Source organism: Pinus tabuliformis, chromosome 9 (genome assembly GCF_031772625.1).
Source record: "Pinus tabuliformis cultivar Carrire ecotype Pingquan chromosome 9, CPIR1, whole genome shotgun sequence".
Lineage (NCBI taxonomy): Eukaryota > Viridiplantae > Streptophyta > Pinopsida > Pinales > Pinaceae > Pinus > Pinus tabuliformis.
The window spans coordinates 65977185-66121363 of record NC_142307.1 but is presented as its reverse complement, the minus strand read 5'-3'; the positions used below and the strand labels follow the sequence as shown (position 1 = coordinate 66121363).

Sequence of the window (144179 nt, the reverse complement as noted above, 5' to 3'; positions counted from 1 at the left end):
TCCCCTGTTCTTTTCAATATACCGGTCCGAATAAACAGACGTAGAGCCTTCAGTATCACTGCTAACATGCAGAAGGCGTTTCCTGTCACTAGAGTGCTTTGTTTCCTGGTGAAATGAGTAGATGTTGATTAGAGGATGATGACTGTGTGTCATCTCTTCATGATGAGATCTAGGGTAATTTCGCTTTAGGACTACACAGGCAACGCGTGGAACTCGACCGACAAAACCTAAGGCTACTTCTTTGAATGGAACACATCCGCTCATGCATCTTTCATCTAGAGCCATACTTGATGCCTATGCACCTGTCCTTCGACATTGCTTGCCTCCTCTCGGTCTTCGCCTGCAGAGATAACCGACATCAGTCATACTCATATAAATATGATAAAATGCCTAAAAACACCAATCTTGCCTTCATGGAGCGTTTTTAATCATCAGAAGGAATAAATGTGAAAGAATTGGCTCCCCCTTTTTTTATTCACGCATTGATCAAGTCTCGCAAGAAAAAACTTGGTTTACATTGAAAATCACCGTAAAACACAGAAACAGATGGTATTTCGGAAGGGGTCATAAGTGGTAACTGGTATTGCAAGGACAACCCCAATTCCATTCTTCAAATGACATGTAGCATCTAGGAGGAAAGAAGATACCGCTTTTCAGGCGGGTATCCCTCGAGAAACTTGGTCACCCGAAATCTGTGTGGACCGTTGGATCCACAAAGGGCAGATCAATGGTGGGGGGCTTAACACAGGAAAACACAGAAAACCCCACGGCCGAGCCGTACAGCGGACTTCAAAATTTATATATGGGAATCTATATCATATTGGGTCCGCCATACAGGATTTTACATTAAAAATCACAACCACAGTGTTTTACTGAATGCACAGGAATATACGTGCAAACCCGCAGCCGTGTCGTACAGCGGACTTCAAAATTTATGTATCAGAGCTTATAATCATCGGCAGGTACGCAGTATAACAATTTCATTTGAAAATCGGGTCCGGAGCGTTTTAACAAAAATACAAAGAATACATGGGAAAACCTGCGGTCGATCCATACAGCAGACTTGAAAATTTATGCATCCGAATTTATAATTATCGGCGGGTCCGGAATATCGTGGCGCGCCTTATATAAAGTTCTTGGGTTCCACCGATTGCGATATGCGATTGGCTCCAGACCCGATAATATATATATCGCGGTTAATAGTCCTGGTGTGTCCGCAATGTAGGCCTTCCCTTTGGAAAAACCCAACTTCAATGTTTTTCCGATAAACATAAGAATATATGGGAAAGCCCGCGTCTGGCCATACAACGGATTTCAAAATTTATAGGCCTGGATTTATAATCATCGGCAGGTCCGGTATGGTATGGTGCAATATATATATATATATATATATATATATATATATATATATATATATATATATATAGATATATACCCTTTGGACCCGCCAATTGCGATAAGCGATTGGGGGGGCGGACCCGATAAAATATATATCGTGGTTAATACAACCGTTGGGTCCGGAAGACATGTGCGCCTATTATATATATATAAGCCCTGGACCCGCCAATAGCGATGTGTGATATGATTTCCGACCCGATAATGTATATATTTGGGTTGATAATGTCATCGGGTCCGGAAGAGAGCAATGCGCAATGTTAATTGCAATAGGCCAAAAAGGGGTGATTTATGCATATTTTCGAGTATTTCCATTATAAACAGTTATAATGGAGATGAAGGTGCGATGGAAGGTTTTTGAAGGTTGAAATGGTTCCAATGGAGGGAACGAATGGAGGGTTAGGCTGGGTGATGAATGGACCATGCAGCAAGGATTAAAAAGGGGATCTTGACCATTAAGAACTGAAAATTTGGCTTGGCAATGAGTTAAAGTCTCTGGGGCTAAACAAATTATTTGGAGAGGTAGAAGACCAACTTTTAGGGGACCCATTCAAAATCGCTGCCAAGTCAAGTTTTGATAGAGTGGTGGTTGTGGCCAAAACAAATGGCAAACCATTGGGCGAACCAGTTATCTCTGTTTCCCAATAAACCTTGGATCAATAGAACATCAAGGTGTTAGGATAAACTTCAAATGTAGACTATATAGATGAAAAAGCATGGGTTCGACTTAAACATTAATTGCTTCATGTGGGATAGAGACAAATAGCTTCTACTTACTGATAGGATTTCGACAGGCATTCTCCAAAAGGCAGTATTATGGGGTTTATTGACCTTCCTTTACCTGCTTCCCACTTTCAAAAATCCTTTTGGGGCCATCACTGGTCTGTCCATACCTGTTTAGGTGTGTACCTCAGCTCTTTATTGCTCATCAAACTTGATGTAGACATGTTTATCTGCACTTTATATGAGAATTTCAGTGTTATATTTTCATTGATGGAATGGAGTGCAGTCATGGATCATGCCATATTTTTAAACCGCTTAAGCAAGGTTGGGATTTCTGTGTCAACTAGTACTCTGAGCCTAGCAATAGTCCTTACTCTAACCGACTTCCCAAACAACCTATCCTTCCAGATTGGCACAAGGACTTGACATTTCATTTTCTTTTAAATGAGTCCTTCCAGTTTCAGGCACAAGGACTAGAGCACAATTGGATTTGCCACATGGTATATGACAGTGAGTTTAGCCCATGAAAGGAAATTTACTTGTAGATAACAGGTATTGGAAAATTTAGTGTGGTGGATGGGACCAATGGAGAATGACTACAAACCGTACAGGCAAGTATAGGCTAGGTCTGAGTGGGACTTATTCAAAATGTAGCGTCCCTCCATCCCAGTCCAATTGTAGTTACACATTTTTGTTTTATACAGATGCCCCTACATGCTCCAGTTATCCAAGTTATCAATGGATCTTACCCAGTTCCCAACAGATGCCAATGAGTGGCTTGGTTTGAATTCCACAGCTGATTTTCAAGTTCTCATGGGCTGATTGAAAGTTTTTTTGATTTGCAAGGCAATGATGGATTTAGAATCAGCAGACTTGCTAGCAAGTGAATGAGGAAAGTAAAGGTTGATGGTGGTGAATGAGTGCAATCTGAAAAGGTAAAAGCGAGACTGGAGGACCGAGATCAGTTGGCTAAAAAGGACTGTAATTCAAAACAGAAGGAAAATGAACTTTGCAGAAAAAAGAGAAAGGAAAAGGTGGAAATGTGACTAAACTAACAGAAAAAATAAAATAAATCCTAACCTACTCAGGAGGTAACCACCATGTGGTGGCTACTGGAAGTATCTTTTGAGATGTTGGCCATTAACATGGAGTTTTTTAGTTTCACCCTGTAAAGTTTTAAATCTGTAAGTTCCTTGACCAATTTTTTCCACAACTTGGAATGGGCCCAGCCATAAGTGTTGGAATTTCGTGTGTTTACCTTTTGGCTCATTTAACTTATCCCATTTCAGGACTAGCTCCCCTACTTGGAAATCTTTATCTCCTACCAGATGATGATCAAACCATCTTTTCACAATCATTTGGTGATTCCTGAATTTATTTATGGCTTTATCTCTCAATTCCTCCAACCTCATCAGTTGGTTGATCCTCTCTTGAAGCAAGGTTGAAGGGGTTCCTCTTGAAGCTTGGGAGAGTTGTAAAGAGGGAAGGGTAACATTTGGAGGCAAGATGGCTTCTTGTCCATAGACGAGGAAGTATGGAGAGTTTCCTAAGGCCACTTTAGGGGTGACCCTATCGGCCCAAAGGGCATTAGTTAGAGTGTTGTGCCAGCTCCTCTGGTTGTCAGCGACAGATTTACGTATTATGCATATGAGGTTCTTATTTAAGGACTCTGCAACTCCATTCCCCTGGGGTGACTTGAGTATATTTTGGTTTAGCAGTCATCCGGATCAATACATCTTTCAATTCCCCAATTACTTTCACATTTGTCCTATCTAATTGCTTGATTCGAGTTCCAGTTTTCTCAGGTACCGCATGAATTCTTTTAGCAACAGCGTAAGGCATCACAGTGGACAAGGCACCTGAGTCTATCACGCAGTTGTGTACGTTCATGTTGAAGATTTCAAATGTGATAAGGAAAGGGGGAGTCATGGATTTTGATTTCCTTCCTATCATGGCTGCACTGACATCTTGGGGTTTTCGATTCATTTTTGATAGGGTGGCTTCCATGGCTGCTTGGGATGGTGGGAGTTTTACAGTTTCTCTCATTCATAGCTTTCAAGAGCAAATCTCTTTGCTGCGTTAATTTCAGCAAATCAAAGTATGTGATATTACCCCTAGATTTCTTAAGATCATCCACAATATTATAATCAATGTTATAAACAAGATAGGGCAGAGTAAACATACTGGTTTTCCATTCTTAGGTGGGAGTTTACCATCTTGAGTAGCCTTCGTTGCAGCGGGAGATGCATTTTCTTTCTCTGGATGGTTTGCAACAGGGGTATTCTTGGACTGACCACTAGGTCTACTCTTCTCAACAAGGACTTTGGGAGCAGGTGCCTTCACAGGGCGGACATCTTTCTTGGTCTGATCTACAGGCTTCATCACACCTGCAAGTGGCCCCTTGCTTCGTGTGTGGATTTCATTAGTGTGGATTTCTGCCATACTGTCTCCTTGGTCATCATCGTTCTCATTTGTATAGAAATCCCATAGTACGTTGATTTGAGATTCTTCTTCCAAGGGCTCTTCTACTTGGTATTCTTCCTCATCTTCCTGTTCTGGCTCTAGCTCCACTATAGGTTCTTCTTGGTTAAGGAGCGATCCGATAAGAGCCAGCTCTTTTGTATTTAAATTCCCTTCATTAGGTGGAGCAGGCAGTGCAAGTGGACCATGACTACCTTCTGTCTTCTTACAATAGAAAGGTTTGAAAGGTTTTCTGTTGTTATACTCTCCTCCACTCCCGCTTGTACTCTCTCCAGAATTCCTTTTCATATCGATGACTGTATTTTTCAACTTCTTAATGATCCAATGCAAACCTTCTACATCTGTGGTATCCTTTTCTTTGGTTTCAACCCCTTTGTTATCACTCCCATTATTCTTCTTGGATGCTTGAGAGGCTTTCTTTTCTCCGGTTGTATGATGGCATGTTGTGAGACTGAGCATTTCATTCTCGAATTTTACTGCTTCATCGATAGCACCCTGTAAGGTTTGTGCATTACTCCTTTTGACCCACATCGCAGTAGGGACAAGGAGAGCAGTGATGTAGAATTCCATGAGCACCTCCTCAGTAGGTCTAGCGGTGGTCGAGATTCTGTTGAACAAGGTGTTGAACCGGATGTTAAAATCCTTAACCTTTTCTTTGGTTTCCATTTTCAAATGGGATAGTTCTAGAACTAAGGCAGCAGGGGTTTTTTCATCGCCATACTTGTCTAAAAAGGCCTGTTGAAAGGTAGCCCACGAGGTGATCAATCCAGTTCTCAAGCTAAAGTACCATGTGGAAGCTGCACCAATCAGGGTAAAAGGGAATAAGCAACACACTATATCTTCATCAGCCACCCCCTAGCGTGCGCACGGCCAGAAAGAAGGAGTGAATATGGTTATCAGCGGTGTCTCCCTTCCCAGGGTCGAATTTAGGCAGTACTCTTTCTGCATTCTTGGGTAAGGGATGCTGCTGCCCAGGTATCGCTATGGCATCTTGAGCGAGCCAGGGAGGAAGTTCTCCCGGAGGAGGTGGGAGTTGGTTTCCACCCGGTTGAGGAATATTAGCCATATCGAGGATAGGGATGTTCTGGTTGAGGGTTTCTTCATTAGGATTTTCCAAATCAGGCTAGGGATTGCCTTCAGAAGGGGAACCCTCAGGAATTTCTTCCCAAGGAGAGTCGATACTCTGCAAAGAATCAAGCACAATATCTTCAAGAGAAGGGGCTGCAGATGTCTCTTCATTTATGTGATAGACCCTTGGCTTTCTTTTTACTGTCAGAGGTAAAGACTAAAATATAGGGAGTTGTGATAGGGAACGAGTGTAAGCCCGAGTAAGTCTTCTAACTAGTTGTTCCTGAGTGACAGGATACTCCCACAGTGTCTCTTCTTCGAAATGAGGCTTTTATGAATGAGAGGAAGGGTTTTTTCGACCTTCACAATCCATGCATTAATATTTTTGAATCCATGCGTGGCACTTATAGATGAAATCTTGAAATGTTGTGGACGGCGGTTCAGGCCCTCCTTCTAGCGCCAATTTGTTGACATGGCGAATTTTCACTATACCAACAAGGGGAACTGACCCGATCACAAGCCCCAATTAGGCCTGCTTTCGTTTGGAATAGCTAGTTCCAATGGGTTTAATGGACCCCGTGAACTGTAATAGGTGTTGAAAGATTGCTTCTGGGAAGAAGACTTCAATTAAATCAACAGAATAAAACAGCTAACCACTATGTATTAAACTCTATCTACACTACTTCTAACTACTCTAATCTAGTCCTACCTATCCTAATCTATCTTGCAGGAGCAAAACAAAGGAGGTTAAACATCATATATAAATCCCGAGTCCAAATGAATCAATTACTAGTCCACATGAGAACAAGGTTGTATTAAATCCTAATCGCAATGCAATTACTTATATAGGAATATGCATTCCTTTCCATACTAATAACACCTGCGACTAATGTTTAACAAAGTCTAGAATCAGCGACCTTTCATGAATTATCAATGCTATTGAATTACATTCAAATAACCAAGAACAACCATGAACTGCTAGTTATCAATATGCATGAAACAAATCACATTTGTTTTTATACAAGCAACAACACACTGGTTCCAAACATATCAGAGAAAAGGAAAATTAAATCTGAAACACAGGGTCTTTCTTGAACCAAACAGTGCTCTTTATTCATTATAAATCAAAGTTGTTTTTCTCCAAACAAAAAGCCCTCCTCTCCAATCTGGAAGTAATATTTATGCCTCAAGCCCCTGACCCTTCATCTTCCCCTATTCTTTTCAATATACCGATCCGAATAAACAGATGTAGAGCCCTCGGTATCACTACTAACACGCAGAAGGCGTTCCCTGTCACTGGAGCGCTTCGTTTCCTGGTGAAATGAGTAGATGATGACTGTGTGTCATCTCTTCATGATGAGATCTAGGGCAGTTTCGCTTTAGGACTACACAGGCAACGTGTGGAACTCGACCGACAACGCCTAAGGCTGCGTCTTTGAATGGAACACATCCGCTCATGCATCTTTCATCTGGAGACATACTTGATGCCTATGCACCTATCCTTCGACATTGCTTTCCTCCTCTCGGTCTTTGCCTGCAGAGATAACCGACATCAGTCATACTCATATAACTATGATAAAATGCCTAAAAACACCAATTTCCTTCATGGAGTGTTTTTTAATCATCAAAAGGAATAAATGTGAAAGAATTGGCTCCCCTTTTTTTTATTCACGCATTGATCAAGTCCCGCAAGCAAAAATTCGGTTTACATTGAAAATCATCGTAAAACACATAAATGGATGGTATTTCGGAAGGGGTCATAAGTGGTAACCGTTATTGCAAGGACGGCCCCGATTCCATTCTTCAAACAACACATAGCATCTAGGAGGAAAGAAGATACCGCTTTTCGGGCGGATATCCCTCAAGAAACTTGGTCACCCGAAATCTGTGTGGACCGTTGGATCCACAAAGGGCAAATCAACGGTGGGGGGCTTAACACAGGAAAACACATAAAACCCCACAGTCGAGCCATACAGAGGACTTCAAAATTTATAAATGGGAATCTACATCATATTGGGTCCGCCATATGGGCTTTTACATTAAAAATCACAACCACAACGTTTTACCGAATACACAAGAATATACATGCAAACCCGCAGCCGGGCCGTACATTGGACTTCAAAATTTATGTATCGGAGCTTATAATCATTGGCGGGTCCACAGTATAACACTTTATTTTGAAAATTGGGTCGTTTTAACGAAAATACAAAGAATACATGGGAAAACCTATAGTCGGTCTGTACAGTGGACTTGAAAATTTACGCATCCGAATTTATAATTATCGACGGGTCCGGAATATCGCGGCGTGCCTTATATAAAGTTCTTGGGTTCCACCGATTGCGATATGCGATTGGGACTCCGGACCCAATAATATATATATATATATATATATATATATATATATATATATATATATATATATATATATATCACGGTTAATAGTCCTAGCGCGTCCGCAATGTAAGCCTTCCCTTTGAAAAACCCTGACTTCAATGTTTTTCCGAAAAACACAAGAATATACGAGAAAGCCTGCGTCCGGCCGTACAACGGACTTCAAAATTTATAGGCCTAGATTTATAATCATCGGCGGGTTCGGTATGGTATGGCGCAATATATATATCTAAGTTGCAGGAAACGTGGCCCTAGGGGGCGTTTCGCCAGGGGAAACGAAACGAAACGCGTTTCCCCGTACCGTACGGCCTGGAAACGCGTTTCCGGCCGTACGGCCACGTTTCCCGAAACGGAAACGCGTTTCCAGGCCGTACGGGCCACGTTTCCCCCAAAAAAACATTTGGTTTTTAATTTTTTTTTTTCTAATGTAGATCTCTTACATTTGTTTGCCCTAGTGTTGATATGCAGTTCATGGTAATGTTAAATTCTTGAAGTAAAAGTGATACTCTCCTTTATTTTTCATTTTCATCCTTTTACTTAAATTTTTAACATTACCATGAAATGACTCAGGATGTTTGAGAGTGGTTTCGCCGTCATTGGAGTTCATATGGAGAAATTAGAATTTTAGATCTTACTCAAAATCCAGCAGACTTATCTGTTTTTCAGGATTTCAGGATTGGGGGGATTTCAATGTTTCCATTGGATTTTATCATGTACTAGGGTATGGAACTTGTATTTAATCGAGAGAACAAAGCCCTCTATGCAGGGGAGACTCCCAATAATCAAGAGAATGTAGGGTACTAGGGTATGAAACTTGTATTTAATCAAGAGCACTAAGGTCATTTGACTATGTAGGAGGAGACTCCCAATCAACCACGAGACAAAAAATTAGAAATTTCTCGTGGCTGATTTTGGATATTTCTATTTTCATTATGTGATTATTCATGAGTAAATGTGATGTAAATTTAGATACTTATAGTCTATGCATTGACAATTGACAATTTTATCATAATGTAATAAATTAGAATGTATCATATATGCTTTATGATTGCACATATTTCTTAAATTCCTAATATATATATATATATATATATATATATATGTGTTTCCCCGTTTCCAAAATTTGGGGAGGTCGCGTTTCGTATCGCTTCCCGTTTCGGAAACTCGTACCCGTTTCCCCGTTTCGTGCAACCTTGATATATATATATATATATATAACCTTTGGACCCGCCAATTGCGATAAGCAATTGGGGGGGACCCAATAAAATATATATCATGGCTAATACCGCCGTCGGGTCCAGAAGACATATGCACCTTTTATATATATATAAGCCCTCGACCCACCGATAGCGATGTGCGATATGGTTTCAGGACCCGATAATGTACATATTTGGGTTGATAATGTCGTCGGGTCCGGAAGAGAGCAATGCGCAATGTTAATTGCGATAGGCCAAAAGGGGTGATTTATGCATATTTTCAAGTATTTCCATTATAAAGAGTTATAATGGAGATGAAGGTGCGATGGAAGGTTTTTGAAGGTTGAAAGGGTTCTGATGGAGGGAATGAATGGAGGGTTAGGCTGGGTGATGAATGGACCGTGCAGCAGGGATTAAAAATGGGATCTTGACCATTAAGAACTGAAAATTTGGCTTGGCAACGAATTAAAGTATCTGGGACTAAATAGATCATTCGGAGAGGTAGAAGACCAACTTTTAGGGGACCTATTCAAAATCGTTGCCAAGGTAAGTTTTGATAGGGTGGTGGTTGTGGCCACAACAAAATCATAACACTTGTGCATAAACTGAGGGAGGTTTTTCTTCCTTGGACTATAATGGACAAAAACCTCTTTCACCTTTGTAAAATTATTTTCCATTTGGTCAGAAACATATTTTGAATCAAACATGTCCCTATGAGGAATGATGAGGCGAGGTAGTGTACTGCAACATTGTCTAATTTGAAATTAAATATTACCTTTACCTTTATTTTTATTTCCCTAAGTTCTAACTCCCTTTGCCCACTTAATCACATGATGGACATACTTTTGGCAACATATGGTATTGTGATGACACATGAAGTGAAACCCTAGACCATGACCTAAAATGAGGAATTTAACCATTTCATGACCCAAGACATTTAAATGAAGATATGATACTTCTAAGAAGACAATGATCATGATGAGTGATGAAGACCATGGGTAAGTGAAGGGAGCAGCAGTGACCTAGACACGATAACCAATGACCAAATTTTTATTTGAAGACTCACTGAAATAACAAAATTTGACTTGACACCCTAACAACACCTTGTAAGAGCATATTTGATCACTGGTGACAGGTTGAACTGACTGACACTAACAGGCTAGACATTTGGATCATAGAAGATCTACAAGTGGTTATGTCTTTAAACTATTTAGAGGAGCAGTCAATCGAATGAGCAAGACATAGTGTATAGCAACTCTCTCAACTACAAAAGCTTAATACATGGTAGCCACAAGTAAGGACATTGTATGGTTACACAGATTGTGTTTAGGTATTGGGTTTGTATAGAAAGAATTAAGGTTAGAATGTGATGGTCAGAGAGCAATTTTTCTGACAAAGAACTCAACTTATCATTCTAAGAGAAACATATTGAAGTTCAATGTCACATTGTGAAAGACATGGCTAAAGATAAAAAGGTGTGGTTCGTAAATGTGGATACTTTGAAAAATGTCGCAGATTCATTAACAAATCATATGAGCAATGAGAAGTTCTCTTGGTGTAAAGAAACAATGGGTATTGTTTCCTTGGATTGTTGATCATATACTCTTGTGACCCATTATATGCAAAGAAAATAGGTGCCTAAATGTTGGGTATGTGTTATATTATTTTCATAACTAGCCCCACATGTGATTGTATGTGTTGGGTATTATATGGGGGTCATGGGGGGATGGATCCCCTGAAATTTTTTTTTTACAGTTTTTTGCATCTGGTATTTATTGTTTTTGGTGTGTGGTTTTCAATTTTGGTGGTTTTGTGGTGCATGGTGGTTCAACCCATGGTTTTCTAATTTTAGTTAAGGAATTAAGGTTGTAATTTAATCTAGGTTAATGAATTATGGGTTTTGGATGTTGTGGGATCATATATATTGTATTGTAAACAATGAAGTTGATTAATGAAAAAATATTGTAATTCTGGCTTTGAACAATTTGTTGGTTTTCCTGTTTTTGGTTTCCAAGGTAAATCTCTATGTAATATGTGATTTTCCATTATTTTACTTTTATGTTTATTAAGAATTTGTGTATGTATTGTGTTACTATAAAGGTTTTACGCTTACACCTCCCACTTAATCTATGCCCATATCGCAATCAATTTTCTCAAAAAGTGAAATAGAAAATATAGTTCATGAGTTCTCGAGGTGTAATTCCAACACACTTCCTTAGCATGCACTTGCTTATCAACAAATTTGCAATACTTGGTAGGAGGATTTGTTTCTTGTTTGACCACTACAATATTCTTGGCAACCCACTTCTCAGTCTTGTCTCTCTTCTATTGTTTTCTCTTTTAAAATTTGCTTGTGCACTCTAAACTATGGTTTTCATTTGTCCCCTTAAGGCACTATGCTTGGATACTTGCTTCATCGATGAATTTGGGCTTGAGGAGCATCAATCACCCCTCTAAATCGAATAGTGCAAGGGCCCCAAGTATTTTATCAAAGTTTTTGGGCTTTTGGGAGAGGCTCCCAATTGAATGACTTCCTAAAGTTGGTCATGAACTCTTACAAATCCTCGTAATAAATTAGGTAGCATTAAGCTTTAATAATGTCCTTAGAACACTCTTCAATCAATGACCAATGATTCATTTTCAAGCCTTCTTCTAGCAACATTGTTTATCCACCATGCGAAGGCATGGACTTCAAGCTTCAAGCAGAAAATGAAATTCTACACATTCCACTGATTTTGTGTACACTAAAGTACACCTCCATCTACTTTAACTATTGGTTCAATTTGATGGCATCAACTTTCCCTGCATATATGGTTTGATGTCCACCTTCACCTCGACATAGAAAGATTCTTGAGTTCTACTATGATTGTATTATCCCATCTCGATCTCCAATTCTCTTTTCTTTTTGTTAGACTTTGATCACTCCCAAGTCTATACCAGCATCTTTCTTAGATGGTTTCTCTTTCCTCGACAACTAAAAACACTTATAGAACAAAGTTGTCATCTCTACCATTTTCTTCGCTAATTAAATCAACCACATCATTATATTCACAATTTCTAGAGGTTCATTCATGCTCTGGTCTGAGCACTTCTCCATCCAACATCTTCGAACAAGTGAACATCCATTGTATGCATCTCTCCCAAGCAAGACACAATTTTCTCTCGTACCAATATGATATGTCTCGTCAACATGTATCCTCTGCGGAATTAAAGAAAATGGTGTCTTCGTAATTTATTATCACTAAAATTAAACTCCTGCAATATCGATTCATTAAATCATCGATTTTTTAGGTCCCAAAAAAATTGCAAAAAAATCATGAGATGAGCTAAAAAAATTGTTGCACATGGATAGGGGTCAATTTAAGTCACCTTTTTTTTGCCCTCATTTTGCAAATAGTGAGCACCATTCGGAGAGAAAAGAAGAAGGAGAATAGGGTTTCTTGCATTATGGAGGAGAATACCATTTCTCTTGGCCATCAGTGTAATTTTTCCAGTGGGGATCGATTTACCTCAACCATGGTGCACCTGCAGGCATGGGCATCAATTGTCGCCCTTTTTATGTTTTTTTTTTCATATTTTCTTGGGGTTTACCCATTTGTTTTTCATGATTTTTCTAAGGAGAGTGTTTTTTCTGCCATTATTGATTTATTGAGTGGAGAGGGTTTCCTAACCAATTGCCATCTTCCCACAACCATCGATGTATTTGGCAATTTGTAAGTATGTCCCTCTGTTATTTTTTATTATTCTACCATTTATGTAAATTTTAAACATGTTTTTTTCTGCAAAAGTTTCTTATTTTGAATCTTATTCTAAAAATGTTTAAAATATTTTGGTGTCCTAGGTTCAATCATTACATTAAAGACTAAAAATGCCGAGAAATTTGGACCCTATGGGAATATGGTGAACCTAAGGGGGAATTTGATAGACAATATTTGACTCGCAAGTTGTGTGGAAATCATATGACAAGGGGAATATCCTGATTAAATTCCACCTTACACAAATTCCAGGACATGATGTAAGAATTTGCTTAAAAGTAGGTCCAGAAATCATCCATATTGCCAAAGCACTTCAAGATAAAGATGCAGCCAAAGAGAATAGGGCAGTTGTGAGAAGTCAAATTGTAAGGGGAGGAATGGGGAGCAAGTGAGAGTGGTCCTTCAGCATCACCTTCCACAATATCCATCCCCTCATCTAACTCATCTTTTTTTGTTCCTAAAACCACACCTAATGCACAACCTTCTATTAGGTCGACACTTAAAAAGAAAAAAGGAAGACGTTGACAAACTAGTGGGTAGATGTTTTATGTGGTGTTCAATTTAGCATTGCCAAGAAAAATCCATTTTACCAACATATGGTTGATGTATTACTATTGTTGGCCTAGGGTAGAAAGCCCCTTATTATGATGAGTTGAGCAGGCCTATTCTTCAAAATGAAAAGGTCGATTGCATTGCTTGATTGAAGGAGTTTAAAGCATCATTGGAACACATTGGAGGCATTGTGATTCCAAATAGTTTCACTGATCAAAAGGGTATCACCCTTCTTAACTTGGGGCAACAATTATGAACTTTGTTGATGCATTTTCACATATTAAAGAGGCACAATTATTCTATGATTTGTTGGACATGTTCATTCAGGTGGTAGGTCCACGAAATGTTGTCCAAATCATAACAGAGAGCGTTGCAAATTATGTTGTTGTTGGCAAGTTGTTTGTGGGTAGGTATCCTAACTCTTTTTAGACACCTTGCATTGCACATTGTATTGATTTGATGTTAGAGGATATAGGGGAAATTCCTTATGTCAATGATATTGGTGAATCGTCCAAGAGCATAACAAAATTTATATATAATCATACATATGTGCTTAGCTTGATAAGAAGATATGCTAATAAAAAAAAGTTGGTGTGTTTTTCCATTACACAGTTTGCCACTAGCTCCATATTTCTTCAATCTCTCTTGACTCCGATGTCAGATGTGAAAAGAATGTTTCTTTCATAGGAATGGCATGCTTTATCTTTTAATCACAAACAAAAGGGACAAGCCATATGCAAGCTAATTTCATATCAAGGAACTTTTGGGGAGTGGAGGAGTGTGTCATTATTAAGCCTTTGGTAAAATTTCCTTGATTGGTTGATAGATACAAGCGCACAAGAGACTGCTTGTATGAGGCCATGGATAGGGCTAAACAAGCCATGTATATTGTATTATGGTGATAAAGGGGATAATAGGTTTGAGAAACAACATTTGATGTGAAGAGTGACTAATGAGCGATGGAAAAATACACTCCATTGCCCCCTTCATGTTGCGGGGATCTAATTCAACACCACATTTTCTTACTCCTAGGGTTTTAGATTTGATGCTTAAGTGATGGATGGATTCTTCACTTTTGTTCAAAAGATAGTACCATCTCTACAAAGAAACGTAAGAAGATTTCTAAAGAAACAGAGATATATAGGATGGCAAGTGGCACATTTAACTCTAAAATGGTTATCCCGGATAGGAAGACCAAAATATCAGGTAAGCTTCAATTTGTTTCAAATTTCATTGTCTCTTCATATTTACAAATTTCAATGTTTTTCTTATGTTTCTCTTATTTGTTGTAGATGTTTAGTGGACAAGCTATGGTGGCAAAGTACTCAATTTCCAAATTTGACATTCAAGTGTTTAGCCAAACATGTAGCTCCTTTGAATCCAAGCACAAGTAGAGTGTATTTGAAATAATAAACACCAAGAAGTGCTGCAAGATAAAAAAAAATCAAATTAATTTTTTGAATTCATTATAGATTATTAATTATTTTTATAATTATTAATTTATAATTTATGATCTTCATACCAGTTGGGGTCCTAGCTCCTCTCCAATTGTTGGTGAAGCAACTTCATAAAACACCTAACATGTACATCTTCTCATTTGCTAGGATTGACATCACTGCGGTATGGGGAGTTGAGGCCAAGAGGCCTATTATGGAATCAGCCTCTGATTGGTTAGAGAAGAGGAGGAGGTAGCAACAACAGGGGAGAGAGGTAGAGGAGGAGGGGGTGACACAACCTAATATGATCACCAATAGAGGATGTCAGAGTCCAATGCTAACCCTAGGGCCTTCTTCCTCTAGAAGGAAAGCCATTACCCTTACTGATAAAAGGGGTAGAGGAAATCATTATTTTATGTATCTAATTTTGTTGTAGATGACTCATGATGATGAGATGCATTTATTATATTTCTTGTTGATATTTTGTTCTTGAATCCAAACCCAAGGTTTTATTATATTTCTTGTTAATATTTTGATGTTGAATCCAAACCCAAGGTTCAAGGCATGATTCATTGTTGATATGTGATATTGCACTTGACATCTCATACATCTTATATATTAGTTTTTTTTAATATTCATGTGGCAATGCATTTATATATTTTTTTATTTTTTGTATTTTACCAACATTGGCTAATTTTTTCCCAATTTTTATGATTTTTCATTTTGGATACACTTCAAAATTTTATTCCAATATTTCTGAAAACGTTGAAACAAACACCCAACAAGAAGAGCAATTCTACTTAACAACTAAAAACAAACACTTTGATGATAAGAAAAACCAAGACCAACACTCTTGTTTATAATGCAAAACAAGCACACACGTTGATGATAAGAAAAGTGAAGCCCAACACTCTTTGTCAGACAATACACCGATCATGCGATATTGAATACTAATGTTGCTACCTGTAAATGTTTCTCATCAGCAATTATCAGTACAAAGTGTATACAATTTCTTTTACCATGTGGACCGTTATGCAGAGTTAATACAGGGTACAATTTGGGGAATACCCTGATTCTCTGGATATCGGAGAGCAATGTTTGGTCAACCCATACAATCATTGTCGGCGGCAGATTTGTGTGAAAGTGTTTCGAAAGCAGGGAATAGTATTGTCGGTGCCCAACAACGATATCAAGAAAGTTGATTGTGGGTTGTAGGGATTGAAATAGTATACAAATGATTGGTTGTTGAATCAAGCTAATCGACCAATTTGTAGGTGATGAGGGGTGCATGTGATTCCTCTTCAAGCTTCAGCAGCTGATGTATGGGATGGAACACTCATTTCCAACCAATAGATTTATAAATCAGTCTAAGATTGGCAACCATGGGTAACATTTCGTTTACAATAGCCATTGATTTCCTCTAGAACAAATAGATGTGCAGTCTAAGGTCATTGGCCATTGTCGCGGTTAGAGCAGCTAGGAACAATCAATTTCAAGAAAGCAATTGTGATTTCTACACACTATAATCTGCACAACAATACCAAACAAAGCATAGAACCAAATTTCAATCACACAGGTGATTAGCACAGTGAACAATAGAGAATACCCTGGAGAAACCCTAAGGAAAAACTCCAACAATGAATAGTTATACTCTCTTTATTTCTCAACAATTGCAGGTTTACAATGGACTATGGCTCTCTGGATTATTTACATTCACCTCACAGAAATTATTATGAAACATTCCCTCTATTCTCTACCAAAGAACCCATTCTAAGTTGTTGTGACTGATTTGGTAGACAGAGGGATCTGTTGGGATTCGCTAGAAGGCCGGGTGTCTCCAACTTTAGTGTTCCCAACTCCAACGCTTCTCCTCTCTTTTGTCTTTTTATAACAATATTATAATGCATGATTTTATTTTTATTTACCTCTTTTTTTCTCTTCTATTTCCTCAATGTCTACATTGGTGGTGCTGTGGGAATTTACAGAGTAGCTTCATCAGATAGAACACCAAAGGACATCGCTCACAAACAGAGGACAAATCAATACACCAGTATTCTTGACATGGTTAAAACCCTCAAAGAGGGAAACAGTCTACGGTCTGAGCCAACGCAACCACTTCAAGCAATTTATTAATAAATTAAGGAAAATTTACATAAGATTATCTTACAGAGGCGAAGTTTACTAAATTTTGATTTATGGTTGGAGTTTAGGAAGTTGTCACTAAGGGGGGATAGGCTCTAATCCCTCCTTCCTTCTCATATTGTGTCATATTTGTACATCCTTCAATCCTATCTCAAGTTGTTCTTAAGGGGGGATGTTAAGATATTCCAACGCATAGGAAATAGTTAAGTATAACTTGGTCTAGTGTAGAGTTAGGTAAAGTGTGTTTCTTTACTATGTGTTTTTGTAACTTACAATCCAACAGTCATGATATGTTCTAGACATTAAATGATCCAACAATTCATTCTCTCCTTGGTACTACCGACACTTGATCAGTGGCTTAACACCCGATTGGTCTATGATCTCTATTTAAAGAGCATGGAGGGTCATTTGTAAGGTGACCGTTCATGAGAGAAGCTTATGTAAATTTTCTTTCTTTTATTAATAAATTCCCTGAAGTGGCTGTGTTGGCTTAGGCCGTGGACTATTTTCCTCTTTGAGGCTTTTAACCACGTCAAGGATACTGGTGTATTGATTTGTGATCTGTTTGTAAGCGGTGTCCTTTGGTGTTCTATCTGAGGAACTTACCCTGTAAATACCTACATGGTATCGGAGCTATTTGAGGGTTGCATCCATTGGTGATCCAAATCGGAAGCTAGTACAACTATATCCGACTGTCATTTCCTAGATCTACCGTTTATGACCGCATTCGGGCCGAGAGGACTGCTTTATTGTGTTAGGAGCATTTGTTTCAATGAGGAACCCCTTTCGTTTCACGCGAAAAAGTTTCCGGTAGCTCTAGGTACATAATTTTTGAGATCTTGAGGTATACAATCTTTATTTGCAGTTTTAGTTATTTATCTCTCTGTTTATTTCAGTTTATTTATCCCTCGGTTTTTTAATTACCGGATCTATACCTTTCATTTTTGTGTATGCTCTTTGCCCCGCGACTCTGTGCGATCTGGGCAAATCAGAAACAAAAAGGAATGATTTTTCTCATGTGTATGCTCTTTTCCACCTCGCCTTAATGTGATCTCGGAAAATCAGAAATATTGAAGAAAATATTTAATTTCCGGTCAGAGCTAACTTCAAGCCATAAGGTTTGGTTTTTTTGTATGTCTGTGTTGGGTTGTGTGTTTTTTTTGTTTTGCAGTGAAAAAGAACATTTTCAAGTAAGCATGCATCCCAAAGCTGTAGTGACTAACAAAAAAAAAACTCTTCCTCTTTTCCAAAAATTACTAACCTTTTAAACTAGCTCACTTGGTCCAAAGTTACTTTATGAGAATAGAGGTCTTGAGTTCAAGTCTTTCTTTTTGTTGAGTTATTTTTTCAAAAAGCACATGTAACTTATGTTTTAAAGTTACTTTATGTAAAAGTGTTCTCACCCATTATAAAAAGTGAGTCACTTATAATTCTAAAGTCTCTTTATCTTTTATTTAAGTTACAATTTAATGAGTAGCTCATAAAGTATCACTGTAAAGTGACTTTCATTTGTTTATAAAAGTGGGTCACATAATTTTTTTTTAAAGTAAGCTAATTAGATCAAGTTTGAAAAATGGGGGATTTAAATATAACATTATCATTCACTTTTGCACATTCACACACTTCGTCGGCATCTTCAACAATTTTTCTTCAAAAAACCATAACTTATTCATCCATAAGCTGTTTTCAGAGCCGTTTTTTTTAATCTGCCTAATTTTTCAAGATCTCTTCATTGGAACACTTACTTTCAGCATCTACAACTTCAGTTTCTGTTAAAATGGAAATTCCATGCCAAGTTATTCTTGACAACAACAACTACTTCCAATGGTGGTCCTACATTGTGGATTTACTTAGAAGTAAAAGTCTTTACAGAATAGTCTCAGGCCAAGAAACTAAACCTAAAGATGAAGATAAGGCAGCCAAATGGGAAAATAGACAAGATCAAGCACGTGGGTTGATAGAGATGTCTATTTTCAGACCTTAGATTTCATATCGCAGAACTTGATACCCCTAATGAAGCAATGAAACAGCTCACTAAAGTTTTTGGAATTAAAAATGAAATTAAAACCCATCAACTCAAAAATGAGTTGCTTACGTTGGACCCCAATAATTTTTCTTCCATTGAAGATTTTTTGTCCAAGTTCAAGACCCTTAGACTTCTCTTGGAAAATGTTAAGGTTAAGAAAGAAAATGGTAGCCTTATCTATTCCATTCTTATTAAGTTGGGACCAGCCTACTTTGTGTTTGTCTCCACCTTCCATTCTACTAGAGAAGCCTTTATTTCTCAAGGACAAGACTACAAGTCTGCCTCTTTTGATGCCTTTTATGATTCTTTAATAAGAAAACAAGAAAAATTCTTACATCTTGGTCTTCTCAATCTTGGAAACTCTTCTAAGAAAGCCTTAGCCACCCAGCAACAACCAAATTCAAAGAATCTTAAGAAGCAGTATCCTAAAAAGAATGGTCCTAAACCAAACAAGGGTTTTAAGCAATTTCAGAGTCAAAATGAAAGATCAATTCAACAAAATGATTAGGAAAATAAAAACGAAGGCAAAAAGACTGATAGACATTACAACTTTTGTAATTGAGATGGCCACTTAGAATCCAAATGCTTTAAGAAGATGGAAGCCTTGGAAGCAGCAATGAAGAAGCATAATATCCATTTGGAGCACTCTTCAACTTCAACTTCATCTTCAGAGATAGCACTTTCTGCATGTGGTTGTCAAACATTTCTGTCTGGTTATGCACTAAATGTATCTTCTTTCTCTCATTCTCATGAGTGGCTCACTGATTTTGGAGCTTCTTATCAAATGACCAAAAACAAAGCTATGTTTTCTTCTTTAAATGATTGTAACACCAAAAATATATATGTTGGTGATGATAGATCTCTTAGTGTTGTAGGGACTGGAACTGTTCATCTAGACAATGGTCAATTTAATGATGTATTATGTGTTCCAACCTTATACTGCAACCTTCTATCTGTATATCAGATAACTCATTTAGGGAAAGGTAAAACCGTTGAATTTTCACCTCACGATGTTGTAATTAAGGACCTAAGAGATCCTAGACATATTTTAGCTAATGGCATTGCTGATGATTCGACAAAGTTGTATAAATTTAACAACTTTGGGTCATGAACTCTTCCCTCGGTATTTGTTGCTCATAATGATGAAGTGAGCAAACTTTGGCATGAGCGATTTGGTCACTTAAACTATCGCTCCCTTCAAAATCTGTGTAAAGAAAATATGGTGATAGGTCTTCCTATGGCATCTTGCAGAGATGGTGTTTGTTCTGGATGTATACTCGGAAAATATCATCGGGATAGTTTTGAAAAGCGTGCCTCTTGGCACGCCTCAGCCCCTTTACAGCTTGTGCATAGTGATTTATGTGGTCCACTTCCAGTTGTTTCATTCTCTGGCTATAAGTATTTCTCTTTCATTGATGATTTCTCCAGACGCACTTGGGTATACTTCTTAAAACTCAAGAGTGAAGTATTTAACATGTTCTTGGCCTTTAAGGCCTTTGTTGAGAAACAATTTGGACATCAAATTCTTAAGCTAAGCTCTGATAATGGCGGAGAATATGTTAACAATAAATTCAACAACTTTTGCACTGAGCATGGAATTCAAATGCAACATATTGTTCCATATATTCCACAACAAAATGGTGCAGCTGAAAAGAAGAATCACACCTTAAAGGAAATGGCTAATTGTATGCTTCAATCTAAAGGACTTAGTGTTAATTTTTGGGCAGAAGCAATTCACTGTGCAAATTACATAGTAAATCGCACTCCTACTAGGGTTTTAAAGAATATCACTCTTGAAGAAGCATGGAGTTCAATTAAACCAGATGTAAGTCACTTTCGTGTTTTTGGAAGTGAAGCATGGGCCCATATTCCAGATGAGAAACATAAAGCTTTAGAACCTAAGAGCAAAAAATGTATTTTTGTTGGATATTCTAAAGATGTCAAAGGATATAGACTTATTCCACTTAAGTCCAAAAATGTTATCATTAGAGGAGATGTAAAGTTTGTTGAAAATATATCGGCCTACGAGCCTAGTTCGGCAAATGTGCCACCTCTCTCTATCCCTTCTACTTTTGAAAATATTTCTTTCTTCAGATGATGATAGCGAAGATGAAAATCCTCCCCCACCTTCTCAGGATCCTCCTTCAGCTCCTCAGCTTCCAGAATGGGTCTGTGCTACTCGGGATGCAGCAGGTGTTCTTGCAGGTGATCCTACAAATCAGCGAGGTACAAGTTTTCAATTTGATAGAGCCTCTTCTTTACTGGCTCAATCTTCAGCGAATTATGATCCTGACACCTTTGTTGAAGCTTCATGCCATCCAAATTGGGACGCAGCTATGAATGAAGAATATTGTTCATTATTAACAAATGATACATGGGATCTTGTTCCTCTTCCAAAGGGACGAAAACTTGTTAGATGCAAATGGGTTTACAGAACCAAGTTTGGACCAAACGGAAGAGTTGATAAACATAAAGCTCGTCTTGTTTCTAAGGGTTTTTCACAAGTTGAAGGCATTGACTATACGGAAACCTTCTCCCTTGTTGCCAAAATGAACTCTATCTGCGTTGTTCCTTCCCTTGCTGCCTCTTTTAAATGGGAAGTCCATCAGATGGACGCTAAATCTACCTTTTTGCATGGGGACTTGCATGAAGAAATCTATATGGAACAACCTCCTGGCTTTATAAAAACTGACTCCAGCGTTGTATGTCGGCTTAAGAAATCCTTTATGGTCTCAAGCAAGCCCCTCGGGCTTGGTATGCCAAAATGGATAGCTTTCTTTTAGATATTGGCTTTTCTAGGTGTCATTCTGACAATACTGTCTACACCAAGAAAGTGGGTAAGTCTCTTATCATTATTGTTCTTTATGTTGATGATCTTATCCTTACTAGTAGTGATCCCAACCTTATAAACCATGTGAAGTCCAGCCTTAAAAGTAGTTTGAAATGACAGGGTTAGAACACTTCCATTATTTTCTTGGTCTTCAAGTCTTGCAATCCAAGGAAGGTATTTCCCTTTCCCAATCCAAGTATGTCTGTGATCTTCTACGCCACTTTCACATGGAAGGTTGTAAGCCAACCGCTTCTCCCTTTCAGTCTAGAGTCAAACTTTCAGTCACTTGTACTTCCCTTGAAGTTGATGCTACCTTATACCGTCAACTTGTAGGAAAACTTGTGTATCTGACCCATACCCATCCTGACCTTTCCTTTGTGTTGGCCTTATTGCTCGGTTTATGCAAACCCCACATGAAAGTCATTGGAAAGCAGCTAAAAGAATACTTTGTTATGTTCGAGGTACAATTCAGTTTGGGATTCATTACAGTGTAGAAGCATCTCCTCTATTGATTGGTTTCACTGATTCTGATTGGGCTAGTGACCCTGATGATTGGAATTCTACTGCAAGTTATGTGTTCACTCTTGGTTTTGGACCTATTACATGAGCTTGTAAGAAACAAAGTGCCATTTCTCTTTCTTCAGTAGAAGCAGAGTATCATCGCGCCGTAGAAGCTAGTAAGGAAGCCATGTGGCTTCGTCAGGTCCTGTCAGAGTTTGGCTTTCAGCAGCAGCATCCGACTACACTTTGATGTGATAATCAGAGTGCCATTCAACTATGCAAAGATCCAATCCAACATCAGCGCAGCAAACACATTGAACTACACTTGCACTTCATCAGAAAGCTCATTCATGACCATGTTTTTGAAGTGCAATATTGTTCAACCGATGATCAAGTTGTAGACATCTTTACAAAGGCTCTCACAGAGGTGAAGTTTACTAAACTTCGATTTATGGTTGGAGTTCAGGAAGTTGTCACTAAAGGGTGATAGGCTCTAATGCCTCCTTCCTTGTCCTATTGTGTATAACTTAGTCTAGTGTAGAGTTAGGTAAAGTGTGTTTCTTTACTATGTACTTTTGTAACTTACAATCCGACGGTCATGATATGTTCTAGGCATTAAGTGATCCTACGGTTCATTCTCTCATCGGTATTACTGACACTTGATCCGTGGCTTAACACCCGATTGGTCCATGATCTTGATTTAAAGAGCATGGAGGGTCATTTATAGGGTGATCGTTCATGACAGAAGCTTATGTAAATTTTCTTTCTTTTCTTAATAAATTGTTTAAAGTGGCCACGTTGGCTCAGGTCGTGGATTGTTTCCCTCTTTGAGGGTTTTAAACACGTCAAGAACACTGGTGTATTGATCTGTGCTCTGTTTGTGAGCGGTGTCCTTTGGTGTTCTATCTGAGGAACTTACCCTATAAATTCCTACAGGTGTAGCATTAGGCAGAGGAGTGATCGCTGGTTGATCTCATGTGGGGCCTTCACACCATCAACCACATCCCATACCTTGTCATCAACTTCCATTGCCACGAACTTTGCTTATGTGGCCAAGGCTTCAGATTTTTTGAATGCTTTGATTTAATTTGAACCATTAACCATCATGTCTTAATTTGGATCCAATTAATGGAGTTCGATAAATGATAATGCATATGTGAATGCCCTACCAAGTTAGTTATGAATCATATTTTCAAATTTTTGAATATTTGTAGACAATGCAAGGTAAAATAAAATGATGTTTCCATACTTAGTATCCATAACGAGTTCAATTTATTCCCTTTCATCTTCAATGGTTGCTCCTTCCATTCACACGAAAGGAACAACCATTGAAGATGAAAAGGGAATAAATTGAACTCGTTATGGATACTAAGTTTCCTACACATATAACACGGAAGGAGCAACCATTGAAGATGAAAAGGGACTAAATTGAACTCGTTATGGATACTAAGTTTCCTACACATATAACAAGTTACAAACTTTGAGTAGTCAGGTGGAAAGAGGCTTGCCAAATCTAGACATCACATCTATAATTGAAAAGGATTTGACCATCGCTGACCCTAAGCTAGGAGGTTTACAATTCTTTTTAAACCACAAATGATGATGCAAGTGTGAAGATTAGCCATTATTAGGAGATATGTTTCTGGCATAAACATATTATCAAAACTATGATGATGAAAGGTCCCTCGACGCTACAATGACGTCAACTCGATTGGCACCATCATGAGACAGGATGTACATGAGAGTAGAACGTATTAGTTCTAGGATCCTTTCGGTAGCATGCCTAATTGGTTACAAGATGAAGGGAAAATTGCTTTCTCATCTAAGGATTCAAAATACAGAATTAAAGCTCCCATCACAATGGATGGCTCCTATGGAACATCAGATTGAGTCATCGAGAAGTCTTCGCAGAAAGTACGAGGTATGTGGCAAGAGTACGAGGTGGTTATCAGAGTACTAAATCATAGACGAGATGGGAGAAATCCACTCGAAGCTTGAGAAAAAGTGAAGTCCCAAGACATTGCACTTCCTTCGAAAAGATGAATACTTTCTCATCTAAGGACGCAATGAAAAGGATTGAAGCTCTTGTGGCAAGAGATGGCTACTGTGGAGAATTACAGAGGATCTTGAAGAGTCTTGGCAGGAGACAGAAGATATTTGACAAGAGTTCATGGAGGTTACTAGAGCTCTTCAAATGGTAAACGAGATTGGGATACAATGTTGCAAACATTGGCATTGAGATAAAATCGGTACGAGTCTAGAAAACCAAAAAGTCGTAAAAATCATGAAAATATCGGTAAAAATCGTCAAACATTGGCAAAATTAAGATACCACCAAAATATCGGTAAAAATTGGCAAACATCGGCTAGGCTAAAAAATCACAAAATCAAGATAAAATCGATATGTTTGCAACACTGATTGGGAAAACCCACTGGGACCTTGACAGAAGTTGTAGGGGAGGTATAAAACATCGCTTTTCCTCTGAAAAGGCAAATGCTCTCTTTTATCGATGCAAAGAAAGGATTAAAGCTCATATGGCAAGAGATGGCTGCAGGGAGTGTCCTTCAAGAGTCCTAGAAGGAGATAGAAAATATCTAACGAGAGTTTGGGGAAGGTTACCAAAGTTCTATACATCACAGGACGAAATGGGGAAACCCCACTGGGAACTCAAGAGAAGTTCTAGGTGAGGTACAGGACGTCATTCAAAATGAGCCACCAAACAACCACGGGAATAGAATGCCCTTTCTGGAAGTCTCTCACCTAAAACAAGAGGAAAGCCTAACTAGCTCACATTGAATGAGAGATAACCCAATCTGAACCCTCAACTCTATTAGAAAATCAGAAAGGCAGAAATATTTTCTTATTCTTCATAATTACTTGTGACGTTTCTTATTATTACGATTCTTTATATCTTCTTTCTTCTAGCTCATCAAGAAATTACCAAAGCAGCAGCATATGAAACAATAGACACCAGATATAGGCACTATGCCAAGGCAAAACCCCCCTCGAGGGGAAAACCCAATCAAGAAATTCTTACTTTCAATAGTATTCTTTGAGACTCTTCACCCTAGACCAAAACCAGACCTTCCCTCCACACCAAGTCAACCTCCCAGAATTTCGACCCATTTCCAGCAACTTCAACTAGGCAGTGGCTTCCGAAAACAAAGAAACTTAGAAGAATTCGATCTCCCAATCTAAGGCACAAAACAGAGAGAGAGGCACCAAAATTTCGATTTTTCCTTTCTCCTTAGACTTCCCCAAACTCGCACTGACTTCGGCTTCCCAGCAACAGAGTTCGCACTTTTCCCAGCCACAAGAAACATCGAACTTCTCGTGAGAAAGTGATGCTCCAAATTACTTCGACTAGCTTGTATTTATAAGCTTCTTGGGGGTCAAATTAGGGTCCTTAGGCCGACTTGATCTTCTTCTAGGCCGACTTGGTTTGGAGGATACATAAATCATATTTGACTCAATACATGATTCAAATTCAAAAGCCCAAGAAGCGTCTCTGTAAAAGTACAATGACTCTACTGACTCTGAATAAATCCTAGAAGTCCTCAATTGGAACTTTGACTTAAAACATGGTGACCCAAGCATGAAACCCATGTTTTAATAAGTCACAATAATAATAATTATTATTATTTTCTTTATTCTTTTGACAAGTACATTACATGATGACTCAAATACATTAAATGAAGACCGAACCTAGTTACATTTTCCAACAAACTCTTTGTTGGATAGGAACTTGAATTCTAGTCCCCCGTAAGTTGAGCAATGACAATGCTCCAAGAATATGACCACTAAGAACACCATCCAAATGGATCACTCTTGTGCTTTTGCTCCCTGTACTGGGCTAATAGGACAGATTGAGGCCCTTACTGTTATCAATATTTGTTTTTGAAATAACCAACTCAGATGTTCACAGAATCCACAACACACAAAGTATGTATATTTTGTATTCCCTTACTGTCATCAATATTTGTTTTTGAAATAACCAAATAAGATGTTCACAGCATCCACAACACACGAAAGTATGCATATTTTGTATCTTCTCACTCGGTATAAATATAAATTTCCTTTCTACCAACAAAACAAGGACAATAAAGGATAATGATAAGATGTCAAGGATAAGTAATAATTATCTATAGATAATGATCATGGATTAATTTCCCCATTTAAAGGAGTAGAGATGTATTTTTAAGCATCTGAATAGATACAAGAAAAGGGCAGAACGCAGTTGTAGAAGGAAAGAGAATGGAATGTATACAAAACCAATATTAATCCCAGATGACGTCTGATTTCTAATGGTGTGTTTCCAATCTCATGGTGTTGAACTTCAATGTCTCTTAAAATCTGGATATGCAGTTTATATCACTGTTTGTCATTGCAGGATCTTACAAGCCACAATGGAGTTGTGGTATAGGGACAGTCACAACTGTGGTATCACATCTTTTGGCCATGTGAACAGCGAAGGCAAAATGATAAAGGCTTCTATAAACTAAATGCTAAAGCTAGCATTACTTCATAATGTTCTAGGGAAATTTGGACTTCCTGCCCCATTAAATAGCCATGAATGAAGGGATGATATAAATTAACAATCTTTCACAACAAACCACATAAAAGGTTCTAGAAATAAAACATCCCATGTGACCTCAAAGGAGGACTAATATAAATTTGCAATCTTTCACAACAAACCACATAAAAGCTTCGTGAAATAAAGCATCCCATGTGACCTCAAAGGAGGGCTTCAGCTTCTAAAATTTTGAAATTAACGGACCATACCTGAAAGGAGGGCTTGAGCTCATAGATTTTTGAAGCTAACGAACCACAAAAGCTTTAAAAATAAATCATTACACCTCAAAGGAAGGTTTGAGCTCCTAGTTTTTTAAAGCTACGAAGGGCTAAAGTTAAGAGCTCACCCCCTCCCCCACGTAATGCATTCTTTTTAAAAGTAAAGCATTCCTTGTAACCCTCAAAAGAGGGCTTTAGCTCCTAGATGTTTGAAGCTAATGAACCACATAAAAGCTTCTAAAATAAAATATTCCATGTGACCTAAAAGGAGGGCTTGAAATCCTAGATTTTTGAAGTTACGAGGGGCTAAGAATAAAGTGCTGCCCCGTCCCCCCAGTAAGTGCCCTATAACAGGATAGGCATAGCGACAACATTGATTATGTCAATAAAATTTGCTATAAAGAGAAATATTCCTTGCAAATGGTAAGCCTTTTCTTTCATTGAATCTGTGCCTGTTAGACAATACTCACATAATGACATAAAAGAAGATACACTGAAATTTTTTCCTTATTAAACAAACAGAATACATATTGATCCACCTATTCCACACTGTACAGCTGCTTACTAGTATGTTGATTACACCCTATGTCAATTGTAAGTATACCGTATCATCAAAATAACCCAGATCCCACAGCTATTGACATAAGCCTTGACAGAAGATTGGACTCATGTGCAACATTGATTTCAGCACTATTTGGTTGAATATCTGTTGGATATACAGTCCAGAAACATATTTTTAACAATTAATAAGACTAGATGGGCATCTGTAATTGTCAAGAAATCTTAAATGGCAACAAAGGCCCTAAGAAAAGTCCTCCACAGAGACTGAAGATATATTAGTGCTGCTGCTGGAGTCCCAGACATTCAACGGCAATACATGGGAGTTTTAACAGGCTGGTAAGAAAATGGTCTAACCATGTATGAACGACCTGATGAAAGAGAGTAAGAAAATTTTGTTGCAGAAACAGTGTCCCCCGGCATATTGCAGTATTGGTGAATGCTGCTAATTTGCCTGGACAAGCACATCTCCCAACGATTGCTTTCAGGCATTGTCTCTGCAACTGTGAAAGTCCCTTTCGAGTTTGTAAAGGCCTGATAATTGAGCACCTCTCCTGATTTAGTCAAACAGAGCACCGCAACCTCAGCTCCTGCAACAGAATAGAAAATAGCAAGTCTTTTAACTATTGAGCAACCACAAATACAGTTTGCCAGAACTTAAAAGTCGGTATATAAATTCTCAAAACTACACATATTTCTTAAGCGAAAGATTGCTTCTATTGAAGAAAATGGAAAAAATACAAAATTAGCATATAATATGCATAAACCAAACATCTAATTGGCCACCTAGGCAATATGAAATTTCCAAATGAACCACCAACTAAACACATGCTTGCTGCCTTCTAAGGCAAAGCTGTTGGTGTTATCTTTATTGCATAAAATTTAACATAGGCTTCTCAATGTATAACATTCAGTACCTTATTTAAGAGAATGATGTTGTGACAACAAAACCAAATGAAAACCTAGGAAAGGAAATAGCCATTTAAAACAGAAAGAACATACATGTTAGTAAAAACAAGAGAGAAATAAATCAATAATAACACAAACAATTAATAGCATGACATACACTGGAAAACCCCAATTGGGAAAAAGCCAGCACTAAATAATAGATCTAATATTCATGGCTTAAAAGTAGCTGTCTTGACTTAAAAGCAGCCAAGCAGGGCAACATCCTGGCCCAGCCAAGTGAGCCCTAAGCTCAACTCAGGCAGATTATACTGGAGAATCCCCAAGCCTTTTAAAGGCTTCATCACATGTAATCCATGGGCTCTAAATACCACAGGCCACCAAAACCATGTGCCCAAAACCAATACTGTGGACCTAACAACTTTGACTCTTTCACCAAATCAAGTCTACCCTAACAATACAACACAGCATGCAAGTAAACACCAAGCTATAAATACATTCTCATTTATTCTTCTGCACCATGCCTGTACCAACCAAGGAAAAAGGAACCAAAACATATGATGCCAAGTAAAGCGCAATCAAAGACAGTAAATGCAGTATGGACACTGGTCTTGGTCCAAATAATCTCTTCTAGACCATCAGCAATGGCACGCCATGTAAACCCCTACTCTAATGCCTAATACCCAATTTATATCTAGTGATTCCAGTTGTTTTACAAAATAGGAGTTACAATTGTCAATGAATAAGACTTAGAAGTAGGAGTTACTAAACACTGAATATAGATAGAGTTACAAATGATTTCATGAGCAAAAGGGCCATAAATGTGATAATGCACAACAGGCTAACAGAAGCCATTAATGAATAATGGTAGCCATTAATATGAGCATGCACTAGTATCTCCTAAGAAAAGAAAAGAAAATGCTCCCAGGTAATATATCAGTAACAGAGTGGGTCATTTCTAAACATCATAACAATAACCCCCCTCCTTGAATTGCTTTTTCCTGACCAATCGTAGTGTTGGATGTTGCAGTACTTCAAATTCTTCCCATGTACAGATCAATCTTTTAAGGACAGGTCCTTTGATTGAATGAAATAGTACCTTGGTCCACAATCTCTTATCCTGCATTGTCATCTTAAACTTTGAGGTGCAAAAATTTCACCGCGACCATTGCACTGTCCTGCCATAGGGGATCTTCTATAGTTGGCATTGACTGAAAAGGGAGAAGAACCTTTTCTTTTGCACTGAAAGAGTAACGAAGCATAGATAAAAGTTTAAAGAATCTTTTTGTCACATTAAACTTTAAAGACTTTAAAGTAATAAAAATTGAGTGTGAAGTCACAAAGGCAAGCCCTCACACTGTAAGGGCTGCAAAAAACCCCAATATGCTTCCCAGAAAAGATGTCACGTGCATCATATGTTTGTTTGCCGTAATAGTACTTCCCCAATGGACTCCCATAGCAATAAGCCATATCCCACAAGGTTTTAGCACCCTACTTGCACCGTGTTTTACAACATGTTATATATTTGACCACTAACATCCTATCTGTTGGCACCAATTCTTCATCTTCCACCAGTTCTCAAAATGCCTCTAAACCCTTATTATTCTTTTAATACCTTGTGTAATGTAGAGTCCTCATCTTCGTGTTATATGTTCTATCCACACTAAGTGTAACAAAAACTCAGTTGTTGATCCACTCAGAATAAAAGTGAGAAAACCTACTCCACCAGGGAAAAGACGAACACTGCAATTTTCCATGCAAATTGAGGAATGTTTAAAATGTCATAAGAATGATTTACTATTCAAGGTATACACAATACCAGAGCTCTTTGCCATCTAGACCATATGAAAATAACTTCCTTTACAAGTTCACACCATAGCCAAACTAATGTAGTTTTCGTTATATAATAGCTACAATTATATCCTAGGATACTTGTAGAATGCCACATAGAAGAATGAGAAAACCCCCAGAATTGACTTGTAATAACATTGTAGATATGTATAATCCTTTTTGAGTTCTCATTGCTCTACTAAGGATTGATTTTGTTGTCTTTTCTTTGTACTATGTAGGCAACCAGTCCAAAAAAATCATATAAGACATGTTGCCTTCCCCCCTTGAAGTTGTCCTTGCAACTATAGCATAAAATATGCCTAATGTTATTTGTATTATGATGCCAGAACCCCAACACTATCTACGACCGTAAAATTTAGATAGCTCACAATAAGTGTGTTGGTGATTCTTATCACTATATCATTAAGGACAATGCAAAGCCGCAAAACTAATGTAAGCCCAAAAGCAAGACCAAGAACTACTAGTCCAAGAGTAACTTGAAACAAGAGTTTTATTGCTTGTGCTGCATTGAAAGTGTTGCCAAGAGTCACTTGAAAGAAATGCTTATAGGCCACAATAGTCACCCCATAATTCATCAACGATTCTCCTCCAATAACAATACTTAGTCTCCTGGCAGCACCAAGTTCCTTTAACAAGACCATGATTGTTCTGGGGTTTGTGACAATAAGTAGGCCTCCCATTAACAATGACGTCTTCAAATTCCAACCAGAGAAACAAAAAGCATATAAGCCCCCAAAAAATGGGTTGATATCACTCTGCCAAGGTCAACAAGCAACACCAGATGTGTTATAAATCTCTCTGAAGGAGTTGATGCATTTGATTTTGGTTCACTGGCTGCAACCCTGCTCATCTGTCTGCCCTGTTTTGGCTTCAAGTCAATTGAGATTATAATACACAGTATCACTTCGCAGTTTCATTCTCCACAAATCTGCCTTTAGTATTTTTTCTTTTGTTGTCTTCTTCATAAACTTGGTACCATAATTGGTTTACCAAAATTCATCACCTTGAGCTCCCCTTTCTCTGTTTTTAGTTTCTTAGGTCTCTTGCATTCTCGGGCAAATAGTAGCCCTGGTCTTGGACAGAGAACTCAATGCTAGTTTCATGTCTGCTAAAACAAACACAAGGATTTATAGTGGAGAAAATACTGAAGAGAAAAGCTCAACTCTCAGGACAAATGGAAATAAGTTATTCATGAAGACTGGGCATACTAGCATAGTTTCCAATAACCAAGCAAAAATGTATGCCCTCCTCCAAGGAATCAGCTTAGCCAAGAAACTACCCATCAGCTACCTCATTATAATGGGGGATTCCAATAACACAATCAGGCATCTTAACCTTGGAACCACCCCTTCAGACATCAAACAAAGCTCCCTTTACAAGAAAATAATGACCAGCCTCTCCTCCTTCACCTGAATCCAAACTAAACATGTGCTAAGAGAACTAAAAACGCTGGCAGACTCTTTGGCCAACCAAGCAGTCACATGCATTCCAAGTGCAAGGTGGGCAAATGGAACCATGCAGGAGGCTCCAATTCCATAACATTAAAACAATAAATCAAGACACAGATGTCATCGCCAAGGTAAATCCCACATGCAAGAATTTTTTTATGGACAGGGTACATGAAGAGAACCGAGGATCAAGTAGTTTCCTAAGGATGACAATCCCTCGACGCAGATAGAAGATTTGATGAGGCTGAAGGTGGTTCTGAAAATGACGGTAGAGGCAAGCGCGTGAAGACGGAGGTACACCCCAATCATGACATCTTCAGTTTGTCATTCCGTCAAGCAATTGGATTGTGGATGGAGGCTCAGCCAGGCGTAGGATGATGGGGGTTGCATGTGGTGTCAGGAGCAATTACACAAAAATCATTCGCCAGGTATGAAATCCAAGCTCCAAGGATTTCACAGGTGCCTCAGCAAGTGTGGATAGCAAACCAAACATATCAAAAGCATTAAGGCTATACCTCTGGTTACTCCACATATCTTGTCTTCATTTAGAATATTCTGTCTTTCCAACATCATAGAGCTTGTTCACAGGAGGAGACATGCTCATAATCACTTCATGGAATTTGCTGCAACAGAAGTAAAGCCCACACTGGACACTGCAACGGTGGGCAGACAAGGCAGATGACAAAATTCAGAGGCAGATACAGGCAGTTTGGAAGCAGAGTCAGCTGGAACTCGCCACCCTTAACAGGAGAATTGACAGGCTCTCAACCCAGTTTGGCTCACTGATGGGCATACTGACAGCATAGAGGAATCAAATCCATGAACCAAAAATGGAACTAAATGGATTAAAGCAGCAGATGGAGATCGTCCAAGCAGCACAGCAGGGAGGCTCTGGAACCATTGTGGCACCTGCATCTTCACTTTCAGTCAATTCTGCTCATGCTGCTCCAGCTAGCCTGCCTAATTTGAATCAGGTAGTGTCTATGGGAAACATAGCAATATTTAATGATTAGTGTATGTTGCTTATTTTCTATAATTGTGTACATGCCAGCTAAATCTTATAAAGCTCTGGGCACCTTCTATAGGCTATATGCCTTTCGAGTCTCAACATTTATGGATGTATATAACATACCTTTGGGCTAAGAGATTGGTCAATTTTAGACATGCTGTATAAAATACTGGTAAAGCCTTCTACTTAAGTAATGGATGTAATTTTGCTGTGTTGTTGCATAAAATATGCTATTACACTTCCACCTGTAACTGTTAAAAATAATTAAATAAACAATGGTTTATGGGCATTTTGAGAACTAGTGGAAGACAAAGAATTGCAAATATACCTATGTTGCACCTGACCCTTTTCAGGGAAAAACATTGAACCTTTTTGCAGCCCATATTATGGTAGGCCTCACCTTTGTGACTTAACTACTGAATCGTTTCATTACCTATTTCAAAAGGTTCTTCTAGCTCTACAGTCATCAACTCTATGTTTTGTCACTCTATGTTTTGGATATAGTATAACTACAACTATAAGCTAGGATACTAGGAAAGTCCACATAAAAGAATGAGAAATCCCCAGAACTGACTTGAATGCAGAATAGTTTCATTACCTATTTCAAAAGGTTCTTCTATCTCTACAGTCAGCAACTCTAGGTTTTGTTACTCTAGGTTTTGGATATAGCATAACTACAACTATAACCTAGGATACTAGGAAAGTCCACATAAAAGAATGAGAAATACCGAGAACTGACTTGCAATAACATCATAACTATGAATAATCTTTTTCGCTATCACTGCTCTACTAAGGATTGATATCGTGGGCTTTTCTATGCAGGCAAACATTTCCCAAAAATGATATAAACTCTGTTGACGTCCACTCTTGAAAGTTGTCTATGCAACTACCATATAAAATATGCCTTAAATGTTATTTGTGTTATGACACCAGAAGGCCCAATTATATCCTCAACAGTAAAAATAAGCTAGTTAGCTCACAATAAGTGTAATGGTGATTATGATCAGTGAATCATTGAACACAATGTAAAGCTGCAAAAATAATGTAAGCCTGAACATAAGATGATGAACTACTACTCCAAGAGTAATTCGAGACAACAATTTTATTGCTTGTGCAGGAAACACATATCCAGTCTGTAATGTCCTCTTCAAATTGATGGCCAATGGAGGACGAAATAGCCTATCTGACCCCATAGGCTAGTCTTGATAAAGGGGTAAAAACTCAATATTTCCTATGTTGGGGAAACATTGGGCAAAAGTTGGGTTGGCTAGTACTAAAAAACCCAAAATTAGGGGTTGCAACCACAACCCCTCACATTTTGGAGCCCATGGAAATCTATAAATAGAGGAGAGTTGAGATCAAATGAATCATCATCGAATTGGATCTAATACATCTGTTTTCTTGAGCAATAGCTCTGAGGGTTTCAAGGCCCCATTCTTCCTACTAATTTCGGTGGTAAAAGATTCCACCCTAGTTAGTAAACTATTCTTTTATCTATTTCTAGTCTATTCTCGTGGTGAAAATTCGGAAACCCTGAATCCTACTGCAGCAATTGATTAAGTTTCTTCTATTTGTTAAATAACTTGAACAAATTATTTAGTGCATCCTACGGTAAATATTGAAACTAATACACTGCAGCCTTCACAAATACAATACTGCGGAAGAAAAATAATGCTGGAAGAATAGGTGCGCACACACACAAGTACACAATTATTTTTGGACCAATGTCCCGCAAAAACCCAACTTGGGAAAACCAGTGCAGCAATTGAGGGTTTTATTATTATGCAATAGTAAATCTGAGTACAAATCTATGGAAGCTCAAATCTAGCTTTCCATATAGAGAAATAACTGACAGGAGATCTAGTGAGAAAAATCTCACTCCCACCGATGAACCGACACTGACCTTGGCTCAAGATGAGATGCCCCTTGTTGTCTTTGTGTTACCTTTGCGTCAACCTACGCAGATCTGCGTCCCACAACTCAGACTAGCGTCTCTCTCGTTAACTGATCAACTGCTATCTGGAAAATCGATCCTCTTGGCCTCTGGGCTCCCACTCCGGCTTCTGGCACTGAATTTCGACTTCTCCTCAGCAAAATACGGACCTCCCTCTGAAGCTTTGCGCTACCCCTCTGTGGCACTCACTGCCTCTCTGCTATGCACTCAACGGACTGGAGAAACTTCCTTTCGGCCTTACCATCCCTGCCCCTCTCATTGCTTCAACTTCACTGAATCACCTCCGGCAACTGACTGCTGCTACTCTTGAGTTCGATTTCCCAGCAAAATTGAATTCCTTGTCTATCAAGTGTGTTCTCCAACCCCCATCAAATTTCTTCTTATAATCTCTTGTTGAGGCTTCAAAGGCCAAGATTAAAACATAAATGATGGCTAAGATTAACTAGAAATCAATCCAAGTCTTCTTCTAGAAGATTCTCACCATGACTTAATTAATACCCTTTAATTAATCTTTTTCCTAAGTTTAGACTTAGGCACCATTGAAAAAAAGATTAATTATTTTAATTAAGTCGTCTCTAGGTTGAATTTCCATAAACGAATTCTGGATTTTGGAGAATACATGCATTCTAGCCTCTCCACAAAGTTTCGTGGCTAGAACACATCTGATACTACAAAATCAACACTCCCTCTTAACGAGGAATGTGTTTTAGCACTACAACCCACTGAAGCACCACCCTGTCTCTGCACCACCTCTGTTACGCTGCTAATGTCTAGCTGTTGCTGCTCACCAACTACTACGCAACTCTGATAAACGTTGCATCTATGTTGCTGCTGGCCCCGCTGAACTACTGCCAACATTGCATCTGCACTACAACTCCCTCTCCATCTGTTGTTGTTGCAACTGCAACGGAAAAGCATCCAAAATACTGAACCAACTGTGGTCAGTACGATGCATCTGTCACCCGAGTCCTGATTGCTGCTAGACTTTGCATTGTCACTGAAGCCTTTGCGTTGCTACAGACTCTGCTCTGTGCCAACTGCACTATTGCCAATTCTGCACTACGTTGCCCAATATCTGACCTGCTACTAGCTACCGCATCTGTCACTCTAGCACCTGACTGCATCAACTCCCACTGATTCATCCTGCTATTGCATGCTATGGGCTCCCATAGAAAGGTATTGATTCATGAGGTGGACCCCCTCAAGAATCTTGCCCATCTTGTAGCTCTTTGGGGCCACAAAACCAAATCACCCCACCTCACTCCTGGAGGTATCTTTGTGATCATGGCAAACTCTTCCTCCAATCTGGAGGACAGCCTGTCAATCTCTGTGGATGCAGCTTGCTGATCCTGCTTCTCCTCCTTGTCCTTCTTCCTAAGAGGACATTGAGTACTATAGTAACCAAGCTCACCACCTCTGAAGCATTTCACCTTGGAAATGTCCTTCTTCCTCCTACGTTGCTCCTGCTACCCCTTTGATGCGAGGGCCACATCCTCCTCTTCCTTTAATTGCTTCGTCCCATTGTTGTTGCTGTTGCCAGTGATGGTGGTTTTCACCAAGTCTTGCCTCATCTCCTCCTGCTGCAGATCGGCCCACATACGATCCCAATCTGGCAACTTTTCTCTGCCCAAAATACTCTGGACGAAGACCTACCATTCTTCGAAAACGTTGTTGAGAGCAAACTGCACCAACTCTGTAGGCTGAGGCGCTGACCCTACTACAAACAGCTGATCTTGGATATCCTGAAGCCTAGTAAGGAATGGGTCTATGCGCTCCCCTTTCTACATCCTCGTGCATCTCAACTTCTCCTCAAGATACATCTTTCGTTGCTCGGAAGATCCCTCGTATAGCGTAGCAAGTGCCTCCCACATCTATCGGGTAGTATCTTTGCCAACTATGTGAGACACCACGTGATCTCGAACCCCATCGAGAATCAGCCTCTTTGCCTTCCCCATCTCCTTCTTGTACGCCTTCACCGGATCTGCATTTGTGGGTAGTAGGGTACAGCTACCACACTATCGATGTAAGCTTTGAGATCATACTCATCTAGAAGACAGGAAATTCTTGCCTTCCAAATCACATAGTTGGAGGCTCCCTCCAATTGATCCTGATCTCTCAGCCTTGCTGATGCCATCTCTGCAAAAATGTCGAATTCCTCCTCTTCTCCTTTGCGCAGCTGTTGCCTGGCTTTTCGCACTCCCTACTGGAGTGGTCAAATCTACTCACAACTACTGTTGCTCTTCTAGGAAAAATCGAACTTCTAGGCTAGAAGTCCCCTGAGAAAAGAATTCCCTCAATGTGTGCTCTTCCTTCCTCATGACACTATTTTGCACTAGCAAACTACTGCAAAATAACTACATCCCAACTGAAGAACTGCTCTGCAAGGAAAATGTTGCTAAGCTCTGATCTGGAAAATCTAATTTCTCTATCGACTCTATCAGAGAAATAAATTTGCCTCAAAAACTGAGCCTCCTAGCCCAAGGGACTACGCTGCCTCTGAGGGTTTCGAACTGCTACCTCTGCAGAGAATCGAAATTCCTCTACCCTTCTGCTACTGAGCTCTCCAGCTTACGATCTGTGATCTGATACCCTGTGAAAATTTGGAAACCATGAATCCTACTGCAGCAACTCATTAAGTTTCTTCTATTTGTTAATAACTTGAACAAATTATTTACTGCATCCTATGGTAAATATCAAAACTAATACACTGCAGCCTTCACAAATATAATACTACGGAAGAAAAACAATGTTGGAAAAATAGATGCACACACACAAATACATAGTGATTTTTTGACCAATGTCCCCAGAAAAACCCAACTTGGGAAAATCGGTGCAGCAGCTGAGGGTTTTATTATTATGCAGTAGTAAATCTGAGTACAAATCTATGGAAGCTCAAATCTAGCTTTCCATACAAAGAAATAACTGACGGGAGATCTAGTGAGAAAAATCTCACTCCCACCAGTGATCCGACACTGACCTTGGCTCAAGATGAGTTGCCCCTTGCTGTCTCTGCGCTGCCTCTAAGTCAGCCTACGCAGATCTGCATCCCACAACTCAGACCAACGTCTCTCTCACTAACTGATCAGCTGCTATTTGGAAAATTGATCCTCCTGGCCTCCGGGCTCCCACTCGACTTCTGGCACTGAATTTTGACTTCTCCTCGGCAAAATACGGATCTCCCTTTGAAGCTTTGTGCCGCCTCTCTGTGGCACTCATTGCCTCTCTGCTATGCACTCATAGGACTGGAGAAACTTCCTTTCGGCCTTACTATCCTTGCCCCTCTCTCATTGCTTTGACTTCACTGAATCACCTCCAGTAACTGACTGCTGCTACTCTAGAGTTTGATTTCCCAGCAAAATCGAATTCCTTGTCTCTCAAGTGTGTTCTCCAACCCCTATCGAATTTCTTCTTATAATCTCTTATTGAGGCTTCAACGGCCAAGATTAAAACATAATCGATGGCTAAGATTAACTAGAAATCGATCCAAGTCTTCCTCTAGAAGATTCTCACCGTGACTTAATTAATACCCTTAATTAATCAATTTTTCTAAATTTAGACTTAGGCGCCATTAAAAAAAGATTGATTATTTTAATTAAGTCGTCTCTAGGGGGAATTTCCAAAAACGATTTCTAGGTTTTGGAGAATACATGTATTCTAGCCTCTCCACAAAGTTTCGTGGCTAGAACACATCCGATGCTACAAAAATCAATACTCGCAAGCAGGGAGGTTTATCTGTCTAAAGAATATCAAAGATAGATAGAAAAGCTGAGACAAGGCCATCCAAGTCCCTCGTGAAGCTATACGGGTGATCTGATGCAAAATTAAGGGTTAATTCCTGAAACAACGAAGTAACCTAAATTTCTGCGATAGAGTCATCTAAGAAGGCTGAAGCCTCGTCTGAAGGTTGAATGTAATTGTTTATACATCTCTAAGGCTGAATTTATACAGGGTTATCTTGGACAGATCCGTTTGCAGCCCAGATGTAACCATTCAAATTTTCTGTGGAGTTTCCAAGGAAGTCTAAGTTTTCCAGAGGCTAGACAGAAACTTGGTACAAGTCCAATGTTTCTGGAGCAATCAGTCATCCTGAGGCAGATTTTCGAAGGAGTTCTAAGGACCAGAGTTCAAACAATTATCTCAGGCATTTCGCTATCTCTATAAAGTGACTTGGCTTTCTTTTTCTGAGTATTGTTTCTTCCGGGCAACTCTTGTAGCAGATTAAGGGCCTCAACCAGAGGTTAGTCGGGCAGTCTTTCTTTGGTTAGGATTCCGCACACAAGCATAGTATAGCTTAGATCAATTGATAGGGGTGCAGTGGTTTAATAATCAGGCGTTGTTATAGAATTGTTTGGCATTGTACTAGAAATACATGAATTATGTTGGACTGTTAAATTCAATCAATAACGATACTACATGAATTTGATGCATTGCATTGAGTAGTTTACGGTGTTGTTGAAAGAGTAATAAGATTATATTTGCACTGGAAAAGCTTTGTGTCATTTTCTGAATAGAAAAGAATTTCTGGGCACAGAAATCGAGACATTCTGAGTTGTTTGACCAGCATTGATCATAGGGAAGTTGACCGCAGGTTTGACTCTGCATTGACCAAGTTTGACTGATATTTTCAGGATTGTTTTGCTGATTTGAACTATCCTTGGAGGCCAAGTTGACTAGGTTTGACCGAGCTAATTTGGAGGAAGATTTCTACTAAGTTGACCAGCGTTGACTTTCTGGTTAGGGCATCCTGTTGAATGCAGTTTCACTGGACAGATTTGACTGTGATTGGGCAAGTGAATTTTGTATCTTGTACTCTCTCTCTGTGCTGAACTTTTGAAGAATAATAAGAAGAATTGGTCAAAGGGTTTCCCCACATTAGGGTTTCTCCCTGGCATGCGCCACATCTTGTGTCCTCTTGTCTTGGATTGTCTTCTGCTTTTTATATATGTTCTATCTGCATTTACTATCATGTTAATGTGATTGCTAATCTGGAAATTGATATTGGGCAAATAAGAAAAATTGAAGTAAATTGCTCTTAAGCATAGAACATACCATTGTTATCTAAAATTAACATGGTATGAGAGCTGAGGTGAAAATAAAGCCCAAGCAAGAGTGAATAGAGCAATCATTGAGAAGAGCAATCACTGAGATTTGTTGGACAAGGACAAAGAGTCAATGGCCTCCGCATCTTACTTCAAGCCTGATGACAAGCTCAGTGATAAGTTTAATTATCATGCATGGAAGATGTCTCTTGATTTGACTTTGGAAGAACAGGATGTTATGGACTATGTGCAGGGAATGAATGTTGAACCGCCTTCAAATGCACTGCTTGCCACTAAGACAAAGTACAAGAAAGGTGAAGTCAAAGCAAAGATCATCAGGGATTCTATTAACAAGCATTTGGTTGCATACATCTCCGATTTGAACACATCTAAGGAGATGTATGACAAGTTGGTTGGCATGTTCAAAGTTAGCAATGCAAACCATGTTCTCTTCCTTGAGAACAAGTTGAAGGACATAAAGAAGGGAAGAGGTGAAAATATCCAATCCTACTTCATTAGGATTACTGAAATCAAAAATGATCTTCTTTCAATTGGAGAAGTTATTGTTGATAGAGAGCTCACTCTCATTGCCCTTGGAGGTCTCCCTCGTGAATGGCATGTGTTCAACACTACTATCCTCAACAATGACAGGATTTCAGGTTTTGATGAATTGTTGACTAGATGTACTCAAGAAGAAACAAGGATGATGGAAAGAAACATGCCTTCAAATAGGAAAGATGCTTCATTTGTAACAGGTTTGGCCACTATGCTAGGGAGTGTCCTAATAGAAGGGATACACCTCGGGATGATGACAACAACCACAACAATTTCAGGGGCAACAACAATCAAAGGAATCGCATATTCAACAACAAAGGAAAAAGGAATGCCCCTGCTACTCAACATGGAAATGGTTGACCTCCCAAAAGATGAAGAAACTCCATGTATGATGAATCTAATGTTGTAGATAACAAGCAAAAAAAAATTATCTTATATTTGCCCTCTCTACTACCTCTCCTCCGGACACCTTGGGAAATTGATTGATTGATAGTGGTGCCTCAAGGCACTTCACTGGGTATAAGGAAGCTCTTTCAAATCTAATAGAAAAGGATACAAATTTGGAAATCATTCTTGGGGACAATGCCACCTACCCTGTGAAGGGAGTTGGAAATGTTACTCTTCAATTGAATCAAAGTAACACCATTCATCTACAAGAAGTTCTATATGTACCTGATCTAAAGAAGAACATGGTAGCTATCTCGGCAATGGAGGACAAAGGATTCAAGGTGGCATTCACTGATGAAAAGGTACGTGTTTGGAAAAGAAATTTCAAAGAAGCAATTACTCTTGGATTCAGGGTTGACAACTTACATCAAGTTGGAGGAAGTCAATTGGGAGCTATGTCTTGCGACATATCTCTTCAATCCGAATTATGGCACCGGAGGCTTGCTCATCTACATTATAAGGCTCGACCCGATGTGAGGAAGATGGTGACAGGTATGCCCGAATTTAAAGTAGAACATGAAGGTGTTTGTCAGGAATGTGCCAAAGGAAAACATACAAGGGGACCATTCCCCTCAAGTGATAGCAAGACTACCGACATTTTGCAATTGGTCCATTATGATCTATCTAGTATGTTTCCCGTGACATCTTTGGGAGGATATTTATATTATGCTATCTTTGTGGATGATTTCTCTCGCAAAACTTGGATATATTTCTTGAAGAAGGAGGACAAAGCATTCTCATGGTTCTGTTCTTTCAAAGCCTTGATCGAAAATCAAACAGGGAAGAAGATCAAAATATTGAGGACCGACAATGGAACCGAATATGAATCAAATGAGTTCAACGACTATTGTAGAGACGTTGGCATTAAGAGGGAGACTACTACCGCATATACTCTTGAGCAAAATGGTGATGCTGAAAGGAAGAACCGTTCTATTATAGAAGCCACTTGTGCCATGCTTCATGATCAAAGCCTTCCAAAGTTCTTATGGGCAGACGCTGCCAACACTGTTGTGTACGTTCAAAATAGATGCCCTCATCAAGCGTTGGACTCCAAAGCTCCCGAAGAATTTTTCACTGGTAAGAAACCTGATGTTTCTCATTTTAAAATTTTTGGTAGTCTCTTGTATTTTCATGTGCCGAAAGAAAACAAAAGCAAATTGGATGCATATGGGAAGAAAGGAACATTTGTGGGCTACAGTGAAACTTCTAAGGCATATAGAATCTATGTGCCTAGTCAAAGAGAAGGGGGGATAAGTCATGATGTCACCTTCGATGAAGATGCTGCCCTTGGGAAGATTAGTAACCTTCATATTCCAAGGACAAAGAAGCAGATACAGGAAAGCAGGGAGAACCGCAGGAAGAGCCGAGGACCGATGTTGAAGGACCAATGGATCCCATTGATCCACCTCCTCATGAGCCCTCCTCCTCAAAAAGGAGACCTTCATGGCTTAGGGAAACTTTCAAAGATGCCGAGAACCATATTGCTCCTACAGGAACTTTTCGTGAAAGTAAGAAGCCGAATAGGTACCTAGGGAACTTAGCTACAATGAACACCATTGTTCAATCTAAGCCTTGCACATTCGAAGAAGATGTAAAGCACCAAGTTTGGAAGGATGCTATGAACAAAGAGTATGAGTCGATTATAAAGAATGATGTTTGCGATGTGGTCCCTAGACCCATGGACAAATCCGTTGTCACCTCAAAATGGCTCTACAAGATCAAGCATGGCGCTGATGGAAGTGTTGAAAAGTTCAAGGCCGGGTTTGTTGCTCGAGGCTTCTCTCAAAAGGAAGGTGTGGACTACAATGAGATATTTGCACCAGTTGCCCGATATAACACCACCCGTTCGATTATAGCCCTTACTGCCTCGCGAGGATGGAACCTACACCAGATGGATGTCAAAACCACCTTCTTGCATGGTTCAATTAAGGAGGAAGTCTATGTAGAACAACCCGAGGGGTTCGAAGTTCAAGATCGCCAGACACATGTATGCAGGTTGAAAAAGCCCTTTATGGGTTGAAGCAAGCTCCACGGGCTTGGTATGAGAGGATCAATAGCTATCTGATGAAGTTAGGATTTACAAGAAGTGAAGTTGATCTGAACCTTTACTTTAAGGTTGAAAATGACAGACCTCTCATCTTGGTACTTATTGTGGACGATCTCTTTCTGACAGGTGCAAACCCACTCATTCATCAATGCAAGAGGGAGTTGGCTTTTGAGTTCGAAATGAAGGACCTAGGATTGATGCATTATTTCCTAGGGTTGGAGGTCTGGCAAAAGCCAGGTGAAATTTTCCTTTCTCAAGGAAAATACATTGTGAAGTTGCTTGAAAGATTTGAGATGGTGGACTACAAGTCCGTGACTACTCCGATGGAAATTAACTTTGAGAAGTTATGCAGAAGTGTTGTTGCACCCGATTTGGAAAATTATCTAAGTATCGTCAACTCATGGGGGCCTTGATGTTCTTAGTGAACTCTCGTCTGGACATATGTTTTGTAGTGAATACATTGAGTCAGTTTATGATCGAGCCTCATCACATACATTAGATTGTTGCCAAGAATCTCTTGAGATATCTCAAAGGCACAATCAACTATGGACTGAGATACACTGCCAGGAATGTGAGGCTCCATGGTTATTCTGATGCTCACTGGGTTGGCAATGTGGTGGATCGTAAAAGCACATTGGCATATTGCTTCTCTCTAGGTTCTGCTTCGATATCTTGGATGAGCAGGAAGCAGAAGTCGGTTGCTTTGAGCACCACTGAGGCTAAATATATTCTTGCTAGTATGGCCTCCTGTGAAGTTGTTTGGTTGAGGAAGCTCTTTAGTGAGTTGTTTGGACATGTGTTGGATACCACCATGATCTTTTGCGACAACCAAAGTGGGATTCGTCTTTCTGAGAATCCCGTGTTTCATGACTGCTCCAAGCATATTGATATCAGGTACCACTTTATCTGAGATATGTTACAACGGGGAGCAATAAGGCTCCATCACATTGGGATTGATGATCAGGTCACAGATATTCTTACGAATCCCCTGGGGAAGGTCAAATTCTTAACCTTCCGTGAACGACTTGGAGTCGTGGAGAGACCCTCTTATGAGGGTCCCATTTGATTTGGATATTGAGCTCTAGGAGCTCTGGGGGGCTTGGGGTACTTCTTGGAGCGATGAGCGACCATAGGGTGAGTGGTTCACCTTCCCCTAGTGGTGCGTGATGTACAGGGTGAGTGGTTCACCTTCCCCTGTGATACCCCATGATGGTTGAGATATGCATAGGATGAGTGGTTCACCTTCTCTTATGGCATATGAGCAGGATGAGTGGTTCACCTTCTCCTGCCAATACATCCTACCCATGTAGTCTAGGACTCATGGGAAGTACCTCTCATCTGGCCAATGAGTAGGGAAATGAGGATAGGGACCATAGTACTACCGATGGACGCATCATGTACTATCGTACTCCCTATGCTAGGAAATTTGATATTGATCTAGGATTAATGGACACTGACTTTGGGCCAGTGGAGAGTGGTATGACATGCTCTCGATCATTTCTTCTTCATAGTTCAGCAAAGCATGGATGACAGGGATGGTACAGATGGTTTGGCAGGTGGAGTTCTTCCTAGTTGAGAGGGAGTGTTAATTTTGGCAACTAGGGCCAAACTCCAACTTGGACAACTCATATGATGAAGCTAATATTTTTATTGGATTCCTCTTTCCGAAAGGTGTAGGATTGATCTAAAGATCATCTCATTCTGACATGTACAAATGGAATTATGAATTTATTTCGTTTATGGACAAATTGTCAAGGTCGGCCAGCAAACTAATGTAGGCTCAGAAGCCCAAAAGACATGTCTCTTCACCCTCAACGTTGCATATAAATAGAAGGAGCATCTACCTCATTTGGACATCATTCATCACTCACATATCTCTCTCTCTCCTCATCTGATTGGGTGTACGGATTTTTGGGCAGTCTCTCTCCTCCACACATGCGAGGGATAAGTTTGTAATTTTCCGTTTTATGCATTGACCGAATTGCAAAGGGTTGACCAACATTTATCGGGCAGCAGTTGACCTTGTTTGACTGCAATTTTCCTTGGAGAAATTCTGTTTGGGCAAGCCACATTTTTGGGCACAAAAATCGAGGCATTCTGATTTGTTTGACCAGCGTTGACCATGGGTTTGACTCTGTGTTGAGCGAGTTTGACTGATATTTTTGGGACTATTTTGGGCTAATTCGGACTATCCTTGGAGGCCGAGTTGATTGGGTTTGACCAAGCTGATTTGGAGGAAGATTTCTGCTAAGTTGACCAATGTTGGCTTTTTGGTTAGGGCATCTTGTTGACTGCAGTTTCACTGAATAGATTTGACTGTGATTGGGCAAGTGAATTTTGTATATTGTACTCTCTCTCTACTGAACTTTTGAAGAATAATAAGAAGAATTGATCAAAGGGTTTCCCCACATTGGGGTTTGTCCCTAGCCTGCACCACATCTTGTGTCCTCTTGTCTTGGCTTGTCTTCTGCTTTTTATATATGTTATATCTACATTTACTATCATGTTAAAGTGATTGCTAATCTAGAAATTGCTATTGGGCTAATAAGAAAAATTGAAGTAAATTGCTTTTAAGCATAGAACATACCATTGTAATCTAAAATTAATAGCAATGGGGTATAGATCAGGGCAAGGGGATCAGGATCCCAGTGTCCTACTAAATGCAATACTCCAATAGCAACAACAAATGACTGACATGTTGAGAGCAATAGATGGCTCAGGTTATTGTCCAAGCCATAAGTAATCTTGGTAATAATGGGTTGAACGGAGGTAATAGGGCTAGTATTGAAGGAAGCAACAGCCATAACCCTGGTTTCTTCAATGTTGTTCCTAAAACAAACCACAGGACAACCAATGGAAGGAGTCACAAACCTTTGCTTCCTCAATTTTTGAACCATCAGCAGACAGCAACCCAATAAGCAGCAGAATCGAATAGAATTTTTGACGAATACTTTCGGGAGTACTCAGCACTAGAAGAGAACACTCGAGCAGCCATGACTTTCCAGGAATACAGTAACATCAAAGTCAGAAATAGACCTCGGCGACAACCCAATTCTGATCTAATGTGCCAAGGTGAGTAAACTTTCCCTTCATTTCATGGATCATCTAAATGTTCAGCAGGAGCTTGGGTACAAAAATTGGACACCTACTTCAAGTTCAACCCTATGTTAGAGGCAGATGTTGTCCAATTTGCCACACTACATCTAGAAGGAGAAACACGAGTGATGATACCATGGTTTGGTTATGTTCGGGCATGCAAACATCACCTCTTATGTAGACTTTACGCAGAGGTTGATAAATAGATTTGATCGAAAGAACCCAAACATACACTTCAAAGAATTGGCACAACTCAAACAAACAAGGTCTCATGAAGAATACATCCCAGAATTTGAACAAATTGTTATCATGGTAAATGGCATAGCTGAAGAAAGACTAGTCATGCTCTTCATAGAGGGATTGGTCGAACCTTTGCAAGTTTGGGTTAAGGCATTCAATCCACAACTCTCTAAGACACCATCAAGAAGACTCGTGATATGGGGAATGCATCAATCAAATCTAAGGCACAACTCAAGCCTTTTGTCCCTCAAAAAGATAAAGGAGAAGAAGCCCTTCCAACATGGTTGGCCCAGAGGGCCAGGTTGGATGAGGAAACCCGAAACAAACTAAGGCAAAAGAAGTTTTGTTTCACTTGCAAGGAGCCATGGGATCCAGGACACCGTTGTTTAGGCAAGGACGATGAGGACGAATAAGGAGAACCCACCCCAAAAGATGATCCTAACAAACCAGAGAAAGAACAACCCCATGAGGAAGCTAAAGAAGAGGAAAAGCTACTAGAAGAGAAGAAGAGTTGACCGCAAGTTAAGATTGCATCCCTATCAGGAACCCTTAGGTATTACACCTTCAGGATCAGGGGAGTCATTAATGAACAACACCATCACAGCGTTGGTCAATGGAGGAGCTACATAATTTCATTGATGCAGCATTAGTAGCAAAGAGAGGGCTTCCCACAGAAGAGTTCGACGGCCTTGATGTGATTGTAGCTAATGGGTACAGCTTGGATTGCACACAGATGATTCTAGGTTTGCGCGTAACACTTGCTAATTATACTTTTACTAGTGATTTTTATGTAATAGATCTTGCAGATATCAATATGGTATTGAGGATTCAATGGTTGTATTCGTTGGAAAAGCGTATTATGGACTACCAACAAATGGAGATGGAATTTAAAGCCCCTAATGGTAGTAATGTAATTTGAGAGGTATGGAAAATGGTAGCCCATAAGTCATTTCCGCCAGAAGAATAAAGGCGATATTTACGCATGGAGATGTAGCATATGCTACATAATGCATGATTACAAGCCAAAAGACACCCAGCGATGGCAATCCACAATACAAAGCAGACATTCAATGAGTGTTGGACAAGCATGGCCAGTTATTCGGTGATATTCCTCTAGGATTACCCCCTAAAAGAGGATTTGAACATACTATAGAGTTGGAAGAAGGGGCCAAGCCCGTAATTACTACACCATATTGGCACCAAAGAAATTCAAGGATGAGATAGAAGAGGCAATCCAAGAATTGCTAGCGATGGGCCACATCAGACCCAACTCAAGTCATTCACCTCGTCAGTGATTCTAGTTAAAATTGTCATGTTAAATATAACAAATAAAGTGTTGCAACTCAACAAATTGATGGACAGAAATAAGAGGAACAAAATAATCTCAGCTTTTATTATAATAGATAATCTGGGTTTACATCTTGCTACAACCAAAATAGCTGATATGAAAAGTTAGCCTCCAAGATAAATTGTTGCACCATGTCAGCCCCCCAAACTTACATGAACTGCGCTGCTAAGCTCTCCTGTGAATTATGGATGAATTCACCAAGGGGAGATGGGTACTCGCCCAATCTCACAGTGACCCGAGGGTTTTCGTCCTGGGGCTACAAATGAAGTAGAGAACCAGGTCCTCCAACCTCTCACACAAGAAGAAAGATCAAATCCAAGATGTCCTCTAATGGTCTCCTCCTCTTTTTATAGATCTGATGGACCCTCTAGAAGCTCTTATTTTTATTATTATTTTAATCATTGAGCACATTTCCCTTGGGAAAATCGTAAATTGGCCATCATGCCTCCTCAAGCTGCTGAAAATCACTTCTAATTATCCCATCGTGTAGATTTCCTCATTCCGGTTCCAACAAGCTATTACACTAAGGTGTCCGGCCAAGTATTCCTCCCAAAATGCCACCTTAATCGTAATTAATTGAGTTAGGCCCATTAATAAGTCTATTTTTTGAAAGTTGTCAGAATGCAACAGAACAAAAGGCAAAATGTGCGGATGATGGAATATACCAAGCGAATGTCATCGGACCTCATAAAACCTACTCAAAACCCCTCCAAAGCCCTTGGGCCCGCCGATGACACCAACCTGCCCCTGTGACCTGTCTACCCCCAACTCTGAAAGTCCATCCTAACCATGCCATAAGAAACACTAGAAAAAGGAACATCACAAATACTTCGCCCCAAGATTGCTTGAGCAATCCATATCTGTCAACAAATCTGGCAGTCATGTGTAATTGAGAATCAATACTTGGATCCCATACAAACCACTGGGTGATACCATACCTCTGTGCCACCCAACCAAGAACGGATCCCTCAATGCCCGCATCCCAAACTAAACTCTGACTTGACCTGCCATCAACAAATCCTCCCAAATCCCAAACTAAAATCTGACTTGACCTGCCATCAACAAATCCTCCCGGATCCCAATGCCACCATGGCCACTCATCAGCACCCCTATCCCATGGCTCTAGTTGTGCTTTGTCTCCAGCTATGGTTGTTGCTCCCTCAACTGAATACCAACTCATCACCTCTCTCAAGTCCAACCTCTGGCATAGGCCAAGGTCAACCCCACTTTGTTGATTCTGGGCTAGTGCTACTGAAATGTTGATGAATTGTCGATTTGCATCCCACTACCCACTAAAACATGTAGTAACCCTCTCATCTAAGGGATCTTGTTGTATTGTGCCCTGGACTAAGGATGATACTCCATCAAAAGCATACCAACTCATGATCTCCGGTCAATCTAATGTATGGACACCGATGCAAGGAATAAGTCTACTAGGCTGATACTGGTACATGCTCAACTCTTGAAGCTCTGCCCGGTCAACCAACAAAATTTGTCCAAGAAATCTTGCCCCTCTCCCTATAATGGGAAAAAGTGGGCAAGTTGTGCTGCAAGCCTGTCTATGTACTCCTGGAGAGAGTTGTTGCCTAAAAATGCTACAACTTTGTTGGATGCCACTACATTTGTTTGCACCTCATCAATGGGTAGACCCAAAGATGGATGCACTACTGTCTCCCTCGCCTGATAGGAAACTCCACACCCCTCCAACCCACCAACATCCTGCAAAATTGTCCTGCTAGACTCCAGCACCTCCTGAGGACAAGTGTCTGTAAATACTGCCACCCAGCTAGCTGTCTGTACATCTGTCTGCTCCTCATCAATGGCTGACCCCAAGGGTGGCTACTCATCCTCCTCCATCACGGGCTCAATAAGATCCTCCAACTGGCTCTCCCAAAAAGGCTCATCACGCATACTATGCATATCATCCTCCTCAGCTGACTCATGCTCCACCATATGCTGCTCATGCTGAATCATCACGGGTGACTCATCATCCTGAATGTCTCCCATAGGGTCCACTGACTGCTCACCATACACACCAGAATATAAATCTGGCCTGCTGTCAACAACTCCACATGATTGCTCATGCTCCCCAGAGGCATCCTTGTATGACCCCATGGACTCATCCAAAGAAGAGTCCTCATCCTGAAATACAAAAGGAATATCCTCCTGCTCTACCTTTGCCATCTCCTCTGCATCTCTCAAGCATGAGTGGTCAGGTCCCCAAGGTTCCTTGCAGATGAAGCAAAGACCCTTCCTCCTCAACTCATTCCTGCTACATGGTTGGTCACCATAAATCCACTGCAACTCCTCCTAGGTCAACCGTCTCCTAAATAGTCCAATGTTCTGCTCAACTAACCTTTCGGCTAGTTCATAAGCAGCAGGTGAAACCAACTGTTCCTCCCTCCAAATGGCCAACAACTTAGACTGCAACCTCCTGCAAATGGCATCATGGCCTCCCATACATGAGGACAAAATGGACTGCATGTGTGTTATGACTGTATCAAGATGATGTTTCCTAATGCTGAAGAAGCATTGGAACATCTGCAGGATCAAATCGTCACACTCCAGGTCAAACATGAGGTCATAAGATCTAACCAGGGCCATGGCTTCTAGAATCTCAAGCTTCTTCCCAAAAGTAGGACCCTCACTATTATCCAAATCCTGAAAGGTCTCTACTATCAGACTAAAGACTCTCCTCATTATGTCATCACTATAAGGAGGTATAGGTGAGGTCAGCGTTATGATATTGCTGAGACGGGAGGAAACTGAAAGTTTGACTCCTAGACAAGGGCGCTCCAAATACTTGGGTTGTACTAAGGAAAGGATGGTTGGTTTTAGAGCCCAAATCAAGCTTCTCCTATCTGACTGATCCACCTTGGAAAGGAGTGAAGCAAGTTCTTCTAGTTTGAGAAAGGATTTTACTGAAAATCTCACGGATTTTAAATCTGTACCAAGTGTGAAGATTTTGTGTCTCATCTCATGTCCTTCCTGCAAATCATTTAGTTGTTCTTGTTGCAGCATAGAAATTATCCCCTTAAAAAGGGATCTGTTGATTTCTACTGCTAGTTTATAAAGGGAATTTGTGAAGGTTTCAACTTTCAACCATGATAACAAGTACAAGGCGATAATGTGGCCACTGTTGCCGGAGTTTGTTGAACTTAATGATAAATTGTTGTAGGTGTATCTTTATAGCTGGTCTCAAATTATACAAACAGAGGTTTTTTGCATGTATATATATTTTCACTGCAGTTGCAATATTAAAATGAAGGCTCTAGGAATATACAACTCCTACCCATTGCTTGAACATTTATAAACACCAAAAAAAATAACCAAATTTGTAACCTGGTTGCATATGTTGTAGTGAAACCTCAACTCAACGTAGGTCTAAAATATATATATCAGCAGTGGTGATTGAATGGCCTAGCTCTAGTCCAACACTCCTTGTAGATATGGCATGCTACTCTGACATGCAGACCCAATATCCCAACAATTCCTTGGCATATCCAAGTGATAGATTTTTTACTCACAACACATCATGCAGGCATCAACAACATAATCCACTCGGCAGCAACCCATTACCAGTGGCTCGTGTACATAGACAATGGCAACAATATAACTCCCTTCTCGTCTCTTGGGAGCTTAACTTCAAAATGCCAGAAATTTAGCTCCAGCAGAGTTGATAGGCCTTCAGATTTGGATTCCAATACAGCTGAGATGGCCTCGCATGAATCTGCTCGTACCTCTATAGCACAAAATTATGAACACAGTTGAGACTCAACCCTTTCAGAGGCATCGTCCTATTCTCCACAAACTTCTGAATGACAAAGATGCTACGACCCGATCGAAAATTATTGCCAAGGACGATCCTGATCCAACTGATGCACTGGGGTCTCCATGTCCTATCCAAAAATTACACTTAGTCCATTAGCAATTTACACCTTTCGCAAAGGTAATTGAAGTCATATCTCGGGCCTTCACTAGATCAGACTCGATCCGACCTCCGGCATGCTACTATGATGTAATGTTCCTAAACAGGAATTTAAGTGATAAACCAATTAAACAAACAGTGCAACAGTGGAAAATTAAAAACATTTAGCAAACACCCATGAAACACTGTAATATTGAAACTGTTGAGCCATATATTATGAAATATGAGAGCATGATTACAATATATAAATGGAGTAGTGCACCTGGGCTTGTCTCAAGGACAAGCTAGACCAAACCCAGGTGGTAGAATAGCTGGAAAGATAATTGTTCAGTTGTTGCTCTACTATGCTCTACGTTGTCCCAATAAACTATTGATCTGCTGACTTCAGCCTGCTGGAAAGTACCCAAAAGTTGCCCAGAAAATTATGTCCTTTTAGCCTTAAGACTCTTTAGACAAAACCCAGAAAAACCCAAAAGGTAGTTTCTCTAATTTTGACTTTGGATTTTCGGCCTCTTGGGCGCTACTCTTCAGCTCAATGTTTTAAAACTCCGACTCCGACTCTGACTCTGTATCAATTCGGCCGGCTCGATTTCAATGACTCGGTCGTTGTAAAAAATACATTAAATATTTATTTTTTATCGAATTCTTGAAGCCACATGCTTGAAACCGAAGTCGTCACACAAAGATGTGGTTAGATTTTGCAAACAGTTGGTTGGGTTTTCGTATCAGAAAACTCAGTGGATGACGAAACAATGCAACTGTATGAGTATGGAATTTATCTATGACCAGTTAACGTGGAGAGGTGCCAGCCGTCAAGTGGTTTTACATCTGGAGCATGGCATTATGGATTAGTAAATTGTATAAGAGGGATACCGGATGTATTCTTCGTATTCATATGTCATGTCCGTTCTCAAATACATTAGTAACATAGGGACTTGGGGGCCAAATCGACTTTATTTAGCTGCTAGTGGAATGTGGGGGCCACCCACATAGGAGTTCGAATTTTCCCACTGGTGGCTCGGAATCATGTTTCACCTTCTCTTGGCCACCAGTCACATTCTTGACCAACGCAACCCTAACAGCAATAATCACGGGTGCCTCGAGATCGATTGCCTGGCTTTTGTGTTAGGTAATGACATTGCCTAACTCTATTGGGACTCGACACTCAAATTAGTCATTCGCTAGTGCGATGACTCCCCCTAGTTCAGCTACCTTGGAATACCGACCCAATAAGCAGGGCTTCCGATCTCAAAGATCTCGACCTCCCTTCTAATTCGCAACCAACTCAACTGTGGGTTCCATCGTGATCGCTATATACGGATGAGAAAATTAGGAACTGCGCCCATAGCCACCGGAATGAACAGGAAGCATTCGATCTCTTGGGCAAAATGAAAATCGCACAAAATGACAGACTTGGTTCTTCAAAGACCAATACGAACCAACTGGTACATTTAAATTTGAACAGTGGGCTTCTTAACAATCAATTTGGACAGCCTTTCAAGGACCCTGCACGGCCATCAAATTAATAAATTTGAGCATAAAACCCTTTTTGAAATATGACGGCTTTCAAAAATATAATGGCCCAATTCATCCAATTTTATTAGACTTGCAACAATTTGTCAAACATGTTGCGCCACATTTAATAAAAACAAAAATTGTCGAGCCCCTTTTTCTCACTCTTTATTCTACTACAGGAATTGGGTTTTCAGCTTCTCTGGCAAAATCCCCCCAACAATAACTGCAACTGAAACCCTTGATCTTCCTGAAATTGTTGTGCAATTAACCCGCAAGCTGGCAAGATGCATAGCTTCGATACCACTGTAATATCCCAAACGGGGAAAAAATTCAAATTTTCAACAAAATTCTTCACAGAGAAATTTCATTCATCCAGCATAAAATTGCCATGTTAAATATAACAAATAAGTGTTGCAACTCAACACAATTTGAAGGACAGAAATAAGAGGATCAAAATAATCTCAATTTTTATTATAATAGATAATTTGGGGTTTACATGCTGCTACAACCAAAATAGTTGAGATGAAAAGTTGGCCTCCAAGATACATTGTTGCACTGCGTTGGCCCCCCAAACTGACATGCACTGCACTGCTAAGCTCTCTTGTGAATTCTGGATGAATTCACCAAGGGGAGCTGGGTACTCGCCCAATCTCATAAAATCACCCGAGGGTTTTCATCTTGGGGCTACCAATGAAGTAGAGAACCGGGTCCTCCAACCTCTCACACAAGAAGAAAGATCAAATCCAAGATGTCCTCTAATGGTCTCCTCCTCCTTTTTTTTTATTATTATTTTAATCATTGAGCACATTTCCCTTAATTAAAATATTCTTTTTAATGTGGGAAATGGTAAATTGGCCACCATGCCTCCTCAAGCAGCTGAAAATCACTTCTAACTATCCCATCCTATAGATTTCCTCATTCCGTTTCCAACGAGCTATTACACTGAGGTGTTCAGCCAAGTATTCCTCCCAAAATGCCACCTTAAGCGTAATTAATTGAATTAGGCCCATTAATAACTCTGTCTTTTGAAAGTTGTTAGAATGCAATGGAACAAAAGGCAACTTGTGCAGATGATGGAATATATAAAGCAAATATCATCAAACCTCATAAAAACTACACAAAACCCCTCCAAAAGCCCTTGGACCTGCCAATGACGCCAGCCTGCAACTGTGACCTGTTTGCCCCCAACTCCGAAAGTCCATCCTAACAATGCCATAAGGAACACCAAAAAAAGGAACATCACAAGCAGTGTACTTTTCAAAGATTGACCTATGACCAGGATATCATCAAATCTGGGTTTGAGAGCGAGATGTGCCGAAGACATCATTCTAATGCCACTATGGGCACTTTAAGTTTTTGGTCATGCCATTTGGTCTAACCAATGCTCTTGCCACATTCCAATCTTGCATGATTAGCATCTTCAACAAGCAATTCAAGAAATTCTTACTAGTATTTTTTAATGGCCTTCTCATATATAGTAAGACATGGAAAGATCACTTGGGGCACCTAGATGAAATTTTGAGAAAAATGCAACAATCATTCTTTGCCAAGGTATCGAAATGTGAATTTGGGATTGATGGAGATTCTCTATCTGGGACACATAATTAGTGCAAGAGGAGCACAAGTACATCAAGAGAAGATTTAGGCAATATTGGACTAGCCAACACCTAACAATTTTACTGAATTGCGAGGACCTTTTGGAATTTGTAGCTATTGTCGACGGTTTGTCAGAGGCTTCTCTCAACTAAGCACACCATTAATAGATTTGACAAATAAAGGAGCGTTCAAGTGGACAGAGGAATCAAATAAGACATTCAATAAGCTCAAGGAAGTAATGAGCTCATGTCCAATGCTAGCACTCCCCGACTTCAGTCAACCCTTTGTGTTAGAATGTGATGCATCAGGAGAAGGAATAGGAGCAGTGTTAATGCGGAAGGGCCATCCAATTGCATTTGAAAGTCAAAAACTCCAGGACACAGAAAGACTTTATTCCACATATGACAAAGAAATGTTGCCTATTATGCACGCCTTGGCAAAATTTAGGCAATACTTGGTGGGAAATAGGTTTGTAGTGAAGACAAACCACAACAGCTTGCAACATTTCTTGGAATAAAAAGACCTAAACAAACGACAACAAAAGTGGGTAAGCAAGGTCCAGGCTTATGATTTTGATATTGAATATGTAAAAGGGAAAAAGAATATTGTGGTCGATGCACTCTCTATAAAACCAACAACATGTTCTCTCATGGAGCTCACAGAAAACTAGAAGGTTCGCCTCTCGGTGGAATATTGTAAAGTTTTGTAGATGTTCTATGCTAAGAGCAATTTCACTTTTCTCACAGCAATCATACAAGTAGATAAGCAAAATGCAGATAGAACATATAAGCAGATCATACAGAAGACAAATCAGAAACAAGAAAAATGTATGTGTTTGTTTCGGCGGTCAACAGGATGCTTCAACCAGCAAAGTCTCCTTTGGTCAGCCAGCCCAGCATGTGTCACAACAACCCTCCAACCAGTAGATGAGTCAACCCAAGTCAGTTCTACAAAAGTCAACGCTGTCCTGAAAAGTCAACGCAGGGGCAGCAAGCTAAAAGTCAACGCAACAGCAAAACGGTCAACCCTTTGACCTCGATGTTTGTGCCAGGTAGTATGGCCTTCAAAAATCGAACCTCCCACAAGTTTTCAGCTTGTTTGGACCAAGCGTTGACCAAAGTCAACGCTGGTCAAACTTCTGCGAAACCCTAGCAGCAGAAACCCTAGCAGCAGAAAAATCCTCTTCGTCCTTCCCACGTGTGGCTGAAATTCGTCCTCCAGGTAGCTCGAACTTTTAAGGATGAGAGAGGAAGATGTGAGTTGTGTTGTGATCTAATTCTCTCCAACTTTTCCTGTATATATATATCCATCAATGAGGGTGTGTGACACATCTGTTGGGCATGTGAGCCTACATTACAAAACTGGCTGACCTTTGCACATATAATTTATTAAGAATAATAAATTCAAAATATAAGTTCTGCTCATCGGATTAAGACTATTTTTATATGGATTTTACACCTCTCAGAAAGAGGAATCCAACAAAAATATTAGCCTCTTAATCTGAGCATCAGAACATGGAGTTTGGACCTAGTTGTCCAAATTTAACACTCCCTCTCAACTAGGGAGAACTCCATCTATTAGTGCAATTAACATCGTGAGTCATCCCGCCGAAACTTGCTTTGCTGGCTTCTTTATTTCAGAACAGAAGTGGGTCAGTCACAAAGACATCATTCCCCGACTGACATAATCAGTCCAGAGGTCCCAGACCTCACAAATCTTGATCCCAGATCAAGTGGTTGGACCATGCCATCCTAGATAGAGAGTACGGCAATCTCTGATGCGTCCATCAGTCTTTGCTAATAGTCTCTAGCTTTTCCACACCTCATTGGCCAAATGAGAGGTACTTCCCATGAGCCCTGAACTCAATGGGTAGGATGCATACGGGGCACAGATTAAATGAGTGGCGAACCAGCTCAATAATCACAAGGGTGGGGCAGAAGCATTATGAGTGCTTATAGCTCCGAGAAGCTATCCCCAAAGCCCCCCAGAGCTCCCAGAGCTCATTGTCCAACAGGACCCACATCATAGGGTCTTTCCACGACACCAAGACTCTCACGGAAGGTTAGGAACTTGACCTTCCCCAGGGGCTTAGTGAGAATATCTGCGACCTGCTCATTAGTTCCTATATGATCGAGCCTTACGGCGCCTCGCTGTACCATATCCCAGATAAAGTGGTACCTGATATCAATATGCTTGGATCGGTCGTGGAACACAGGATTCTCAGTCATACGAATCCCACTCTGATTATCACAGAGTATTACAGTGGTATCTAGCACATGTTGGAACAGCTCACTAAAGAGCTTCCTCAACCAAACTGCTTCACAACAGGCCATACTAGCAGCAATGTATTCGGCCTCCGCAGTGCTCAAAGCCACCGACTTCTACTTCCTGCTCATCCATGAGATCGAAGCAGAACCAAGATTGAAACAGCATCCAGATGTGCTCTTACGATCCACCACACTGCCAGCCCAATCGGCATCAGTATATCCCCGGAGTATCACACTCCCGGCAGTGTATCTCAGCCCATGGTTTATCGTGCCCCGAAGATATCTCAAAAGATTCTTGGCACCAACCCAGTGAAAATGATGAGGCTCAACCATCTGTTGACTCAAAGTATTCACTGCAAAACATATGTCCGGACGGGTGTTCACTAAGAACATCAAAGCTCCTATGAGTTGACGATACTCAGTAGGATTGGCCAAGATAGGCCCTGCAGCGTTGCCACTCAACTTCTTAAAGTTGAGTTCCATTGGAGTCGACACGGACTTACAGTCCACCATCCCAAATCTTTCCAGAAGCTTCACAATATACTTTCCTTGAGAAAGGAAAATCTCTCCAGGTCTCTGCCAGACCTCCAGGCCTAGGAAATAGTGCATCAGTCCTAGGTCTTTCATCTCGAACTCAGCAGCAAGCTCCCTCTTACATTGATGAATGAGAGGGTCATCACCTGTCAGGAAGAGGTCGTCCACATACAGCACTAGAATGAGAGGCTTTCCTTCCTCAACCTTAAAGTAAAGGTTAGGATCAGCATTGCTTCGAGTGAAGCCCAGCTTCATCAAGTAACTATCCATCCTCTCATACCAAGCTCTGGGTGCTTGCTTTAACCCATAGAGGGCTTTCTTCAACCTGCAGACATAAGTGTCTCGATCTTGAACTTCAAATCCCAGAGGTTGTTCTACATACACCTCTTCCTTTATTGCACCATGCAGAAAAGCAGTCTTGACATCCATCTGATGAAGACTCCATCCTTGCGTAGCAGCAAGGGCTATGATGGATCGGATGGTGGTATATCGAGCCACAGGTGCAAATATATCGTCATAGTCAATTCCTTACTTTTGAGAGAAGCCACAGGCAACAAATCTTGCCTTAAACTTTTCAGCACTCCCATCAAATCCATGTTTAATCTTGTAGAGCCATTTAGCGGTGACAACAGATTTGTCCTTCGGTCTCGGGACCACATCCCAGACATCATTCTTCATAATAGCCTCATATTCTTCATGCATAGCATCCTTCCAGACTTGATGCTTGATGGCTTCTTCAAAAGATCCAGGTTATAATAGTACTCATGGCAGCTAGATACCCTTGGTATCTACACGGCTTCTTGCTTTCTCGGAATGTTCCCCTTGGGGCAGCATGACCCTCAGCATCTTCGAGGGTGTCCCTAAGCCATGATGGCCTCTTTCCTAGAGAAGGGGAAGGATCAATAGGGTCCATTGGCTCTTCAACATCAGGCATAGTCTCATCCTGGGGTTCTTCCAGATTTCCAGGTCTTTCTTCATGGTTTTCTTCAGATCTAGGAAGATCTACTACTTTCTTCAGGGAAGCATCTTCGTCAAAAGTGACATCATGGCTTATCTCTACTTCCCTTTGACCAGGTACATAGACTCTATATGCCTTAGAAGTCTCACTGTAGCCCACAAACATTCCTTTCTTCCCAGTAGCATCCAGCTTACTTCTCTTTTCTTTCGGCACATGAAAATAGACAGGACATCCAAAAATTCTAAAATGTGAGACATCAGGTTTCTTACCTGAGAAAACCTCTTCGGGAGTTTTGGAGTCCAAAGCGGAATGAGGGCATCGGTTTTGAATGTACACAGCAGTATTTGCAGCTTCTCCCCGCAGAAACTTTGGAAGACCCTGGTCACATAGCATGGCACGGGCAGCTTCCACAATAGTCCTATTCTTGCGTTCAGCAACACCATTCTGCTCAGGAGTATATGCAGTGGTAGTCTCCCTCTTAATGCCAGCTTCTCTGCAAAAGTCTTTGAACTCATTTGACTCATATTCAGTGCCATTATCAGTCCTCAAAATCTTGATCTTCTTTCCGGTCATATTTTCCACCAAGGCTTTGAAGGTACGGAACCACATGAAAGCCTCATCCTTCTTCTTCAAGAAGTATATCCAGGTTTTGCGAGAGAAGTCATCAGTAAATGTCATATAGTAAGAACATCCCCCCAGGGATGTTACAGGCAACATACCGGAAAGATCAGAATGGACCAGTTGCAATATCTCAGATGTCTTTGTGACACTTGGGGGGAAAGGTCCCCTTGTATGTTTTCCTTCAGCACAGCCCTTACATACACCTTTATGATTATTTCCAAAATCAGGCATCCCTGTCACCACCTTCCTTGCTTCGGGAAGAGCCTTGTAATGAAGGTGTCCAAATCTTCGGTGCCATAGTTCGGTTTGACAGATAGTATCACAAGTCATAGCTCCCAACGGACTCCCTCCAACCTGGTAGAGTGTACCAACTCTAAAACCAATTGAGATAGCTTCCTTGAAGCTCTTCTTCCACTTGAGTACCTTTCCATCAGAGAAAGTTACATTGAATCCTTTGTCTTCCATGGCAGATACAGACACAAGGTTCTTCTTCAATTTGGGTACATAGAGTACATCTTGTAGATGGAGGACTTGTCCTTGAGACAAGTGGAGGGTCACAGTCCCGGTCCCTTTCACAGGATAAGTGGCATTATCCCCAAGGGTAATTTCTAGATTAGTATCCCTTTCAACCATGTCAGAAAGTGCTTCCTTGAATCCGGTGATGTGTCTTGAGGCACCACTATCGATTAGCCAGACATCCATAGTGTCGGGCGGAGATGCAGCTGAGAGAGCAGATATTAGAATATACTCATTTCTTTTATCAACAACATTAGACTCCTCATACCTGGTATTTCTGGTCCTTTTAGAAGGTGGATGGTTTCCTTCAAAGTGAGCCTTCCTCTTTCCTTTGGATTTGTCATTTCTTTGATTCCCATTCCTTCGGTTGTTGTTGTTGTCGTCACTATCGGGAGAATTCTTCTGGAAGGGGCATTCTCTAGCATAGTGTCCAGTCCTATGGCAGGTAAAACATTTACCCTTCTTCTTTTGAGTCTTAGTCCTTCCTTTGTCCTTGGAACCACCAGAGTTCTTCTTTCGGGAATGAGCAACATAGGCAGCATTTCTTTCATTATCAAATTCCTTCATCCTTGTTTCTTCTTGCATACATCTAGACAGAAGCTCATCAAAGTTAGGGATGGTATTATTGTTGAGAATGGTAGTTGTGAATACTTGCCATTCATATGGAAGTCCTCCAAGTGCGATGAGAACCATCTCACGATCAGCTATTGTCTCCCCAATAGCTAGCAGATTGTTCCTGGTTTCGGTCAACTTCATAAAGAAGGTTTGAATAGACTCGTCTCAGCCCTTCTTCATATTCTTCAACTTGTTCTTGAGGAATAGCACTTGGTTTACATTGTTTACTCGGAACATAAGTATCAGTTTGTCATACATCTCCTTGGATGTGCCTAGTTCAGATATGTAGGCAACCAGACTCTTATTTATGGATTCCCTGATCAGCAGTTTTGCTCTAATTTCTCCCTTCTTATATTTGTGTTTAACAGCAGCAGAGGCATTTGATGGAGTTCTTGAATCTTCCCTGTCACATGATCTAGGAGATCATGATCTTCTAATTTGAGATCTAATAACATCTTCCAGGCATGGAAGTCATCACTTCCAGTCAGCTTGTCATTCTCCCTGAATTCAAGCTTAGAGGAATCCATTTCCTTCGATGATGATTGCTATAGATAGAGTTTGTCTTCACCTCAGCTCTGATACCATGTAAAGTTTTGTAGATGTTCTATGCTAAGAGCAATTTCACTTTTCTCACAGCAATCATACAAGTAGATAAGCAAAATGCAGATAGAACATATAAGCAGATCATACAGAAGACAAATCAGAAACAAGAAAAATGTATGTGTTTGTTTCGGCGGTCAACAGGATGCTTCAACCAGCAAAGTCTCCTTTGGTCAGCCAGCCCAGCATGTGTCACAACAACCCTCCAACCAGTAGATGAGTCAACCCAAGTCAGTTCTACAAAAGTCAACGCTGTCCTGAAAAGTCAACGCAGGGGCAGCAAGCTAAAAGTCAACGCAGCAGCAAAACGGTCAACCCTTTGACCTCGATTTTTGTGCCAGGTAGTATGGCCTTCAAAAATCGAACCTCCCACAAGTTTTCAGCTTGTTTGGACCAAGCGTTGACCAAAGTCAACGCTGGTCAAACTTCTGCGAAACCCTAGCAGCAGAAACCCTAGCAGCAGAAAAATCCTCTTCGTCCTTCCCACGTGTGGCTGAAATTCGTCCTCCAGGTAGCTCGAACTTTTAAGGATGAGAGAGGAAGATGTGAGTTGTGTTGTGATCTAATTCTCTCCAACTTTTCCTGTATATATATATCCATCAATGAGGGTGTGTGACACATCTGTTGGGCATGTGAGCCTACATTACAAAACTGGCTGACCTTTGCACATATAATTTATTAAGAATAATAAATTCAAAATATAAGTTCTGCTCATCGGATTAAGACTATTTTTATATGGATTTTACACCTCTCAGAAAGAGGAATCCAACAAAAATATTAGCCTCTTAATCTGAGCATCAGAACATGGAGTTTGGACCTAGTTGTCCAAATTTAACAAATATTCCAAGAACAAATTTGCTTATGCTCTGACACACAAACTCAATCAAGATGACAAGTACAAGATAGTTAATGGTATTATTTACTGTAAGGACAATATATACTTGGTGTCTGAATCTATGCTTAAGGAGAAAATCTTGAACACTGCACATGACATACCATCAGCTAGACATTAGGGATTCTTCAAGACTTAATTGACAGATCAGGGAATGACCTTCATGGAAAGGTCAAAAGAATGGCCTGTTATAATACATTAAGGAATGCATCACATGCCAACAAAATAAGGTCGAGCACATGTACCCTACAGGTTTGCTCCAACCTTTACCAATTCCAAAACAAAAATGGGAAAGCATCTCAATGGACTTCATTATAGGACTACCTAAAGCACAAGGCAAAGACTGCATTTATATTGTGGTTGACAGAATGACAAAATTTGCACATTTCTTTGTGATTCCCACTGATTACTCGACCAAACAAGTAGCAAAACTTTTCTTCAAAGAAGTTTTCATGCTTCATGGACTACCTAAAAATATAGTTAGTGATTGAGATAGCAAATTTATGGGGGTATTTTGGCAGGAACTCTTTAGGCTAGTCAAGATGGAATTAACCCCAAGCACTAGCTATCATTCTCAAACCAATGGCCAAACTGAGATCATGAATAAATGGATTGAGGGATACTTACGTAACTACGTGACTGGTCAACAAAAAGCATGGATCAAATGGCTATACCTCGGGGAGCATTGTTACAACACCACTTATCATTTGTCTATTGGGATGACACCTTTCAGAGCATTGTACAGTTATGATGCTCCATCCTTTCTTGATGTTGTCTTTGGAGATAGCAGGGCCCCATTAGCTAATGATTAGATACAAGAAAGCTAGGATATTCTCAGGACACTCAGAGAAAACATGCAAGCTACCCAAAATCGACAAAAGATGTATGCAGACCAGCACCGAACAAAATGTAGTTTTGAGGTAGAAAAATTGAAGCTGAGATTTTATGGACCCTACAAAGTTCTCCAAAAAATAGGAGAGGTGGCATATGAGTTATAACTGCCAAAAGAAAGCAAAATTCATAATGTCTTCCATGTTCCCTAACTCAAGAAGGCTATCGAGCGGTAGGTCACTACTTCTATCGAACTGCCCCCTTTGGATGAAGAAGGACAACTAGAGCTAATTCAGAAGCAACCATGGCAGTACAAGAAAAGAAACTAAGAGGCAAAGTAATTTCAGAATATTTTATTAGATGGAAGAATCTTCCAGAAGAAGACGCCACATGGGAAGGAGAATGAGTTTTACTGTTACAGCATCCCAATTTGCAATTGCTTGAGGGCAAGCAAGTAATGTCCTCCCCAAATTGATGGCCGATGGAGGACAAAATAACCTATCCGACCCTGTAGTCTATAGTCTTGATAAAGGGCTAAAAACCCAATTTTTCCTATGTTGGAGCAACATTGGGCAAAAGTTGGGTCAACTGGGGCTTAAAAACCCAAAATTATGGGTTGCACCCACAACCCCTCACATTTTGGAGCCCATGGAAAATCTATAAATAGAGGAGAATTGAGATCAAATGAATCATCATCGAATTGGATTTAATACATCTATTTTCTTGAGCAGTAGTTCTGAGGATTTTAAGACCCCATTCTTCCTACTAATTTCGGTGGTGAAAGATTCCACCCTAGTAAATTATTCATTTATATTGTTCTATTTTGTTGTAGCAAGTAGGTAGGTTTATCAATCTAAAGAATATCAAATATTGATAGAGAAGTTGAGACAAGGCCATCTGAGTACCTCCTGAAGCTATATGTGTGATCTAAGGCAAAATTAAGGGTTAGTTCCTGAAACAAATGAAGTAATCTAAATTTCTATGAGAGAGTCATCTAAGAAGGCCAAAGCCTCATTTGTGGTTGAATGCCATCATATATACAACTCTGAGGCCAAATTTATGCAAGGTTATCCTAGACGGATCTGTTGGCAACCCTCCTATAACCATTCAAATTTTTTGTAAAGTTTCCAAGGAAAATCGAGTTTTCTTGAGGCTAGACGAAAACTTGGTACATGTTCGAAGTTTCTAGAGCAAACACAGTCATCCTAAGGCAGATTTTTGAAGGAGTTCTAAGGACCAAAGTTCGAACAATTATCTCAGGCATCTCGCTATCTCTATAAAGTGACTTGGCTTTCTTTCTCTGAGTATTGTTACTTCCAGGTAGCTCATGTAGCAGAATAAGGACCTTCATCAGAGGCTAGTCGAGTAGTCTTTCTCTAGTTAGGATTCAGCACAAAAGCATAGTATAGCTTATAGATCAATTGATAGGGGTGCAATAGTTTAATAATCAGGCATTGTTAAAGAAATGTTTGGCACTGTACTAGAAATAGATGAATTCTGTTGCATTGTTGAATTCGGTCAATCACTGTACTATTTGAATTTGATGCATTGCATTGAGTGGTTTATGGTGTTGTTGAAAGAGTAGTATTATTTACTGAAGATTATATTTGCACTGGAAAAGCTTTGTGTCATTTTCTGAATAGAAATGAATTTTTGTCGTAAAAAATTGGTTGTTTAAGGGTCCTTGGGCAAAAATTTCCCTAGGATAGTACACACAACCTGCATTCCAATACCCAAAAAGCATGAAAATCCCAAAACATGTATAACACAACCGAGAAATGCCCTAAGACGTATTGTATAAAATTTTGAAATATCATGCAGTATGACTCATGTTGTTTTATCATGAATGTATGATGTTTATGCACATTTCTTCAGTTGTTTGGACACATCCAAGCGCACATGAGGGGTATGGGACCCAAAAGGAGTCTAAAACCCCGCCCAACCAAATATGAGGGGCATGGGACACACAGGGAGTCCAAAAACCCCACCCAAGCACACATGAGGGGCAGGGGACCCATTGGGAGTCTAAAAAACCCTAATCTATGGTTAATAAAGGCACAATAACATCAAATTTGTTTTAAACCTGCTTTTTTAGTTTTAAAATTCATTTGAAAAAAAAAAATACAAATCCTCTAGACACCCTAACAACCTCTCTTTTCCTATAATAAACCACTCCATTTCACTCATTCCTCACATTTTCTTCAACAAGAAGAGCTTCCTACAATAACAACAAGCATTTTACTTGCATTTTGAAATATTGGGAGCAAACTTTGGTGCATTTCCACCAAGAGGACATCCATGGGCAGCCCTATCTTTTGTGAGTAGATTTCTTTACTGTTTCTTGCAACATTAATGGCTTTTGAAAGTGCCATTTCTCATGTCCCTAGACCCACACTAAAACAAGCAAAGAGAATATGATCCTCTTTGGAAGTATATTACCAAGCTCAGGGAAATGGGCACTAGGGGTTCATGTGAATGAAAGTGTAATTTATGCAAAATAGACAAGATTTACAAGGGCTCTTACACAAGAGCGAAGGTTCATATTTTGCATCAAACGGTAAGCGGCGTCAATGTTTATGTACATACAACGAAACCTGAGGTGAAAACCAAATGAGAAAGGGAATAATGATGTTCAAACATTAAAAAATCAAAAAAAGCAAAATTAGTAGCAAAACTCGCTTGATTGTTAGTAGTAACCCGTGAGCCAAGGATTGACAATGAAGCAAGGAAGAATAGGGAGGCATGGGTTGAAGAAGAGTCATCAAATACTCAAACTGCTAGTTAAGAAAGCAAATTGTTGAAAATGCCTAATGTCCAAAGGAGAGAAGAAACCAAGACAATAGTGGCAAGGGCCAAGTTGCCAACTACGCTTATGGTATCCCTTTTAATGTGTTTTGGTCTCCCTATTGGCAAAAATTAGTGAGGGCCATTAACACAACGCTTAAAGATTTTATGGGACCAAACTAGAGCATTAATGTTTATGCACATGTCGAAATGGGGAGGTGAGAACAAAATTTGAAAAAGAGCATAATGGTGCTCAAAAGTTGAAAGATCCAAGAAACAATATTGGTAGCAATATTCACTTGGTTGCTACTAGTGACTATTACCCATCTAAGTGGGTATTAGGTCCCTATACTATTAGTGTAACCCCTTATTGTTATTAGTGTAACCCCTTATTATATTGTTGTGCCCATGTAGTCCCCCTATTGTTATTATTGTGCCCCATAGAAGCCCACTATTGTTATTGTTGTGCCCTTACATTATTATTGTTATGTCAGATGTGATTAAATTATGACCCCTTAGACTCCTATATATAGAAAGGAGATAGTGTCATTTGTATCATCCAAGAATTGTTCATTTGTGTAATGTAAAGGAGGTTGCCCCCTCAAATAGGCTGATTTTTAAGTTGTTGATCTATCTTTTCTATCTTTTTGTGCGCTGCTTTCTTAACATTTGATATCAGAGGTTTGGATTCTAGGGTTTCCTTGCTCCAAACAGGTCATCGTGGCGTTTTCGATATAAATTTTTTTCTACGAAGTTTCAAGAGCTAAAAAAAAAACCCATTTGAGCAGAAATTGTTATGAACCTCGGGTCCGAATTCCAGATCTTGCCTTGCTATATTTTCGAAGATATGATCTGAGAAAGTTAAGGTTTTTGCAAGCTCCAGAATTCCATCTCAAACAGGTCATCGTGGCATTTTCACTAAAAAAAACTCTACGAAGGTTCAGAGTCTGAAATTAAAACCCATTTGAGCCGAAATCATGGTGAATCTCGGGCCCAAATTTCATATCTTGCTTCGCTATATTTTCGGAGATATAGTCCAAGGCATTTAGGGTTTCTGCAGGCTCCCAAATTACATCCCAAACAGGTGACTTCGGGAAAATCGTTATAACTCTCTCTGAGCATCAAATTGAAATTTCGTAAGAAGCTACAGAAAGAGGACGGACTGTACTTTTTGCGTTTCAGGTCCGAATGTCGAAACAGTAACACGTGGCAATTCGTACAAGTTCGCTCTACTGAAAAAGTATATAAGCAGGTCATCTTGGGAGATTGGGCATAACTCTTTCTTGGAGAATCCAATTTCGATCAGACTGGTGACATTGGAAAGAGGACGCAAAGGGCTACTGCAAGTCGCAATTTCAGAACTTGGAGATCCGAAATTTCAGAGATACAACAAATTCAATATCGAGCTGCTAAAAGCAAGAAAAAGAATGACTCGAATCAAGAAAATAGAAACACCTAGTAAGCAAAATTGGATGGAGGATTTGAAGAATGCGATCGAAGCTAAGATAAATAGTTTTATATGTGCCATAGAAACTAATATCGATGGTAGGGAAGCAAATTTGAAGAAAGGCATGGAAGTTTTGAAGAAAAACATGGAATGTTTGAAAAAAGGTGGGACAAAGTTGCTACAAGAAAGGCCTCCTAATGAAAAAAGGGTAGTAGAGGAAACTCATGATGAGAAAAAAATAAATGTTAATCATGATTTCATAGAATCTAACATTGGATTGAAGACCCACCATATTCCAAAGATCAATATGAGGACGTTTGATGCCAAGGATCCCATAATATGGATACAACAAATGGAGAAATATTTTGATCCACATGATGTGCAACTATTACAAAAGGTACATATTGCATCTTTATATTTAAATCCGAATCAATTTTTATAGTATAAAGGGCTTTGTTCTCGTAAACCACTTGTCACCTGGTCAATTTTCATGGAGGAAATGATAGCACATTATGAGGATACACAGAGCAACACCTTCTTTAGCCAATTGATAAATCTCAAACAAATGGGTTCAATGGCAGAGCACATTGAGGACTTCCAAAAATTGAATATAACGTTAAATGATATTCCAGAGAAGCAAAGGATTGATGTCTTCATAGGGAAAGGATAACATTCAACATGAGGTTCGCCTTTGGGAACCTGATTCATTGGAGAAGGCATACAGGTTGGCAAGAAAAATTGAAAGCAAACTTATGGCAACAAAGAATCCTATCACTCATAACTATAAATATGGAAGTGTTGTTGCTCCTAGCCTTTCACCACTTACAAGGTTGAGACACAACAATTGGAAGAAAAAAGACCAAAAGGGCTTTGTTACAATTGTGATAGAAAATACATTAAAGGTCATAAGTGTGCTAAGAAGAAATTAATTTACGTAGACGAGGAAGAGGAGCAAGAAAAAGAACAAGAAACGTCAAAAGAAGAGGATATACACCATGAACCAATCCCAAAGAAAGAAGAAATAAATCTGACCATATCTTGTAATGCATTGACAGGAATTACCACTCCTCAAACTCTCAAGATAGAAGGGCATATCAAGAAGAAAAAGGTAACAGTGTTGATCGATTCGGGTAGTACCCATAATTTTATTCATTGTAAGATAGCCAAGGAATTGAATTGCTTCATATATCCAGCACCAAAGTGTTAAGTAATGGTTACAAATGGAGGAACCATAAATTTCCCTGGAAAGTGCCATAATATCAAGCTATCCATGGGAGAATATGTCTTGAATAGTCTAATGCTTTCCATTCCAATGGTTGGTGCGGATGTTGTACTAGGAGTTCAATGGCTACAATCTTTGGGTACGATAGCTTTTAATTTTCAAGAAATTTTCTTGAATTTTTTTTGGGAAGGAAAGGAGGTTGAATTAAGGGGTATCGCAGGGAAACCGGGAAAGATAATCAGCTCTAACAAGATGACAAAGCTTCTAAAAAAAGAACAGGAGAGTGAAATTGCACATTTATTTTCACTAGAGGTATCCACATCGAAATCATCTATTTCTCCAAATCTCCAAAAAGTTCTGGACAATCATTCCAAGGTATTTGAGACTCCCAAAGGCCTCTCACCTATTCGTGATCATGATCATGCTATTCATTTGATTCCAGGAAGTGTTCCCCCAAACATCAGGGCTTACAGATATCCATATGCCCAAAAGAGTGAAATTGAACTTATGGTTGCAAAAATGCTAGAGGTTGGTATAATTCAACCTAGTCAAAGTTCTTTCTCTGCTCTGGTGGTATTGGTACACAAGAAGGATGGATCATGGCGCATGTATCCGGATTATAGGGAGCTCAACAAACTTACTATTAAAGATAAATTTCTCATTCCTGTCATTGATGAATTATTGGATGAATTACAAGGAGCAATTTACTTCACCAAATTGGATCTTCATTCAGGATATCATCAAATCAGAATGAAGATTGAATACATTCTGAAAACAACATTTAGAACTTATGAGGGTCATTATGAATTTTTGGTCATGCATTTTGGCATTACCAATGCACCTTCTACATTTCAAGGTTTGATGAATTCCATTTTCAAACCCTATCTTAGAAAATTTGTGCTAGTATTTTTTGATAATATACTAATCTACAGCAAGTCTTGGAAGGATCATGTTCAACATGTTGACAGGGTGCTCAAACTATTGGAGGAGAAACAATTATATGCAAAAAACTCTAATTGTTTCTTTGGAGTACAAGAGGTGGAATTTTTGGGTACTCAGTTAGCTCATAGCTCATCTTATCATCCTGAATCTGATGGGCAAACTGTGATAGTGAACAAATATTTGGAAGGATATCTTCGTTGCTTTGTATATGATAAACAAACACAATGGGTCAAGTGGTTTCCTCTGGCTGAAAGGTGGTATAACACTTTCTTCCATACTGCAGCAAAAACGACCCCATTTATGGCACTTTATGGATATCATCCACAGTCCATCACATCATCTTTAAAAGAAAAATCTAAGGTTCAAGCAGTGGAGGATCACATCAAGCATCAACAACAAGTTCTCAAACTCTTAAACGATAACCTCACTTTAGCGCAGAATAAAATGAAACAACATGCAGATCAACATCGCAATGAAAGAAGTTTTGATGTAGGTGACTAGATATTTCTACGACTACAACCATACAAACAAATGTCCCTCAAGCAAGCTAAGAAGGATAATAAATTATCGCCAAAGTATTATGGTCCATACAAGGTGTTACAAAATATTGGTACTATGGTATACACATTGGAGCTTCATGCATCTTCCCGAGTGCACCCAGTTTTCCATGTTTCATGCTTAAAGAAGGCTATAGGTGAGAAGCTCCTAGTTCAAACAATATTGTCGGAACTTACAAGGAAGGAAAAATCATATTGGAACCTAAAGTAGTCACGAAAACAAGAACCCGACAGCTACAAAATCGATCAATTTCAGAGTATCTCATCAAGTGGAAGAACAACCCCCCCTGAAGATTCCACATGGGAGGACGAGAATTTTATACAAAAGCATCCAAAACTACTCAAGCGTTGAGGACAACACTTTTTGAAGAAGAGGGGTATGTTAGGTCTCTATACCACTAGTGTAACCCCTTATTGTTATTAGAGCAACCCCCTTATTATATTGTTGTGCCCATGTAGTCCCCATATTGTTATTATTGTGCCCCATAGAAGCCCACTATTGTTATTGTTGTGCCCTTACATTATTATTGTTATGTAAGTTGTGATTATATTATGACCCCTTAGACTCCTATATATAGAAAGGAGATCTTGTCATTTGTATCATCCAAGAATTGTTCATTTGTGTAATGTAAAAGAGGTTGCCCCCTCGAAGAGGCTGATTTTTAAGTCGTTGATCTATCTTTTCTATCTTTTTGTGAGTTGGTTTCATAACAGTGGGTAACCCCTAGGAGCAAAAAAAAATCCCCATTAGTTCAACTTGCCAACCAACAACCCTATTATGATCCACGAATATCTAACCTCAAAGACCTTCCATCCATGCTCCAAACAATGCCTTATCTCATCTAGCTTACTCGCCAATGAAGGTGGGTCATCTATTATAAGGTAAATCAACCATTTTTGTAATCAAGTGCTTTCATTTAATGTTTAAGGGCATTCTAGTATGGATCACAAGTTCAATTGGATGATAGAACGCTTTCAATTGTATTCTTGTTCCCATGCTTCACCTTGGTAGCCCCTAGTCTGGTGTGACCTTCCTTGAGGCCTTTCTTTCTACTATCCAGCAGGAACACAAATAGGAGGCATTGATTGATGTTGCATGTCCATGGTATCCATACTTAACACTTTCCATATGTCCCTTGTATCCACATCCCATCTTCGGGTTGATTGCTATCTATCACCAATATTGGCTCCCTGTCTTCCTCATCATTGAGTACGAAACCAAAAGCTTTGCCCTAAGAGATTGATGCAACAAAAAGAAAAGAAAGAGCATGAGACAATGCTAAAATGCAATCCTAACCTGAACTCTACCCCCATCATTAGCCCTCACCCAATTCCTGGCTAATGCATGAGTTATCAAAATGAAGGGAACTATGAAAATCCCAAACCCTGATGAACAATGAAGCGTTTCATCCTTAAGGGGTCAATGATGCATAAATGAAAGCTTATAACCCAAGCTATGTAAGAAAAATAAAATTAATGAAGCAAAACATGCAGAAGAGGGATGGTAAAAATAGGTCGAGGACTTCCATGAAGTAAACCCCTACCATATCACTAACCACTTGAACCTACTAACTGATGGGTCAGCCTGCGAATTCCCCCCCCCCCCTTAGGGTTGGAAGGACCTAATAGGGCCTTTTGATAACCTTCCCATATCTAAGCATGGTAACTTGTTTACAAATCATAAGCTAGGAAAACGTTTGAAGATGATGCTTATTTGAAGTGCATTCGTGCCTATTGCATTAAATATGGCCCACTATGATGCTCTTATGGTTATTATACCTACGATGATGATCTCACTTGATTTTGAGGATATGTTTCAGATGTTTGCTCCCAGGTGTAGCCGCCAACCCCTTGAGGGATTGTATAAGAATTTTCCAGCACTTTAGAGAGGGCATCCAACCCCACCTGATGACCATTCTAGGCACTAGAACCAAACCTTGACCACCTTTTACGAAGTATTAACCTTGCGATGTATCCAACACTGATGATGAGTTTCTCCTCTCCCTCTAGAGCTTGAAATGTTGATTTCTAGTAGCATCAGTTGTGCTCTAAGTCTCAAAATTTGCAGGGAGGCTTAGACACATGCATTCTCCAATACCCAGAAATCGTTTTGGGAAATTCCACCCGAAGGCAATTTTATTAAAAGAACTAATTATTTTTAATGGAACCCTAAGTCTAAACTTAGGAAATTAAAATAATTAATGGGTATTAATCTAAACTGTGGGTTAACTTCTAGAAGAAAAATAAGATCAAGCCAAAATGATCTAAGCCATTGATTAGAAGTTAATCTAGGTCGTTGGTTATCCAACAGAAAGATATAAAAAGAGGCTTGAGGGGCACTTGGAGAACACACAAAGAGAGTTCAAAAGATCGAATTTCTGAAGCAGAGTAGCTGTCGGTGAGGGGCAGGGATAGTTCCAGTCGGAGATTTCTCCTGATCCGCAAATACTCAGCAAAGGAGGCAAAGAGAGATCCGGGAGAGGCAGCGCTGAGCCAGAAGAGCTAACGTAGGGCCACGCAGACGCAGCACAGAAGCCTTGAGCGAATCCGAAATTGCTAGAGGGTTTGATTTCTGTAGCTGGAAGCCGGGGTGTGAGACCGGGAGAGCAGAATTCTGAATCTCGGAGGCAAATCTATCAACCGGGAAGAGTGACGCAAGTCCTAAGCAGTGTGATGATGGGCTGAAGCAGACACAACGCATAGGCAGCCAGGGATTGCTCATTCAAGGGTTGGATCAGCCAAGACTTCCAATGATAGTGTGAGGTAATCTCACAAATCTCTCTATCAATGATATTCTCTATAACTGGATTGTCGGGAAGGCATCCAGCAGTTGTATTCAGAAATTATTACTGCATAATAATAAAACCCTCAGAGTTGTTGCACCGGTTTTCCCGCAATGGGATGTAAAAATTTTTGTTTTCCCACCCCGGTTTTCAGTTTCTCCTTATTTCTCCCATGTAGTTAAATGCCCATTCCCATAACCATACATTTAACAGACTGAAAAAAATAAATATTGCTGAAAACACAAATTCTGGAAATTTTTCAGAATGCTGGAAATTGCAGAATTAAAAATCAGCAATTAAAAACAGCCATTAAAACACATTAAAACACTGATATTTTTGGTCAACTTGACCCTGGAAAAACCCCCTACAACTCTTGGGGAAAACCAGTTTGAGAGCTCTTCTTTATTTCTGAAAATTGTCTTTTTACAGTGAGAATTATTCAGCAAAAAATCAGCAAGCAAATTTACAACTTATCTCCTTTCCCGTGCCTCACAGCAATCTGGAAATTACAGCAAACAGGACAGCAATAAATGCTGTACGACCTCCGTTTTGTGTGCAGAAAAATCAGCAAACTGCTTGATTTTTGTGCAAAAATCTGCCTTTCACTATGTGCTGAATCAGCTGTACAAATCTGCTCAACTGCTGCCTTGGAATGTGTGCCAAGCTGCTGTCTCCTTCTCCTTCCTGCTCAGAAATCTCTCTTGCTCTCTTGCTCTCCTTCTCCCAATCTGCTCATGAAAGAATGAATGACCTTTTCCTCCTTTTCCTCCTTTAATATAACTCCAAGTGACTTTTGGGTGATCCAAGTGACTTTTGGGTGATCTCTAAATCCAATGGCTGAAATAGATTTAGATCAATGGTTGAGATTAAATGCTCATTTAAATCTCACTTTCTATTTTTTAATTCACCCCACTTTAATAAAGACCCACTTAGTCATTTATTTCCAAAGTCACTTTTCCTTTCTAATTTTTCATTGACTTTATAAAAGTCACTTTAAAATTAGACTTAATAACTTTATCACTTAAAGTCACTTTTAAATTAGATTTAACTTTATAAAATTATAAAGTCACTTTAGGAGAAAAATTAAATTCTTTTGGACACTTTTCCCTAGGCCAAAGATCAAAGCCTAAGGGAACCACCTGTCCTCCGGTACCAAATTTCAACACTCCCTCTTACCGAGGAAGGTGTTCCTCACCACACCCATCTTGTCTCTGAAGTAGACATGCTTGCCCCGTGGTAAGGCTTTGATAAGGATATCTGCAACCTACTCATCAGTGGAAATATACTCAAGCTTCACAGCTCCCTTCTGAACATAGTCTCTGATGAAATGATATCTGATCCCGATATGCTTTGACCTGTCATGAAATACTGGATTCTCCGTGAGTTTAATGCAACTCTGATTATCACAGTAAATCACTGAAGGTCTCAACGGCTGACCAAATAAGCCAAACAACATCTTGCGAAGCCAGATGGCCTCACAACTAGCTAGACTGGCTGCCATATACTCTGCTTCCGCTGAACTCAGTGCTACTGACTGCTGCTTCCGGCTGAACCATGACACTACTGCTGAACCCAACCCAAAACAACACCCTGAAGTGCTCTTCCTATCAGAAGCACAACCTGCCCAATCAGAATCAGTGTATCCTGCCAATCTCACTCCATCTCCCTGCCTGTAGTCCAGACCATAATCCACTGTCCCCTGCAAGTACCGCAAAATGTGTTTTGCAGCCACCCAGTGAACCTTCCTAGGCTCACACATAAACTGACTCATCGTGTTGACTGCAAAACAGATATCTGGTCTAGTGTTGACCAAATACATCAAGGAACCAATCAGCTGCCTGTACAATGTGGGATCCACCAACTCGGAATCCGAAGCATGAAGCTTCTTCCAGTTGGTGATCATCGGTGTCGACATGGGTCTACAATCCTCCATGTGGAATCTGCTAAGGATGTCCACAATATACTTCCCCTGCCCCAGGAAGAAATGCCCCTCCTCCTGCCACACCTCCAAACCCAAAAAGTAATGCATCAAGCCGATGTCCTTCATCTCAAACTCCGCCGCAAGATCTCTCTTGCAGTGCTCTATGAGTCTCTCTGCACCTGTAATGATCAAGTCATCCACATACAGCACCAGAATGAGAGGCTCCTCACCAATCACAATAAAGTAAAGGTTCGGATCTGCCTCACTCTTTGTGAAACCCATCCCCTGCAAGTATGCATCTATCCTGGAGTACCAAGCTCTGGGAGCTTGCTTCAGGCCATAAAGGGCCTTCTTCAATCTGCACACATGGGACTCCTTCCCATGCACCTCAAAGCCTTGTGGCTGCTCAATGTACACCTCCTCCTGTATAAAGCCATTGAGAAATGCGGTCTTCACATCCATCTGGTGGATCTTCCAACCCATCTCTGCTGCTATCGATATAATGGAGCGGATCGAAGTATATCGAGCCACGGGAGCGAAGGACTCCTCATAATCAACTCCCTCTACCTGGGAGAACCCTCTAGCCACAAACCTCGCTTTGAATTTCTCAATGCTGCTATCTGCAGCATGCTTTACCTTGTAAAGCCATCTGGAAGTAACCACGGATTTGCCCTCAGGCCTCGGCACCACCTCCCAAACATCATTCTTCATGATAGAAGAATACTCCTCCTGCATGGCCTCTCTCCAGACCTGCTGGCTAGCTGCCTCCTCATAGCTAGAAGGCTCAGAGTCAAGGATGCTGGTAACCATCGCCATATAACTACAAAACCTCTCAGGTGGTCTACTCTCTCTGACCGGCCTCTTCGGCTCAGCAACAGATGTGGCATCTCTCAAGGTGTCCTGAAGCCACTTGGGCTTCCTCTTCCCTGAGCGCACTTCTTCCACCGGAGAATGAAACTCCTCCTCATCATCATCAGTAGCCTGAACTCCTGACTGTCTGTCTGCTGTCCTCCTGCCTGCACCTGAACCTGTAGAAGCTGAGGTACCGTGTGAACTGTCCATCAGTGGACTCCCTAGTGAACTGCTCTGCATGCTGCCCGGAGCACCACCCCTCTGGCTCGATGAGCCACTGCTCACTGACGGACCTGACATCCTCATAGATGTACCTCCGGATCCTCCTGATCCCTGCCCACTGGATCCCTGCGACTGACTCAACTGCTGCTGAGGGTCTGGCTGATCCAGATACTCTAACTCCCGTGACCTCCTAAAGGCCCTGTCCTCCTCGAACTTCACATCTCGTCTGACAACAACTCTCCTCTGTGCAGGAATGTAAATCCGAAAGGCCTTTGAGGTCTCACTGTAGCCCACAAAGATACCCTTCTCTGCGGTGGGCTCTAGTTTGGTCCTCTTCTCCTTGGGTATATAGGAGTATGTAATGCATCCAAAGATATGAAGATGACCAAGATCAGGCTTCTTCCCAGAGAAAGCCTCCTCCGGAGTCATGTGCCCCAAGGCACGATGCGGACTCCTGTTCTGCAAGTAAACAGTTGTGTTGCAGGCCTCTGCCCACAAGAACAATGGCAACCCCTGATCATGTAACATAGCTTTGGCAGCCTCTATGATGGATCTGTTCTTCCTCTCCGCAACCCCGTTCTGCTGGGGGTTGTAAGGAACAGTGAACTCCCTCCTAATGCCTGCCTCCGCACAATAGTCAACAAACTCTCCAAGGGTGTACTCTCCTCCATTGTCCGACCTCAAGGACTTGATCTTTCGGCCTGTCTGTGTCTCCACAAGAGCTCTGAACTCCTGAAACCGCTTGAAGACCTCACTCTTGGTCTTCAAGAAATAAATCCAGGTCCTCCTGGAGTGATCATCAATGAATAAAACATAGTACTCATACCCACTCAAGGAAACATGAGACATCCGACCGCTCACATCGAAATGAATCAAATCAAGTATCCCCGTCGCTCTGCTGTCACTGCTGGGAAAAGGGGATTTAGCAAACTTGCCCATCGCACAACCTCTGCAAGTATCAAAGTGATCAGTACTGAAATCTGGCACACCTGTAGTGATCTCCCGCAATGTCCTCGAGGCTCCATGATACATATGTCCCATCCTGCGGTGCCAAATCTCACACAGCTCAGAACTGCTAGCTCTGCTGTCGGTACTACTGCTCAATGCCAAAAGGGGCTGAAATGCAAACTTGTACACCTTTGCATGGCGTACACCTATCACTCTAGCTGAATCAGCTGGAGTGTCCCTGGGATACATCAACACCTGTCCTCCCCTGAACAGTACATCATATCCTCTGTCCTCCAAAGCTGAGACGGATATGAGGTTCTTCCTCATCCCTGGCACATAAAGAACCTCTGACACCTTCAAGGGAGGTCTGGACTCCCTCTGAAATGTCACTGTCCCCACCCCGACTGCTCTAACAACTCTGTCATCACCGAGTACTACCTCAATATCAGTGCCACTCTCTGAAAGCTCTGAGAAGTACTCACGGACTCCTGTCATGTGACGTGAAGCCCCACTGTCCACATACCAAATACCTGTAGATGCTCCGCTAATCGAGGGAAAAGCATGCTCCCTCTGAACCTGTGTGGCAGGTGATCTTGCACTAGAGGACTCACATGTAGTGAACGCAAACTCCCGGTCAAAACGACCTGCAAAGTCCTCAATCTCAGCTGAAGCTGCCACGTCCTGGTTCTTTCCCTTCTTCTTCTTCTTCTGCGAACACACAACTACATAGTGTCCCATCTTTTGACAATTCCAACACTTCACCTTGGAATAGTCCTTCTGTGTGTTCCCCGGTTTACCTTTACCTTTGCCTTTGCCCCCACCACTGTTTGTGGAAGCCTGCTTCTTCCCTTTGCCTTTCTTGCCTCCTGCCACCAGTGCTACATCCTCATCCTGCTCAACTGGCTTGGCTGCCCCAAGCTGTCCTTTCCTGATCTCTGTCTGAATGCAATCATCCCAAAACCTCTCCCATGTGGGAAGGGTCTCACGTGCACAAACCCCATCAGCAAAGTTCAACCATGAACGGGGGAGGCCATTCACTGCAATACGCACCAACTCAGTGGATGGAATGGCCTCTCCAATCGCTGCCAACTCATCTCTCACATTGGTAATCTTTGTGAGATATCCAGCTGCACTATCATTACCCATCTTAATGTTCTTCAGCTTCTCCTTCAGGACCATCTTCCGGTTCTCATTGGTACTCTGGTAGAGATTGGACAATGCTGTCCACATCTCATGGGCATTGCTCTTTCCTCTCACATGAGGAATGCAATGGTCTTTGATTCCGTCTAGAATCAGCCTCTTACCCTTATTGTTCTTCTTTTTATACTCAGCCAACTGAGTAACATCAGTGGGCACAACAACAGGGTTCTGTGCGGTATGCACCATGATATCCCAGACTTCTGCCTCCTCAAAGATACTCTGCATTCTCTCCTTCCAAACGCTGTAATTTATATGCCCATCCAGCCTATCCTCCACCCTCAATCCCAATGACATCCTGTTGTCCTAAAACTGAAAAATAGCACTGCTGTAGTAAAGATAAAACTGTTGTTTATGAAAAAATCAGCTTGCTGGAATTTTCTGAGTGAAAAATCAACAACTGTAATTTTTCCTTTTGTTGTCCCAAACTGCCCTTCAGCACTCAAGCTCCGATACCATGTAAAAATTTCTATTTTCCCACCCCGGTTTTCAGTTTCTCCTTATTTCTCCCATGTAGTTAAATGCCCATTCCCATAACCATACATTTAACAGACTGAAAAAAATAAATATTGCTGAAAACACAAATTCTGGAAATTTTTCAGAATGCTGGAAATTGCAGAATTAAAAACAGCCATTAAAACACATTAAAACACTAATATTTTTGGTCAACTTGACCCTGGAAAAACCCCCTACAACTCTTGGGGAAAACCAGTTTGAGAGCTCTTCTTTATTTCTGAAAATTGTCTTTTTACAGTGAGAATTATTCAGCAAAAAATCAGCAAGCAAATTTACAACTTATCTCATTTCCCGTGCCTCACAGCAATCTGGAAATTACAGCAAACAGGACAGCAATAAATGTTGTACGACCTCCGTTTTGTGTGCAGAAAAATCAGCAAACTGCTCGATTTTTGTGCAAAAATCTGCCTTTCACTATGTGCTGAATCAGCTGTACAAATCTGCTCAACTGCTGCCTTGGAATGTGTGTCAAACTGCTGTCTCCTTCTCCTTCCTGCTCAGAAATCTCTCTTGCTCTCTTGCTCTCCTTCTCCCAATCTGCTCATGAAAGAATGAATGACCTTTTCCTCTTTTTCCTCCTTTAATATAACTCCAAATGACTTTTGGGTGATCTCTAAATCCAATGGCTGAAATAGATTTAGATCAATGGTTGAGATTAAATGCTCATTTAAATCTCACTTTCTATTTTTTAATTCACCCCACTTTAATAAAGACCCACTTAGTCATTTATTTCCAAAGTCACTTTTCCTTTCTAATTTTTCATTGACTTTATAAAAGTCACTTTAAAATTAGACTTAATAACTTTATCACTTAAAGTCACTTTTAAATTAGATTTAACTTTATAAAATTATAAAGTCACTTTAGGAGAAAAATTAAATTCTTTTGGACACTTTTCCCTAAGCCAAAGATCAAAGCCTAAGGGAACCACCTGTCCTCCGGTACCAAATTTCAACATGGGATTTTCTGGGGACATTTGTCCAAAAATAACTATGTAGATGTGTTGTATCTCTTTCTTGTTCAGTTTCTTGTTTCCATTTATAATTTAAATGGTGTAGGTTGCAGTGTATTCGTTTTAATGTTTACTGTAGGAAACAATAAATAATTTACTTCAGTAATTAACAAATAGGAAAAACATAATCAGTTGTTGCAATAGAAATTTGGGCATCCAAATTTTCACATGGTATCATAACACAGATCGTAAGCAGAAGAGCTCAGAAGCAAAAAGGAAGAGGGGGTTTGAAATTTCTACAAAGGCAACAATTCGAAACCCCAAGAGGCAACGCAATTCGAAGGCCTGAAGGGCGAAGGTTGAGGATAAATCGATTTCTCTGAGTGAGTCGACAGAGAAATTTGATTTCCAGTTCGAAACTTTCAGAGGCAAAACCAACAACGTATTTTCTTGCAGAGTAGATCTTCAACTGGGATGCAGATATTCTACAGGCAATTGCTCGGCAGAAAGACGTGAGAGGGAAGAGAGACACGGTTGAGGGAATTCTTCCTCAGAGGACTTCCAACCAAGGAGTCTGAATTCTCACTAGCTAAGCAGCAGCGGAGAGGGGCAGATCTACAAGCTCCAGAAGGGAGTGCGTAGGCCAGTCTAGTGTTGCGCAGAGGAGAGAGGAGGCTATTCGACTTTTTCGATTGGCAGAGATGGCAGCCAGTGGACTGAGAGATCAGGATAGGTTGGATGGGGCATCCAACTATGTGATCTGGAAGGCAAGGATGTCATGCCTTCTAGATGAACATTTTCTCAAAGTCTATGTCGACAGCGTGGTAGCTGAGCCCGCGGATCCAGATCTGCTCAAGAAGTAGAAGGGAGAAATGGCGAAGACAAAATGAATGATCCTCGACAAAGTGAAGGATCATATAGTATGTCACATCGCTGGCAAAAACACTGCCAAGGAGATGTGGGATGCATTGTTAACGTTGTATCAAGTATCTTCCGAGCAGCAGAAGATGTACTTGGAGCAAAAGATGAGATCTATGCAGATGCAGAAGAGGGAACGCATTGATTCGTTCCTTGCAAAGCTTCAGGAGACCCGAGATGAATTGGCAGTTATGGGGTCAACACCTCAAAGTTCCGAGATGGTAAGACTGGCTCTAAATTCAGTATCTGAGCAGTGGCAAGTCTTTGTCCAGAGCATCCTGGGCCGGGCGACTTTGCCAAACTGGGATGAGATGCGGGCAGCTCTTAAGCAAGAGGAGCTACGGAGGGACTTGGTCAAGTGTAAACTTGAAGGAAGCAGCAACAGTGGGTCGAAGCCCAAGGAGGAGGAAGAGAATGCAGCCGTCGCATCCAAGGGGCAGCAGGAGCAATAGAAGAAGAAGAAAGATGTTTCGAAGATCAAATGCTTCAAGTGTGGTGAACTTGATCACTACACAACACAGTGTCCTCTTAGAAAGAAGGACAAAAATGAGAAGCATGATCCAAAAGTTACAGCCACAAAGATCGAGGAGGATGAGTTTGCCATGACAGTCGAAATAACTCCAGAAGGGAGGTGGGTTGTTTTAGAGTTGTAGTTCGAAAGAGCTACAGATGGGCAAGATCCTTGAGGAGCCCACCTCTCGGATCAATTCCTTGCTATGGGAGCCCAGATCAGTAGTAGTAGGATGGACCAGTGTCAGTTGGTGCAGAGGAGTGCCGAAGCGACAGTTGCAGAGGCTAGTAGCGCCAGAGATTAAGCAGCATAGAGCAGAGTTGGCAACAGTGTAGAGGTCAGCAGTAGCGCAAAGGCTTCAGAGGGTCAGAGTAGAGACTAGCAGCAGTCAAACTCCAGCGACGAGATACATCATACTGAACACTAGTACAGTAATTTGGGATGCTTTTCCGTTGTTGATGCAGTAGCAGCAGTAGTTGGAGAAGGTTGCGGTGCAGATGCAGTATTGCCAGTGGCAGTGCCAGCAGCAGCACGGATGCAAAATTGAGGGGGAGTTGCAGTATGGATGCAATGTTGACAGTGGCAGGGTCAGTGGCAGTATAGATGCAGCATTTGCGCAATAGTTAGTGGACAAGATGTCAAACATCAGCAGCGTAGAAGGAGATGTTTCAGCAGGTTGCATTGCTAAAGCACATCCCTTGCTAAGAGGGATGTTGATTTATGGTAGCATTGGATGTGCTCTAAGTCTCGTAATTTGCAGGGAGGCTTAGACACATGCATTATCCAATACCCAAAAATCGTTTTGAGAAATTCCACCCAGAGACAATTTTATTAAAATAATTAATTATTTTTAATGGGACTCTAAGTCTAAACTTAGGAAATTAAAATAATTAATGGGTATTAATTTAAACTGTGGGTGTAACTTCTAGAAGAAGACGAGGATCAAGCCAAAATGATCTAAGTCATTGATTAGAAGTTAATCTGGGTCGTTGGTTATCCAACCGAAAGATATAAGAAGAGGCTTGAGGGGCACTTGGAGAACACACAGAGAGATTTCAGAAGATCAAATTTCTGAAGCAGAGTAGCTGCTGGTGAGAAATTCGAAGTAAGCATTTGCATTGAGGGTTAGGGATAGTTTCAGTTGGAGATTTCTCTTGATCCCAGAATACTCAGCAGAGGAGGCAGAGAGAGATCCAGGACATGCAACTTTGAGCCAAAAGAGGCTGACGCAAGGCCACACAGAGGCAGCATAGGCTAATGTAGAGGCAACGCAAAAGCCTTGAGGGAGTCTAAAATTTTCTAGAGGGTTCGATTTTTGTAGTTGGAAGCCGGGGTGTGAGACCGGGAGAGCAAAAGTTTGAATCTCAGGGGCAAATCGATTAGCCAGGAAGAGTGACGCAGGTCCTAGACAATGTGACGTTGGGTTGACGCAGACACCGCGCAGAGGCAGCCAAGGGTTGTTCATTCAAGGGTTGGATCAACTAAGACTTCTAATGATAGTGTGAGGTAATCTCACAAATCTCTCTGTCAGAGATATACTCTGTCACTGGATTATCGGGAAGGCATCCAGAAGTTGTATTCAAAAATTACTACTGCAAAAATTTAAAACCCTAGAGTTGTTGCACCGATTTTCCCGCACTGGGTTTTTCTGGGGACATTTGTCCAAAAATAACTGTGTAGATGTGTTGTATCTCTTTCTTGTTCAATTTCTTGTTTCAGTATATAATTTAAATGGTGTAGGCTGCATTGTATTCGTTTCAACGTTTACTGTAAGAAACAATAAATAATTTTCTTTAGTAATTAACAATTAGGAGAAACATAATCAATTGCTTCAATAGAAATTTGGGCATCGAAATTTTCACATGAAACACTATGCATTTGAACTAGGACATTATCTATAGAGATAATGTACCCCATAAACAACAAGACGCCCCCAAGCTAGCATTACTCCTTGATGGGCATTGCCTTGTTGATAAGTTTATTTGAAGGTGATGATGTTTTGAGACCCCTCTATGTGACATCCCCTTCATGTGACTTTGAGTGATGATGTGGGCTTGGTTGATGATGACGTGTTGACAAGGAGGGTTCGCTTGATCATTGGACACCTTGTTGATGAGAAGATGGGAAGATGGCCTTTTTGAGTGAGGAGCACTCTTTTGGCCCATTTTGACCCATCCATGGATTACTTTGATGGAGATATTCACTTTTAGATGATGACGTCATCTTGGAGGCCTTTTTACTCGGACGTGTGGTTTAGAAAGGGGCTTATTGTTATGTTTTATCATCGGTATGTTATTGTTATGTTGTTAATCACCGACAATTGAGATACAAGGTTATTAAACAAGTCTGCTGATCCATCTTTTTCTATTCTCCATTACGTACACTTGAAAGCAATTGAACTGACAACGGTTAGAAGCAAAAACAAAATTAACCCCAACTCTTATCTACTACCAAGACAGTAAATCAAAGAATGACTATGAGGTAAGGCTTCATCTCATTCCAGGGCTAGTATTGTAGAAATTTCACCTGTAGAACAAATTGATATATGCAATGTCCTAAAGCATAATACTTGTTCTACTTCTACAAAACATTAAGCGGAAGCATAATCGAATTCATGAGCAACATCAAGTAGAAACATGCATAACTGATCAAGAGAAATAATCACACATAACACGATATATCCAGAGGAAAGCACCAGCATAAAACCCCAACCATGTATTATCAATCAAGTGGAAATCCTCTTCACAATACAAAAAGAATTAGCTCTCAAGCTATTCAGTTCTCAATGAACTATGAAGATATGAAGATGTGTCTCATGAACCAACCAAGCCCTATATATAAAGGCTTTACCTATGGTCCAATCCTTATTTCCTTGCGCATTTTGCTGAGGAAATAATAGCAAAAGCATATGCAATTAATTCCAAACATACCAATTTAACCAATGGTCCAACTACGCAATCCTTGAGGACACTAGTTCCTCAACCATGCAAAAACTACTTACTATAAATAGTCAAGCATCTGATAGTACACTATCCCACATCTGATCTCAATTGGGTCTCTGACAGAATAACATGCAACAGTTATCCATGAGTGAATCCTCAGTTATCTAAAATAATAGTTGTCACATGCATGCAAGCATTAACAAACTATATTTTATTATTTTAACAACTTGTTGAAATAATCTAACTGGACTTGACTAGTTAGAACTAAGTCAACTGATTCTCTCATTATAGAACTCATACTTATTCCCTCAATCAGTGGAGGAAATTAAGGATAAATTCCTCAATCAGTGGGACAACTCATGTGCATGCTCATAAAGACTTCAAATTCGAATTTCCTTAACTAATTAACTCAACTAAATTAATTAATTAATATTTCCAACTGCTGTTAAGACCAAAATTAATTTTACTTCCTATAGATAGACTAGGGACTGTTATAAATAGGAAGGGACCCAGAAATGCTATTTTTAGAACTTTCTATTTTTAGCAGTTTCACCTCTCACCCAATGTGGCCAATGACCTCACTGGCCAAACTGCTACTTTTAGACATGCTATTTTTAGCAGGTCTATTTTTAGCACATTCTAAATTTAACATTTCTTGTTGCACATTTTTCAACACTCCCTCTCAACAAGAAAGGCTTTCTCTCAAACCCGATCCTGTAACTCTGGAATGTTCTACATGCAACACATCTACCCGGTCCACTTGCTCCAACAAAACTTGGAACAAAAACACTCCCAACTGACCACTCTGTTAGGCTAGGAACATACTCTGATGCTGAAGCCCTACCTGACATCTGCGCTACTGCAACATCTCCATGCATCTCGCACCATTACACACCTCTTTGTGCCACCTAGCACTGTGCAAAACACTTGTGCCTCTCGCATTGTTGTAGCCTTCTAGCTATGCGCTGCCCTGGGATTCCCTGCACTGTCGCTCTCTCAGCCGCTCCATCCGCATCTGTCTCTACCCAATCAGTCAATTCCTGCTACTCCACATCGGGGCTCCTATAGCAAGGTTTCATCCAAGAGGTTGGGTACCTCAAGGATCCTGCCCCTCCTCCTTAGGACGATCACTCTATATCGCCCCACCTCCTACTTGGAGGTATCGCTGCATGTGATCCCTCAGCCCACCTGGCTCGAAGTTTCCCCCTACTGGAGGTCTCTACATGAGTAGATGTCTCTACTCGATCTCCACTCAACTTCCCCTGTTGTGGCTGCTCCACAACCCCCTGAAGCTACTGCACCAATCATGGCTCCTCCACAATCGTCTAAGACTTCTTCTAGCTCTGCATGTTGAGAGGTAATACCCTCCCTCTCAACCACCAAGTTTCCATCAGTTGCCTTGCTGCTCAAGGCTTTGCATGCATCTTGAACCTCAAGAGCATACAAGTTCTTGACCAGTGAACCAATCTACTTCACCTGTCTAGCGATGATGTGTCTAAGGAAAACCTTTTCCTTACTGAAGACTACATCATAGCCTCTGTCTTCCAGCATCGCGATTGACACCAAGTTTCTCTTCAGTCCTGGTACATACTTGACATCGGTCAAGATAAGGGGAGCTCCATGCTCCCTCTGAAAAATAATCATGCCTACACCTGAGACACTATACTTCTCATCATTACCCATCGCTATGAGTATCTGGAGATCTTTCTCCTCCAAAGTATTGAACAAACTCTTGTCGCCAGTCATGTGGAAAGAAGCTCCACTGTCAAGAAACCAACCACTTCCCACCATGGATGAAACCATGCATGCGAAGAGTGTGAAATCCAACTCAAACTGTGAAGCAAGTGCCTCACCTTCAAATCCTTCCCCGGATCCCTTCTTGGATTTCCTCCGTGGACAATTTGCAGCATAATGGCCCACCTCATGACAACGAAAGCATCACACTTTCGATTTGTCAACCTTCTTCCCATCATTGGAAGAACTGGATTCGGAAAGAGAAACCTTCTCCTTCCCCTTCTTCGCCTTACTCGCTAAGGCACAGTTCTCCTCATCATGCATGGATGAAGAACTGTCTCTGGTACTCCATCTGATCTCCTCCAGCATCACATCCGACCATAGTTGTTCCCAATCTGGCAGTTTCTCCCTTCCATTCACCAAGTCCTAGTAGCTATGCCAGCTCTTAGGAAAGCCAAGGAGTGCCAGACTCACCATATCCTCATCCGATGTCACAACCCCTACACTTACAAGCTCGTCCCTGCATTTGATGAGCTTGGTCAGATACATAGAAATCATCTCATCCCTTTCACACTTGATCTTTAGAAGTTTGTCCTTTAGTGCCAACTTCCTATGATCACTGTTATTCTGATATAAATCTTTCAATGTCCACATTACATGCGGAGTCTCCTTCCATGGAGGCTCGAGACAATGTGATCTCACACTCCTTCCAAGAGAATTCTCCTAGCTCTAGCCACACACTTCCTCCATTCCACCTGCTCAATCTTGTCAGTAGCTTAGAAATTTCTTGATCAATGAAATCCTTACATCATCTTCCAAAACTGCCTCCATGCGATCCTTCCAAGCTATATAGTTTGAGCTGCCATCAAGGGCATACTCAAGCCTCAACCCATAGAACGCCATCGATGAAATAGATGTGATAAGAACTTGAGATCTATATCCCGAATAATAAACTTCGAATATATCCTGCTAGTATATTTTTTTTGCTTGATCACCTGTGCTCCGATACCATGTAGAAATTTCACATGTAGAACAAACCGATATATGCAATGTCCTAAAGCATAATACTTGTTCTACTTCTACAAAACATTAAGCGGAAGCATAATTGAATTCATGAGCAACATCAAGTAGAAACATGCATAACTAATCAAGAGAAATAATCACACATAACACAAAATATATCCAGGGGAAAGCACCAGCATAAAACCCCAACCATGTATTATCAATCAAGTGGAAATCCTCTTCAAAATACAAAAAGAATTAGCTCTCAAGCTATTCAGTTCTCAATGAACTATGAAGATATGAAGATGTGTCTCATGAACCAACCAAACCCTGTATATAAAGGCTTTACCTATTATTTCTTTGCGCATTTTGCTGAGGAAATAATAGCAAAAGCATATGCAATTAATTCCAAACATACCAAGTTAACCAATGGTCCAACTACGCAATCCTTGAGGACACTAGTTCCTCAACCATGCAAAAACTACTTACTAGAAATAGTCAAGCATCTGATAGTACACTGTCCCACATCTGATCTCAACTGGGTCTCTGACAGGACTAACATGCAACAGTTATCCAAGAGTGAATCCTCAATTATCTAAAATAATAGTTGTTACATGCATGCAAGCATTAACAAACCATATTTTATTATTTTAACAACTTGTTAAAATAATCTCACTGGACTTGACTAGTTAGAACTAAGTCAATTGATTCTCTCATTATAGAACTCATACTTATTCCCTCAATCAGTGGAGGAAATTAAGGATAAATTCCTCAATCAGTGGAACAACTCATGTGCATGCTCATAAAGACTTCAAATTCCAATTTCCTTAACTAATTAACTCAACTAAATTAATTAATTAATATTTCCAACTGCTGTTAAGACCAATATTAATTTTACTTCCTATAGATAGACTAGGGACTGCTATAAATAGGAAGGGACCTAGAAATGTTATTTTTAGAACTTTCTATTTTTAGCAATTGCACCTCTCACCCAATGTGGCCAATGACCTCACTGGCCAAACTGCTATTTTTAGACATGCTATTTTTAACAAGTCTATTTTTAGCACACATTCTAAATTTAACATTTCTTGTTGCACATTTTTAAACAAGTATACCTGTCAGTGCAAGGGACATTAAGATTATAATTCCAATTTCATACAACCAAGGAAAGCAAAAAAAGTTTACAGAACAAGGCCTCATAAAGCACGGAAGAGGACGAAAATCCTGTAAAATATTTCATCTGCTAAAAGACGTCTATTTTCAAAGTCCTCGTCCCATCTTTCGACAAAAGCAAAATGTTAAATTCACATGTATGTCCTAGACATAGCCGAGAATAAAAACTATATTTTTGAAAGGAAGTTCCTTCAAATTGAAACATATTCGGAATAAAATTACCACGTTTTTTCATGTTCAGCTGATAGGGGTGCAGCTGCACATTCATAGATCGATTAGATAGAATGAATTACAATAATTTAAAATTAGTTTCAAATGACCACATGACACAACCATATAAATGAATTAATTTCGGAACCGTAGCCCCTCCAAGTAAGTGCATGAAAAACTTTCAAACCAAAAAGAAAAAAACAGAGTTTATAAGAAACAATAACATGAAATTTATCAGAGCACAATATCAGTGTGACGGTTTCAACAAAGACACCAGAAAACAAAATCCACGGTGCAGAATAATCTCACAAGTTTGTCCTAGACATAGCCGAGAATAAAAACTATATTTTTGAAAGGAAGTTCCTTTAAATTTAAACATATTGGGAAAAAAATTACCACGATTTTTCATGTTCAGCGAATAAAAACTATATTTTTGAAAGGAAGTTCCTTTAAATTGAAACATATTGTGAAAAAATTTACCACGATTTTTCATGTTCAGCTGATAGGAGTGCAGCTGCACATTCATAGATCGATTAGATAGAATGAATTACAATAATTTGAAATTAGTTTCAAATGTCCACATGACATAACCATATAAATGAATTAATTTGGGAGCCCCTCCAAGTAAGTGCCTCAAACACTCTCAAACCAAAAAGAAAAAAACAGAGTTCATAAGAAACAATAACATGAAATTTATCAGAGCACAATATCAGTGTCAGGGTTCCAACAAAGACACCAGAAAACAAAATCCACAGTGCAGGATAATATATTACATGTAAGAGTATCAGATTCTCATAACAGGGTTCCATCTAAAGAATCAAAATTCGGAAAAAATTGATTGAAGTTTCAATTTTCATCGAAGGGGGGCTAATAAAAGCACGAAAATCTCAGAACAGAGTTTCATCCAAACAACTGAGAGAATAAATAAAATACTAAAGAAGTAGTCTTGGAATTCCAACTAAAAACCCGCAAAGTTAAATTAATAAAACAGAGCTTGATTGAGACGGTATTTCATCCACATATATATCAAGTATCCAGAGAAAAAACGAAGATCCCATATTAGGGTTTCGTAGTAACATATAATTTATAGGATCTAACTATGGCAGAAAAGTGCCATGTCTAAAAACCTCTGCTAACCGATATTTAGTATTTAGAGGACCGAAAATAAAGAGATCTTGCCTTCTAGAAAATAGTCCTCGGGTCCCATGGATCCATCAGCGCACACATCGCAGTAGACTCTGCCATTGATCTGGCCAGTCCACGCCATGCCAACGTAAAATAACTGGACTGCGATTAAACCCATTAAAACACACCTCGCAAATCCTGCCATTTCGGCTCTTTCAGATCAGAATCGAAAGCTGAAGCTTCGTTATTGGACAACAACCCCTATGCTAAGAACCCCTTACATACATGGCATTTCCTGTCAGATAAACCAAATGCTATGGCACAGTAGGCAACGTAAAAGTAGCTTTGAATTTATTCCGATTGGGTGGTATGTTAAGATCAGCTAAAGTTGGCACACAAGATAGCGTCATCTCTATTTGCGAGTGATATTTGGTTTCAACGCTACTCCAGTGTCTTTGGTCATATAAACCCATTAAACATTGGTTTTGGTTTGTTTATGATGATGAGTTCAAAATGTGTCGGCTTAAATTTATCAATGTGATTTTTTTTAAATTGTTTTCAAATCAACACTAAATATTATTTATTCGGAAGAATTTAATCTTCACTATAGAGAGGGGAACATTTTAAAAAGTTAATTTCAAGTCCGAATAGAGGAACATTTCAAAAAGTTAATTTCAAGTCCAAATAGAGGAACATTTCAAAAAGTTAATTTCAAGTCCGAATAGAGTAGTTTGTATATCGATGAGATGAATAATAATCACTCTAGATCCATGTTAATTATGGATGTAGGGAATTTTTCGATGTCAAATATTGTTTAGAGTGTAAAATTTGAATAAAGTGTATGTACTTCTATGTATTTGATCTTCCTAATATATATATATATATATAACACTTCTAATTTTTTTATTGTTTATGTTGTATTTTTATACTTGCTCTGAGTATATTGTCATCGGTTTAAGTCATATTGCTTTGACTTTTAATTAATTTGTAAAATTTTAAAAATCATTTGCAAAGTTTATTTTTGGTGTTTGGAATCGATTTGCAGTGGTCTTACCTGTGTTTGTAACATTAAATATTAAACTTTTTTTGGTTGGAAATTTAAAATTAATTTTTGAATTTTTAAAATTAGAATTCTTAATTTATGATTTGTTGAAGTATCTAATGAGGCTAATTTTATGGCGTTTACAATTAATTTGTCAGACTTAAAAATTATTTTAAAAATCACAAAATTTAAAATATATATATATATATATAAGTGTCCATATAAATCAATTATATAATAAAATTAAACTAACATCATTAATCAATGAAGAAGTTAGTTTATCTATCCATTCAATTCATTTTTTTAATAAAATTAATACGACTAGATACATCAATTATTTATTTATTAATTCATTTTACCACAAGTAACAAAAGAATAGTTTATTCATTTTCGTTAAATAATATACCATTATAATTGCATTGAGAAAATGAAATTGACTTGATATATCAATTATTTATTTATTAATTCATTTTACCACAAGTAACAAAAAGAATAGTTTATTCATTTTCATTAGACAATATACCATTTTACCACAAGTAACAAAAAGAATAGTTAGACGATATACCATTATAATTGCATTGAGAAAATGCAGTTGTACTTTTCAACTAGGAAGAATTAATGTTGTCACACCTTTCATTTATCGTGGGCATAATTGTTAAAAATATGTGTCTCCATATAAATGTCTGGGACATGAACTTTATAATGTGGTTTTGAATGATCTTTTGAACCTAGCTCCATAGCCTAATCACAAGCTTTTGGCCTCCGCAACTAAAACCATTGAGACATAAATTTTATAATGTGGTTCCCAACAATATTTTGAAACCTATCTCCCAAGCCTAATCACAAACTTTCGGCCTCCGCAACTAAAACCATTGGGACATAAACTTTATAATGTGGTTCCCAACAATATTTTGAACCTAGCTCTCAAGCCTAATCAAAAGCTTTTGGCCTCCGCAACTAACACCATTGAGACATAAACTTTATAATGTGGTTCTCAACAATCTTCTGAACCTAGCTCCCGAGCCTAATCACAAGCTTTCAGCCTCCACAATTAAAACCATTGAGTCATAAGGACGACAACGTAGAATTATCTCCACACATATCATGCCTAGAATTTTCCAATACATCATGCACACATGTTTGATTAAGGGCCAACAATTTTATTTTTAATTTTAATTTTGTTTTATGATATGTATTTTATTATTTTATAATAAGTTAATAATAAAGAATTTGAAATAAAATAATTAATTTTTAAAATGTTTTATTTCATGAAGGACCAATCTATTAAATTTAAATTAAATTATGATCAGATATAATTAATTTTTTAATATATTAAAATTATAAACATTTAAATTCATTTACCGAATTATTTTTCGGCATACATTAAAGTATGAAAAACTTAAAATTTATTAAAATTAAACAAATAGATTTAATTAATTTTTTAATTTTAAATATAGATTTAAATTTCTTTTAATTATTTATATACATGTTTTTTAATAAGGTATTATCTTTTTCCCGGATGCAGGTGTCTCACACGCGTAGCAGCCCAGAGGCTCGTCACATGGGCATGTGTCAGCCCGAACGAGCCACGCAGTACCCGGCAGATGGTTTCATAAGGGTGCCGGTGGTTGATCCTCCGCGAAAATTAATTCCAGTCTTTTCAGTCTTTATTGTTCTCCTGCGAATTGGTGAGATGGCGCTACAAAGGCCAGGAACCTCTGTCACATTCCCGCATTCTTTCATAGTGTATGGGCACTCGGCGGCAGCACTGGAACATCCTCTGGTTTTGTGGGGGATTGCGCAGGGACATTCCTACTCTTTGGTAAACTTGGCAATGCAGCGCGAGCGTCTGAGAATGAGAAGCCGTCGAGGAAGCTCAAGGGGTCGGCAATTTCTCCCTCTTCCTCAGTTGAGGTAACTTCGGACCATCACCGCTCCCAGGGTCGTGCAGCAGGCCGTGGCAGGGCACCTGGGTATGGAGAAATCATGGAATGCGGTCACGCAGCGCATCCCACTGTCAGGTATAGAATACCCTGCACTCTGGCAAATTCTACATTCATCGTATCGGTTTCTGTTGAGCATTGTGGTAATTCTAGAGGTCAAGGGGAAGCACCGCAGGGAAACCCTCCTCTGGTTCAAGGGATTGTTCCCACAATTGATATGCAGGTGCCTACTATCGATCTGCAACGCCCTATCAAGGAAAGCTCTTCCCCAGACTCTCAGGCTGCCCTTGCGGGCCCCAGCGAACCGGCTCAGAGGATCCAGCTCTCCGATTCGGATGACCCCAAGCACTTCAGGGGCAAGGTGGAGGACGAGCCGCATACCACCGACGATGAATAATTCAACCATCAGTTCGCTCTCAGTGGCCGGGAAGGGAAAGCTTTTCTCTGTTTTCGCTCATCGTTATCTGTATGTGTTCGGTTTCAGTCCAGATCTCAAAATCTATGTGTTGGCTATCCATATGTTCTATGTGTCGGCCATAAGCAATGTCATGTGTCGTAATGTTAGTCTGTCATCGCATCCAATTTTTGTACCTGTTCAATTTCGGATATGTCTAAACTTGGGCAAACTGTCAATCTCTCGACAGGAGTTACAGGGCTAAGGCCCTGTTGTAATACTGATGTAATTTTTGACTTTTTGTAATATAATAGAATAGCCTGATTCAAAAAACAAAAAAAAAGGTATTATCTTTTGCTTTGTAATTTAAATTAAAAAAAAATGGTTTAAAAAAAAAAAAAAAAAAAAAAAATGTACGAAATGAAAAAGAATTTAACTTTGTAATTTAAATTTATAAATTTGTTCATTTAATGTAACTCTAGTAAGACTAATGATCATTATTTAGATAATTTTATGAGTTAAAGATGGAATAAAATGTGCACAAATATATTTCAATAAACTCTTAATTTTTGTGAAAAACTATGATGTTGAGGATAATGTTTCATCCAACATTATCTATCCACATATATATATTTTGCTACAAGGTTATCTAATCCATTAATTATTTATGTTACTTCCCTTCTATTCATTGTATTCAAATGTGTTTCATTATTAAATTTATGAATTTGTTCAAGCAATCAACGATTGTTATCAATTACTTTTTACATGAGAGATAGGTACTAAGCACTAAGGTTGTATGTTGCATTTGTTTAATATATAAAATGGATCAAAAATTTCTTGGGCATAAAAGAGTGACACTGATTAAAAATTATTTTTTCAATTGCTTTATATAATGTATAGTTTGTTTTTTTTTTTTTTTTTTTTTTTAACTATTTTATTTTTATAGATTTGAGGCTTCTGCGATCTGTATTTTGTGTGGTGATACCTTCCGAAGTCATCGCATTCATGTTTATTTGTTATTGACGTTTCAAACCAACCTCTGTGGTTCATCATCAGGATCAGATGAATGAAAAAGTCAGAGATGAATAGGGTAATAAATAGAGGAGAGGGTTGGGATGGGAATGGATGGAGCCGACAGTTTAGAAAATGGTATGAAATAGATCAAGTTATTATTTAATTAATTTTTGTTAATGAATATTCAATTTCTATTAATGAATATTAAATATTAGATAATTATATTGTTTAGTTATTAAATAAATGATTATAATTTAAATGTTGTGACCTAATAAATCCACTAACTTATAGTTTTTGCACAATTAATTGGTTTATGTTAATTACAAAATTTTAATGACAAATTCTTAGTGATGATAATAATGTTTTAAATATTGTATGATTTAAAATGTTAAGTACTTATTAAAATATCATGATTAAAACTAACTTATTCCTATATGTCTAATTAATTGAAATTTTATTTATTTTAAAAATAATAGTTAGAATTTAATGTTTTAATGATTGTTGTTTTATCTTAATTAATAGTTATTGAGAATATTTAGTTAGTGATGCTCCTTAGTCTTAATGCTTCTAGCCTATATTATATATATTTATTTATTTTTACTAATTATTATTTATTGTTTATTTTATTTTTGTATAAAATTGATATAAGATCTTGTTGTTTCATATGTACATGAAATATATTATTTATAGTTGAGAGCAAGAGTGAAATATTTTTACCAGAAAAAGTCAGAGATGAATGGGGTAATAAATAGAGGAGAGGGTTGGGATGGGAATGGATGGAGCCCACAGTTTAGAAAATGGTATGAAATAGATCAAGTTATTATTTAATTAATTTTTGTTAATGAGTATTCAATTTCTATTAATGAATATTAAATATTAGATAAGTATATTGTTTAGTTATTAAATAAATGATTATAATTTAAATGTTGTGACCTAATAAATCCACTAACTCATAGTTTTTTCACAATTAATTGGTTTATGTTAATTATAAAATTTTAATGACAAATTCTTAGTGATGATAATAATGTTTTAAATATTGTATGATTTAAAATGTTAAGTACTTATTGAAATATTATGATTAACACTAACTTATTCCTCTATGTCTAATTAATTGAAATTTTATTTATTTTAAAAATAATAGTTAGAATTTAATGTTTTAATGATTGTTGTTTTATCTTAATTAATAGTTATTGAGAATATTTAGTTAGTGATGCTCCTTAGTCTTAATGCTTCTAGCCTATATTATATATATTTATTTATTTTTACTAATTATTATTTATTGTTTATTTTATTTTTGTATAAAATTGATATAAGATCTTGTTGTTTCATATGTACATGAAATATATTATTTATAGTTGAGAGCAAGAGTGAAATATTTTTACCACTTCTCCTTTAGTATGGACACGGAGTGAGATTATTGGTGGATTATTGATGTTTTATTATACTCTTAATTAAACAAACCAAACACATATATTTATTTTTGTTTTTTTTTATATTCCACATGAAATATTTTATTTATGGTTAAGAGTGAGCGAAAGATGGTTTTTATTTAAATAATATATATATATTTTTTTAAAGGGGCATGTGTCAATTCCAAGTTGAGCACGCACATACACCTCTCTCATATTGGGTTGTAGAACCAACATAGATCCATCTTAACCACGTATCTAACATCAGCCGAGAGGGGTCAAATTTCTCTAGGTGTTTTGAATTATAGAGATTACATAACATGTGCATTGAGTCATTTGATCAATGCACATTAAACTGGCTTTTTTGTTCTTAGTAAAATGAAACATTACATTTTGCTTATGCAATAATGTGCATTTTGATAGTCTTATCTATGGACAAAAATTGAAGGAACAATCATTATGTGTGTGTGTATAAAATCCAAAAAAGTAGGACATCATCAACTTATAAATAGCTATAGCAAATATGCATCAGACCTCCTTAATCATGATAAAAAACCATTAGGCATAAATATTTTTTTATCATCCTTGATTTTGGCACTTGATAGATCCAGAGTTAAGATGGATCTAGGTTGGTTTTATTTCATTTTACTTTTATTTTATTTTTATTTGACCAAGTCAAAATGTTTACATAACATAACATAGCATTACATCTCTTCCTTATTAGGTTGGAGAGCATCGTTGGACACAAGAAACAATTTTTAGGAAAAAAATCATAATATACATGTGATATTTAAAAAACTAAAAATAAATAGTATTGATTCACATTAGTAGCCATAATATTTCAAGATTTTATGTTTAAATTTAATTAATAATATATAATTAGAAATCATATGTGTGTGTAATAAATTAAGATATATTTTACCATATAAATTAAAATAATGATGATTCATGTCCAAGGGGGTAGCTCAATTGGTTAATCTGATAATTGTGAAATCATTGAAACTCAAAAGACCCAAGTTCAAATCCCCCCTATTTTGACCTGGGCTATAGAGAGGAGGACATATCGTAGCTCCCCAGAGGTTTACTTGCAGTTACATGTCAGGCGGGCTGTTGGGTTCCTATGGGATACAAAAAAAGGATATTGATGATGATGATTCATATTCATAACCATGATATTTCAAATCTTTGATGGGGGTGTTAAGGATTGTAATTCATTATGTCGAATTGAGGAATGTTCACGACAAGGAGGACAGTCATGGTAAAGGAGGACAACTTCCCTCCACAAATCCACCATGCACTAACGTGTCATTGTGTTCCAATGTTAAGACCTCATAGTCATTGATCTTTGTGGATGTTGTGAGTGATAACAATCCACTCAAACGCAAGTCACCTTGCATTGAATTCGCCATGAATTGCTCATTCAATTTAGAGGTTTCCATTGAAGGCATAATATACTTCAAGGTGTGCTCTAGTCATTTTAGGCAACAAGAAGGAATGCTTGTCGTCTCCAAGGATTTTACAACAATCAACAGAATTACAGTCTTGGCAACTTGTAGATTTTAAAGGTTTTTTATTGGTGGGAAAGATTCCCAAGAGCCAGGGTTGAAATCTCCAACAAAGTGGAATACAAAAGCAGTAAAGAAGACTCATGTAAGGATGTCAAACATTCGAATTCACAAAATTTTGCATAGGAGACATACTTTGGGCTCCTATGTTTGAAGTAAATCCCGTAGGATCCAAACCCTCTACTTCCTCGACAATGTGCAAACCTGCAAATCAATTATAGAAGCATAGACAGATAATAGAATTCAAAGTACATACATATAGATATGTTAGATCATCATAAATAACATGATAAATTAACATTCATAAGATGAAAACATATTTCGAGAACAAGACATGAGCTTCTTTATTAATGAATAGCAACAAGTATAGGAAAGCTACAACCTGATCCAAGCCAAAGGTACTAACGAAACCTTCCTTTGGATCCATCCAGCCTGAGCCAACATAGACTTCCTCTATAATAAATGCAAAGGAGATGCTAGATAAGAGAACTAAACATATTTGCAAGGAAACAAGGGTTTCTTATAGACTGGGAGTGTAGGAGGCATAGGAAAATGCAGACTTGATCTAGGGGAATTTGGGTATAGTATCGATACCTCTCATATGATATCCATTAGGCCTACCTAAGGGGTGTATATATACCACCTCAAATTGGTTATTTCAGTTAGGCCACAGGCTCCTGTAGGTGGGATTTCAGTAAAACCTATAAACCCCGCCCGAAAAATAGCTTTTTTATTTATTTTTTCAAATTTTAAAATGTTGTACACAGATATAGTTCATAGGAACCATGTATGTATGTGCTTTTGTAGTGGGAAGAGTCGCGTATGGATTTTGAAAAATATTTTTTTAAGATCAAGTCAAGTTTGCAAGGGGAAAGGGAGTTGCCTATGCCATACAAGAGCATCTAGTCTACAAGAGTGCTTAATGATGCTATAACAGATGCCCCCTGACGTATGAGGTCAGAAGGGAACTGATGGTCGAAATACATTAAGTATAAGAGAGGAGTCGTCTAAAAAAACTCAAGAGGAGATCACTAGATTCTAGTCCATCAAGTACCAAAAGGAGTCAGAAAGAAGACTCATTTCTGAGGCGGGCATAACCATGCTCAGAGATAATAAAGCATATCCACTAATCAAGTATAAAGTGGATCCATGATGTATACATAAGTGTGATAGTGATAAGAAGAATACATAATGGAACATTAGATCATAGTTGCGAAAGAACACAACGAAGCTATGTCTCAATATCATATAGGAGGATATTTGTACAAAAGATGTTGTATAATTAATCCCCTCAAAAGTACCAAGTCATGTAGATGGAGTAGTGGTACTACATAAAAATCGAGTGCCAACATATAGGATGTTGCTGAAAGAGTGTGCAACATATAAAGTTGGAGGATGTCACTGGCAGAAAACTAAAGGAAGTGATAAGTGGACTGAGATGCTGACACAATCCGAGGTCTTCACTTATCGTAGATGGTACATTTCTACACTATGGAAATAAATGAGTTGGAGTCAACCATGTGAGCAATCATTTGATTATTGGTCATTAATGTATATTGTTAACAAATGTGAGAAAACTCACCAATAATGATAATGAGTGTCAAGGTAGCCCAGTATAATCTAGCAAGTGTGAATAGATGTGTTGAAGTCAAACACTTGAAAGAATCTATCAATCAGGAGACATTAATGTATTCTCACTGTTGATAACAAAGGAGTCTGACATTGATGACTACAAACCCTAAGGTACTGAAAAAATAACTCTAGACCTTATTTCCATAGCAATGAGTTGGATTCAATGGGAAACTATTTGTTGGAAGGAAGGCATCCTACATCAACCAGCGTGAGCGTAACCCGCAGGCCAATAATTTGGAAGGACTCAGAGGAATAAAGATGAAGTAACCACCACCAAGTGCATTTATGACGTGCACAAGATGTAGCTAGTGCACAAAAGAAATCCTCTGAACCAACTAATAATGAAAGTTGACACAGAGGTGAGGAATTCACCAATAGGGTCAAATGGAAACTAAGGTGTTGCACGAATCCCAATGTGTGATAATGTAAATTGACGTCGAATACAATGGAAACCACTCAGTCAAACACCCATGATATTGATTGATGTTGAGCACAAGGTCACCTATAAATGATGTAAATAGGGCCAGGGTACGACTCTAGGCCTACTCTCAGAGCTATTTGTCGGAGTCAATAAGAGCAAACCCGTCAGCAAGAAGTCAATGGGGACCTTCTTAACTGACATGAGTGAAGGACCAAATAGTTGATCTAATACTAAGAATAACTTGACAGACCGAGTATGGCTGACATAAATGAGTTAAGAGACATCGCAGAATGTTCGACACATAGGCTGACTTCCCTTGAACAAAAGCACAACACTTTGTGACTTGTAAGACAAAATAGAACGAACTTTGTATAAGTTTGTGATGCAGGAGGCATCAACAAACTCTCCATATGATTAGAAGAGTAACCAATCAGAGGAGTACTAACTCTGAAACAAGGCTTTTGATTCCCTATAGTCAAACTAAGTCCCAACCCGATGGAGGCAAGACTCATATTTTTTAAGTTCTTTGTTCAAGGGTGACACAACTGACTCTTGTTGCCAACAATGATTGATCTGAAAATCACTCGTGTGTGACCTCAGTTAAAGAATTATTAATAAATGAAGGTATTACAGACTCATGTGCTGGTGTGGGTCTATGTTATTTTAGGCAACAGATCGATCAGATTGCAAAATACACAGACATGGGAAAATGGAAAACAGTAAGGAAAAACACAGTAAGCAAATGCAAGTACACAACAATTAATAAGGAGTTCACTCTATTCTCCAGGGCTTCATCTTCGATCCAGCTTTCAGTGGTTGTCGGTCGGATAAGTCGTTCTTGCGGACAAGACCGACCTCCCTAGTAACTATGGATATCTAGCGACAAGCAAACCAAACAAATTCTATCTTTCTCTAAATATGTGATTTATAAATAAAGGCTAATAGATGTTTTAGGCCTACCTCGGGTCCAGTGCTAGTTTGTGGAAGCCACGCTTCGTTGATCCAAATGAGCTCCTTTGTAAATAATCTGCAAACACAAACAGGCACACACATCAAATAGCATCTGAAAAGCCAATATAATAAACCATATTTATCATGATGATCAAGGAATTCATGAAATAAACCATATAAGACAATTTATTGAGAAAAATGAATTTGATTGTATTAACTTTAATCAAAGAAGAACTTTACAGCCTTGGTGCCTTGATGTTGTACAAGCTCTTCCCAGGGTCCAGCACGAATCTCCTCTACTTTGACAAGTTTCACTCTCTTCCCAAAGAAGCCAAAAGGTATGTAATCTCTCCTCTCAAGCTTAACTAGGAAGTCTCAATTCCAACAGCATTTACCCTAAAAAATGTTCAGCTTTCAACCTCCCTAGCACCCAGCCCAATGCCTCAATTTATGGTGCAGAGGAGGGAAGTTACTAGGTCCACCTTCAAAGGGATAAAGCCCTCCTTCAAAGGGATAAGCTCCTCTCATCAAAGGGTTAGCTCCTTTAGTTATGGGATGCATGAACCACCTATGAGCGAACCAACCACGTCAAGATTCCTTCTAGAAGCGTCCAGAATTAACCCAAAGGAGTTTTTAAGAATAAACTTGCGCCTTTTTGACTTTCACAGGGGTCCACACCCACTCCTTTAGAGACAGAGCGGGCAGGTCGCAGGTAACATGACCAATGGGTGCGGGACTGCAGGTACTGGTAAGAGAAAGTGCGGAACCGAAGATTTATAGCTTTTCAAGGACTTTCTCTCATTTTTAAAGCTTGACATGAAGAGCTGAGGTCTGAGACTTGCAAAGGAGGATAGTATGAGTGGTGATAGACTCACACTGACTGCAGAAAGTCATGGTGACAATATTTTGTGTAACAGGTTGCCCCCTAAAGTGCGAAGTCTGTAGTAGATGAGGATTTCATTTATCATCTAAGAAGAGTGAAGTACTTTATCATTTCGAGGATCATCTTGTGGAAAGCCTGGTTGGAACTTGTAAAAACATTCAATGCAAAATATATATATGAGATCATATCATCGCTAAGGTAGGCATTCCCATACTCATATCAAAACTGACTAGAAAACTAACTAAACTGCTCTGATATAGGAATGATCTTGTAATACATCACAAGTATAGACACATGTATACATAGTATGGACGTAGCCATCTGTTTATGAATAGTCCACTGTATAATGAATACAAAATTCCTCATAGCCTGGATGGTGGAAACTAGATCCAGGGTCTTGATTTCTACTTCCCGAAATAGTACGATTCTATCCATGTGAATGAATGTGTTGAAATCGAACATGGTAGAAACCACTTGATTACCAGTCAATGATGTAAATTGTTAACAAGTGTGAGAGAAACCACCAGTAATGTCAGTGGCTCTCAAAGTACTCAGTACAATCCATGAAATGTGAATAGATGTGTTGATGTTGAACATGTCTCGGAGTCCTTTGATCGAAGGTCAATGATGCAACCTATCGTCGAAGGTGAGAAACCTGCCATTGAGGCATGCAGATCCCAAGGTACTGACGATTTCTAGATCATCTTTCTAGATAATGAGCTGAAGTTGATAGAAAGCGATCTGTCGTAGGCAAGCCCACAACACGAAATCATAGATCAAGTTTGAAGAAATATAGTTGCAAGGACTGACTCAGGGATGGTCAAGATGGATGACAGATATTTTGCAGATGAATGGTTTATTTGCACTGACCTCTTGAACACATAATGACACTGCAGATGGTTTGGTGACAATTGACCCAAAGCTAATACCTAGAAACTGGCTAAAGACTTTCAATATGGTTTGATTAACTATTAGGCAAAGGATTTCCCAACCCAAGTGAACAAAAAGTGTCATGTTCAAGAGTGGTTTAATGTTTTTATGGGACACAAAGTATAACAAACAGGTTCATTTTTCTCTCTTTTCCCCCACCATTTTTGGCAAGTACCTCTTTATTTTTGACAAGCTTGAGGAGGATAACATTTGCTTGATTATAAGCTCATCCTTCGGATGAGTCAAACTTAGTTTAAATTCGAACCCTAAGAAGGAGTGGTCTGTTCCTGTTTGTAATTGAACAGGTCCTTTACTGTTAAGTTTTAACGAGTCCAGTATAGGAGAAACCCGACGTTTTTCAATTTTAGGGAGTCTGAAAAAACTTAAGAAAACTCCATGGTTGTCCTTTTTCGTAAATTTGTGTCTCCTAAGCCCGAAAAAAGTATAAAATAATACTTGAGAGAACCACTTGACCATTACGATCAAGGAGTACTTTTCATAATTAGTGCCTCTGATCCGAAAAAGTAAAAAAGCAATCAATGACACGTCGTTTTATAACCAATATCGAATTCGAAACGACAAAAATCTGGCAATCTTTTCTTGTTTTTATGGTCAGAAAAGGGTTGTAAGTGGACCGTCTTTTTAATTCCGTTTTAACGAGCTTAAAAAGAAAAACTCGGCAATCTTTTCATATTTTAGGAGTCAGAAAAAGAGCTTAAAGGTGACTCTAATGTTTTTTGTTGAAAATGATCAATTTTGCCTGAAAAATCCGTTATCCTGCACAAAAACTCAAACATTACTCATACCTGTTTAAAATAAATAAAAATGCTTCAAAAGTTACCTCTTTGAAGTGAAAAATAAACAAATTAAAAATTCATTTATTCAAAAAAACTTATAAAAAGGGCTTTTGTAAATTCATTTTTACCATTTGACTTCAGAGTGAGAAAAAAGAGCTTTTGGTAAGAAACTTCCCGTGAAGATTGCGAAAAATCCGTCCGTTGGAATAGAACACCGTCACCTCCAGGTAATCCACATCATCTTACTCTTGCATTTCATCCGTTTGAAATTTGTTTTTAGGGTTTTATTTTGATTTTTAGGAAATATTTAGGTTAAAAGACCGCGCGCGGGGGTCCGCAGGCGCAGCATGCGAAACCTGCGGACCCCGACTTTTTCGCATGCAGAAAAAAGTCAGGGGTCCGTACCTGCTATATAGCCAGAGTAAGGACCTACGCATTGTCTCTAACATAGAGGGTGTGGTCCCCACAACATAGGTTTTCAAACTTAAATTTTTCAAATTCCACCCAAAAACTTTGATTTAAAATATTCTAATCCGCCTTTTTATTGAATGTAGGGTATACATCATGCTTGACTGGCGGGAACAGGAGCACGAGGATGTGGACCTCACCGCGATTAATCATCAACCTTCGATTGATGCATTGAAGGCATGCGGTTTATTCAAATTCTGGGCCATACCTGGCATGAGGGCCCAAGTGGACTTTTTGCAGTGGCTGGTAGACAGGTGGAATGTACAGGACCAGTGTTTCTTTATTGGTGGCCACCAGCTCGAAATGGAGCTGGAAGACATTTACTTTTTGACTGGTTTGCCTAAGAGAGGTGAACAATTGACTCTATTCGGGGCTAGGCCAGGTGGCCAGTCTGTCGATAGCCTCCGGCTAGAGTTTTGTAACGACCAAACCAAGGACAAAGGGATTGATATCAAAACCATCTCCCATCCTGAACTCAAAGTGATTGCATTTACTGTCACCAGACTCTGCGGAAGCGCAACACTACATATGGCCACTGGATCCCAAATGCGGATGGCAGTAGACTGCTTTCGGGGCACCATCTTCAACTGGTGCGAAGTTGTGTTGGCTAATGTAAAAGGCCAACTGACTAGAGCAAAGAATGGACAACTGAAAAACTTTGGATATGGTTTCTTAGTTGTGAGCTTTGGTCTAGAGAGGGTCCCAATGTTGGTCCCACAACATCTTTCCGTTGGAGCTGGACTTCCCCGAGAGCCCAAACTGATGCGTTGGGTTGCAATTATGGCCCGTCATCCTGAGGAGGGTTCAGAGGTTGTTCGATTTCCTCCTGAGTATTTTCATTGGTTGGAGAACCAAATTTTTGCTATTCAGGATTTTCCTTATGCTAGGATGGATTATCGTGGTGACCCAGACATGGCTCTTCCACCAGGAGAGCAATGGGATGACTCAGGTAAAATCATTTTCAACATTTTCTAATTTAATAATTTAATAATTTTTTTTTTTTTTTTTTTTTTTTTAAATCATCCCAAAATTGATAGTAAAAAGTTTCAAATGCAGATGTAGGTCCATGGCGACCAGCCACTCTCCGGCCCTATGAGAGGAAACAGCCAGCTGCAGCAGTACCAGCCCCACGGGACGAATCTATAGAGACCTTGGCCGAATTGGAAAACCATCTAGAGCGTTTGACAGCAGACATTCCAGAGACTAGCATAGATGACATTCCTCTTAGGCTACAACGCTATGTGATTGGGGTCCTAGGACCTTTCAGGAGGTTCCTTTGTAGGGTGGCCCGTACAGTGGTTTCTTATCGTGATCATCACCAATGATAGGATGATCGCCTGTTGTAGACTCATATGACATTTTTGCTTTTTGTACTATCATTTTTGCCGATCATAAGGTGTTTTTCAACCTATGATCGAAGACGATGTATATTTGACACACTTCTATGCTATGCTATATCACTATTACTGGTTATCTTGTAAAACATGTTATGGAATGTTTTTAAATTTACTTGTTTGATTATTGCAAATGTCTACTTAACATTCGAGAAGCAATTGCATCTACTAATGTATTTAAATATCTTGGAATATGCTGATATTCAATATAGTCAAATTCACGTTCCAAGAGACGAACTCTCAAAAATAATCTCAATAACACTGGATTTATAATGGCATAAACTCTATTAAGCTGCAATACAACGAGTTCAAAATCTAACCTCACAATCAAACTCTGAATCCCAAATGAGATGGATTCAGATAATAACTAAATCACTGCACTATACTCTGCAATGTTGTTCGTTGTTTGACCGAGGCTTACCCCATGCATAAATACCAACTCATCAGAGGGCGAATAGATAACCCAAGTTGCGGAAGAAATGTTCTGTGTATTACGACAAGCACCATCAGCAAAACCAATGTATGTTTGGAGAGATGTCGACATCTACAATATCAAGAGTAAAATCAAGATAAGCAGGAATAATGACAAAAACACTCTCTAAGCTAAGCACACTTTTCTAATCTAAAACACACCAGCTAGAAAGCAAACTAACCTAACTAAAAATCTCCACACCCAGATTTAAGCATAATATCTTTTCAGGTAAAGACCATTTCTGGGCTTACCTAAAGAGACCCCGTCAAAGTCTACCAATTCATAGGCCCCTTTTGCCAGCTTTCATTTAACAACATAAGGACCATGCCACATGGGTACGAATTTTCCAGCGCCTAATTTATCATTTGCTTGATCGTACAATAAGACTAGGTCTCCTTCCGAAAAATTACGAGGTGTAATATTTCGATCATACTGAGCTTTAATACATTTGGCATGAGTTTCGATTGCTAGTGCAGCATCACGTTGATTCTCATCTAACTGAGCCAAGTACAACAAACGTTTTTCCTCTTCGGAAGTGGCTGGAAGTAATTCTATGGCCATTTGCAATGACGGGATTTCGCATTCAATGGGTAACACAGCTTCCAAACCGTAAACTAGTTGGAAAGGAGTGAAACCAGTTGATGTTTTTACTGAGGTTCGATACGCCCAAAGCGCTGAAAATAGCATGTTATGCCAATTCGACCTATGAATCCCAATGATTCGTCGGATCATGATGACTAGAACTTTGTTGATGGCTTCAACCAGACCATTAGCCTGTGGATAATATGGAGTTGAACTATCGTGACGCAGGCCAAGTTGGTCTATTAGTTCAGTCATCATAATATTTCGAAAATGATGCCCATGATCAGTGATAATCGCTTGTGGAACACTGAACCTAGCAATTATATGATTGAAAACGAAAATCGCAGCAGTTTTGCCGTCTGCCGAAAATATAGGCATCGCCTCGCCCCACTTGGTAAAATAATCTACCACGAGGATGATATACGCATGGCCCCCGGCCGAGTGAGGGTTACATGTAATAAAATCGATACCCCATTTTGCAAAAGGACTGACGGCAATTATAGGGTGGAGAGGAGCAGGTGGAGCGCGCATCTTTCGATAAAAAATTTGGCAGTTGTGGCATTTTCGGACCGCGTTAATACAATCTTTAAACAAAGACGGCCAGAAATAGCCAGCGCGCAATATCTTTTGGGCTGTGGCAAACCCAGACATATGACCGCCACACGCTCCAGAGTGACAGTCATTTAGAACCCTTTCATCTTCCTCATGAGTTAAACAACGTCAGAAAACGGAGTCCGCCCCACGACGATAAAGTGTATCTCCAATAATTTTGAATTGTTGGGATTGGAATCGTATTTTCCGATGCTGAGTTCTTGAAATTTCAGGCCAAAAGGATTGGGTTTGGAGATAAACTATTATATCTCCATACCATGGATCAAGAGTGCTAATTAGAAACAAGGATTCGTCCGCAATGTGCTCTTCCGCCACAGTTTCAGTATCAGCACGCGGGAAATCACACATTAACTCCGCAAAAACTAAAGATTTCTTTGACTTAGATTTTTCAAATTCCAAGTCAAATTCCTGCAGGATAACAATCCATTTGGAATACTTGCTCCCTAGCAATTGTTTGGTCAAAATATAGATCATAGGGTTGCAATCGGAAATTATAGTAGTCTTACGTAGTAAAATGTAATGACGAAAATGTTGGACAGCTTGAACAACTTCCAGGGTCAATTTCTCCACATGTGAATATTTTAGCTCAGTTGGATTCAAAATGCGACTAAGGTAATATATCACATGTTCACTACTGAATTCATCTTCCTGAACTAATACCATTCCGATGGTGGAATGAGAGGCGGCGAGATATAAGAAGTAGTCCTGGTTGTAGTTGGGAGGATGCAATAACGGTGCATGGGTCAACGCGTGTTTTAGTGCATCAAAAGATTTGTCAGCTATCTCATCCCAAAAGAATGGAGTATTCTGTTTCAACAACCGGGTAAAACCCTTTGTTATCTCGGCGTAGTTAGGAATGAATCGACGTAAAAAGTTTGCTTTCCCTTGCAAACTTTGGAGTTGGCGAAGACTCGAAGGAGGAGGCAATTTGACAATAGCTTCAACCTTCGAGGGATCGACACGAATGCCGGCTTTCAAAACAACAAATCCCAATAACCGACCCATTTCTATACAGAAAACACACTTATGTGGATTCAACCTAATTCGATAATGCCTACACCTCATAAAGATTGCTCGTAAATGGATGAGATGATCGGCTCGATGTAATGAATGAGCAGGCAAATCATCGAGATAGAGTTACACAATGTGCTTGATGTCATGAAACGCGTAAGACATGGCTCTTTAAAAAGTTGCTCCGACATTCTTAAGCCCAAAAGGTAATTTGCAATAAGCAAATGTCCCCCATGGACAAATGAAAGCTGTTTTTGGTTGATCAGCAGGTAGAATATTTATTTTATTGTATCCGAAAAAACCATCCATGAAGGAGAATATTTCACTGCCGGCACAATCATCAATGATTTGATCGATATAGGGAGTTGGGTAATTGTCTTTTGGACAGGCTCGATTAATATCCCTATAATCGATCATATTCTTATTGTTCCTTGCTTTTTGTTAACAGGAACGATATTCGATACCCAATCCGTTAAAGGAATTGGATAAATGAAACCTGCTTTAAGTAATTTCTCAACTTCTGCTTTAATAGCATCAGCTTTTTGCGGGTGGATCTGATGCAAACGTTGCCGGACGGGTTTAGCATCCGGGTAAGTTTTTATTTCATGAACAACAAATGTTGGGTCAATTCCTGGCATTTCCTCATATGACCAAGCAAACACGTCGCGGAATTCTTGAAATAGGGCCTTATATGTTTGAATTTCATCTTCCATACAAGAGGCACCTATATGAATGTTTTCAACAATTCCAGGCTTAACCGAAATGTCAATAGGAATAGTTCGAGAAATATTTCCCAAATTTAACTCAGAATCAGGATTTTTCAATGGATTCTGAGGTTCCTTGACATAATCAGTCGTAAAAATAGATGAAAAAGTATTTTCAAAACGATCAATCTCAGGTAAAAACTAAGATCTATGATGAAGATCTTCCCATGGTAAATCATCAACAGACAAGATTTCACGAATTTGCTCATCAATGTGAACAAGTTTGGAAAATGTTGTTGAATCTGAGTCTGATATTGAAAGTGATTCTTCATGGACCACATTCATTAAGTCAATTTTGGTTGAATAAGGGTCGGAAAACGACTATACGGCCTGATACGCAATTTCATATGGACTCAAAGGCATAGCATCACCAAATGAATCTATCTCAGATTCGGAAGGTACGATCCAAGGATCATCATAAACGATAGTGTCTGATGAAATCATATGAATGGTTGTACTAGAAGGCGATACGTTTGGAGGAGGAAAGGAAAAAGTTCCTAGTAAACCAGAATCTTTAACTAGTCCTACTCCAACATCCTTATAAGGGATAGTTGTTTTGCCGACATGCTGGATACTTTCAGAAGAGGCTGGGTCAGATGAAAAGTAAGTTAGCTGGTCTATCGTTACGATCTTTCCATTATGAGGAAACTTTATAAGCTGAAAGACCGATAAAACAACAACAGTCATCGCGTAAGACCAACTACGACCCAAGAGAAGGTTGTAATCTAGAGGGGCATCAACCATCTCCACATCTAGATTAACAGTTTTGCCTTCAACCCCTATAGGTAAATCCTGTAGAATACCAAAAGGATGGAACCCACGGCCATCAGAAGCCTTTAGAATCTTCCGGGATTGATTAAGTGTAGGAGAACCAAGCGATCTCCAACACTGGATCGACATAATACACGTTGAGGCTCCCTCATCAATCATAGTCCTATAGCAAAGTCTGTTTTTGACTAACACTGGAATCTGGAAAGCCATTTGATGAGGTAAGCGAGGTGTACTATTTTCTAGATCGAAAATTATAAGGTTCAAGTCCTGAATATCAACAGCTCCTATAGCCGACAATAGCAATTTACGCTGTGCTGGACATGATTGCAACACCTCCAAAGCCGACATTGCTGAAGGTGAAATAGCCAAATCTTTAACAATGTTATAGTTCTGAGCAGCTCTTGCATGTGGATTGAAAGCTAACTTTTGAAGTATACCCTTGGCGGGCGGTTTGATTACTAAGTATGGGTTAGGTTTCTCAATCTGTAGTGGATCAGAACTGGGAGTTGAAGTTGATGGGTTCGAATTAGAAGATTCTACTTCCTTACCACCAACAGGACTTTTACTTCCATAATCTTGCGATCGTGTCGCAATCCTAACATGGGACATCATCATTATGGGTTCTTCTGAGGCATTTGAGGAAGAACCTATCATCTTACTGTCTTGACTAGGAAAAGGATCCTTCAAAACAGCAGGCGTTTGAGAACCTTTGACGATTTTCGCAACCTCAGCGCGATGAGGGTAGTCTCTTGTAAAATGCTCTTCGTCACAAATGAGACAAGGATAACGAGGTTTGCATTTCTCATCAGTAGATTCCGTTTTTTCTGGTTTCTCTTTCAAATTTTTATCTGTTTTATTTTTCTTCTTCCCTTTCTTTTTACCGCCGGATTTTGATTTGGCTGTAGATGACTCTACAACATGAATATCGGCAGAAATTTCTGCGGAAGAATCTCCTGTCGGGGAATCTGGTAAAGTTATGATAGGAGAAGAATTCTTGGAAGATTTCTTCTTACTTTTGGTATTAACTGTACCAATCATACCATCAGCGGCATGAGACCTTGAAGGAGCTGCAGTTATTTGATTTTGTTTAGGAAGATCGAGGATTTTCTCGTGTAACATACCCGACTGCGTATAAACGAGGTCAAGGTACTGAGCTTGAGCAATTACTTGCTCTTCAGTAACGACTCCTGCCTTAGCTACATCCTCAGTGATTTTAGGTAGTAATGATTTAACAAACCATTCTGCTAAGATTTGATCCGGGATAAAAACTTTCACTAAACGCCGTCGACGTCTCCATTCATGAATGTGATCTGAAATGTAAGTGGACGTTGATTGTTTTAATGAAGTTAATAATTCCGTGCCATTGTCATATCTGACAGGCAACTGAAAATGAGTTAAAAACGAAGTAGCTAGCTGACTAAAATTATAAAAAGTGGCTCGCGGTAACTCAATGTACCACTTGGCCGCAAGACCAATTAGAGTGCGTTGAAAAAGCCGTAAACGAATTGAATCATCTGAAATGGAGTTAGATGCACACCAGAGGTGATAAGTCATCACATGGTTCAACGGATCCTCTCCTGATTTTCCTTCAAACTTAGGAATATCATTGGGAAACTTATTCGGCATTGGCGGCCAAAACGGAAGATAATTAATTGCATCGTTCGTAAGGCGCGACAAATCAGGCAAGTCCAAAGTTGCAATGAACGGTAACTGACGATTAGGGTCCCTGAAACCCTGGGTCATGAGACCATCCCCAGGAGGAGGATATCCAGGATAACTAGGAATTGGAATTGCATTTGGGATATTATATCCTCTCGGAAAACCAGGCTTAACCGGACCGTACTGGGGTTGTTGAGGTTGCTGATAAGTACTGGGGTTGGTACGGTTAATACTGATAGACTGGGTTCTGCACAGCAGGACCGAATTGGTACTGTCCCTGGTACGGTTGATAAGTAAATTGAGGTTGACTTGTGACAACCGTACTTGGACCAGGTTGTCCTACAGGCATTTGAACCAAAGTCTGAATTGTGGGTCTAGACTGAGGTAAAGATGCTTGAGGAATTGATGCAGGAACAGTAGAAACCAGAGCTGTCGATACTCTAGAAGTAGGTGGGGTAGATGGAACAGATGTTGCAGCAGTCGTTTGAGGCGGAGTTCAAGGCGAACTAGGCCCAGGCTGAGAAACTACAGAAGGTGCAGAAGTTTGAATAGTAGGCTGGACAGGTTGCTGGGTTGAACCAGAAACCAAGGGTTGTCCAGATTGAGATGACAACTGTACATTCGATTGCAAGATCTGTTGAGATTGAGATGGATCCCACACTAAGTTCATTTCGGGGTATGGACCCATAGAAGGTTGAGCATATTGAGGACCATAACCGGGTTGAGGGTAGGGTTGATAATTCAAAGGTACATTTCCAGCTCCTTGGACAAATGATTGACCGGAAGGTGGTTGGAAACCTTGGGTTGGGTACTGACCTTGAGGTTGATAACCTTGAGGCACGTACTGATATTGGGGTTGACCTTGAGGTACATATTGATACTGGGGTTGACCTTGAGGTACATACTGAGTCTGGGGTTGACCTTGAGGAATGTACTGTCCCGTAGGTATGTACTGTCCTTGAGGTTGCCCCCTAGGCGGTAATTGGGTACCTTGAGGTTGCCCCCCAGGCGATAATTGAGGACCTTGAAGCTGCCCCCCAGGCAGTAACTGGCCACCTTGAGGTTGCGGATTTGGAATGGTACCTGACATCATAAGAATATCTTCTACACTCAACGGTTTAGTTCCGTTATTACCAGTTAATAACCCTTGTTCAACAGGTTGAGGAGATGCTCCCGAAAAAGTACCAGTAAGTGACTGATACCCAGAGGGAACAGAAGGACCGCCATATAAAAATGTTTCTGGAGATTGAGAAAACATGGATGACTGTCTCGACATATTCAAAGGAGGATAATAAATCCTAGGTGTTGGATGAAAAGGAATGCGAGGTGGTGAAAAACTTAGTCCCGGGTTTTCCAAAAAATTGGTCAATGAAAGATACCAAGTGTCCCTCCTAGGTGGACTGTAAAAGATCGATTCACGCTCCCTAAGTTCTATAGCTGGTTGATTTTCAAGGATAGGTATACCTTCTTCCGAAGTAACAAGTTCTTCAATAGCAATAAGTCCAGAAGGAAGATTTTGGGTAATGACTTTTTCTACCCTGGGTGAACCAGGACCACTGGAAGTTGGAGAGGCAAATCCTGATGTTGGAGTAGCAGCAGGTTCAGTTTCAGGTTCAGATATTTCAGGTTCCTTGGCTAATTCACTAGTAGAAGGAAAACTACCAGTAACTTCGAAAAATGAAACAGGTTCAATAATATACTCTGGTGCTTGCACTTGATAATCAGGATGTACAACTAAAGAAGACTCTCCTTCTTCAGGTGACCCAACTCTACTGTCACTAGGAGTTACAAGGGCTTGTAGCCCTTCAAGCTGGCTTGGTGAAAACTCAGGAGGTTGGCCCCGAAGTCTACGGGACTTCCTCGGTAATTCAACCACGATTAAAAAATTTTAATTACTTCACATGCAAACAAAGGAAAATCTCAATGAAAACCAGCTAAAGTCTCTAAAGAACCAAACAATTTTGAATCACACGCTTAAAGAATCTAGGAGGTCAAACCACACACAAACAGTAAATTTCCATATTGAAAACACTAGTTGTTGATGAAATCCAACGTCGCAGAATTCAATACAGAAATGGCGGTTGGAACAGTTACCCCGGCAACCTGCTTAATGAATAGACTGGCACAAGTTTCTCCACTAAACTGTCTCGAGTGAAGAGAACCCTCCAGAAAATCCAAGTGAGTCTGGCCGACGTCTGCTCCAGGTACAGTGGGATCTTCCCTCCACTGTCACCTTAGGAAAGAATCCTATAGAATATGGTCACTATGGTTACTAACAGAAACAAATATACTTGGGGGAACAGTCTGTGATCCGATACACACGCAAGGGCAGAGTAGCAAGCTCAATCCCCTTGAAGGCTCCTTGACATAATCCAAGGTTTACCAACAAGTGACCCCAGGCTCCTCAACAATGGTTAATCCGAGATTTACCGTTTTTAATACATGTATATCTTGTATTGTTCCCAATGAGGAAGGATTGATTACCCCACTGGTTCAGACACGATCTCGTGCTTGACTCCTTTAAGAGGAGCTTCCCAGAGCATAGATATAACAATTAGAATTTATCTCCTACCGCAAGATACAACTACTTGTTTGTTTTTACTATCTTGGAGAGTTAATTACTCCCTACTCCAAGATACTAGCCTAAGCTATGTTGGTGATAAAGAGCCCTAGAAATAAAAAGATTACTAGATAGATTTTACTTTAAGTGTTATTTTTATTGGTTTTTTCTTAAGTCAAAAGGTGCGGAGATGAAACTTTATGGTGTGAAGACTCTACTCCAAAACACTAAAAATGCACTTAATATGATAAACAATCATTTTTCTTCAATGAACTTCTAGCTAAAGAAAGAGTTGAGAATGCAAATGCTTGTAAAAACAAAGCTTTCCTTAACAATCAAATGAAAAGAAGAACTTTTTGTCTTTTCCAATAAACTCAAAATCGAGACAACTAGTTATGCTCACGAAAATTTCCCTTTCTTTTCAAACAATCAAACACTACAAAAACAAACTTTTTCAAAAGAGTTTGTTTTTTTGTTTTGTTTTTTTTTTTTTTAAACACTCAAAACTATTGGAAAATCTAATCTTGAGATCTATAAATTAAAAAAAAAAAAAAAAAAAAAACTGATTGAAGTAAAAGCTTACAAGATTTCTTTTCAAGGATGTTTTACTTAGTTATGAGCAAACTAAGGACTAATTTGTCAAGAATCACAAATTAATCAAAAAACAACCAGCTTTTGTTTTCTTTTTTAAAAATGAAATCCAAAAATTTCAAAACAAGTTCTTTCGAAGCTTCGCAAAGAGAAAAACAAGATGTATTCCTAAACAAAGGCAGATTTTACAAATCGGTCAGACTCATAAGAAGACCAGCAAAAACCAGGGTGATCTGAGGTTTCTAAGGCTTCTAAGCTATGAGTTACTACAAAGACCAAACAAAAATCAAGCCAGGCACACAAAGCTTCTAGAAATTCACCTAAAACCTAAATGCCAATGGAATTAACCTATGAAAAGTTTCTGACAATACACGTGCAGATCTGGGCAGAGGCTAAAACATATAAACAAATTCTAAGCTGACTAAATGAGAAAATTTTAAGTTTTTCAAAATTTTGACAGGGTCCGCAGGCTCCCAGTACAGCCAGGTGCGGTACCGCTCTTTGTGTAAAGCAAAAGGGTGAGGATGTCCGCACTGTGTTATAAACAGAGGGTGCGGTCCTCTTCCAAAAGCGTGAAAAAACAAAAAATAATTCAAGATCTATAGAACCTACCCAATCCCACACAGCAAGTAAAAACCAGAAACAGAGAAACAGTTTCTCAAGTCAAAGTAAACGCAAAGGCAAAAACCAAAATTCAATTCCCCAGTGGAGTCGCCATTTTGTCGGCCGGATAAGTCGTTCTTGCGGACAAGACCGACCTCCCTAGTATCTATGGATATCTAGCGACAAGCAAACCAAACAAATTCTATCTTTCTCTAAATATGCGATTTATAAATAAAGGCTAATAGATGTTTTAGGCCTACCTCGAGTCCAGTGCTAGTTTGTGGAAGCCACGCTCCGTTGATCCAAATGAGCTCCTTTGTAAAGAATCTGCAAACACAAACAGGCACACACATCAAATAGCATCTGAAAAGCCAATATAATAAACCATATTTATCATGATGATCAAGGAATTCATGAAATAAACCATATAAGACAATTTATTGAGAAAAATGAATCTGATTGTATTAACTTTAATCAAAGAAGAACTTTACAACCTTGGTGCGTTGATGCTATACAAGCTCTTCGCAGGTTCCAGCAAGAATCTCCTCTACTTTGACAAGTTTCACTCTCTTCCCAAAGAAGCCAAAAGGTATGTAATCTCTCCTCTCAAGCTTAACTAGGAAGTCTCAATTACAACAACATTTACCCTAAAAAATGTTCAGCTTTCAACCTCCCTAGCACCCAGCCCAATGCCTCAATTTATGGTGCAGAGGAGGGAAGTTACTAGGTCCACCTTCAAAGGGATAAAGCCCTCCTTCAAAGGGATAAGCTCCTCTCATCAAGGGGTTAGCTCCTTTAGTTATGGGATGCATGAACCACCTAGGAGCGAACCAACCACGTCAAGATTCCTTCTAGAAGCGTCCAGAATTAACCCAAAGTGAGTTTTTAAGAATAAACTTGCGCCTTTTTGACTTTCACAGGGGTCCGCACCCACTCCTTTAGAGACAGAGCGGGCAGGTCCGCAGGTAACATGACCAATGGGTGCGGGACTGTAGGTACTGGTAAGAGAAAGTGCGGACCCAGAGATTTATAGCTTTTCAAGGACTTTCTCTCATTTTTAAAGCTTGACATGAAGATTTGAGGTCTGAGACTTGCAAAGGAGGACAGTATGAGTGGTGATAGACTCACATTGACTGCAAAAAGTCATGGTGACAATATTTTGTGTAACAATGGTGGCCTTCTTTTATTGTGTCTTTAAATCAGAGATTTACAAATAAGGAACTCAATTTGAGTCTCCTGAAATAGAGAATGTTTGGCAGGGTGGTTCTTGGATTCTCCAAGCCACTAGAGTGCACAGAATCTTTTCCTTTCCAAATCTTGACCTCTCTGGTCTTTAATGGGAGGAGCCCAATGTGGTGCTCAATTCTCCACAGATCCTCTCAGGGATTGCTTGTCTACTTGATGTTGCCTATGGTCAGCTCGGTTCTCTTTTTTCTGCTTCTGCTTTATTGTCCTTTGTGTCTTTTTCTCTCTATTTCCTTCTTTTTTTGCTCTCCGGTTGTTCACGGCTTAAAGCCAATTTGTCTCACGACTGCTCGCTTCCTCTTCCGTCCCTTCGGTTCGCTTGCTGTTGTTCGCTTGGAGTTCCTTGCCTCTTTGTCTTCACCAACGTCTCACAGGGAGTGGCCACTTGTCCTCTCACGATCCACGCTAGCTCATCCTCAACGGTTCGGTAATTTCAGTTACATTGTGGAATGACTCATCTGCCAACTCGACGGTCAAATCGGACGTCAAATTCTTATGTGTCGCAACTTAATGCCCTGTCAAATCCGGTTCCTCCATCGGGTGTGATCTCCACCGTCAGATCTGGAGCCCCCATATCCTACGACATTCTCTCATTTCGCGCAGTTGACTTGCTCGACCGTTAGTGCGCGATGTGCGACAGTTTTCTCTCTCATCCGCTGGACAAGCGTCAGGTGTTGAATGGAAATGCTCGTTTTTCTCCAAATCCGCTTACCACCCAAGGATGCCTCCGATATATACCGTCGTTTTTGGAGTGCGGGTCCTGCCTTTCGCCTTAATTCTTTCCCCACGATTTCCCGGCTTCCATGCGATCGAGCGCTTCGGGGCCTTCCCTTTTCAAGGGGTTTTGCCCAGTGATCACGCATTAGAAATGCCCTTTGTTTCCCAATCCGGGCTTCCCAAGGGCTAGTTTTGCCTCCTGCGCAGTCTCCATGGGCCTCGGTCAGCGCACTTTGACCGAGGTCCTCGTCGTTCCTTGCTGGCTGCAAACTGCCACTGTCTAGAGGTTTTCCTGATCGCTTTTTACCCATAATTTCGAAGTCTGTCCTGTTTTGATACAGTCATGGTACTTTGATTATTTTTCATGGATCCAATACGGATCACGACCTTCCCACTGAAAAAAAAGCTTTTGGACCACCAAAAGTTGGTTTTTAAGCATCGACTAAGTTAGGGTACAATTGTCTCACTTGTCCAATCTATATCCACTTTGCACTGCTCAGCTTTGAACCTTTGAGCCCAATTCTGAGGTACTCAAAATCTCCCCTGTGCATCGTCCTCACCTTCCTATCCAACACTGTTTCTTCCTGCAATTCATTAAGCTATTCAGGTAACAGGGCATCAATAAAAGGTAATTGACTCTGCTCTTCGGGATCCTAAATTAATGAAGGTTCAAACAATATCAAGCAATCTGCATTTACGACTGAGTAGATGTGCATGTAAGTCGGTAGATCAAGGAAAAAAGCATTCTCACCAATATTCTCAAGTATCTTGAAAGGTCCATACCTGATAGGCTTTAACTTTTTACCTTCACCTTACATCCTGTCCTTACTGATGTACAACCAGACTTGGTCACCAACTTGGAAACTATGCTCCATCCGATGCTTGTCATGCCTTGCCTTGTATTTGGCTTGGCTCTTTTCCAGTTGTTCCTATACTGCTTGGTGGATCTCTTGGATCTTTTCAATGAACTTAGTTGCCTTGTCCACATCACTGTGTCCCTCAATTGTGGTGTCTTTACCAAAGACAAAATCCAAAGGATACCTTGGTGTGAAACCAAAACATGTCTCAAAAGGAGATCTTTGTGTAGAAGAGTGTTTTGCTCTGTTGTAAGCATGTTGCACATAACACAAATGTTCATCCCAAAGCTTAGGATGTTTGCTACAATATCCCCTGAGTAACTGGCTCACTGTCCTGTTAACTACTTCTATCTAGCCATCAATTTGTGGATGAAAAGTTGTGCTTTTCTTCAGTTTGGTGTCCATCAGTTCCCACAGACTTGACCAAAACTTCCCCACAAATCGGGTGTCTCGATCAGATACAATGGAAGTGGGTAATCCAAAATGAACCCATACATGTTCAAAGAATAGTTTTGCAGTTTGTTCAGCTATAATCTGTTTATTACAAGGTATCAAAATACAAATTTTGCTGAACCTATCCACAACAACATACAGATAATCATGACCTTTCCTAGATTTAAGCAGCCCTCCAACAAAATCCATGGAAACACTTTCCCAAGGGTGAGAAGGAACTGGTAATGGAGTGTACAAGCCTAGTTTTCTGTTGTTGGGCTTGCTTTTAGCACACATAGCACACCCTCTCAGATATCTAGAAACTGTCTCATTCATTTTTGGCCAATAACAAAATCTTTGCAGTTGTGCAACTATTTTACTTACCCCAAAGTGACCTGATATTAGAGAAGTTTGTGCTTCTCGAATTATCTTTACTCTCTTAGTTTGTGGAATGCATAACTTCCCACAATGGTATAAGAGTCGGTCCTTCACATGATAGTCCAATTCTTCTACTCTTTTGCCTTGACTTAAAGTTGCATATACATCTTTAAAGTCTATGTCTTGAGCATATTGTTCAATGTAACTCTCATGTAACACAAAATTATGCTTAAGTATAGTAGATGCATTTATAATGGGTCTAGATAACATGTCTGCAACTTTATTATGTGTGCCCTTTTTATATCTGATGACTAAATGAAACTATTGTAGAAAACCCATCCGTCTATAGTGTCTTGATTGCTGCAATTTAGTTTGGGAGTGTAAATATTGAAGTGGTTGATAATCAGTATGTATTACTGTCTCTTTGCCCATTAAGTAATGTTTCCACTTTTTCACACTCTGTACTAATGCATACAATTCTTTATCATATGTAGGATAGTTAACTACTGCAGAATTAAATGTCCCAGAATGATAACATATGGGTTTATCATGCTGTGTCAACACTACTCCCATGGCATAGTCACTGGCATTTGTTTGGATCTCAAATGGTCTCTGAAGATCAGGCAGTGCTAGTACAGGTGTTGTACTAATCTTTTCTTTCAAGATGTCGAAGGCTTTCTGCTGTTTGCCTCCCCACTGAAACACCTTGTTCAATTCTGTTAAAGCATGTAAGGGAGCTGCAATTGAGGAAAAGTTAAAAATGAACTTCCTCCAATATTGTGCTACTCCTAGGAAGCTTCTAACTTCTGCAACAGATTTGGGTTTAGGCCAGTTTATAATGACTGCCACCTTAGAGGGATCTATCTTCAATTCACCACCCCTTACTATATGACCCAAATAATTCAAAGATATTTTTCCAAATTCACATTTTGAGAGTTTAACATAAAGTTTTTCTCTTTTCAAAACATCTAGTGTCTACTTAACATGCTTTAAGTATTCTTCCCATGTTTTGCTAAAAATCATGTCACCCAGATACACAATAACAAAATCATCAAGAAATGGTCTGAGTACATCATTTATTAATCTCATGAAAGTAGCAGGAGCATTAGTTAAGCCAAAAGGCATAACCAACCACTCATACAATCCCTGCTTTGTTTTGAAAGTAGTCTTCCATGCATATTTTTATGCAACTCTGACCTGATGGTATCCATTATGCAAGTCTAACTTGGAAAAATAAACAGCTTCTTTCAATTGATCCAAAAGATCATCTATACAAGGAAGGGGATAACGATTTTTTATTGTTATCTTATTCAGTGCTCGATAAACAATGCACATTCTCCACGAGCCATCTTTCTTTCTCACCAAAACGATTGGTGACCCACATGGTAATGTGCTAGGTCTGATGAACCCTTTCTCGAGCAACTCCTGCACCTGCTTCTTGATTTCAGCATTCTCTAAAGCAGACAACTTGTACATTCCAATGTTAGGCAATGGAGCATCTTGCTGCAAAATAATATCATGCACTATTTCCTTTTTGGGTGGCAGACCTTTAGGTTCTTGAAATAAGATATCATACTCTGAAACAACCTTTTCTAAATTAGCTTGTTGTTTAGCATTACAACCTTCAAATACATTGGGTTTATCAAGTTTATTTTCCTTTACAACCATTAGTAAGAATTGTTTGCATGAATTTATCATTCTTTTCATCTGCCCTGAGTTTATGAGAGTATAATTATTCTTGAGCTTATGAGCTCTTACAAAGTATTCGATTCCATCTTTAACAAGTAGATACTTGTTCTCAGCTCTATAGAAAATGGCTTTTCTGTCATACAAGTAAGGACCTCCTAAAACAATTCCACATATATCCAAAGAAATTACGTCTAACTCAACCTCATCTACAAATGTTGACCAAAAAGAAAACTTGAGTTTGCACTGTCTAGTCACTTGTAGTTGTGCTTTATCATTCAACCATCCTAATGGGTATGGTTTCTTGTGAGGTGTAGTGACTAATCCCAATTTCTTTTCAATTGCTTCAAAAATTAAATTTACTTGTGAGCCACTATCAAACAAAGTATCAATCTTTTGATGTTTGGAAATAACTCAAATATGGAAAAGCTCATGTCTTTTTCTCTCATTTTCTTCATCAATAATAGATTGTGCAGAATTACTAGTAGATGCTTCAAAATTCTTACCTTTTATACCTATGGCTGCAATAGTTGTTTCATCTCCTGAGTCTGACCCCGAATCATTTTGAATAGCTGTAGCAGTCTTCTTCTTCTTCTTGCCCTCGAACTTCTTAGGTCTCAGCTCTGGATGTAGAATCCAGCAGTGCTCATAATCATGCCCATCCTTTTTACAGTGAGTGCATGAAGCCTTGCTTTTCTGTGCAGTGTTAGCCTTCCTTGCTTTCCATTTCTGCTTTCTTTTCTCCTTATTCTTTCTTGCAGTGGGTTGGGATGATCCCCCAACTTCTGGACTTCCATTCTTTCCTCTAGCTTCTAGATGAGTAGCTTGTACAGATACCTCATCTATACTAGTGGGATTAAACATGAGGATAGTGTGCCTCATGTAGCTATGTAGACCACCAATGTACTTCAACAGAGTCTCAGGTGAGTCTAATGAGATTCCTAGAATCAATGCTCTCTTTCTAAATTCTTGAGTATACCCTTGCACACTTTTCCCTTTCAACTGTCGAAGAGTTTACCAACTCATCATGACTTGTTGCATGTAGTACAATGGATAGAACTGCTTTTTTATTGCAGAAACAAATTCACTCTAGACAGAGATAGTCTTACCATGTCTCTTCAGATCAACTTGGGTTCTGCCTTCCCACCAAACCAAGGCAGTGCCTCCAAGACGTAGGTTTGCCGGTTGAATTTTGCTCTTGTCTAATTCAATACTCTGCACTTTGCAATAAACATCAATTTGTCTCATCCAATTGTCCAACTTTTCTGCATCCAACTCTCCATCATAAATAGGCAAATCAAATTTAACATCTAGTTTGATCAAAGATGCTTTCTTTTTATGTTCAGGGCTATTAGAAGGTGTGAGAAAGTGTTCTTATTTCTCTTTGCTTTTTGAGTGGTCATGGAAATGAGATTCATCTTCTCCTTTGTCTTGTTTGGAGCTTGATGCATCTTCATCCTTATGTTTTCTAAAGTCCTTATACATTTCCTCTACAATGGATTTTATGGCTAGGAAACTATTTATGAACTGAGGGTTTGGTCCCTTCTTCTGACATTGTCTTCTGAGAATAGACTCTCCCAATTTCAAGATTAGTTTTGACCAACTCTCCTTCTCCTAATTTGAGCTTTGATCTAGTTAGCATTCAATAGCTAAACCAACACAAGGTTGTCTAACCTTACAGCCTAGAGCTCTGATACCTCTTGATCTGAAAATCACTCGTGTGTGACCTCAGTTAAAGAATTATTAATAAATGAAGGTATTACAGACTCATGTGCTGGTGTGGGTCTATGTTATTTTAGGCAACGGGTCGATCAGATTGCAAAATACACAGACACGGGAAAATGGAAAACAGTAAGGAAAAACACAGTAAGCAAATGAAAGAACACAACAATTAATAAGGAGTTCATCCTATTCTCCAGGGCTACATCTCCGGTCCAGATTTCAGTGGTGGCCTTCTTTTATTGTGTCTTTAAAGCAGAGATTTACATATAAGGAACTCGATTTGAGTCTCCTGAAACAGAGAATGTTTGGCAGGGTGGTTCTTGGATTCCCCAAGCCACTAGAGTGCACAGACTCCTTTCCTTTCCAAATCTTGACCTCTCTGGTCTTTAATGGGAGGAGCCCAATGTGGTGCTCAATTCCCAACAGATCCTCTCAGGATTGCTTGTCTGCTCGATGCTGCCTATGGTCAGCTCGACTCTCTGTTTTCTACTTCTGCTTTATTGTCCTTTCTGTCTTTTTCTGTCTTTTTCCTTCTTTTTCTGCTCTCCGGCTGTTCACAGCTTAAAGCCAATTTGTCTCATGATTGCTCGCTTCCTCTTGCGTCCCTTTGGTTCACCTGCTATTGTTCGCTTGGAGTTCCCTGCCTCTTTGTCTTTGCCAACGTCTTACAGGGAGTGGCCACTTGTCCTCTCATGAACTGCGTCAGCTCGTCTTCAACAGTTCGGTAATTTCGGTTACACTGTGGAATGACTCATCCGCCAACTCGGCGATCAAATCGGACGTCAAATTCTTATATGTCGCTGCTTAATCCCTCGTAAAATCCGGTTCCTCCATCCGGCACGATCTCCACCGTCAGATCTGGAGCCCCCAGATCCTACGACATTTGCTCATTTCACGCGGTTGACTTGCTCGACCATTAGCGCGCGATGAGCGACAATTTTCTCTCTCATCCGCTGGACACGCATCGGGTGCTGAATAGAATCGCTCATTTTTCTCCAAATCCGCTTACCGCCCAAGGATGCCTCAGATATATACAGTCGATTTTGGAGCGCGGGTCCCACCTTTCAACTTAACACTTTCCCCATGGTTTCTCGGCTTCCATGTGACCGAGTACTTCGGGGCCTTTCCTTTTCGAGGGGTTTTGCCTAGCGATTTGTGATTAGCGCTAAGCGCTAAATCGCAAATCAGAAATGGCCTCTGTTTCCCGATCCGGGCTTCCCAAGGGCCAGTTTTGCCTCCTGCGAATCTCCATGGGCCTCGGTCAGTGTGCTTTGACCGTGGTCCTCGTCGTTCCTTGCTGGCTGCAAACTGCCACTAACCAGAGGTTTTTCTGATCGATCTTTACCCATAATTTCGAAGTCTGTCCTGTTTTGATACAGTCATGGTACTTTGATTATTTTTCATGGATCCAATTCGGATCAATGATGAATAAATTTTCTCGTTCCCACTCTTTTTTTGGAATATTTTATTTTTTTGTCTTTTTCGTATTATAAATCTTGAAAAAGAATAAAAGAATTCATATAGTATAGTGGAGGGAACAAGTGTCAAAGGCAGATGAACTAGTTCTTGGGATGAGAACATTACTATGCTCAATGCAAGGTTACAGATGTTAGTCATCGACACTCGGGCAATGTTCCCTCTAAGGTAAAAAGGGGGTCAAGTTGCAAAGGCTAATGAATGCATGGCTTGATCTTGCATAAAAGTCATGGTAAAAAGTTGCTTATACAAGATTCAAATGAAGCCAACTTAAGGCCAACAAGGAGTGCAAGTAGTCAATATGCAATGCAATCATACAACTCAACACATGGGAGCCTCTAGGGTATAAAGTCAGAACAAGAGCGAGGAAGAAGTATGAGACTTCAACACAAAGTCATGATGGGACTAAAGAGGACTCCCGAGCCTATACGATATTTACAACATGGGAAACATGTGTTAGTGAGGTTCTAACTAGGAGGCTCGTGAAAGGAAGGCTCTAACACTATGTTACAACTTTACAAATCGATGAGTGAGAAAGGTTTAAAAGTCGCAACAAGTGGGGTCGACCCTGTGGCTAAGTATTGCAAAATGAGGTCAAGATGCAAAATGCAACAACAAATGGTCCTAACTTATAGGCCAGTAATAGGACAATACTTGCCTCGATAGGTCAACGACCATGGAATCGAAACAATAGGAAAACATCAAAAAGTGGTCTACATTATCCTAGAAAAAAACATTTCCCAACACTTCAAGCAAGGCCAAAAAGTCATAAAAAATAAATAAAATGAAGTTTTTAGAACTATAGAAAAGTGGGTTGAGTTTTATTGATATAAAAAAAAATTGGAACTCACCATTTTCATTGTAACCTTTGCAAGCGTTGAGAAGTGATCTTTGTGGAGAAACTTCGACAAGAAAATTTGAGCAATATACCCAATGAAATTGGAAACCGTGAGCTCCGAGTAACCCATAGTCACATTCTCTTTCATTTAATTAAATTTTAAAGAAAGTAGATTTGATTCAAGCTTGTTCTAAATTGATTTTAAAATTAAATTTGCATATATGCAGGTTGTCGATTATCGAGTCACGTATACAACACCTTGTACATGAGTTTACAATAGAAAAGGCACATATATGCGCGACTGTCTAGAATTAAAACCGCGTATGCGCAGAGCCAAATTTTAAAAGTTGAATTTAACAGTTGAATTTGTCTAATCTTGCAGGATGGCGATTGAATGGCATAATGATAACATGATCATATAGATAACTTGGTTTTGGCGGACCAGAATCACTAGATGCTCTAAAAAATTGTGGCTTGCTCAAATTCTTTATGATGCAAAATATGAGGGCTCAAACAAGATTGTTGAACATGTTTATTAATTATTGGGATCCAGAATGAGGGCAATTCTTCATTTTACGGATTGAAGTGGAAGATCTATATTTTATTACAGGACTTTCCAGGAGAGGAGAAGTAGTGAATTTGAAAGGTAAGGCAAGAGGCGGTTTAAATTTAGATGATTACATTGTTATCTATTGTGAACCAAGGATACAAAAAGTTGGGTCTCAAATACCAATCAAACACACCCTCTACTAAATTTTTTTTGTCTACATATTTACTCGTTTCAAGAAAGAAGAAGACCTAGGCCCTCCTAGCCTAGTTCCTTCCTTCTTGCCCTTACATCACCTCTGGTTAATCCTTGTGCTCCCACAAGCTCTCGCATTGCTAGGAGAATTTGTTCAATTTTTACTTTAGACGAGTTGCTAGGGTTCTCATGCAATTGCCCCTTTTTTTTAGCTTCAAACTCTCACATGAAAATAAGTCTTAGTTGGCCTGTTGGCCTTTCGTTATGGATGCGAAGGGCTCCCTAGGTGGATTTCCTCTCAGTTTATTGTCACACTGAATCTCATGTATCATTTACCTACTCTGGCTAGCTCATTTCATTCTTTGCTGGGAATCTATATACATTTGATTTATTAGGAAACTTTTTCCTTCTATCTTGTTTTTTTCCCAAGCCCCTTTTTTAATGGAGGATTCTTTTCGTTTCCCATTGATCCTCTCTATGGTCATAATTGTTTCCTTCTCCCTCCTAGTTTCTTTATACCACTTCGCTCTTCATCTATCTGTTGACTCTAGTCTCTCGTCCTCACCAAAGAGATTGCTCGAGAAATGGGGATGGAGGACATGATGGCCTTAACAGTGCCCAAGATCAAGCTAGAGTGCATGCCTCATCAAGCATATACCGAGCAAACACACTCCTGGCATTCTAAAAATAATTTGAAGATATAAAATAAGAAGTGGTTGAGAAAAGAGAATATGTCTATGACTTAGAAGTGATGGCATCCATCTATATCTAGGTATCTAACATGGGCTCGAAAAGAGGACATCGCAACTAATATCTTCTTATAGTTGATCTCTATTGGCACCTTAAGGAGTTGTTGGGAAAAGTTTTATTTGAACATAATGATCGTTATGATGAACTCCTTCAAATGGAGAAACTACATCTACTATACCATATAATGGATGAGTGTATGCATCATATGGAAGATGTTCTCCTGTGCAACCGTGGTTGATCTGAATTTATGAATGAAAAAAATGAAATACAGATTTAAATAGAAACACAGAGCTACAACAAAAATTTAACTTTAATTCATTAATAAAAAATATTGAAAATTGTTTACATGCAAAATGGAAACAAACTAATTCAGGCGATGGTAGTTTATCTCTAAGAAGAGATGTGATGGCTACATGTCTTATGAACTGTGTTACAATGAGGCTCAGAGGTTTTTTTTATCATAAAGAAGAAGTGTGAAACCTAAACCTAGGAGATGAAGTGCCAACAATTTTGGGCCCCATTTGGGTAAGTTGCACTGCCAACTTCGCGGGGTCGTAACTTTGGCATACAATCTCGATTTCGCTATCATAATACCTCTTTTTGAAGATCTCCATAAGGAGGACAAACTAAAGTATTTTTTTCAATCTCTCTGTTTCCCCAGAAAATGTCTTTTAGGACCTCAAAACGGTTCTGGAAGTTTAAGACCTGAAAAATTTGCAAAAAATAGAAAGTTGTGCTAGAATTAAGGAAATTGAAAGAAACAATGTTGGGGGTCCAAATGGAATAGGAGGGTGGCCACCAATATCCACCTGGATCAATCCTCCCCTCTTAGGAAGAAATGTTCCCCATTGCGTTGAGTGCCTGCATGAGATGGGGAAACTTCTGTTGAACTTGGTCCCTGGTGAGCCACTTGCCCTAGTGCAAGAGCTGGCCAACTTTGACAACTTTATACAATTGGATCCTTTTTTTATGAGTGTTCTTGATTTATGTGTCCATGATTTGATCAGTTGCGGCATGCTTAATGCAGTCCAGGTTGAGCTCTATTGGTGTTAGCTACTCAACAATGTCTGATGTGTCCATCAATAGTGGAAAGTATGGCTAAAGGTGGTCCACATTAAATACGAGGTGCAAGCCAAGGAATGGGGGGTATTGAGCTTGAAAGTGTTGTCTCCCACAACCTTGGTGATAGTGTAAGGCTTATATCGGAGTGGTCGAAGCTTCTGATGGGCTTCAACAAGGTGTTCTTTCTCCAGATGTAACCAAACTTTTTCACCCACCTGAAACTTATGTGGCACTTGATGTTGATCATGTTTTTGTTTGTACTTGGCATTGGATTTGTCTAAAATGTCATGAACCTACTCGTGGATGTGTTGAACGCGCTCAATGAACCTGGTGGATTTATCAGCTTTGGATTGAACATGGACAGATTCTTCTTGTGTAGTGGCAAAAGGTAATGCAACATCAAGGTGACATAATGGTTGAAATCTTAGGCTCACTTGAAAGGGGGTGTGGAGCTATGGAGAGCTATGTTATAGTTATGTTGCACATAGGAAAGACTCTCATCCCATGTTTGTGGATGCTTAGAGTTGTACATGCATAATATGTGAACAATCATCCTATTAATGACCTCTGTCTGGCCATCAGTCAGGGGGTGGAATGTAATTAGACAAGATGAGAGAAGTTGGGATCATTGAACCTGTCGAAGAGTCTGAATAGGTAAGTCCCATGGTGGTTAAGGGAAAGAAGGAAAAAGGGGAAATCAGAATTTGTGTGGAATTTAGATAATTGAATGATGCATGTCTGCATGACCCCTTCCCTACACCATTTACAAACAAAGTATTGGACAATGTAGGAGGATAGGAGGTCTATTCTTTCACAGATGGCTTTTCGGGGTACCATCAGATCATAATTGCGTCAGAGGATAGACATAAGACAACCTTTGCTACAGAATGGGGCTCTTACTAGTACACAATGATGCATTTTGGTTTGAAGAATTCTCCTGCCATATTTTTCAGAGTTGTATTTGCAACCTTCAAAGAATATATGCATAATTTTTTGGAAGTTTACTTCAATGATTGGACAATCTTTGGGATGTTGAAGAAGCATGTGGCGAGCTTGAGGTTGATCCTGGATACATGTAGACAATGCCATATATCATTGAACTTGAAAAAGTGTATCTTCTGTGTACTATTTGGTATATTGTTGGGACATGTATTTTGTAAGCAGGGATTAATGGTGGATCCCGTGAAGATTGCAGTTATTGCGAACTTGATAGCATCGAAAACAGTAAGACATCTGTGCACGACACTAGGACACACTGGCTATTATAGAAAGTTTATAAAGGGGTATGCACAGATAATTGCGTCGATGGAGAAATTGTTGAAGAAAGATGTGACTTTTCAGTGGAGCGAAGAGTGCCAGAAAAGTTTGGATGTACTAAAAGAAAAGATGGTGACTACACCTATTCTGGTTTTCCTAGACTGGAATAAGGAGTTTCATGTGCATGTTGATGCATCTTGCATAGCGTTGGGTATAATACTAGTGCAACCAGAAGTAGGAGAAATTGATCACCCTGTAGCATTTGCAAGCAGAAAAATCTCTAAGGAAGAGAAGAACTATAACACAACAGAAAGAGAAGGGTTAGCTACGGTATATGCATTACAGAAGTTCAGGCACTATTTGTTGGGAGCACATTTCAAGATGATCATCGATCACTCCACACTGAAATATTTGGGGAATAATCCTGTTTTAGGAGGAAAATATGTCGATGGTTGTTATTGTTCTAGGAGTATGACTTCGAGGTTATAGTGAATCTAGGAAGATTGAATGCCAGGCTTGATCATCTATCAAGGATAAAGATAGGAGAAGAACCCACAAGTATTGAAGATAACCTGCCTGATGCGTAGTTATTTGCAATCAGAGTCGCAGATGATCACTTCGCAGATATTATTCAATTTTTGGCTACAAGAATGGCGCCTGCAGAGTACACTATGAAGCAAAAGAAGGAGTTGGTAGTCAGAGCAACTGATTTCTCGTTGATTGCTGGACACTTGTACAAAATGGGGCTGGATGAAATACTACGCAGATACGTCCCTAAACATGAAAGACAGAGTATTCTGATAGAAGCTCATGGAGGAGTCACAGGTGGACATTATGCAGGAAAGGCCACTGCGCATAAAATCTTGAGAGCTCGGTTATGGTGGCCCACAGTACATAAGGATGCAAAGGAATTCTTCCAAGCATGTGATGTATGTCAAATTGGTTGAAGGGAAAATACCCCTAGGTTCCTTTGGGCTAAGACTCTACCAGACCGAAAATTGCTTATTCAAAGAAACACACACACAGCCATCATTTTTACTTTTAAGCAAATTCTAATGTTTAGGGTACGTACCTAAGGTCCTACGTTCGAGAAGGCCTTTAGGGCCCAAACCCTTCTTGGAGTTCCCTTCTTCTTCCTTTGACCTGCAAGACAAACAAATCAAAGAACACAATAGTACATATACAAATACTTATGTATAAACCATCTTTATGCTATAAAGTTAGTTATAAAAATCTTTAAGTAACCACTTGCATAAGAATTCAAGACAAGAATCTCATAAGCATAAAGAAAGATTGTTTCGGGAACAAAGACGTGTTTCTTTATATATAAAGGCAAATAAAGTACATATAACGGAAAGATATCACCTGAACACCTTCAGCAGGCTCCAAGAAAAGCTTCCTCCCGGATTCGTTCCAGCCTCAAGCCTCCAACAAGAGCTCCTTCCAAGTCTTACTCAATGATGATATCAAGGATGAATGATCACCAATACACATGGAAACAAGGGTTTCCTATGCAAAATGGGGGAAGTGCAGAAAGCACCAAGGACTTCAGACCTGGTCTAAGGGGAAAATCTCAGCATAATAATCTTGCTCTCCTTTCTCTCTCCCCTTGGCCTTCCCTTTGATGTCTTTTTATACCCTCTCCAAAGTAGTTTTTTAGTTAGGAGTTGGTTGGGAACAGTTGGGCCACGGGCACTAACAGGTGATCCAGCAGGTAAAACCCGCGATCTCCGCCCGAAAAAGAGGAATTTATTATTTTTTTAAGTGTTTTAATAGATACACGCGGGTTGGGTATAAAAGACCCGCGTGTACACGCGTTTAACTCAGGGCAATGTCACGTATAGGGAATAAAACACTGTTTTTTAAATTTTTGGACCAGGTCTGGAAGGAGGGGTTGCCCTAGGCCATAAGTGCAGCATCACAAACCATAAGAGTGAGATTTGGAGCTTTAACAGATAATGTATGAGGTCAGATGATGGCCGAAATATATTAAGTAAGTACAAGGAAAGGAACTCTGCCGAAAAACCGAGGAGGACTTCACCAGAATTCAGCCTGCCAAGCCACCGAAAGGAGATCAGAAAGAAACACTGTCTGAGGCGGGCATACCCATGCTCAGGAAAAGTAAAGCATGTCCGCATATCAAGTACAAGCGGATCCACTAAGTATACAAGTATAAATGACTGGAAAATACATAATGGATCATCTGATCATAATGAGTAAGTACATGTCTGAATATCACATATAAGACTGTCAATGATGCTGAAAGATGCAACGGATCACTGATATCAAAGACTGATCCCAAAAAGGTACCAACTGAACATGATGGAATAGGATGGTACTACACTGCAAACTCAGGTGCCAGCATATAGAATGTCGCCGTGACTGACTGCAACATATAAGGTGGAGTGGTATCAACTAGCAGCAACAAGAGCAACTGTCAAGTGAACCAATGAATGCTGATACAACCTGAGGTCTTCACCGACCGCCGTGGTACATTTCTACACCATGGGAATAAATGATCTGAAGTCGACCATGTGAGAAATCGTTTGATTACCGTCATTGATGTATACCGTTAACAAACGCGAGACTACTCACCGATAATGATAATGAGCGTCAAGGTACCCAGTACAATCTAACAAGTGTGAATAGATGAGCTGAAGTCGAACACCTGTAAGAATCTATCAATCAGGAGACAATGATGGTTTCCCACTGTCGATAGCGAGGAATCTGCCACTAATGACTGCAAACCCCAAGGTACTGCCAAATGGACTCTAGATCTTTGCCCCAGAGCAATGAGTCGGAGTCGATAGGGAAAGATCTGCTAGAAGGAAGGCATTAAGGCATCCTCCATCAATCTAGCGCGAGTGTAACCCGTAGGCCAATAATGTGGAAGGAATCAGACGAAAAAAGATGTAGTAACCCAACCGAAGTACGTTTCCGGCGTACACAAGATGTGGCTAGCGCACGACAGAAACCCTCTGAACCAACCAATAATGAAAGATGACACAGAGGCGAGGTATCCACCAATAGGGTCAAATGGAAACCAAGGTACTGCACGAATCCCAATGTGTGATAATGTATGCTGATGTCGAACACAAGGGAAACCACTCAGTCAAAGACCCATGATACTGATCGATGCTGAGCACAAGGTGACCTATCAATAATGAAAATAGGGCCAGGGTGCGGCTCTAGGCCTGTCCTCAGAGCAGGGTGTCGTCGTCGATAAGGACAAGACCCGCCAGCAAGAAGTCAATGGGGACCTTCTCAAACCGGCACGAGTAAAGGACCAATATAACTGATGTGATGATAGACATGACACTGACAACCAGGGATGGCCGACTGAAAAATGAGTCAAGAGACACCGCAGAAAGGCCGACTCAGGCTAACTTCCCTTGAACAAAAGCACGACTCAATGTGACTATGTGGCAGCATATGATGAATCTGTATAAGTTCGTCATGCAGGAGGCACGAACGAACCCTCCATATGATTGGAAGAGATAACCAATCGGGGGAGAACTGACTCGATAACAAGGTTATGGCGTACCTAAGTCAAACTAAATCCCACCCATGCAGAGGAGACTTTGTTTTGAGTGCTTTGTTCAAGGGCGACACGACGGACTCTAGCTGCCAACAATAAATGGAAATAATGTCCCTGTTCCCGCTCTTTTTTGGAATATTTAATTTTTTTGTCTTTTTCTGATAAGCCCGAAAAAGAATAAAAGAATGCTATGGTACAATGGAAAGAACGAGTGTCGGTGAAACAGATGATCTAGTTCCTGGGAAAGGAACTTTCCTATGCTCAATGCAGGGAGGTGAAAAACTGGTCAGTGACACTCAGAGGTAAGTTCCTTCCACGGATCTGGGTATGTCAAGGTGCAGAAGTCAAGGGTATGCAAGGTTGATTTTGCAGACGTCATGGTCAATAGTTGGCTTAAACACGAGTCCAAGTGAAGCCGGCTATAGGCCAAAAGGTGCAAATGGTCAACATGCAATGCAGAAGTACAGCTCGACACACATAGGAGCCTCTAGGGTATAAGTCCAGAACGAAGCGAAGAAGCAAAGAGGAATGAGTCTTCAACGAATAAGTCATGGCGGGACTAAAGAGGACTCCCGAGCCTAAAGATGAAAAATCTGCATGAGTGCCAAGAGACAACAAGGTACTAACTAGGGCACTCATGATAAGGTAGGCTCTACCACACAAGTCATGATACTTCTAAATAATGAGAAGGTTCCGCACCATAACTTGGTGGGGTCGATCCTAAGGCCAAAATGGGAAAGGAAACTGATAAATGCACAATGCAGGCGGAAAAACCTAACCTATATGCCAGTTTCGAGAACCAATACCTGTCAGAACGGACCAACCATAAACTTTCCAAAGGAGAAATCTTCCAAGTTCTGTAAACATAAATAGGAACACTAGACACGAAGTTAATACATCCCACATATAAACTTCATATAAAATCTTTGTGTTATAGAATACAAGACTTGAAAATGCGTACCTCATATATACAATATGGTACAGGGAACCACGCAGCCTTGCGGCTTACGCATAATAGTTCTGCTGAACAAACCCCTTGCAGGGCTCAGGCCAAGGGCTCCTTTGGTAATCATAACTCATGGCTTCAAAGAGTTCCTCCTGTGAAGGCAAAACAAGTTCTAAGAAATCATGAGAACTACAAGGATCATAAGAGGGAATTAAAGGGTCCCATGTCCCTATAGGAAGAATCTCTCGGTCAACTGCCGGGACCAAGTCCCAAGAAGGAGAATCATAAGTCAAAGGATCCTTCTTAGAAGCAATTGAGCATTGAGGATTCAATGCCACATAATTGACCCGTGGCGGGGTAGAGTCTACTTGAACACTTGGAACAAACCAAGGGGCATTCTGCAGTAACGTCGAATTAGCGTGGTGATTATCAGATGCAAGCTGATCAATAGTGACAATATTCCCGTTATGAGGAAAGCACATTACTCGAAAGAGTGAAGACACCACAGCATTCATAGCATAGACATAATCACGCCCAAGTAGCATATTAAAGTCTAAAGGGCTATCAACCACCATCATATCGATTAAGACAGTCTTCCCACCTAAAGTGATAGGCACTTGAGGAAGAACACCCATAGATTCACCAGGTCTTCTATCATAGGCTGACAACTGACTCTGAGCTGTCAACAACTTTGGGGAACCCAAAGATTTCCAAGTCAAAGAGGATATAATACTTGTAGAGGATCCTTCATCCACCATACATCGATAGACATTTGTGGAATTAACCCTGACCTTTATTTGGAAAGGTGCAGCGGAAGGAAGACGAGGCTCAACAAGGCTATCCCAATCAAAGGAAACACTCTTAGCACTTGGAGGGGGAACATTCGAAGAAACCGGAATGCCCCCTATACTAGAAGGCTCTGTACTAGAGATCAAACAGACTCTTTTGTTAGGCACTTCACCCCCCAAAAGAGGAGTGTAATCGGCCAACGATTGCACTGGATTTACCACATTATCAACCAATGGTTGATGGGATTGATGAGAAACCATATCAGGTCTAGGAGTAGAAGTACTTTCAGACTCGGACCATATCCTTTGAACCTCTGGAATACCAGGGCATAAATGAGTAAGATGGTCTCCCTTGCATATCTTGCAAGGGAACTTAGGTTTAAAACTTCTACGCCCCGGTTTCTTATCAACCTCCATTCCACCAACATGACTAGCAGTGGTTTGCGGAGAGTCCTGAACATGACTTGCAGAGGTCGGTGACTCTTTTCTAGTATGACTCGCAGTGACTAGACTCGTGCCCCCAGCATGACTCGCAGCGGCTGAAGACTCATCTCCAACATGACTCGCAGAGGTTGAAGATGAAGTGCTAGTATGACTTGCAGTGACTAGACTTGTGCCCCCAGCATGACTTGCAGTGGCTGAAGACTCATCTCCAACATGACTTGCAGAGGTTGAAGATGAAAGGATAGAATTATTCTTCTTCTTTGACTTCCTTTTTCTCCTCTTTTTAGATTTCTTATTACAAGAAGGAGAAGAAGAAGGAATCCCAGATTTCTCTTTGAAAGAAGATGAACAATTAGCACCCATATGATGCCCCTGAAATAAAGCATTCATCTGAGAAGCTTCAAGAGCATTTGGAATATTCAGAGTGGACCACAGCCAAACAGGTAGTCCAACATTCAACCCAGGAATATTCAAAGTGGCCATCAAGGGAGTACCAACGTTTCCAAAGAAAGGAAAAACACAAGGATCCCCTTTTGGGAGGGCACCTTGGTTGGTTTCCACAGGAATATTGGCCATCTCTAACTGATCCAAAGACCCTTTCCCTTGCGGGAATAAAGAAATAACTCTTCAAAGAATATGGACAAGCAATCAAAACCTTTGCCCTTGAGGAGGCAACCCCACAACTTCCGAAAGAACGACCAAAAGCCTTTCAAGATCGGTAGAGTGGTAAGCCAGTCACTTGGACCACAAAGTCCAAATGTGACTAGACAAAAATACCTAAAGCCAACTATATACAAGGAGCAAAGAACACTCACTATAAAGTCCCTAAAGATACAGCCAGTCAAACAACTTCCGAGTATTTCCGCTCCGGGTGGTGAGGACCGGACACCAAAATACAAGAAAGTGGAGTCAGGGGCCTTCCGAAGATAGTCTGGGATAATGACGGCCCAGTCCTATCAGCGAAGGTAACAGAGGAAGTTACGCTGACCTCCTAACAACAGCCTGCGCCGGTGCAAGCCCCCAAGCTTCGCAAGGGTGCCCTCCAGTAGTACTGTCGAGAGTGATACAACGTCGACCTCAGGTGCCACGAGATTCCCCTCCGCAGCCACCTATGCAGATCCCTAGGAGAGGCAACTATGGTTACCAACTCGTCGCAGAAGCCAGGCGGAACAGTCGTGAGGTAAGTTCGGACAAGTAGGAGAGGGGGTATCTCTCTTCCCTGTCTTCACAGACCCTCGTGCTTAACTCCCAGATCCGGAGCTTTCCTGGTCTTCCTAACGCTATTGGATTTACTCTCGTTAATCAGACTCTTATGTTTGACGTTTTATGTGGCCTTGGAGAGTTAACTCTCCACTCGCCTAATCCAAGGCCCTAAAATCCTAAACTTGTTGGTGTAACTGACTAAAACAAAAAGTTCTAGTGGATTTTAATTAAGCGCTTGATTTTATTAGGTTGTTCTTTAAGTCACAGGGTAATGGAGATGAAACTAGTGGTGTTTTTTGATGCAAAAGAAGTTAATAAAAACTTAACTATATGCACATGCACTTTTTCGTTCGATGAAAAGTAATCTCTAGAGGGTTCAGAGGAACTTCAAATTAAACAAAGTTGTTTGCTTTCTTTTCAGACTCCACACTCACAAAAGCTAACAAAGCTATGTATGCATAAAAAGGGATGCAAATCTATCCTAATGCAAGAACTATATGTGGATGCAAGATTCAAAGACTACTCTAAAAACAAAGAAGGAAAGTTGCTGCTTTACCAAATTTTGTCTTGCCACTAAAATGCTTAGATAGAAGATGATGTGTTACCAATCATTTCGTCCAAACAATAAAAACAAGTTCTAAGATAAAAACAAAGCACTTTCACTTCGCAAAAAAGGAAATCAAATGAGAAGCGAGTTTAAGAAAGCGAAACTCAAAAACTTTCAAAAGATTTTCTTTCAATCAAACCAAAAAGTCTTTTTCAAAGGAAAGCTCTCAAAAATACTGACACCAATGATTGATAAATGGGCAACCAAACACTTTTGTGAATCGACACCTTTCAAATGATGAAAACTCAACAAAAATAAATGTGTTTGAAATCGTTTTTGACAATCAAAAGCAGCAATGAAAGTCCCAAAAGATCAAAAGACAAGTTTCAAGAAAATGGTAACAAACAACTTTCTCGAAACGAAGGAGCAAGTGGTCACAAAAATGATTTCGTTAAGCAAACAAAAAGTGTCATGAAAGCAAAAATGGACACAAAGATTGAACCCAATCTTCCTACTCTGCCGAAACAGAGCAATCAAGATTCTTAAACAGAAATCTTATGTGTCAAAAATCAATGACGCTTGCAATCAACGAAGACAAGACTAATACTCCTTATGACTAGAGAGAGTTCAGAACAAGATGCCCCCTGTCAAAAGAGAACTGTCACTGGAAAAGTGACTGCTTGACACTGACCCAAACCACCAGACAATCATTCAGCAAAAAGAAAATTTATAAATCTTGAAATTTATGTAATATACGCGCCTGCAAATAAGTGCAGAATGCGTGTACACGCGACTGTAACTAAGGAAACCTGCGTATACGCGGGTTCACTTAGTGCAACTTGCGTATATACGCTTCTGTAATCCAGAAAAAGGGCGTATCTGAAGTCTTTCAAGAAAAATAAAAAAACACAGACTGAAAAACTGTAAAAGCTTGGAGTTCAAGAAAAGATCAGACAGTCAGAGCCAACAAACAGAGGGGCTAAGCCTTGATTGGCTTGAAGACTACCCAAACTAGGAACAACAAGAGTGTTTTCCCCAGTGGAGTCGCCAATTCTGGTTGAAGGGAAAATACCCCTAGGGTCCTTTGGGCTAAGACTCTACCAGACCGAAAATTGCTTATTCAAAGAAACACACACACAGCCATCATTTTTACTTTTAAGCAAATTCTAATGTTTAGGGTACGTACCTAAGGTCTTACGTTCGAGAAGGCCTTTAGGGTCCAAACCCTTCTTGGAGTTCCCTTCTTCTTCCTTTGACCTGCAAGACAAACAAATCAAAGAACACAATAGTACATATACAAATACTTATGTATAAACCATCTTTATGCTATAAAGTTAGTTATAAAAATCTTTAAGTAACCACTTGCATAAGAATTCAAGACAAGAATCTCATAAGCATAAAGAAAGATTGTTTCGGGAACAAAGACGTGTTTCTTTATATATAAAGGCAAATAAAGTACATATAACGGAAAGATATCACCTGAACACCTTCAGCAGGCTCCAAGCAAAGCTTCCTCCCGGATTCGTTCCAGCCTCAAGCCTCCAACAAGAGCTCCTTCCAAGTCTTACTCAATGATGATATCAAGGATGAATGATCACCAATACACATGGAAACAAGGGTTTCCTATGCAAAATGGGGGAAGTGCAGAAAGCACCAAGGACTTCAGACCTGGTCTAAGGGGAAAATCTCAGCATAATAATCTTGCTCTCCTTTCTCTCTCCCCTTGGCCTTCCCTTTGATGTCTTTTTATACCCTCTCCAAAGTAGTTTTTTAGTTAGGAGTTGGTTGGGAACAGTTGGGCCACGGGCACTAACAGGTGATCCAGCAGGTAAAACCCGCGATCTCCGCCCGAAAAAGAGGAATTTATTATTTTTTTAAGTGTTTTAATAGATACACGCGGGTTGGGTATAAAAGACCTGTGTGTACACACGTTTAACTCAGGGAAATGTCGCGTATAGGGAATAAAACACTGTTTTTTAAATTTTTGGACCAGGTCTGGAAGGAGGGGTTGCCCTAGGCCATAAGTGCAGCATCACAAACCATAAGAGTGAGATTTGGAGCTATAACACAAATAACAGGGAAGCCATCTAGGAGAGATGAGATGCCACTAGTACCACAGGTAACTTTGCAGGCTTTCAACAAATGGGCTATTAACTTTGTTGGACCTACAAATCCACTAGGGAAAAGGACTAGTGTGAGGTATATAATCACTACAACTAATTATTTGACAAGATGGGCCGAAGCACAACCAATGAAGGATTGCAGCGCAAAAATTGCTGCGAAGTTCATCTTTGAATATATATTGTCCAGATTTGGTTGCCCAAAGATTCTGATGGGTGACCAAGGGACACACTTCTTGAATAAGGCCATTGAAGCATTAACTGAGGAGTTTCAGGTTTACCATCAAAAGAGCACACCTTATCATCCCCAGGAAAATGGAATAGTGGAAGCTTTCAATAAGACTTTGGAGAATGCATTGACCAAGGTATGTAATGTGAACAAAGATGACTGTGATATGAGGATTCCAGTGGTATTGTGGGCATACAAGATAACATGAAATAAATTGATAGGGTGGGCGCCTTTTAGGTTGGTATATGGACAAGAGGAAATTATGACTATAGAGTACATTGTGCCAAGTTTGAGGATTTCAATGTTCACAGATATGGCAGACCCTGACATTATGAAGGAAAGGATGTCGCAGTTATTGGCTCTAGAAGAAGACAAGTTCATAGTAGGGTTCCATCATCAAGTGCAGAAAGCAAGGGAGAAGGCCTGGCATGACAGACACATCAAGAAAAATACATTCAGGAAAGGAGATCTTGTACTATTATATGACAACAAATTCGTGAAGTCCCCAGGAAAACTTAAAACACATTGGTTAGGGCCATATATCATCACGGACATCTTCGATGGTGGTGCAGTTCAGCTTGCGAAGTTAAATGGTCAGTTGATTCTAAGACGAGTGAATGGTAGTAGATTGAAAGTATACAGGGATGATTTTGTCCCTAGACATTCACACTGAAAAATGAAGGGAAGAAAGTCTTAGTGCCACCTACAGTTAAAAGTGGGAATGGGACTATAAACTACTCTACAGAGAGGGACTTCGTCAAAGGAATATTACTACGTGATACTCAGGAGTATGACGAAGTCTGAAGGAATTGCAATGAAGAAAGGATGACTGCGCCACAAGCGAAGGTTCGTCGAAGTTGGCCAAAAATATGATTGTTCGAAGGAAAAAGCTAATGTTAAAGGGCGAGGGAGAAACACATTTATGAAGCATAGATGATTGAATCTAGCACCATACCTGCATTAAGTGAGTAAGATCTTAGCCAATCATGGGGTTGAAAATTCAAATTCACTATAAAAAGCATTTCCCATGCCACATTTTACACTTTGCTATCTGGAGAATTTGAGAAGTTGCAACTAAGTGTGAAAGAAGTGAGTTGTTGCATGTCTAAGAGAAGCTTTGAAGAACTTTCTAAAGTGTTTGAAGAGAAAGCATTAACAGGCATTATGGAAGCCCAGGGTGGTCAAATCATAGTAGTGAATGTACCCATGCCCCCAAGGCGCGTGAGGTCACCACGAAAGCAGGTACCCAAAGAACCACAACTACAAAAAAAACATGAAAAGAGGCCAATTGAGGCCTTTGGGATAGAACTGAGGACATCTCCGAGGAAGAAGACAAAGAAGAAAGTGTGAACAAAGAATAAGGAGGACAAGGGAAAGAAACATAATTAGAAGGGAAAGAAACAAATCCAATAGAAGGAATTGTAGGAGATTCATGACAGCGAGGAAGAGGCCGAGGTGCATTGGATGGAGACAGAGGGTGCATAAATTCCCTCTGTGATCCCACCTTACATGCCACCAAGAAAATCGAGCGCCAAGCCAATCAAGGACCCAAAATATACGAAGTTTGGCACATTCACTCCATTACCATGAGAGGAAGTTCCATTTGATGGTGAAGTGTTGGGGAAGATCTCTAAGCTGAAGATGGAGGACTGGGATTTCAATGATCAGAGAAAATACCCACAACTTGAGTTGAGAAGATACCTGTAGCAGGTATATTACCCAAAAAGTGGAGTTACAAGATTGGAGCCACACCGGTGGGCTACAGGGTTGCAGAGAGCAGGCCTGTTAAATATGCTACTTGTGCCACACTTCGGTAGAAGCACATCCAATACAGCCTGTGTGCGAAATTTCATGCATTAGTACATGATGGATGCCTCTGGCTGGGGACGAGGATCCTGATCAACGAAATTTTGATCAGAAGGATTACAGGACTGCCTCAGAAGAGTTTGTGGGAAAGAATCAAGACAAGGTGATGGCATAGATGATGAAGGATAAGTTCGGAATTGTCAAGAAATCATGTGGATACTATGTCAGCTCTATCAACGACTAAGGGGCAAGCTTCGCCACACACATCTTAGCATGGAAGATCATGCGAAAGTGCAGAGAAAATGAGGTCTCCGTAGTTGTGGTTTCTTTGGTTGTGCAGTGCAGTGCTGGGGTCTAGTTTAACTGGGTCACCTATTTGTTTAAAGCATTTTTTGAAGACTGCAGTGTAGGTTTTAACCATGTATAGAAATTACCTGCATACGAATTCTAAGAACAGAAAATAAACAATGCGAGAGCTTAACACATAAAACACATATACACATAGATTTTCCCCTGGATCCCAAAACCGAGACTACCATCTTGATTTTTCATTATGTTCCTTTCAATGTTACAATACATATTTATACATGCCGAAGCATGCAATACCATGGAACGAAAACCATCGCGTCCAAAACCATGTGCGAAAACCATGCACAAAACCATAGGTAGGTCTGCCCAACCTAATATAGGGTCCAAATTTTTCTTTCCCCGGAGTGCTACCCTGGACCCCGTAGAGGGGGGCTACTTGCCCCCCTCAAACCCCCTGGATAGGGGGGGTTGTTCCCCCCGATGACCCCCCCGCTGCGTAATCGGCGCAATGAGGGGGGGCTCCGCCCTCCCTTTAACTGCCCGGTTAACTACGTAGGCTAGTCGTGGAAAGAATATAACACAACCCAACATTATCCCACTTGTTGTTTTCTTTCCACAGAGGGCCACAAGAGAGCTTATTCATTTATCCAACCCTGTAACGCCCATTGTTTCTCTACACCAAGAGAACTTCTCAGAGCTCACAGATTTTGTCAATGCATCTGCAGTATTCTTCAAAGTGTACACCTTTACCAGCAAAACCTTTTTGTCTTCTATTATATCCCTCACAAAGTGATATTGAACATCAATTTGCTTTGTCTTTGAATGGTAAGCAGGGTTCTTTTCCAAGAAAATTGCACTTTGGCTGTCACAGTCTATCCTTATAGCTCCCTGTACTAACCCCATACTTGAACACAATCTTTGCAACCAAATTGCTTCCTTGCTTGCATGAGTGACTGCCATGTATTATGCCTCTATAGTTGATAGTGCCACTATAGATTGTTTCTTACTCATCCAACTGACTGCACCTCCAAATAGGTTAAACACATACCCACTTGTAGATCTTCTTTGATCTAGATCTCTAGCCTAGTCTACATCAACAAAGCCACAAGTATCCAACACTCTGTCCAATCCTGGTCTTCCTTGGTAGCACAAACCATAATCACTAGTGCCACGCAAATACTTGAAGACCCGCTTCACTGTTGTCCAATGCTCCTTCCCTGGTTTTGACATAAACCTTCTCTATACTCCCACTGCATGTGCAATGTCTGGTCTAGTATAGACCATCGCATACATCAGGCTACCGATTGCACTTGCATATGGAACATGGGACATGTCCTCTTCCTCTTCTTGTGTCTTGGGACACTGTTCAACAGATAACTTTACACCTACAGGAATAGGAACCTTCACTGGTTTACTATCCTGCATATTGAACCTCTGCAGTATTGTCTCGACATACTTCCTCTAGTTTAACTAGAGCTTCCTCTTTGCCTGATATCTTTTAATTTCCATGCCCAAAATATAGTTTGCAGCACCAAGATCTTTCATGTCAAATTTGGAGGACAATTGTGTCTTCAAATCCTGGATAATTTCTTTGTCATTTCCAACCAACAACATATCATCCACATATAAGACCAGATAGATAACACGGTCACCAATTAATTTAAAATACACACAATGATATGCTTTGCTTCTGGTGAAGCCAAGTCCCCGTATAAATGTATCAAATTTTTGATACCACATCCTTGGTGACTGTTTTAACCCATACAAAGACTTCTTTAACTTGCATACTAGTTCTTTCTTACCCTTCACTGCAAAGCCTTCAGGTTGCTTCATGTAGATCTCCTCTTCTAGGTCCCCGTGAAGAAATGTTGTCTTCACATCCATCTATTCTACCTCAAAATCAAAAGCAGTAGCAACAGATAACAATAATCTAATAGAAGCTACCTTGGCAATAGGAGAAAAAATATCACCAAAATCAATTCCCGACACCTGGGAATAACCTTTTACTACCAACTGAGCTTTGTATTTCTCCACCTTTCCTTCTGCATTTGTCTTCTTCTTGAACACCCATTTGCTGCCAATGGGTTTCCTTCCAGCCGGCAACTCCACTAGATCCCGAGCTTCATTTTTATGCAAAGATTCCATTTCATCAACCATGGCCTCCTTCCAGTGTTTGACATCCTCTGAATCTACTGCTTCCTTCATAGTTCTAGGATCATCATCAGTAATAGATAAAGAATAATTTGAACAGAAAGCAGATGGAATATACCTTTCTGGCTACCTTCTTTCTCAAACTGATCTTCTCACACCCGGAGTTTATGGCTCTTCATCTTCTGATTCCTCTTCTGTTGTAGAGTCCGATTCTTCCTCCTTAAGCTCAAACTCTGTCTTCTCAGGTTCCTTTGGTTGGCCTTCATGTTTAATAACATCTTTCACCTCTCTGAACACCACATCTCGACTATACACAACCTTCCTTGTTACTGGGTTCCAAAGCTTATAACCCTTTAAACCATCCTTATACCCAATAAAGATGCACTTTTCAGATTTATTATCCAACTTGGTTCCTTTCTGCTTTGGAACATGTACATATGCATCACATCCAAATACCCTCAAATGTGAAAGAGAGGGTTTCTTACCAGTCCATACCTCTTGTGGAGTCTTATCCTCCAACGCTGATGAAGGTGATCTGTTGACCAGGTAACATGCTGTCTCCACCGCCTCTACCCAGAATTCCTGTCCTAACTCGGCACCACTGAGCATGCTTCTTGCCCTTTCCATCAACGTCTTGTTCATTCTTTCTGCAACTCCATTTTTCTCATGTGTGTATGGAGTAGTCTTCTGCTGTGCTATACCACACTTTTTACAGAATTCTTCAAATTCCTTGCTGCAAAACTCTCCACCATTATCTAACCTCAGCACCTTTATCTTCTTCTCTGTTTGGTTTTCCACCAGAGCCTTAAATTATTTAAACCTGTCAAAGACTTCAGATTTCTTCTTAAGGAAATATATCCATGTATTCCTTGAGAAGTCATCTATAAATGATACATAGTACATAAACTTACCCAGTGATGGAACCTTCAGAAGTCTAAACATATCACTATGCACGAGCTCTAATATCTGTTTTTCCCTCTTACCACCAGAGGGGAAACTCACCCGGTTATGCTTCCCATATACACAATTTTCACAGAAATCAAAATCCAGAGAGCTATTACTCATACCTTCTACCATACCTTTACCATGAAGTATTCAAAGGCCCTTCTCTCCAATATGTCCAAGCCTTTGATGCCACAACACGGTCTTCTCTCCAGAGACCACTAGATTTTCTGCTTCACTTTCAGGAACCGCAAAATTGTTGCACCCATCAACAACAATGCTACCTTGTAGCTTGTACAGAGATTCAATCCGAACTCCCTGCATCAATACCAGTGCTCCCCGAACCATCTTGTAGGTATCCTTCTTGAACACTGTTTTAACACCAGCATCATCCAGCTTGCTTACGGAAATCAAATTTCTGGCCAATGCAGGAATATGCAAAACACTCGGAAGTGTTTTAACCCTTCCACCTTGCAACTTCAACTTTACTTTCCCGCGACCAACGATTCTAGCCTTCTTGTCATCCCCCAAGAAGACATCACCACCATCATATTTCTCATACTCGCAGAACCACTGTCTAAGGGGAGTGAAGTGAAATTATGCACCTGAGTCAATCAACCATGCTTCATGATCTACATGTATACTTGAAGAAGCCATGTTATAGATCTAACCCAAAAATATATGAGGATCCAAATATACCCATAAATAATAAAATAGAAATAGATAGAAATGCTTCACTTTATTAATCAAACCCTTAAGGTAGGGCAACACCATACATTCACTCCTTAAGGAAGGAGAACACTCCACAAGCCATATGCCTGTTCATACAATATTCCTTGACATCTCTCAATGTGGATTCTCTAGCCTCTATATAGGCCTCATACATAAAATACCATGGGTCAATACCATGGTTCCCTCAATACCATCTATCTAATACCATGGGCCCATTACAATATTACTAACTACTTGTGGTCCCTTACATGATACGGGTTAACCACCTTATTTATTACTATGGCCCATCCCATTATTACATTATTCCCTTGGGTACCTCCTTTTGTACCCCATATTATCCCCCCTATGTTTATAACATTCCACCCCCCTTAGCATGTTTCGTCCCCGAAACATGGGAAGAACACAAATAATAAGATCTACTCAAAAGAGTAGTCCACTGGTACCATGCACGTGCATATAGCCATCCAAGAGAAAGGTGAACCCTCGATCCCGCTGGTGCCTCGCTCGCTTGAGATGGAAGTTGACCGTGGCAACTCTTCTGTGTTGATGTGTAGTGGGTGGATCTTCTCTCTTCTCTATCTGTCCTGCGAGGGTTGTTGTCCTTGTGGCTAATTGGTTGCCATCTTGTTGGTTGTTGTCTTGCGGGGTGTGGGTGATGATATGTTGAAGTTTTAACCCACAGTGTCTTTTTCTTTAATTCACCCCTTACCGGAGCCTGACTATTATCTGGTGCATGTTGTGGTGCCCGCTGTGGTGTCTTATCTTCCAATATTACTTCAACCATTGAGCCCTCATCTGATGTATCATCACCTGTAACCTTTTCTGCTTCAGCCTCTGTTTGTGTTTGATTGTCGATCATCACTGGCTCATCATCTGATATGTTAGTCCCTGGAACATCTTCTGCTTCAGCCTCCTTGGACTCTACCTATTTATTAATGGAAATATTTTGTAATGTAACTTTCTTCTTTTTATACCAGAGCTTCAGGAATTTATTCTGCACATTAATATTGATAGTACCCACTGATTCCATCTAAGGGTATCCCAAAACAACATCCATGTTATATATATCTGAAGTATAAAAATCACCATGCAACACATACTTATCCATAGAAATCTTCAAATCCTTATAAACTTGAACATCCTCATCATCAACGTGTGTGTTTCAATGTGTTTGGCTTGAACTTGCAATTTTTTTGCCAAGTTGACATTTAAGAGATTTTTCTTGCAACTCGGATTTATAGACACAATGATTTTCTCCTTCTGAATCAATCCATGAACTTGCAATAAGGGTATAACAATAGGAAATAACCCCACATGTTTCCCCTTATCTTGTTTTCTACCCTGTGACCATTTTTCTAAAAGAAGTTCTTCTAGTTTTTCACGAGGAAGTTGCGTCACTGAATCGGCAACTGAGTCCCACCATTTAGCAGCTTCATATTTTAGATTAAATAGCAGGCGACTTACCCAAAATTGTTTGCGTTGAGATTTGTGATATTCTATAAATTCTTCAATAGTAGGACCCTTATCATTCCCGGTAAAAAATTCCTTGCTAGAAGCCACTCTGGAAAAAAACTCACTTACTTGGCGAAAATTTGAAATTGTCACAGTTTAGTCCATATTGCTCAGTATCCCTATTATGACCTGTTTTCGGAAATGGAAAAACCATTTTGCATCTGCCCATGTGATAGAAATCTCGATCTAGGCACTAGAATTTCAAACCTGCGCTGCAACTCTCCCGCCATCACCAAAAATTTTGAAAAAAAGAGCTGATTTTAAATCAGCAATATCTCCCTCATCCGGATTCCGATTCGACTGTTTTTTTTTTTTTGAAATTGGGTATTTTTTCACAAAGAATCCAGATCTGCAATTAGATTTTGCAGATCTTGCACTAGGACATCCAGATCTGCGCCGCAAACTTGCTGCCCCGAAAAATTGTTTGCAACACCACTGATTTTTAGATCAGTGATATCTCCTTCATCCGGATGTCGATTCGGCCGATTTTTTTTTGAAATCAGGTATTTCTTCACAAAGAATCCAGATCTGCAATTATATTTTGCAGATTTTTCCCTAAAACGTACAGATCTGATCTGCAAACTCGCCGCCCCAGAAAAATGTCTGGAAAAAATAAAAAAAAAAGTTCTCAACTTTTGCCCAAGAAAGTGCTATGATCCCACTTGTTAT

The 144179-nt window shown here is 39.8% G+C and overlaps 1 protein-coding gene across 1 annotated transcript; it reads right to left on the bottom strand.

The window, feature by feature from the left end:
* Nucleotides 1-27776: 27776 nt before the first annotated feature.
* Nucleotides 27777-88979, bottom strand: LOC149147139 (uncharacterized). The gene is made up of 2 exons (XM_089445710.1): nucleotides 88668-88979; nucleotides 27777-28435 (listed from the first exon to the last, which is right to left on the bottom strand). Exons 1-2 carry the CDS (start codon nucleotides 88816-88818, stop codon nucleotides 28152-28154), a joined length of 435 nt encoding a protein of 144 aa, XP_089301836.1. The 5' UTR covers nucleotides 88819-88979; the 3' UTR covers nucleotides 27777-28151.
* Between the last annotated feature and the right edge of the window lie 55200 nt (nucleotides 88980-144179).

What these genes read in the sequence shown, in the direction of transcription:
- LOC149147139 (XM_089445710.1), bottom strand. Translation starts at nt 88,818, where the DNA reads ATGGCAGGATTTGCGAGGTGTGTTTTAATGGGTTTAATCGCAGTCCAG. An exon ending in CGAGGACTATTTTCTAGAAG is followed by an intron (nt 28,436 to 88,667) that starts GCAAGATCTCTT and finishes ATTCTGTTGCAG; the next exon opens with GAGCTGAGGTTGCGGTGCTC.